The following is a 121896-nucleotide window of genomic DNA, read 5'->3' as shown; positions in this document are numbered from 1 at the left end:
ATGATATTCCCATATCAGTCTAACCTACGTACCATGGAGTTTCTACAACGGAACGAACAAACGAAGCTACCCTACGCCGCCCGATTTGCACGCTTTTCATTGGCTCGGTTAAGTTTGATTAATCTAATCGGTCGCACCATTGTTCGAAACGTACCGCCGTGTCCCATTGGCTGCTTGGTATAAGACCTTCTCATATATGTGTACACGTACATCTGTATGGGGGGTCCACGGTGTTTGCCATTAAGGCTGGGAGAAGACGTGCAAGCAGCCATTACTAGCCACGACCGAACTGGTTTTGTGTGTTTTTCGCTCTGCCCATTTCATTTCTTCTCCCTGTTTTGCACCCCTCTTCTCTTCCTTTTCGAGTTAAGTCGACGATGATTTGTGCCCCGTTTGCTCGGCGTCCCATGTCCTATAGGGAAAATGGCGGTTGATTTGCGAAAAAAAGGATCTCGTATTTTTTCTCGATTTTTATTTCTTTATCTTCTTTTTTTTTATCTTTTTCTTTTTCCTTTTCTCTCTTTTTTTAATATTATTCGTCATATTTTATCGTGACACTCGATAAATTTACGAACTTGATATACTTTCCTACACCGTTCGTGTATATGTATATATATATATATTTTTTATATATATTTTAAGTTCGACTCGAACAGGATGCTAAATTTGTGATATATTCTCATGGTATATACCTACTCCCCTTCCTATCCACGGGGTGCAAACTCAAAGTTTCGTAGGTCGTTACGCCCGTTAAAATTATTCGTAGGCGATACATCTGTCGGGAATGTTCATATTGTACGAACGGTCCATGTATTTTCTTCAAAAAAATAATACTAATTACAACATTTTCTTTCGATATCGACAAAGAAATGATAATTCTTATATATACATTCGATCGTTATAAATACGATTTAAGATGAAAATTATGGGCTAAAATATCATTTAGTTAAACTTGACATTCTTTCAATCTTTAAGATGATTATCAAGGATGGAATTAACAAAACTTTCATTAGTTTTACCAGGAAGGACTAGATCTGATAAATTGAAGACAATCAGCGAATACGAATACCAGTAGAACTTCTATATCCCACGGTATTGTGAATTTTTTGGACCCCACATATAGTTTCCAGCCAACTCAAGGATTCCCCGCCCATTTCCTATCTCCCATAGCTTACAGTTTAGGGTTGCCATTCGAAGCGGCTTCTTTGAGTCCAGTCCCTTTCTTTCAGCCCCTATCGCCAATCCTATGCGACGGACTATCCTCCAATCTGTTGCTCTAGAATTTTCTTACCCTCCTGTTTCATGCGGTAGGTCAGGGGGCCGTACGACAAAACATTGTTACATCAAAGCCAATTGGAATTGATCGTGACGATAATATTTTCTTCCTGAACAATTTTCTTTTTTTTTCTTTATATATATATATATATATATATATATATATATATATATATCACGTGATCACATTTTCATATATTTTACTTATAATATATTATTATGTTATTTGATATTGTTAAAATGATATTAGTACGAGAACAAGATCGGGAAAAAATCGGTAAGATCGGGCCGAAAAACGCAACTGTATCTTTCCTACGCGACGATATATTTATGTCACGATAGAGAAAAGCGAAGAGGTCCGACCACCTACTTGGCGAACACAATGGGCCACAAATGCGTGGCGACAGGACTCGTAGATATACGGCAGGCTGATTGCTCGTTGTCACTGTACACCCGATTGTCGGCTCTCCTTCTGATTTTTCACTTTTTGCGTTTCATTTTCTTTTCTTTTCTTTTCTTTTTGCGACCGAGTCGATTTTTAAGAACGGTAAGCACGATTTTGATCCTTAATATAATAATCAATATTTATTTTATAACGTTTTAAAAAATTTTTAATCGACGAATTTAAGTACTTACTTACCGTACAAAATGTTATACCAATCATAAAATTTTTGCATAAATGTGAATAAAAGTTAGGATTTATTCGATTATATCATCGATTGCAGACTGTAAGCTTTGTTTATTCCATAACGTCGCTTTTTACAGCATAGCTATAGCTACCGATTGAAAATATTCTTATGCGAATTGTGTAAAATCTCCTTTATGTACAATAATTGTGTGTGTGCGTGTGCATGTATATATATATACATATATATATATAACATTCAATTAAATAAATCATTTAGAATAATCATCAAGTAAATAATAACGATAGCGATCTCTTTAGTATCAAGTTTAATATTATTGCCGTATTTAATCTCGTTCATTAAATAACGCCTATGATATTAATCTCTTAACGCTTTATAAATAGATTAGCGATATTAATAAAAAATTACTTACGATATTAATTTAAGGCGATCATTAAGGCAAGAAGTTAACAAGGCACATCTCCTCGTCGTTCACGAAAAATAATCAAACATTTAAGCGATAAATCGAATTTGTTTGTCTACTTAAAATGTATCGACGAATTCGTTAATCATTTGCACTGGCAACACGTTATACACAGATACACGTAGGTATTTATAAAGTACGAATCTTTTACGTTTACGTATAGTTACACATTTATACAGCGATTTCGAAGATTTCTCATTATTATTATGTCCATTCGATTTTATCGAAGATCGTTTTATTTAAAGCACAGGATGGACACACTTATTTAAAAAAAAAAAAATATTTTATCGCTTTTCAACATTGCTTCCAATTCGGCTGAGAAAAGCAAGCTGGCTTTGATCAAGTGGCTCATTCGTGTAACCGTTTAAGCTACTTCGAGCCTGGGAGACTGGGACATTGAAGTCGTTCGACCTGCCAGTCGACAAAACGAAATCTGGGCCGTGTACTCTTCCGCAAACTTGGGAGTCGATTCCACCCAAATATGGATAACCGCTTTTGGCTTCGCCAGGACTGTGAGGTGCAACATGATGATGAGCAACACCAGTGCTTGCTGGCACCGCAGAACTCGCACTCTGTACCATGCAAGCACTCATATTCGAGGCCGTTGGACTGACGCTACCACCAAGACTACTCAAATTCAGATTGCTGCTACCATAGTGAGAGGCGTTGAATATTCTGCAACAAAATACGTCAACAATTTCTAAAGGAGATCGAGAGGGTATCGATTGCTCCGTTGAATATTAATTCAAGTTGAATACGCTTACTAATTATTCGTTATGTAAATAAACAAATATCTTCTTTTCTTGCGACAATAATAATAATAATAATGATTATTTTCTTGATTTATATGAAAAGAAATAACCATTTTTTTGTTGTCAAAAACAATCGTGCGTGTCGATCTTATGAAATTGAGTATTTTTGTGCAAATCAAAATTATACCGTAATTATATTAATTTTCTGCAAGAATCATCAATTCTTTAACATTACAAATTTCTACTGTCACAGATTGATTAAAAAGGGAAAAAAAGAAAAAGAAAAATTAATAAAATACAAGAGTTTCAAGTATATATGAGAAACAATATCATACGAAATATATTTGATTTTATATTTCTACTCTTAATGCAATTCGTATTCTAAATAATATAAATATTCATCTTCTTTTCTATTCTCGTTACTGCAAAATTTCCATAAAATTGAGAAAAACATCGACGATTAGACAACTAATCTTGGAGATTATCTTAAAGTCAAGCACAATCTGGCATCTCGTTAACAAAGCGTCGTTCGTTTGGTGTTTACAAAAGCAATAAAAGACGCGCGTGGGCGCACGAGTTCTGTGTGTTTCTTCGGGGCGTGCCGAACGTTTTGACTCCCGCGCTTTTGAGCGCGGTACCTTTTGAACCGTTAAGGACTCTAAATCGTGCCGATGCACGACCCTGCTTTTTTTCTTCTCTCTCTCTCTCTGTCTCTTTCTTTCACACTCCTTGGGATACGGTTTGAAAAGAAACGCGAAGATCGTGGCGGAAGCCTCGACCGATTTATCGACTGTGTCTCCTTTCCTCTCTACCCTTAGCTGAGCCTATTCTAAATATCGAGAGTAGATCTCTCTAACGACTACAAATCATCCCTTTCTCTATGCCGCGTTAATGACTTGGCAGTAAAATTAAAAAGAAAAGCGAGAAAGGTCGATCTGGAAATGAGTCGGATCATAATTATATTCTTATTTGGGACACGTTGAGTTATTAATGACGGCGATATATGCACGTGGTTGAATTCGAGGGAGAGAGAGAGAGAGAGAGAGAGAGAGAGAGAGAGAGAGAGAGAGAGAGAGAACGAGAGACGTGACAGATCCGTTCGTAGCAACGGTTAGAGAGAGATCGATCGCGAAAGAATATGCGTCCCGCGTTGAGGGGGCTGAGGATCGACCGCGGCCGGAGGATTATTAGCCGGTAGCGTTTCATTACGGAGGCCGAAGCAACATAATTGAGGACCACACAGAAAACGGTGTCGGTAGACGGTAGAGAGGGAAGAAAAGGGAAGAAGAGGGAAGGAGAGGAAAGAAGAGTCAGGAACATGGACGAGTAGAAAAGACGAGTCCGCGAGGATGTAGGTTCGAACGTGTGCGAGGACAACACAAGGTTACATGGCACACTGTAGCAACGCGATCACCCCAGCAACCTGTTATTACGGCACAATGGCTGAATTAATTGTTGAAGAGTACGCGGCTCGAACCTTTGCTCAGCTTTCTCTCGACGGCATCACCTGGTTCAAACCGTTTTAAACGTTAGCGGTGTTCGGATATTACACGGAACTCTCTTTTTCTATCTCACACGAAGTTTCGTGGGAGGTCTTCCTCCATCGAAAGCCCTCCCAACATGGAATTTACTTTCTCTTACTTGAACGGAAAGGAACATCGATGTTTTTCAAGATCGACTTACCCGTAGTTCTCGGCCGTCGCTCTGGACCATTGCTGCTGAGCGTAATAGTTTTCTCCGTAGTTGTAGTGCTGAGGATAAGCAGCCGTTGTCGCTGCCGCCGCAGCAACGCTTGCTTGCCCGTAACTCTGATAACTCTCCGCCGCGCTACCATAGTGTTGACTCTGAAACGATTGTAAACTCATCGTGTTGAACGCGTTCGCTTGCTGACTGTTCATCTGTTTCCTTAGTCTCGCTCGTCTGTTACTAAACCACACCTGAACGCGAGCCTCCGTTAGCTTCGTTCTGAAACAATGGCGGATAGTTCGAATTGTTGAAAGATCTCTTTTTTTTTTTTCTTTTTCTTCCCCTTTAATTCTGTTTCTAGAGCTTCACTTACTTCTGAGCCAACTCCTCTCTTGTATAAACGTCTGGATATTGAGTTCGAATGAATACTGCTTCCAATTGTTCCAATTGTTCTCCCGTGAAGGTAGTCCTACTACGACGTTGCTTTCTCTTTAGAGCTATGCCAGGCTCGCTTTCCGTCTCGGAATCGTCCCCACCATCGCTTCCACCTGAAGTAACGACAAAAATAACGTCCATACTGATTAAAATCCTTTACATGTCTTTGACTTGGTTCTGTCTAGATTGTGTGGCAAACTTTTAGTTCGAACATCGTTGGTATGTGTCACGAACGGCATAACAATGAGACAGAGAGATAGAGATAGATAGATAGAGAGAGAAAGAGAGAGGGAAGAAGATAGAAAGAAAGAAAGAAAGGAAAAAAGAAAGAGAAAAAGAAAGAAAGAGAGAGAGAGAAAGCTTTCAGTCCAGCACGTGCTGCACGTCAGATACCGAAGATAGGAAGCGAGTCGTACCCGCCCACAGTTCACACGCCGGACTGAGCAACCCACTATTAAGACCCGCCTGATTACAGCCGTGGCAGCCAAACCTATACTAAACTAAAACACCGAAGAAATTAGGGTCCGCCGTGAAGAAATTAAGTTCTTTGACATGTCCCGTCCCACCCGAGCTAAATGAAAGAGACTCGTAGTACGTCCCGATTTTATTTCACCAATCAATGAGAAAACTCTCTTCGTTTTTCTAAATATTCTCAATTACGAACGAAAGCAGATATACATGGACTTTCTTGTCAAATGATTTCTCAAATACGAGTTATCAAATTCGAGCTAAAGCAAGAAAAATTAAAGATCGCCAACTTTGCTATAAATCTTTGTGTGGATCGTCACGATTTTTTGAGATCTATCAGCGATGAGTTCGTCGATGAAGATTCTTGAAAATCATTTTGGGAATTGCACCGCTGTTGTAGAAGAAGATAGTCCTTCCAATTAAAGCGAACGAGTAAAAGAGAAATCAAAAACAGGAGAGAGAGATAGAGAGAGACGGAGAAAGAGAGAAAGAGAGAAAGAGAGATAACGCAAAGATATATAGAGAAGAAAGTTTAAACGGACGGCATCATCGCTCGAGCCGCAAGAGAGTAGTACGTCTCAATCATGGGAAGACCGCAAGTTTGCCCCGCAGTAAGAACATCTAAATCAATAGAGGGCGCTGCTATTCCTCGAACAAACTGGCAGGCCGAGCTGTTGTTGGCGGTTTGTAAGATTAGAGGCAGGCTACGAGCCGAAGACCACACGCCGTGTGCCGCGAGAGTATACCGCGTTTCTTCTCTCTCTTTCTCTCCCGTTCTCTTTCTCTCTTTCTCTTTTCTTCCTCTTATTTCGCGCGAGGAACACCATCCAATCTTCTTTTATCATCTCATCCTTCTGCCGTCGATCTCTTTTATCGTTCTTCCCATTCCGCTAGGTTTCGCAATGAACGTTTGTGTTTTACTTCGAAGTTTTTATCACCAATGAAAAATACTTCGAAGATCTTTTTCTCTCATTTATTTTTCTTAGAGAAGATGACAGGAGATATTAATTCGAGGGGTACTTAAAATATATTCTTTTCTTCGGTCCACGTTCGTTAGGACGAAAAACCTCGCCTTTAAACATCGCTCGTTGTTAACAAATAAAGGACTCCCTTGGAGAACCTTCGGAATAAGTATAAAAAAAGAAAAAAGAAACACAGAGAGAGAAAGAGAGAGAAGATGGATCTCATTGTTCCTTTTCGGACAGGGTAGACTCGTGCTTCGCCATTCTTCGCTTTAGCTCTTCGCTTTCTTAGCTCGGAAGACGGCGACGGTCTCTTCTTCGTTGACTTCGAATTTCAAGAGGTACATTGGTACAGGCATGCTTGACTTCGTCATCGTCTACAGGCATGCATATATACGTGCAACATGCATATGTACGAATTTTGAAGGAGGGAAGAAGCGACGAGGCGAGACGCCGTAAAAATGATAAAACGGAGTTTACGAAGATGGTGGTGTTAATCGAAGCTGAAAATTAAGAGTGCTGGAAGTCTCTCTTTCTCTCTGTTGCAATCTTGTAGTATATGTCTAATCAAAACTAAATCTCTCCGACAAGGTAATAAACTCGACACATCTACGCGCCACGGGACGCCTAATATTTCTTCGCGAGCTCTACCGTCGGTGATAAATAAAGAAACGAAAAAAAGAAAGAATCTCCTTTTTGTATTCTCTACCGACCAAACCTATATTTCTGCTAATCCTCTCTTTCTTCTTGTGTTCTCTGAATACTTTTAAAGGATCGCCATGAAATCACTTCTTTTCTTATCCTCTATTTCTTCTGTGATAATCGTATCTCCTAATCGAACTAAGTACTTAGTTACGTTTTCGAATAAATATATTAATTGTCATTTTATATGTTATCTATATTGAAATATAATAACCGAATAATAGCGAATAATAGTTTTCAGTCGACCGTTAATGTTACACCGAAAGAAATATTTACGCAAGAGTCGAAACTCTTGCTAGCGAGAGTCCAACGACGGGTTATTGTCGGCGTCGCCTTAACTCAATTAACTTAACGCGAAGGCTTCACCGTAATTATGGCTTATCGCTCGATTAACCCAGAGTATTTCATTTATGGCCAGTACCTGCATGATTTCAACGCGATATTAAAATGGTCTTTGACAATATTTAATTCAATCAACGATTAACGATTTCAATTGCAATGTTTTATTTTAAGCCGCATTATACGATTAAATGTTTATTTGCGACTATGATAATCATACGATACGATTAAATTAATTTTTTAATAGTTATTTGAATTATTTATTAATAATTTTAGTTTTCATCGTCGTGAAATTAAAGTTTGTTCTTATATATATCTTTTATTAGCATTTAAAAACGACAACTGAGACGAAAATAAATCTATGAAGTAACTCGTCAATGATTTTGCTATATATTAAAACGATTCGATAATATTTAAGACGTTTAAAAAATAATTCTTTCGTGATTTACAGTATATTTACGTATAAAATGATTCAATCTTTTAAAGCATGTCTGCAAATTAAACGTTTCAATACCTTATGATATACTTATATTGAATTGAAAGTTTCATATTTTGACGAACCTACTTTATTAATAAATCATTGAATCGTTTTATTTGTAGAAACATTGTAGAATCATCGAGTAACTTATTCCATATTAGAAGCATATATTTTTTATATTTAGAAGAGAGAATTATATTTTATTATAGTATATTTTATTACAGTATATTTTATAATATTTCAATTATCGTTTTGATTAATTTCTAAACATTAATTTAAAACCGATAAAAACTTAATTTCTTGATCAAATCAATAATGAAATAACTAATTCAAATCTATTTTATAATTAATGTCAATCTAAATAAAGATTAATTCGTTAATTGAATTAGATATTACTCAACATTGCATCAACACAACTAAGAGATTTCGTGGAATTCACGACCGACAGCAGCTCGGGCCTCTCTTTTTCTCTCCTTGAAAGAGAGAATGTTACTCGGGCGTAGTATTTTACGACGTCGTATGATATGTTTCGAAAGACTGCAGGTAAAGTATGTACATACATACATACATACGGTCGTTGAATAATTCTGACAATGAGATGGATGTATCATCGGTTGGGTTGCGTCCCATCGAAATGATTTGTTATATACTTAATACTCAATGTAACAGTTACACGGATAATCAACTGGACGTTTCAACGAGCTTCGCTAATTGACGTAAATAAATTTCCATTTATTAATCGGTAATCGAATTCGTATGGTTTTTATGCATCTAGTTAATTATATGTATCACACATTTATCAAATAGAAATCAAATAGAAACTTACCGAGAATCCCGTTGATCGAATGGTTCGTTCCGAGATCGTCAACGCGACGAATTTTATTTGGTGGACCACGGAGTAACCTGGTGATACTGGAAACTGATGGCGCTGATGCCTTATCGCAAACGCCATCCTGCTGGCAGAACCACGTTGGACCAGTTAATATACCAGCTGATAATAATTAATAATAATCAAAGAGATAGGTATCAAAGAAAAATATTATAAAGACAATGTCAACGGACCTTTATTAGTCTCTCCTTGATTTCCCAACTGAGGAGATTTGGATTTTGTCTTTTAAGATCTTCGATCCTGCTCTCGACTTCCGGAGTGGCAACTCGTGGCTTGCTTCCACCGATCACACCTGGTCTGATCGATCCGGTTTCCTGATATCGATTAAGAATCTTCGACACGCAACCATGAGAGACTCTTAGCTGTCTCGATATCACACACGGTCTTACACCGGACGCCGCCATCTCGACAATTTTTAATCTGATATGATTTGGTAGTGGACGGCCATTTATAAAGACCCCGCCTAACTGATTAACGCGACCTTGTCCTGAAACGTCGAGCAAAGTATTTGTAGTTAATATATTATTATTCATATTTGATATACATATATGTTACATTTTATTTCGATATCATTATCTCAACGTGAAAGTTATTGCTCCTTTAAATATAGTTATCCTGTATATAAATATTCTGTCCGAACTAGAATTTGCTTGTTAGGCAGTTTGAAGTTGTTCAAGATAAGAGGCGTATAGTAAGCAAAAGGAAAAGAATAGGAAGATGAAATTTCGAGAGTAAAGTTGAAGCAAGTATAATTTCCAAAAGATTAAGACAAGGGCGTGGAAGAATTGCAAGAACAACGAAACTCGCCTTACGTTTTGAACGTACGAACGGAGAGAGAGAGAGAGAGAGAGAGAGAGAGACGGATAGAAAGAAAAAGGTGGTGGACCTGCAACGTGCAGCAAACTCGTCGTTTGGAAGAACTCAGTGACACGCAAGGTGCCGCTCAAACGTTCCTAATTACCGGTAATTAGGGTCCCTCTTAATTAACTTAATTATAATCACGAAGTCAAACAAACCGCGTGTTACGCGTCCTTTGCGGCAACCGAGCAAAGAAGCGAATGAGATGCGCGATTTCTTCGTGTCGAGTCGAGTCGAGTCGAGTTAAGTCGAGTCGAGTAGAGTCGAGTCGAGTCGAGTCGAGTCGAGTCGAGTCAAAAAGTGAGATAAAGAGAGAAACAGAAAGAGAGAGAGAGAGAGAGAGAGAAAGTTTCGACCGGGACCAGAAAGCCGGAGCGTTAAAAGAACGAGCTCGCGTGCCTTTTGCGAAACGGGCGCGAGATGAGGAAGGCGTTCGAACGCAAGGCTGACGCGCCTTACGGTTATCCTCGGTTTTGCTCGAAGCAGTAAAACCGACGAAGAAGACGGAGTTATGTCCTAGCACGTGTAAATATAAAAAAGTAGGAGGAGAAGGAAGAGGACAACGAAGAAGTAAGAATAAGGAACGTAAAGAGGAAGGTACATCTATCCAACCTCTCTGTAACTAAAATTCGCTTGGAGAAGAACCTTGATAAATCATTATCGCATAGAGAATATAATCAAAACGATTCCGCGTATTTCATTCATCCCGAGTAGTTCATTTAATCGGATTCCATGAGAAATTCAGAGGGTCTGCTCCGCTAATTATTACGAGGACGAGATTCAGAAAGGAGATCCCATCTATCCTCCTATCAAAAGGGAGAGAGAGAGAGAGAGAGAGAGAGAGAGAGAGAGAGAGAGGGCGATGTAGTCCCGTTTCGTCGTTCATCGAACGCCTCGAGATTTACATCCTTCTCCCCACTCCTCTCTTCTCTCTCTCTCTGTCTCTCTTTCTCTCTTTTTCTCAACGGGTAAAGCCAGCTCTCTACAAGACTACCCTGTCTCACTTCGTCTCTCTCTCTCTCTCTCTCTCTCTCTCTCTCTTTCTCTCTCTTTCTTACGTTTGGGATCCTAAGGACACACATCCGTGAGGGAGCCAGGCCCCGTACGGTCCCGGCGTGTGTGTGACGTCAGTCGGGCCGCGGGGCCCGACGGGATTACAGGCGAGATCAAAAGACGCCGACCGCCACCGCCGTCGCCGCCGACACCGCCGCCGATGACGAGGACTTGCCTTTGAATGCGCGCCCTACACTCGCGCGAATTACGGAATAGAAGAAGGTGTACGATTGCTTATTTTTTCTTCCTTGATTTTCTTTTATTTACTTGCGTGTATTGTTTTCTTTTTCTTTTCCTTTTTTCTTTTCTTTTTTTCTTTTCTTTTCTTTTCTTTTCTTTTCTCTTTCGGTTTTTATTTTATTTTAGTTGGAAGATAGATCAGCGCTGTGCGAATAATTTAATTCAATTAATCATTTACGATTAGATTTTTATTTAAACTTCGTTACTTCATCACTTTTAACTGCATTAATGATTAATCGATTGATTTGTTTTCTCTTTTTGTTTTCATTTTCGTGATATTAATGCTCGTTCCTATAAATTTATTTTGTTTTCTTATAACAATTGAAAAATTGAGTCAAACGATAAATGTAGTTCTGTGGAATAGTTAGTTAATGATTCATGATGTCTCTACGAATTAAATGATTTGATAATCGATGACGTATCAACAAATAAAACGATTCAATGATTTACAGTGTCTCAACAGATTAGTTGGTCAATGATTCATGGCATGTGTACAAATAAAACGATTCGACAATGCATCGTGCGTCTATGGAGTAATTCGTCAATGATTCACGATGTGTCTATGAATAAAACGGTTCAATGATCGACGACGTTTATACAAATAAAATGATTCAATAATTTAACAATATAAGAGTTTAAAAAATCGGGTGAAATACTTGGTAGACGTGTCAAGAATCATTGAAACGTTTTATTCTTATACACGTCATTGACGAATTACCCCGTAGAAACACTTTAAATTTGACAAACACGTAAATCATTGATCAACTATTCTGTAAAATTACTTCCATCACATTTATCATTTTGATTCATTTTGAAATATTAACGGAAGAAAAAAACAACGATGCACAAAAATATATGTTAATTTCACAACGATGAAAACATAAATTATTAATAATTAATCCAATTAATGTAATCAAAAGTTAATAATTCTAATTTGATAATATGGATACGTATCGTAGAAATAACTATATAATTTCTGTGAGTAGAAAATATTCGATCATTATACAATAATAATTCTTAATCATTGAATAATATATCGTCGAGTATTTTTTTACAAGTTGAAAAGACCTTTCGATTTGTTCGTATTCGGTTTACATGTGTTCCGTAAATGCATATGTCATTCATTACTCAAATGCGAACGACTAGTTTAGAGTTATGGACTTCGTCGGTCGTAACTTTGGTCGTAGAACTGATAACTCGAAATATTATGCGAGTCAACCTTCATAACTTTTCTTGTTTTTAACGATCTCAGGGAACAAAGCTTTTTTTATTTATATACGCTTCTGTACGGACTTATAAAAATCGTTGGGTATTGTAAATCACATACATAACGATGAATAAAATAAAAATTGTTTAAATTGCATTTTTAAGGACGACATCGAAGAAAATCTTCATCTTTCAGAATTAAGAAAAGAAAAGGGAAAAGAAGAAGACCACCCTGGAAGCGAGCGAAATGATGAAACGACGAGGAAATAATTTAACGCATGAATTATTGATAAGCGGCAATTGATTGTGAGCGATCCACGCTAATAACCATGATCGGTGGCAGCGATGTGACGCGATAGAGAGGGGAGATCGAACCGATTTGAATACGCTCGACGCATCGCTCGTCATTAAGCTTCCCTTCGAGGCCCAAGTCTGCCGTCTCTCTCTCTTTCTTTCTCTATCTATCCGTCTTTATCTTTTTTTCCGAATATTCAATGTTATCTCAAAGAAGGCCAGATGATCCCTTAGATCCTACTATAATTACTCTCCGATTTCATCGATTAAATGAATTGTTACAAGGTCTCAAAAAGATTTGGTCAGCTTTCACGAGTTACTCGATACGTTTTAAGAGAAAGTTTGTGTTGTTATAGCTACTAGTAATTCGAAATAATAAATCTTTATTTAGATCCAGGACGTTATTATAATCTATTCAATATGTGTGTGTATTTATATATATATATATATATATATATATGAATGTGTGTGTGCGTGTTTGTGTAGGTAAATATTTTATTTTCTTTTATTTTTGGTGATAGTACAAAACTATAGAAGCAAGATCGTCAAGAAGGATCGATAACATCTTCGGGATCGATAAGGATCGAACCCGTCAAGATCTCTTTGTCCAGGAAGATTGAATATTCTTCGCGTCGTCCGTCGTCCAGGAAGGGTTCTAAAGAAATTACAAGAGGAAGAGGTGTACACGACTATGTGCGATTATCTACGTGCAACCAAGGGATGCATGTACTTAGCGTTCGGTGTGAGTTCCGAGTTGCAAGGCCTCAATCATCGCGCCGTCGCCTGCGGCCTATTCGATATCGGACATTAGGTACCCACGAGTTCTCTCTCTCTCTCTCTCTATCTCTCTCTCTATCTCTTTCTTTCTCTCTTTTTCTTTCTTTTTCTTTCGATGCATCAAACTTGTCTTCCTTTCAACGCCCACAACACAATAATTTTTATTTGAAATCATATCTTCTATCGTTTTTCTGATGACACCGTGATACAGACAAGTTTTATAATTAAATTATATAATCGTCTTTGTAAAGCAAGCGTATCAAAAAATTCTAATGTCAATTATTTGTTTTCTATATTACTTCTTACGAAACTAATACTGCCTGATATTATACCGTCGGTTGTAAAACTTCTTGTTCGTTATATGTAGTTGTTAAGAGTTTCGAATCAATGAGAATTGCAAAGCCAGACATTCGATTATCTCCTTTCGTCCTTGGACGTTTTTCTAAGCAAAATATTCAAAGTATTCCAAAGTAAGCTTTTTCAATCGAATGATCTTGAGATCGCTGAATGTTAAGGACGGAAAACAAAAACAATTTTGATCGTAGGACGACTCATGAATTTTTTCTTTTTTTCAAAACATCGAATTTCTTAGAAAATGTATAACAATTGATATAAACTCACCTTGAAACGCGTATCCAGTAAAATACGGCGGCATTCGATGTTGACTGAGCGTTCTGACCGCCATCTGGGCCGTATCTTTGGACCCGGAATAATTTTCCCACGTTCACCGTGCACTTCTTCCTTGCTAGGATTACTGTTCGGAGAATAAAAGTAATAACAAAGAAAAACAACAAAGGTAATATATTTCCACCCTTTCGAATTGTTCTTAAAGAAATAACGTTGAACGATCACTTATCGATGACGGAAAACGATTTGGATCGAAGAATAAAAGAAGAAAGACAACTACTCGATCTCTTTTTGCTCGATTTACGTTTCCTCCTCCTCCTCTTCTTCTTCTTCTTCTTCTTCTTCTTTTATTTTGTTATTATTACGTTTTTTTTAATTCTTTTCTTCTCCTCCAAAGATCCGAAACGCGACGAAGACACATTCGTTCTTCGCGTAGACGAACGAATTTTTAACTAGAACCGAAAATGACCGATAATGACCGAAGAGGACAACGAGGAGGACCTGTTTGCTTCGGACTCTCGACTCGGACTGGCCAAAAGGCTGAACGAAGTCTCGAGGAGTCTAGCAAGCGAGAACCTGAAGGAAAAGGCAAGAAAGAGAAAGAGAAAGACAAGGATGGATAGATGTGGGTCTTGAAAGGAGAAAAGGAAAGACGATGGCTCCGCCTTTCTTCGTGAGGCCCCTCGATAAGAAACCAGCACTGGTCCCAGACCATCTCGACTCGAAGGCAAACCAAACGGGAGCATGGTCGTGAACGTTGTATTGGCATTGGTCACCATGTAGCTGATTCCAACCACATGGAGGTGGTCTCAACCTCGACTCCGCCCGAGTCTTCTCTTCCTCTTCTCTTTCTCGTCTTTTACGTTCCTTCTCCTTCCTTGTTTTCATTCTTGGAACAACACGCAAGTAAGTACATATGTATTAGTATACTTAAATACGTATTCGCAAATTTCGATCGTTTCTTTCATTATTTTTTATTTTTTTCTCCTGATTCTTAAGATATTCTTTTTAAAGAATGTGTATTGAATGTTTTTGAAAAACAAAAAAAAGAAAAAATACTTAGTTACTTCGAACGCGTGTGAGATATCCGATGAAAAATTGTTTGATTTTTATTTCGTAAATTATTTTTTTTCTCATCGATTCTATGAGTTTTATATATTCGTCAGGCTTAACTCGAGTAATACGATTTTAGTATTATAATTAAATATGAATAAGAAAGACATAGGAGTTAATTGAAATCTTTTTTCAATCATTCCTTACGTTCTTCGTTTGATTTTTCTTCGGATTCTTTTTGATACAGGCGTGATGTTTTTCGGAAAAAAAAATATTTAAGTACTTACGAACTAAAGCATGAGATCGATGATCGAATTTGAAGTCGTACCTGTTTTTACTTCGTAAATTACTTTTATTTTGCCTCATTGATTCTTCGATTTATATTTTTGTCAGTTCTATTTCGAGTAATACAATTTTAATATTAATTAAATACCGTACCGATAAAAAGGATACAAGAGTTAATTAAAATATTTTCGATTCCGATGTTGCAACGATTACGATACGATACGCATGTAAACACTGACATAATTCAATAATTTCCATTCCGAGGATCTCTGAAAAACCCGTTAAAGTAATTTTCGAATTTTTTTTCTTTTTTTCGAACTAAGAGTCGCCTTCTCGTTTCGCATGATTCAACGACGGGAAGCATCGCTTGTAATTCGGTTTGCATCGTTAATTATAATTAATCGAGTTGCCCATGTAATCATATGTTTAATTGAATTGGAGAATTATGTGAACAGAATACGAATGGTCAATTTTCGACCGGTGCGACGAATTTTCGTCATGTTTTAAAGAAACGATCAAAATGGTTATTATTTAGAAATTCTTGGTATTATTAAAAATTTACATAGCACATTATAACAACGAGGATGCCTTATCATCAAATATTTCCTATTTATACGTTTCTACCTTAAAATTGTGCATTAGTCAAATAACATATTGAATAAATATTTTCTTTTTTTTTATCTTATTTTTTTAATCTTTGAGAAAAATTTGTGACGTCTCTTAAAAATGTTTACACGTACCTATGTATATGCTTATTTTAAAGGAACAATCATGGATCTCGTAAAAAATTTTATAATACGTGTGTATATGATCAGTTTGATTTTTTTCTTTAAAGATTGTATCATTACAAATTGTTCGTATTATTAACTGCATTGATATCAATGATGTTGCTATTTCTTTAAATATATATCTTACATCAGTGTTGGCTGTTATCCGAATTACAATTTGATGGATAGATATTCTATATGTTATTTTTTAATTGTGTTATGACAGCAAACAGATTATTATTTTGTTAATTTTTTTAATAAATATTCATTTATATAGGTATGTATATAAATAGAATCTTTAGAATTTTAAAGCAAAGATTAAAGGAATCAATTAAATACGGAAATACATTTTTCACGATCTGCCGTAATCTCTATACTAATATTATACTGTTATAAATTAATCTATATTTTTATATATTATATTTGTATATTATAAATTCAATATAATTACCGAATATTATATAATATATTATACCTATATATATTATATATAATATCATTATTATACTATTATATTATACTCATATACTATAAATATAAAATATTTAAAAATAATATTTTATATACCAATTTGTACTCCAATACTATAAATATTTTTATATCACACTATTATATTATATTTAATTATTTACACACACACACACACACATTTAATATACACATTAGTAACATACCGACGTTACTTATAAACCCATCTTAATATAAAGTATTTAAAGCAAACATCAAAATAATTTTATAAAATGTTACAATAAAATGGTATCTGTATGAGTAGGTATGAACGCATACGTTCGTTAGAAAATAAATCGTATAAAACAATGGGTTAAAATGATAATAATTTTCCGTAGATCGTCTTAGTACGGGTGCAATCGTCAAATAGCAGGAGGACGATTCATAGAGGGTGGAGGATGCGCTGAGTTCGGTACGATAGCACGTGTCGTGATTGTAGTTTATGGGGAGCTGATTGCAGTCGAGAGCGTGGGTCGGTTGCAGTAGTGTGGACGCCACGAAACATGCTGGAGAGTTCCGACTCCATTCATTCCACCTTTTACATATCCATTCCAGTGTCAGTGTTTCGTTTCGTAATCATTAAGATATGCATTATACTCCTAATGACGAGCAGCCGTGGTCGCGAGAGCGTATCCGATTCGCGAGCAGAAATCGTTTGCCCTGCGTCACTTTCGAACATAAATTTTCTATAAAACGACTTTGACTCTCGCATCCTTTTCAATGATTTTCATATCAACTTACTTAAGAATTTATCACGATCGATCGAAGATTTATCGAAACGCTAATTTTTTTATTATTATTATTTTTCTTTCACATTATAGAAAAGTTGTTAGAATCGATAACGCATTTTTTCACTTGATCAAGTGTTTTAAATAAATTAATAATAATAATAATAATAATAATAATAACATTAACAGATAATTTAAAATCTCTCTAACTTGTTAATAGATCATTTTTACGTTAATTTATCCCTCCTTCTTAGTCATAACTTTTAACACAGAGAAACATTCAATGACGATTAAAAAATGTAAGACAAAAATGATTACCATTTGACCATTTATTATTATAATTATTTCTCGTATGAAATATATAATACTAAGTATTACGCATACGAAATAAAGAAAATGAAATCATCAAGACATTCGTCAATAATATTTAACAAAAGCGTGATCGTAATGAAGACATAACGACGTCGGAGTCGAGCAATCTCGTAGGTCGAACGACAGATTCGTTATCTTCTCTCGAAGGTGTCCGGTCTCTCTTAGGGGCGACCTTGAGATTTGAAACGTTGGCGAATAATCGTGAAACACCCGCTGTTCGGATGATCAATCGGTCTGTCGGGAAGGCCGTATTCTAAAATTGTTATAATGGACGAGAGGAGTAGTAGGATGCTGAAGAACATCGAAAGTTTTCGTCGAGAGAGTTCGAAAAAATTCGAAACTGTTCCGTATAAAAGACATTTCTTTAACCATATATCTGCTATATAATGTAGGACAATTGGTCGTTGTCATTGTCGAGAAGAAAAGTACCCATGGGATCAGAATCGAGTCCGTGATGTAAAAGATTGTATCCTACCATCCTGATCGTCTTTCTTATTCGAAAAATGTTCCCTGAGGAATTAGCATCCACCTAATTGTTCCCCATTCAGTCCTTTTTTCTCGTAGGACATCACCATCGCGCGGTGTCATCCTCTTACCTTATACGAAACCCTTTTCCATTGGCTCGAACAAGTCGAGTTAGCTGTACGTCTATTACTCATGACGACGCATTGACATATTTTGACGGGTTTGTTGGTGCCAAACAGTGGCGAAAAGTATATCCTGTGGCAACAATTTTTTCGAACAATTTGCTCGAGTCAAACTCGGTAGGCGTGATCCATTGTAACGATCGATGATTTTGCGAAAAAAGAAAAAAAAAGAAAAAAGAAAGAAAAAAAAGCGAAATAATTTTTCCAATTTTCTCGAAACTCCGGCCGTTCCTTTCTTTCTTCTTTTTTTCTTTCGTTCTTCTTTCATCTTTGACGTGGACGATCGAAGGAATAATATTGATCTATCATATAACTATATCCCGGTTATATGTAGAATTAAATATAACGAGTTTTGCACACATAAACGATAGATGGCATGCATGCCAATCGTTCTTGTTGGTGAGAGCCATTAAAAGCGCGTGGGCTCTCGACTTTCGCGGGCGCTTATAGCTTCGTGCTCGTGTTGTTCGACCGAGAAACGGAGAAAGACGTCTAGAAACGAGCGAGAAAGAGAAAAAGAGGGGGAGAGAGAGAGAGAGAGAGAGAGAAAGAGAGAGAAACAGAGTGAGAAAGAGAAAGAAAGAGAGAGACAGGATGAGAAAGAGAAAGAGAGAGAGAGAGATGGAACGGAACGAAACGAAGAGAAAGAGAAAAGATAGGTAGAAAACGCATACGAAACTCTCTCTCTCTTTCTCTTATACGATTCGTGCATGAAGAGAGGAAAAGGGAAGCCTCGGCCTACGGACTTGGCCCGCAGTTAATTGCCAGCATTTAATGAGCGCTCTTTGACGCGCCGCGCGAACCGCCACAACACGGCCAGTCGTAATGGCCGATGCTTTTCTGACGACTGCGCGTACCAACCTTACACACCGGGCCCAATACCTATGTACAAACCTGCGTACATGTACATAACTACGTACAAATGTATAAGTACTTTTATATGTACACACAAACACAAACACGTAAACACACGTATACGTGTGCACCGATGTACATACGTAAAGCGAGAAGTAAAAATGGCTTCTCGCGCGTATTTATCGAACGACCCTTCCATATTCCACTCGCACACCAACGAAAAGCACTTTACGATTGAGATATTAGTTTGACTGCGTCGAGAAGTCAGCGAGAAGTACTCGTTTCGACGATCGGACGGGTGAAATGGGGTGGGGTAGGGTGGAGAGGGGGAGGAAGAGGGTAGGGATGGCAGAAGGAGTTAGTGACCTTTCCTGCGTGTCCATAGTGAAATTAGATTTCAAAGGGCCCGAACACATTTCCTCTCTCGCTTTTACAATGCCTCGCACCTTGCCGCCATTTTACGATTTCGTCGCGTGACAAATTCGCAAGTAGTATCGTTTTCTTATAAATATCTTCGAATCGAGTAAGATAATAATAAGAGGCGTGCGTGTTGTGTTTATTTATATGAACGTCGTATCTCGTATATACGTTTTTATTTATAAACTTACCGATAATGACGATAATTTTGGATGATGATATTTTTGAAAGTAACTTTTAAGTACTTTGATATTTTACTGATATTCATAAGGGATATTTTTAACAATTTGTTACGAAATTTTGTCTAAACTTCTTAGTTCAATACAAGTGCCATCTTGGAAATGTTCCATCGATATATTATCGGTGTAGTATTTCTTTTATTTATAGAACTTTAATTCGGATCTGTCGTCGATAATTTGCGACAGTCGGTATGGTAGGATAACAGTTGATATAATAGAAAGTAAAGAGAAATGACTCGTGACGATACTTTATAATATTTTTACGTTGATTTAAAAAAAATAATGTGTAATATTCGTAAAATATTTCTTTTTTTAATTATGAAATATCTTGAGTCTATTTAAAGGTCTCCATAGATGATACATTTATTCCGATATAATATTTACAAAATAAGAATTATAAAACATATTATATAATAATACATTGATTTTACCGACCGTTGTTAAGATCATTCTCGTTGTACCATTATCAATCTTCCTATCTCCGAAAGGCGCCGTTTTATCGATTTTTCCTAAAATAGAATAAGTTCTCCTTCCATCACGGATAAAAACAATTAACCGGATTAACATCCAGATTTAAACGGATGAGTATCGGATTCACGCTTTGAAGAAAAAATAGCTGCAGAAAAAGTTACATGGCTGACGTATAAGCATATCGAATTGCACATTGAAGAGAGAAGAGAGATACATGGTATAATGTCAAGGTCGATTAAAAACGAACGAGAGGTTATATAACAAAAGCACATTTATTTTACTTCGACAGAGTTTTCGTCCCAGTACGATGCTCGCGTGGAATGCTTTTTTAAGATTCTCGATAAAAAAAAGAAAGAAATGTTCATTCATATATTTCATTTGATGCGACAGATCGTTTGTAAATAATCAATTAATCAATCAATTGTTATTTGATACAACGTTTTCTTCCGTTTTCGTCGCGACACTTACTTTCACGCTTATTAATAAGACGATTATGAACTGACTGGAGGATAATTAATGAAACATAAAAAAAATAAATACGGAGAGGTATTACTCGATTTTCTTTTTTTCTTCTTTCTTTTTTTGAACTTGAAGAGACACGAAACAACGATGATACCACGTTTTTCGACAGGCACAGCACCAAGATCTTCCGTACTCTGTTCCAAGCGGTCGCTTTTTTTAACGGTCGGTGGTGGAGCCACTTAACAAAGGCTCTTACCTTATTAGTTAGCGTACGTGCTTAACCCAGATAGGACATACTCTCCCGTGAAGGCCTGTTATTAATCAGCTGCGAGGACGAATTAAATGAAATGTTAGTGACGTTTTAAAATGGGGTCAAAGGTCCCTGTACGAGCGAGTACAAAAATGACATCGGCGCGACTCTTTCTGTTTTCTTTTTCTTTTTCCAATAGATACAATAAATACATCGGTGTGGAACTGTATGTATGTGTGTGTATGTATGTATGTGTGTATGTATATATGGATGTATATATATATATATGTATGTGTATGTTATATGAGTAAAACGAACAGCAGAGACAATGCAACATTCGTGTGACTGCGAGGTAATCAAGCAGTCGATATATATATATATATGTATACTTTTACAATATATATATATTTATATATATATATTTCTTTATTTATCTTTCTTCTTTTCTTTGTAATCCTTGTATATACGTCTCTTGCGCTTTAATGAAGACATTCGGTTACATAGGTCTCCCACGTAGGAGGGAAAAAAGGAAGGTACGGCTTTTGTGCATTTGTTCCTTTTCCATTCGTTCGTTCGTTCTTTCGTTCTTTCGTTCTTTCGTTCTTTCGTTCTTTCTTTCTTTCTTTCTTTCTTTCTTTCTCTCTCTCTTTCTTTCTTTCTTTCTTTTCTTCTTTCACACTACAAAACTATACTTATTCCTTTACGTCACTGTCTCGCAGTTTCTCGACTCCTTTGATCCTCTCGCCATTTTTTAACGTCGTTCGATTGAAACGTTCATTTTCGATAAGAATAATCGATCGATCGACGTTCGAAGAAAGAAAAAAACAAATTGTATTGTACGATACGAGTCGGTGGAGGAAAAAATAAAACGGCGTGTCTAAAGATCAAATTTTCGTAAACACTTGCATTCTAACCAAACCTAACCTCCCACGATCGACGAGATGCGAGTAAACGTAACCTAGGCACACACTTTAACGCCCGTTACACATAAAGAAATTGTTTCTCTCTCTCTCTCTCTCTCTCTCTCTCTCTCTCTCTCTCTCTCTTCTCCTTTCTCTTTCTCTTTTTCTTTCTCCTTCTCTTTCCTTTTTAACATTTCTCTTTCTCTCGTAAATACGTGCTTTATCTTTCGCGCACGTATGCCGTAAAGTCGTGGATAATGGAACACGTACGAATATATCTTTTCTTAACACTCCTCTTCATATTAACACGCATTCTCAGGTAAAATATATGTATATGTATGTGGTAAGAGCGTGTGGTACTCCTGATGTTTTCCGATGCCGATCATCGCCCTAATCGAAAACGAACAACGACGACGGAACACACGAAATTCGAACATTTATTATTATTATTATTATTATTATTATTATTATTATTATTATTATTATTATTATTATTATTATTATTATTATTATTACTATTATTTTATTATTACTATTATTTTATTATTATTATTACTATATTATTATTATTATTATTATTATTATTATTAGTATTATTATTATTATTATTATATTATTTTTTTTTCTTTTTTTTGCATTATATTTTTTTTTATAAAAAAGATGTTACCGTGATCGTTTTCATTGAAAACGACGATCGATAACATTGTCGTTCTTGTTTCATCCGTAGTAGGGCGCTGCGATCGGTACGGACGAAAATATCGACAGAGATAAATAAAGTGAAAAGAGAATATATATATACACACTATATATATATAATCTATATATATATATATACAGTGCAGTAGATTATATATACTATATATATAATATAAATATTATATATACTATATATAATATAAATTATATATATATTATATATAATCTATATATATATAATAATATATATATATATCGAGAGAGAGAAAGTAAGGTCCTATTCAAGGACCTATCAGGGAATTGACATTACGAGAAAGAGCGTAACCTAAATTATCCACCCTTTCTTTATTTTTCTTCTTTATCTTTATCTTTATCTTCTCCTTCTTCTTCTTCTTCTTGAGTCACTTTTGACTTATTTAATACGTGTAAAAACGTACGTGTCGTACGTATATACATACTTGGATGCGATATTTGTCGTCGGTCAATGACGTTGCGTCGTATTTAAATATATGTATATGTTTATCATAATACATAGTAAAATCGTTCAGCCTCGGTTGCGTCGATAAGGTTTAGGTACTCATGAAGTATTCGGAACGTCCTCTCGCGCTCTTTTCTTGCCTTTTTACTTCTGTTAATTTTTTTTAATTTTCTTTTCCTTTTTTTCCTTTCCTTTTCTTTTATTTTCTCGGAGAGAGCACGGACGACGAATCTTCTCGAGACGAACGGTGTATAAAAGTGAATAGCGTGTACGTATTACACGTATATTCACATATACGAGGTACATCATATTTCATATAACCATACATTACACACATACGTATATCATACACACATCATACATCACACGTACATGCATACATCATACGTAGATCATACATCTAAAAGCATGCGTAGTACATACATCCATCCATCCATCCATACACACACACACACACACACACACATCATACATAATACATACATACATCATACATACATCATACATACATCATACATACATACATACATACATACATACATACATACATACATACATACATCATACATACATACATCATACATACATACATACATACATCATACATACATACATACATACATCATACATACATACATACATACATGCATGCATGCACTCATTCGTGCATGCATCACGAGCGAGCGTAATTAAAAAAGGACAGACGCTCCTGCAAATCCTCTTTATCGACCGACGACGCGACCTTTGCCGATATTATTTCTCGTCTACGTCGAAGTGTCGGTCATCATTTTCTTTCCTCTTCTTTTTTTTCTCTTTGTCTTTTTATTTTTCATTTTTTCTTTTTGCAATATTTTCTTTGTTTTTAATCTCTAAACGATCTCTTTCGTCGTTTATCCAGAATTTCTACGAAAAAGGAAAAAAAAAAAGAAAGTCGACAGAGGTCGACGATACGAGCTCCGACCGATGACGTTGTGTCGTTTGTCATGGAAAGAAAGCAAGATGGCCGCGAAAGTCGCAGGCACGTTGTCGATTCTCCCGTTTTTCTTCTTTGTCGTCCCGTTTTGTTCCAATCTTTTTCTCTTCTTTTGAAAATAATAAGAACGAAAAAAGAAGAAAGAATATACAACACAACAATACAGATGGTATATTCGGGACTTCGTCGTAATTCGACGATCGATCGCGAAATACGTAATACGAGTAACTCCTGTTCCGCGAACCTTTTCTCGATGTGTTTGTATACATATGTAGTGTACGTGTGTAATGCTTTGTGTGATCTCTCTCTCTCTCTCTCTCTCTCTATCTATCTCTCTTTCTTTCTTTCTTTCCCCCTCTCTGTATGTGTTTGTTTGTGTCTATTTGAAACGTATGTAGTACGTCATATGCGCGAGAGAAAAAGAGAGGGCGCGTTAAGGGTGTTGATTCTCATCAGACGAGTACGACTAGGACTTGGCCTTCTCGCTTTGTGCTTTGTCAAAGCCATCGATAAGTGTCTCGATGATGAACTTGATCGTCAGCTTGTAGATGCTCTCAACGTTTTCCGAATAACGATCTTCCAACGTTCGCTCCACTGCGTCTAGGAAAGGCTTCTCGATTTTCTGAAAGCAGATCTTTCGTTTTCTTTTTTTCCCTTATATCTCTTAAGATCTCGGAAAGGAATAATAAAGAAATAGAAAGAAAGATAGTAAGTAAAATTAATTTATAACATGGAAAAGAATGTATCTGTGATATAATATGATATAATGTAATATAAAAATATAAGTATAATAATGTAAAAAATTATTGTGGAGAGATAATTTATCATGAGAGGTTATATAGATTAATTTACTATTAACGATTGTAGGTAAAGTAGATTACTGTAAGTTAAGAAATAATATTGATGCATATATAAAAACTATTTTGGAACGTATCGTAAGATTCTTTCTTTTTATACAAAAGATATGATGAGTGTGAGATAAGTACGAGATTAAATAAACAAAAAAAAATAAAAAAATAAGAAACCATCACGTACGAACATATTTGAGGCATACCCAAAAATACTGTCGATCGAAGCCCGGTATTTTAGTGTGCGATGCACCAGCCTGATGCAAGTACGCCAGGAAGGTATCCATGTCGTCTAAACTCTTAATTCCTTCGTCGAGAGTCATCATGACCGTTCTAGCATGTTCGGCCAATTCCATGCTCGACGACTGTTGTTCCTTCGTTTTCAAATCCCGAAACTTGGTGAAAAGATTCAAGAGTTCTGCGTTCTCTTCGAATAACCTAAAAGTACAAATAAACAATGTGGTACGTATATAAATATATACATGCATATATTTTTGTCGAATAATTCCTTCGTTTTGACAATTTATTATTTTATTATTAAATTTTTCCTTTATGTGTGTGTGCGCGTGTGTGTATATTGTAGGTTATCTATACATATATGTACGTGTGTGTGGTACGTGTATTATATGCTCGTTTAAATGAAAATACAGGCTACCCTTGTATAACACGGGTATTTCATTCCATTGAAATACCGCGTTACATAAATCGTTTTATGAGAGACTCAAATTTAATAGAAAAAACAATATTTAATAGAAAATTTAATAGAAAGGGGCTTAGTTCCATATTCTTCTTAAAAATTATTTTAGGTTTTCTTTTTAAATTATATAAACTGACGTGACAAACAGGAATATATTTTTATCTAATTCAAGTAATTTATATAAGTTAATATATAAAACACACATATATATACATATAAAATTATAAATATAAGAAACATATTGCACATATAAAAGAAAAATAGAATTTCACTGAATGGAGTATGGTGATTTTAGCGATGTTGGCATTTTAAAAAATATAATATTTTATTGAAACCGCGTTGTTTAAGTACCGTTTTATACGACGGTTGCTTGTAATTTATTTTGAATATTAAAATATTTGGGTATACCAGAATGGATACATAGAATTTCACTTAATCGAAGATAAGAAGGAAATTAATTCTGTATTATCGACAGATTCGATCGCCGTCCAAGCTAACCTCAAGGAATGTGATTGATTGATTAGGTCGATTAGATACATGTCCTTCTCTCCTACTCACGTAAGTACTTTCCTCTTTCCCCGATGTAACGAGACATGTACAAATTAACAATCAATAGGTGACGATTTGTAGTGCTACAACGTAAAATCTCAACAAAACGACGATAGAAACGATTAACGATTAATATTATTTGTTATATAATACATCGTTTTTTTTTATTAGACTCGATGTAGCGAAATATTGAAAAGACGATTATTTCTGAAATTAATTATTTCTGAAATAGAATTTACTTAGTGAAAATAATTTAATCGAGAATTTATATATTGTATTTGAAGATAATAGCAATTTGTATTTGGTCGATAATTACAGTTTCGATTGTTACCTACGAAGTAAAAAATTTTTCAAGCAACCCGTTAATAGGTAATATATTCATGTAGTCTACGTACAGGGGCTGGTCAATTGTTCTTATTAACGAATTATTATAATCGCGATATTTAGTAATCTTAACGAAAAGAAAGGAAAGAAAAATTGGAAAATATTCTTCTTTTTATACTTTCTTTTATTAACACAAAAAGGTAAGAAAAAACGAACAGAAAAGAAACCACCATAGTTATTAACGATAACGTCGATGCATCGCACATATCTGCATACATCGTTTATTGATTTCCGAAGCTGTTGCTGGAGCAAATGCATATACACTCACAAGCTTGTCGCTTATGCGACATACCTATAGGTATGTAGCTCGATCGAATTTAATTAAGTTACATTAAAGCTACCTATCAAATTGCCATGTCTATGCACGTATGACATTTGACAATGGGACTAGATATTTTTGAAATTTTTAGAATTACAAATTCGTATCAATTTTTCTATAACGTTTAGAAATAATATGAATATTAGAGAAAAAAAATTTCGTTCTAAGAGAAAATTTTAAAGATTTATAATAAGTCGAAAAAATATCGATACGAACTTGACATATTAGCCTGCAGTCTGCAATTTATTCCATAATGGTCTGCATTAATTATATCAACGTGTACCATGAAAGCAATGACGATACGATCGGTGAGTGCTACGGCTTGAAGAACTTCTTCCGATTGGAATCTAGCTAATAAACGTGTTATTTCTGTTTCTGAATGAATTATCTCAAAATATGCAAAATAATATAAAGAAGAGAATTCATTTCGTTGTATGACAAATATGAAGATAAAATAATTCAACGTAGCATATGTTTAATAATATTTATGTGTCTTACGATGATTAACACCGTGGAATTTGTGACCACGAAAAGCAGTAAGTTTTCATTTATGACGCTTTCAGAAAGTAGCATGTTTTCATTTATGGCGACGAAGAATAGAATGTTGTGCTTTTTGGGTACGATAATTAGCACGTTTCAGTAATACGTCAGGAAAAGAAGCACGTTTTGATTTTATTCGAGAATAGTAGCACGTCTCACTTTTGAATTTGTTTTAACCTTCATAACTGAACATAATGAAAACCGAACGTAATAATATAGACAAATGAAACGTGCTACTTACTTATCGCAATAATTTTCAAAATATACTATTATTGTTCCTAAGAGAAAATTATGAATCGTACTTGTTATCATCGTGATTTAATGTCGAACACGTTACTTCTCGATAACAATATTGAAATATCGTGCTTCTTTCCGTGATAAATTGAATTGCGACTGGACAAATATTTCGTAAGAGAAACGAAACGTGCCACTTTTCGTAACGCACGTCGCCGTCGAATTACAATCTACGAGGATATTTTTAAATGTCCCGTTAATATTACACGTCTATATTATGCGATCGCGTTAAAAATAAAAGGAAAGTAAAAAAAAAAAAAAGAAGAAAAGAATAAAAAAAGAAAAGAGAGAGGAGAGAGAAAAACAGAATAAAGAGAACAAAATAAAAAAATAAAAAAATAAAAAAAAAAGAATGGAACAGAAAAACTTGGCGATGACCCTAAAGTCTAATATATTCAGTGACTTGCGACGGCTAAAGGGACCGGTAGCCGTCGATTTAATATCAAGAGAAGGAGAACGACGAGTCAGTGGAAATATACGAAATTATGGTACTAATTGCTCGTAAGCTTCAATGTTACTACGGAGTTTGCGGAAACGAGAGCTTCCCAGTTTCAATTATCTTTTGCTAGTAGAGAAACTGGAAATGTCAGGACTCGTGTTCGAGTTTCATCTATCTATCTTTCTCTCTCTCTCTCCCTCTCTATATATATATTTCTCTCTAATTCCATTCAAACTTTCCAAGCCCTTTTCTAACGCGCAGCCTCCGCAAATCCCAAGATCAATGTATAGATCTTGTAAAACTGGAACGATCTAAACGAGCCCGGCAAGATCTTCCTGCGATTAGCGTAATTTCAGTCTGAGCTTGGACCGAACTCGTTGTCCTTATCACCGTAGTTTTACTAGTAAACGACCGAAAGGTGAAAGAAAGAGAGAGAGAGAGAGAGAGAGAGAGGGAGAGAAAGAGAAAAAAAGGGAGAAGGAGAGTGAGGGAGATGGAAAGAAGAAAATTACATTTTACGAGATGAGAGAAAAATTAAGGCAGTCTAATGATATCTCGATTTAATTTCAAATTTAACCTTTTATAATCCAATTTTCAAATTCATTCGCGTTTAAATAAAAATTATATAATACGAAATTTGTATAGGAAATTTGTATATATGTATGTATGTATTAGTACATTAAAACATATGCATACTTATTCAACTTACTACTTATCCGTATATAAACCAACAAAATTAGATCTGTTGTTAAAGAACCTTTTTAGTTAACTTTAATTTAGTAAGGAATTAAAACATGAAAAGTAAATACTAACGCATACACACTGTACGTGAGCTTGTGACTTTAAAGCGTTACATGGTATTGTACAGGATTAACTTTCAAAAAATGGAATGAAACGTGTTCGTCAGGAATGCTCGAGTTGGTTAATTGTCTTCGTTAAAAAAAAAAAAGAAAAAAAGGAAAAGGGAATAGGAAAAGTAAAAAGGAAAAAAAAAAAAAAGAAAATCAAACCGTCATCAATAGAATTTCCCAGTGGAATGGAGACGCCTCGATTTCAAGTATATCAGTTATCAGTTAGAACTTTTTTGAAGCGAAAACTATCATCCCTATTTCTTCCCTTCCTCGCGCGCTCTCTCTGTCTCTCTCTTTTCCATCTACTACTTGGTCGAAACGTCCGTCGAAACGGACGTTTTTCTTTTTATTTTTTTCTATGAAAACGTGAAAAAGCAGAGAATCGTTCGGAGTACGCTCTTGTGAAGTCATTCGTAGCTCGGTGCTCCGGTTACGCGGATATCCAAAGTGCGCCAATACCAGAAAATCTATTGTTCGTCCAGTGCGAACGAGCGAGGGAGCAAGCGCGCGTGAGAGAGAAAAAGAGAGAAAAAGAGAGAAAGAGAGAAAGAGAGAGACACAAAAAAGAAGTGCACGTGACAGAAAAAGAGAGAGAGAGAGAGAGAGAGAGAGAGAGAGAAGGAAGAGAGAAAACGAGAAAACACAAACGAGTTTGAATGTCTGTCTTGTGCAATGATAAAAATAGAATAAAAGAAAAAAATAAAATAAAAGGAAGAAAAAGAAAAAGGAAGTAGTAAAGGAAAGAAGAACGTAAAGTTAGGGGATGGTTTTTTATTTTATCATACTCGTCAATCTTCCTTCGTCGATAAAAAAAAGAAATATATATATATATAAAAGTAGACAAATGATATTGAGAGATTAGAAAAGGCAACTAGAAATCCTTGACTCTTGCCGTTTTATCGGTTTATCGTGTTACCGTTTATAGACGTTGCTATATCTTTCCTTTGGACGTTGGCCATTCGACTGGGATAGATGAAGGAAAGAGAGAAATAGAGAAAGATAGATAGAGATAGAGATAGAGATAGAGATAGAGATAGAGGAAGAGAAAGAGCGAGAGAAAGAGAGGGAGAGAAAGAGAGAAAGAGGGAGGAAATGTTTGCGAATCAAAACATAGTTCCTTGATGAAACGATTCGATCTTTATTTGCGACAAACGTCAACTTCGCTCGTGAAGTACCGACGACGTTTGTGCAGTGAACCCGGCCTCATTCCTACCTCGCTATTACTCCTGCGCTATCGAAAATCGTTACGCACTTTCGAGGGAGAGAGAGAGAGAGAGAGAGAGTGAGAGAGGAGAGGGAAAGTGAGAGAGAGAGGGACAGAGAGAGAGAGAGAGAGAGAGAGACAGAGATAAAGACACGCTCGGAAAAATTTATTTTATTCTTAGTAACTATTTTAACAAAGAGACGTCGATATTTTCTCTTCTTTCCTTTTTTATTTTGTTAATTATTCTTGAAATAAAAAGAAAGAATGAGATATCTATTTATCTATCATCATCATTATTATCATCGTTTGGTATAATCTAAAAAAAGGAAAACGAAAAGTAAAAAAGAATACACACACACACACACACATACACACACATGTAGAGAGAGAAAGAGAGAAAGAGAAAGAGAGAGAGAGAATATGCGTTTAAGAAGTATATATTCTTGAAAATTTTTTGTTTGAAGTTGAACATAAATGTGCTCCTTTTTTTTTAATCGATCGCGATAATACATACGTACTACATACGTAGGTACATCTTTTATGCATGAAGTATTTAAAGTGCAGTGCGAAAGAAAAAACAAAAGGAAAAGAAAAAAATGTAGGAGAATAAGTAACGTTAAATATGATGAAAGTATTGAAAATTGTTCAAACTTTCCTACAAATTTTTAATCACTCGCAAGAGATTAATTCCCTATACGAACGTTATATCTGTTCTCATATTTACAGGGTAGAAATGAGGAGGGATAAGAGTGAGAAAGAAAGAAAGAAAGAGAGAGAGAGATAGAGAGAGAGAGAGAGAGAGAGAGAGAGAGAGAGAGAGAGAGAGAGAGATACAATATGGCGGGAAATTTGAATCACAAAATACATCGGCACGTTTTGTTTAATTTTGTGGAACGATATCAGACGTTTATATGTACCTATATACTCGAACATATATTCGTGTTTGTAGATATGCATGTAGATACACATATACAAATACGAACGGACGTATTACTTACACACATAAAGCTTTATTCGACTTTGCACGAATAACCAATTCAATTATGAATGTGAAACGAGCACGCGAACTGACACAGACACGTTGGATTAAGTCGAAAGGATATATTGCGATTGGGAAAAGCATGTTTTAAGAAGACGACGAGGTTCATTTTCGGTAAGTAATTTTCATGGTTTCGTTTGTTCTACATACATGCATATACATATGCGCGCGTATTATTTCATACACGCATCCACAAGAGGAAAAATTTGTTAACATTAATAAGAATGAAATTCAAACAAGTCTGTGTCTATCATCGGACGTATCACTTATCGATGATAGAATGAGTTAGTTTTCTTCTTGTTTTTTTCTTTTTCATTTATACATTATACTTTCTTTTATCTTCATTTTCGGTTTTTAATATTTCTACGTTAAATATGAATAACACTTTTCACATGCAACCGATATTATGTTTGGTCATTAAATTTATCAATGACGTTAGCTTGAATAATTTCATTCATGGACGAACGAATAAATTTTCGACGTATGACTTGCGTTACGTTCGATGCTTTTTTTTTGCCGACAGACGATAAAACATCTTTTGGTCTTTTCTTCTTTTTTATTGTCTTTTTTTTTTTTTTTAAGAAAAAAGGAGGAGAACGAGGGAGAGAAAGAGAGAGAGAGAGAGAGAGGCAGAAAAAGACAGAGAGAGAAAGAGAGAAAGACAGAGATAAAGCACATCATCGGCGTCGTTCGAAAGCAGAGGAACAGGGTGGTTCGGTGAATAATCCACCCTACTTTCAGGGTTGTGTTTGACGTTGATGGCGGCCTTGAAGAGCCTAAACGCTCAGCTAATCACGTAATGGCGCGTGACGCGAAGAAACACGGCTTGTTCTACCGTGGAAAATGTATGTGCTCTCGAAGGAAAGAGAAAGAAAGATAGACGGATAGACAGATAGATAGGTGGTGAGATAGATAGATAGCCACAGAGAGAGGGAGAGAGAGAGAGAGAGAGAGAGAAAGAAATAGAGAAAATTGCTAACGTCACTAAGAATCGCTAACTCGATACTAGAAATTGATGTTGGAGATTTTTTCGAACGTCATCGATAATGAATTCGGTAAACGAAAAGCGTAATAAAATCTTTCGAATTCTTTATCTCTTATCAGAAATATGTGTACCAAACTAATATTTGTTTATCTCAATTCGTTTTTACCTTTATTTATTTTGTTTAATTTATCTCTCGAAGTGCTGAATTATTATGGTTTTCCATTTTATGATATGAAATTTAATAATCGCTAAACGTTGATGAATGATTGTTAAATCATATAAATTAATATAACGAATAATAAATAATAATTTATAAAAACGGGACAAGTTGTTTGTTAATTGAACTATCAAATTCTAACTTGAAGTAAATTATTTAAAAATATTTTAAATAATACGTTGTGATTATTTTGTGTGCTATTTCAATGTTATTCGTGAAAATATCTCGAGTTTGATCCAACAAACTTGTCCATTTTATTTGGTACTACCAACGATATCACATAGATCGATCGACGTGTATCTATTATAGTTCATGTAACTATAGATCCTTTCTATTTTTAAGTTGAAACGTGCGCTCTTGAAGAGACACGAAAGCGTTCGATCGTTCCTCGGTATTCTCGTTAAAAGAGGAAAAGAGATAGATAAATAGATATATAGATAGAGGTAGAGAGAGAAAGAGAGAGAGAGAGAGAGAAAGAGAGAGAAAGGGAGAGAAAGGGAGAGAGAGAGAAAGAAAAAGAGAGAGAAAGAAAACAAACCTTATGAACATGTAGACACCAGTAGGTTCCAGAGCTCTTCCGACGGCTCTCCAACTAGCCATAACCGTAAATTTTTGCCTAGCTGTCAGAGGAAGTCTTGGATCCGTCGTAGTTTGAGGAGGTGGCGGTGAGCCTTCGCGAGCATTTTGATTTCGCGATTTCGCGGCTGTCAACTTGCTAAGTTCGCAACCCATCTTGATTGATCGATTATCTACGACGTCCTTACGACGTCCTTTACTTTTTATTTTACTTGAACTTTAATTTCACCTTGCTCGAAAAAACGCGATGAGATATTTCTCGTATATGAAATCACGAATAGATTCAAAATGGCGATCGAGAGAATCCTCGAGCGGTGATCATCGATCGAGAACGCTCGTCTCTCTCGTCTCGTTTATTGATCGAAAGCATTCCGGAACATTAAACGTTTATCCTTCATAAATGTTCTTTCCCCCCCCCCCAAAAAAAAAAATGAGAGAACGTTTCTTTTTTTCTTTCTCTTTCCTTTTTCAATGGTTCACGGTAACAAATACGCAAAACTGTCCGACTCGAACTCTCCTCCAATAAGATATCGAGAAACTTGAAATTTTCTAATTTTCTTCGATTCGTCATCGACGACAAATCGATCGTTCGTTAACAGTCACGATCGTCATTTTATCGAAACATTTTCATCATCGTCACGCACGCGCGATCAAGATCTACTTTTGCCCCTCTTTAACACGCAAACACGTGCTTGAAATAGTGACACCGGTCGAAGCACTGGCTGGTCGCTAAAGTTTCTCCTGCTTCCATCGCGAAGCTTCAAGCGGAGGGAAAAACAAGGAAACAAGAGATGGAACAAGGTTCTCACTGATCTCGTTGGTTATTTCAGGAATCAATTCGATCTTCTCTGGTATGGATCGAAACTAAGTCGGCGGAAGCCAATTGAGAAAGAAGCACGTCATTTAGAGTACATCACATCGACAATGTTCATTTCGAGTCGGAGGAACGCGGGGTTGGAGGGTGAAGGAAATACAAGTGGTAGTTGCTCTCGAGTATCAGAGGGATGATGATATTGACAGGAGGTCGAGTGTCGGCGGGAGAAAGCTCTCTCTTTCTCTCTCTTTCTCGTTCTCTCGCGTGTTCCTCGAGATACCGAGTGTCCTCATCGAATGATCATTTCTTTCAATACGATTGCTTCTCTTTTCTTTTCCCTTTTCTTACTGACACGTTGTGTATGTATATATATGTATGTATGTATGTATGTATTTATATCTATATATTACTCTCTCTCTCTCTCTTTCTCTCTCTCTCTCTCTCTCTCTCTCTCTCTCTCTCTCTCTCTCCCTCAAATCGATTCCTGTCCTCTCTTCCTATCTTCGTTGATATCGGGCCAATCGAGAGCACCTGACGCTCTCCGTTATAACTGATATCTTTTCCTTCTACTCCTCATAACACCGAGACAGAAATGAATGAGAATGAGAGATCAACCAAGAAGGAACTATCGTATCTATCTATTTAATCCTGACCATCCTCTTCAAGGAAGCATCCGGTCCAGTTTCATCTCGTCGTCCATTGACACTCAATATTTTTACTTTCCTTCACAGCTTATCGTCCATATTCACGAAATCCTTTCGAGGTTATATCAGTCATCACTCGTTTATCGTTTCACTATTCACTTACAACAAACTTTAGATTTGTAAATTGAACCAGTTTCTATTATCGTTCTCCCGCGTTTCCCGTTTTCTATCTTTAGACCGTTTCCCGGGGCTCCCTGGCAAAGAGCTTACCGTGATTCTTCCACGTCGGCGATATTGCCTAGAGCCCAGGCGAGCCAAGACTGAGGCGCCCATAACAAGTGCTCCGCGACGCATGCGTCCCGACGCCGGCGGACCCTTTCCATCCTTTAGTCCCCCTTCTCTTTATATCCCTCCTCATCCTCATCCTCATCCTCATCCTCATCCTCTTTTCCACAAGCTACGAGACCAATTAATCGGCCACTTTCCATTTTTCCTTGTCATCCATTTTCTTTTCTCTCTTCCTTCATATTCTATGTATATTAGTCCAGTCGATTGCTATTACGAGTATCAATGATCGATCGATACGATTTTACGATATTTTTATTGATACAATATCTATCAGGAAATTTTATCTTTCAATGAAATACATATATCATCGAGAGATGAAAATTATTATTCGTATATATTATTCCAATGGAAGTCAACGATATGTATATGTATCTATCTAATTATGTAAAATCGCGAGTATCGGAAACGTTCACTTTTAAAGTGTGATAGCTTTATCTCGATGGTAAAAGAAAAGGAAAAAGAAAGTAGAGGAATAAAGAGCGAACGTTGGTTAGTATCGATGTTCAAAGTCACGAAAGATTTCACGCCAATACGAAAGATATTTTTTTTTATCTCGATATATACAATACTGTGTCCTTCCCTTATCGTAGATCAAATTTTATATTCTCCATAGTTGGTAGGCAGAATGCCTCGGGGATTCTTCCAAGAACTCTCGTTCCATACCGAAATTATGATTCTAGGCACAGACGCGGCCTCGAGAGGTCGAAACTCGATGGGCGTTTACTTCGACGCCTTCGCCGTTAACGAAAACGAAAATACAGTACTCTTCTTCCGTTCTACTTTCGCGTCGAATAGACAAATTCTGAGTTTGATGAAATTCAGATAACATTTTATTTATCATCGAAACAAGGAGCACTCTTTTTCTTCTCGAAACGATTGAAAGAGAGAGAAAAAGAGAGAGAGAGAGAGAGAAAGAGAGAAACTCATACGTTCAACAATTTGTTTTTATAATTCAACAAAATACTCTGTTTACATAATTTGTAAATATATTCATGTAGTAAACTTTATACATATACGTTATTATAAACTCAAATATTTAATGTAGTTATTGACATGATTATAAGCTCGAGATAAAAAACTAAATTTGTTCAATTAAACGTATTTAACGCGATAAATTGTACAACGATAAAATATCTGATAATTCTAATATACATACATATACATATATGAAGTCTTTAAATAAAAACACTTGAATTTCTTAATATGATAATAAGTATAGCATAACATTTCTTAGTATCATAAAATCCATTGATAGAAAAAAATGTTTTCTTAATTCATTGATTACTAGGAACAGAAATCCTGTTTGTTGATAAACAAAACATGTAAAAGTATTTCTATTGATATGTTCCATTCTATATGCATATATATATATAAATATATATTTCTCTATTGTTGATTTAATCGAAAATCCCAATTGACGTCGACGAGGAACGAACAATTTGATTATTGTAAAATATATACGCGCAATCTGCATAATCATACTCCGTTCGTATAAATTATAAGCAGTTAAAGCTTTCGCGTTCGAAGCAGAGCAAGCGTACACACTCGTATCGTTGTGCGAGCATGAATACATCGTTCCGATTACTGAGTTAACTAATTCTACGTGCTCAACAATGGACAGAGCAGCATAATGTTACTGAATAAGATTTACATAGGTAAAATTTTTCCTTTAATGATGGCCTTGAAGTTAGTTTAGGAAATAGAAATTATATGTATATATTCCTTATTTTTTCCCACTCATTTATTTCATATATATGAACGCACATACATACATATACACACAGACGTATATACGTGTGAATATTTACTATATATAAACGAGAAGTTAAATAGATCGTTACCATCCAATTACGTTAGTTCGTTCTATTATAAGAAATAAAATTTCTTTCTTGGCGAAGACTTGTAAAAGAGCCGATCGATGTGGAAATTATCGGGAACGAACGAAACGTTCGAGACGGGAGCGGATGCCAGCACCGCCAATTTTTCGGCACGTAACAAAAAAGAAAGAGAGAGAGAGAGAGAGAGAGAGAGAAAGTGAGTAAGTGAGAGGAAGTAAAAGATAGAAAGAAAAGAGATTAGGATCGATCTTCGGCAAAATTGACGCCAAGATATCCTGCCCGGTAAGTAACACGAATTCGTTCGAAGAGTTTACTTTTTACAAGCCACAATGTTACAAGGAATTCTTCTTTTCCATGGGCTTTCGAAAACGTATTTCTTAAGAGATCCACATATAAGAAACGATTAGATTTTGAAAAAAACTCTTGATCTTCTTCGTCTTGCGATCTATCGCATGAATTGGATTCGAAACGATTCTTTCAGGAGCAAAGTACAGAAGCCAAAGTAGAAATTAGATATTTCTTTTATTTTTTCTTTTCTTTACTTTTTTCCTTCTTCTACTCTCTCTCTCTCTCTCTCTCTCTCTTTCTCTTTCGTCTTATTTTTCTTCCGAATACATTGAAGCCAGCACATTTAACAATAAACCTGTAGGTTTCAGGAGCAAGCTAGACATATAATTAGAGCGAGGTATCTCGTGAGAAAATGCTCCGCCATATAATGACTTCGGGTCACGAAACCGAAGGAAGTTCTTCACTTCGGACTCCGGCAGTCTTGTTTATACGTAAGACTGTCAGTTGATTTCTTTCTGCCAGCCACCAATCTCAATTGGAGCTATCAAATGAACGAAGAGAGTATGTATTCGAATAAGGTGTCAAGTTCGCGGTATAAGAATGATTAGGGTTGATCGTAATGCGAATAAGTAACGATTTAAAAACGTGAATCATTGCTTCATAGAATCAACTTTGTACGTTCAAATACACGGATTGGATGGTTCTTTGTATTGAATGTATCGAGTAAATGTATCGATCGATATTGTAGGAATCTGTGCATAATGAACGATTCAATCATTCTGAAACAAGTCCGACAACGAAGACAACGATTTCGAGATCGTGAAACGTACGAAAGAGAACAATCATGAAAGTCGTAATAGTGTATCGCGTAGAGTATAACGTAGAGTAGTAGATGCGACATTATGAAAGTTTCATGAACTCGATGAAATCTAGACTCTATACCTATTCATAAAACCATTAGTACGATAACTACGATGTCCATATCTTTTGTTTGTCTTAAATGGATCGTACTCGTGCCAATCTATTCTAGTTCTAATCGTTCAAAAAACGAATTAACGTGAAAGAACGTGCCGATAGGAAGGATAAGAAAATTCGAAGTGGAGATAAATGGCGGGCCCATTTTCTTAGAACGCGGTCGGTAAGTTAGAGATCTGCGAACTGGGGCCCGAGGATCTTCGAAGGATGGTGTGTTAGTATGAAAGAAAGGAGGCGCCATGGCAGTCTTAGCTCGGACAAAAGCTAGTACATGGGATTCCGTTCATTCTCCCATAAACCTTGCTCGTGCTGGTCAGGTGGGGCAGGAAAAGGAGAGGAGGCCGGCTGCCTTCCATCGTGCGACACCCACCTGGCGTCTCACCTGAAGCACCTTCGCCGCTGAGTGCTGCGTCGGTCCCCGCGAGTGCGGTGCGCGTCCTCTTCTCTTCCTCTCTCTCTCTGTACCTCCTCAACGTTCATTCATTCTCTTTTACCTCATCTCTTTCTCTTTCACTGTTTCGTTTTTTTTTCTTTTTAACTTGTCCTTCTCTCTCTCTCTCTCTCTCTCTCTCTCTTTCTTTCTATTTTTCTCGTTCTCTCTCTCTCTCTCTCTCTCTCTCTCTCTCTCGTTCTCTCTTTCTCTCTCTCTTTTCTCTGTCTGTCTACGTTGTTCTCTGTTATCACGTCTGGAGAAAACAAAAATTTTCGATCGGACGAAGATATTTTTTTACTGATCGACAAAGTCAAAATAACGAGGAAGGATTTCACGCAAAATAAATCCAAGTGAGAGGAAAAAGAGGAAGAGGAAGAAGAGGTAACGACCACGATTATTGGTGTTGAAGGAAAATTTTGCGAGGATTGAATATGAGCGCAACTCGATTTCGCTGGATCGTGCGGTGTCTCGTGTGAAGGAAAGAGAAAGAGATTCTCGTGTCAGTGTTTCGACGAAACTTTATCGGGAATTTCGATATTTCTGTGTGAAACTCTGAAGTGTTCCCATTTTCATTTTCTCTTCCTCTTTCTATCTCTTTCTCTTTCTCTCTCTCTCTTTCTCTCTCGATCTATTTATTTATCAATCTATCTTTTCCTCTGTGAAACGGATCGACTTGAATCATCGACAACGTCCAAACATGTCAATCCCTACGTGCTCGTCGTAGGATAGCCGAGAGGTAAGTTAAAAAAATCACTTTCTATTATTTCTTTTATTTTTTCCTTCTATTTTTCGTCGAATTTCTTTCCTCAGATGTAATGCAAACATTCTGTCTAAATAATTGATACAAAATAAAACAAATGATACTATTAGAAAACGATTATCTAGATCGTATCTTATCTTATGTCATGCCTCGCAATCATCGTCGCAGATTTGTCGAGACTTCTCTACTTCACCCTCTCTATCCATTTCCCTCCTTTTTTACCTACCCCACCCACTACCCTCCTTCGCTCGTGTGAAATTCAGCAAGGATTCGAGGCGAAATCACATCGCATTAGAGCCGAGGAGAATTCTAAGAGCAGGTGAATCAGCGTAAGAGAATGAACTCTGGCGCGCGGCAACGGCTACGAACGAACATGTGCGCAACATACCTTCGTATAACGTGCTGCTTCGTCCTAGGTGTATATGTATACGTGCATTTATATATATATATATATATATATATATATATATATATATATAAGGACAACGTTCTCGAGGGTAATATTGTCTCCCTCTCGAGATGACCGAGCGTGTTCCGATAGAACCATGCGAAATGGTAAATGCTCGACTGTTCCCTCGTCTCTTTCATTCTTTATACATACATACATATATATATATATATATTTATATATATATATATATGTTTGTATGGTTGATGTATATACGTATGTACGTATATTCTTTTTTCTTATTTTTTGTTTATCATCACAGAAAAAAGGAAAGAAAGAAAGAAAGTAGAAAGTCTATTTGAAAACGGGTTACTCTATAAAACTTGAGAAAGTATACGTATTTCCTAAAACAAGTCAACGGAAGCAAGAAAGTTTAAAGAAGGAAAAGAAGAAAAAGAAAACGAGGAAGAAAAAGAAGGAGGAGAAGAAGAAGAAGAGGGAAAAGAAGATAAAGAAAAGGAATAAGAAAAGAAAGAGAAGAAGAAGAAACATGTTGGATATTTCCCTTGCACGACTTCGCATATAAAAGGAAGGCACAGCTAAGAGATGAAACCGGTCTCGTTAATTTACATTACATCGGTACCTAAGTATTCTCGAAATGAAGAAAATCTATTTTCTTCTATTTTCTCATGGCATAGAAAATTCAAGAAGATGGGGTGGGGGAGGGAAGGAGAGGAGACCGTAACAGACTTTTCATGAGCGCGTAAGAATGATAATCTACGTTCTCGTTAAGCGAACTCCTAGTTGTCGGAAAACTCCTTTCAATGTTAATAAAAGTACCTCGTAAGAGTTTAAAGTTGTAAAGGTCGTGCAAAGCACATGGATCGTAACCCAATTAAATGTGCAACAATTTACCTCGTTTTTTCGCTCGAATCGTTCTCAAGTGCAATAACCTGTCTACCATTTCTTCACCATCATCATCATCATCATCATCATCATCATCATCTTCTTCTTCTTCTTCTTCTTCTTCTTCTTCTTCTTCTTCTTCTTCTTCTTACTGCGAATTCAAAGTTTCAGATCCATAGAGAAAGAGAGAGATAGAAAGAGGTAGAGAGAGAAAGAGAGAGAGAGAGAGAGAGAGAGAGAGAGAGAGAGAAAGAGAGAGAGAGATAGATGGCATCGTTCGTTCTCGATTATCCCACCGACTCGAGTTAGTTAATTGAGCCACGCGCCGAGAACGAGGCGATTCTCGTTAAAAAGAATTATAACGGTTAAGAGCGTTATCGTCGACGCGTAGCTAGATGAGAGAGTAAGATGATTGCGTAAAAATCAGTAGGATGAATCAATGTTGGATTTATTTATTGTGCAACCCTTCGAATCGATGCTCGTTGCATAACACGTCGATGTTTTGCCAATTGAATGTCTTTTTAATTAGACAAACCTAATCGAAATAATTCATCGTACGGTAATATAGATATATATTATAAAAATGACAACAAAACGAAGAGACAAGACGGACAGAACAGGAAGTTCGAACATAATCATTTTTATAATGTTTATAATGTTTAATTCTATTTAACGATCACAGTCATTTCTATAATCATTTGTAATGTTTACGTTTATCAAATATTACATATATTTTTTATCACGAATAAATTTGTATAGATTCGATTTAAATCTCGATACGATTAATTTATCGGGTTATATCTCGATACGATTAATTTAATTTATATTAATCAAATATTATAAACATATTTCATCACGAGTAAATTTTAATAAATTCAACTTAAAATATTTCGGGTTATATCTCGATACGATTAATTTAAGAGAGAGAGGGGGAGAGAGAGAGAGAGAAAGAGAAAGACTGTATATCACTCTAGGCATCGATTTAGTTATTTTCAAACAATCGCGATTTTATTCGGCGTACCGGAACGCAAGGGAATTGAGTCATGTCGAGAAATAAAGTAACTATACAGTTATATCTTAGGGGCCGTGGAGATGCGACCGTGTTAGATCGTAGATAACCCACTTTTCGAATCGATCTACTCGAGTTATATCGAATTCTGTATAGCGAGAGGCACTCGGCCAAGTTTTTCGCATCGAAAAATCGGAAGCCTGGAGGATACTTTTGTAAGAAACGACGACGACGACGATGACGACGACGACGACGACGACGACGACGACGACGACGACGACGACGATGACGACGATTGGATGCTGCTTAAAATTTTCGACGAAAGGGGATGATAAAAATGTCTTCGAACGTTGCATCGTCCAATGCTCGATGATTCGAATTGCTTAGAAACAGGAAATGAGAGGAAGATTTTATACCGAGTACTCAGTATAATTTTCTTCTACTCTTTTATATTCTTCCTCTTTCCACGTCGTCGAATTCTCTAGCAGCCCTTAGGCAACTTCTTCTCCAAGTAAAAATGTTCATTATCTTTGAATCTCTGCTGTAGAAGAGAAGAAAAAACAGTTAGGAAGATTACGAACTCCTGGTGGACTTCCTATGAGAAAAGAGTTGCATACGTGATGATGGATTTTAAAGTAAGATGATTGAAGGTGCACAAAATATACATATATGTATATACATATGTATGTACATAAGTATACACACGCGTACGCAAGATTATAAGTATATGTACGTCCGCTTGTTATTACTGTCACGCTCGAAGATCATCAATGCTAATTAAACTGAATGAAATCTAAACGAAGAGTTAAAACAAAGAAAGAAAAATGGAAATATTTCGAGCGGCAATAAGATCGCGTATGGATTGTCTAGCAACGTTTAGAAATCCTATCTGCCCTTTGTTATTAAGGGAACGCAGAAACTCCTCGATTTCCTGTCGAGGGAAACCGTCCACAGATGAGAAATAGCGCAGTGCGGGATGGGGAAGCTGGGATAAATGGGGAAACCAGTTTTACAGAGCGGAATAGACGCATTTCTATGTCCATCATCAGACTACTATTGTATTTAACCCGTATATACATGTACGCATACATGCATGCATAAATACATATATCTATAAGTAAGTATATTTGCTTGACGGATTTCTTTAGCGTGAAATTATGACGATCTCCTTAGAAATGAGAATATCGATCGTACGACATAGGATTTAGTCATTTCCTTCGTTTGTTCTACCTACCTAAATGTTTGCTCCGTCAATTCATTCGAGTTTCTAGCTTCGATTCGTTGCTGGTTAATTAGATTCGTCGACGCGAGTTTCAACGGTGGCTAATTGCCGGAGAGTTAATTGTTTTGCGAAACTTCGATAAAACTGAACATATATCCGGACGAACGAACGTGTACGCGTGTGCGTGTGTGTTTACATTTGTGTGTGCGTGCGTGCGTGTAAGAGAGAAAGAAAGAGAAAGAGAAAGATAGAGAGAGAAAGAGGAAGGACTCGTCCTGTTACAACTTCATTTTATTACGCGTAGCGACGACGTTAGAACGATACTTAAACGAGTTGCTAAACGAGCTTCGACGACATCTTCGAAAGCAAAGTGAGAAATTCACTTTACACTTCTCGTTACCGTATTCCTTACTTTCTTCCTTCTATATATTTTCTCTCTTCGTTCTTGAATTCTCAACGACTATTAAATTCGAACGAATGTTTACGCGAAGCTTCTTTTAATATCTTCATCTCTGTTTCTATCTATCTATCTCTCTCTCTCTGTCTCTGTTTTTATCTCCTTCGTCTTTTCTCTCTCTCTTTCTCTCTCTGTTTTTATTTCTCTAGAGTCTTCTCTTTCTCTGTTTTTATCTCTTTCGAATCTTCTTTCTCTCTCTCTCTCTCTCTCTCCGTTTTTATCTCTCTTGAATCTTCTCTTTTCCTCTCTCCCTCTCCCTCTCTCTCTCTCTCTCTCTCTTTCTCACTCTTCTCTTTTTTCATCGGAATGAGCAATAGGAGAGTCCGACCTTGTAATGAAAAACATTTTCACGAAGGTGATTTAAACGTTACTTTGTTCTAAGAAGTTATAAATGTACAACGGAGAACGAACGAATAACATTCGATTCGAAGCTCTCACAATACATAGAACGTCTCGAAATAATTTCTCTCCAAGGACCAGACCAGCGAACGTTTCGTTTTATCCTGAATTTCAACTTAGATAAGTATCATTCTTTTTATCGGAGATTTATCTACGATATTGATAAATCGTATTCTACGTTCTTTTCTTTTTTCTTTTTTTTTCAGATTTTAAACTCGTTTAATAACTTGAACGCCAAGATTAATCGAACGTTCGGCGATATTAATTAATATTGTAATTATCGAATAGATTAATATTATCGTTATTACGAGAAAGATTTTTATGGCGACAATCATCTTCGTCATCAAAGAAAAGTGATCTATAATAATATAAGAAAGAAAGATTTAATACGAATATAATATATAATACTCGTTTAAAATATACTAGTTTGTTGTTTACAGAGATTCGTATAAACATTATCTATTATACATTAATACATCGCAGTGTTGTTTATTTAATAACGTTCTCAATTTCTAAGTGCGTCTCAATACTATTGCGTATTTGTATTACGCTATTATATTATTTACTAAAATATACGTAAAAATAAATTATTATATTATATTATGTTCATGTAGATATATCAAATAGTGAAAAAAATTCGATCATTAAACAAAAATTTAATTTAAAGGAAAACAGCGAATACATTTTAATTAATATTAAATTCTATATGAAATTATATTTATATCTCTCTATTTCTTCTTTTTTTTTTTTTTATAAAATTTTCGAAGATCGTTGGGTCACGCGAATAAATCTTAAAAATGGACTTAGCGAGAACAGATCAAAGTCTTGGCGTAAACCTGTACAGTTAGATTCTAAGCTACGATATACGAAGAAACGCGAGACAAACGCAAGCAGCAGATGTTCGTACCGTTGAAGACGCGTGTCATCGTGCGAGATAGTCTTCTCTCTCTTTCTCTCTCTCTTTTTTCTCTTTCTAACTCAAGAAATCGTTTCACGGTGTCGTGCTCGAAGAACTCTGCTGCAACCTTCGTGAAGAAGCATTCGAGTAAACACGGTCGAGTGGAGTGACGAGAGAATGCGAGCATTACGAAGAAACGAATGGGATTATTGCACACGTTGATCGTTAATCTTACTATCAATCTTGAAATGAATATCATTTGATCATTGACAAAGAATAGATACAATCTGTTGACAAACGTTTATTCTCATATTCAATGATTCATTAAACTCCATTAATGTTAAAATGTATTCATTCATTTTACGAATATAAATTGAATATGTAGGTACGGCAGAAATTTTCTCTTCTTCTTTTTCTTCATCTTTTAAATTTATAAATTATATGAAATAATTTAATATACACGCGTATTTTCTACTTACAAATATATCATCGAGTGTATACAAGCTCTATTTTACAGATTACAAATCGATAAACGAATGAAAGAACGAAATAGAGCCTAAAGGATTAATGCAGAGAAGAGTACTTGTTAGATCTACTGTGTATATGTATCAGGGCAGTTATGATCGGAAAAGTGGATCGAGCTCGTTTAGATTTTTCTGTCATAGAGATAGGACGAGAATGAAAACCTGTTTTCAAGGAAGGAAAAGATAGGAAGAGAAAAGAGAGAAAGAGAGAGAAAGAGAAAGGGAGAGATAATAAAAAAAAATAAAAAAAAGAAGAGAAAAAATATTTAATCGTTAGACAGGTTTAGTGAAAAAATTTCGCATACATCGAAGAACTTCTTTATCTTTTATATAGAGGGTATTTTGATTTAAATAAAAAACAAGTAAACAACAAAGAGAAAAAGAAAACAAAAAAATATAAAAGAAATCCATTTCAATCGTCTTCTCTGATAAAATCTTTTGATACTCGGAAACGTTGTTACAACTTCGTGGTTTTATTTCGACTAAACGTGTACTAGTCATTCTAACGTTTCTATCGTTATTTCCATAGAACATATCGAACGCTTTGAATTCATATTCCATCTGTTACGTTCTCGTAAACTCGGTCATGGATGAACGCGGAACGACGATAAGACTTATGGAGTTATTTTGCAAAAAAAGAAAAAAGAAACGAATTGAAAGAATCATCGTACGTTACTATATCGAGAAAGATAGAACAAAATTTATCTTTTGATTCGTTAGATTCCGAATTTGGCGAATTTAAGGAACTTAAATTGAATGTCGATATGAGAATAACTTATTATGAAAACGGTCCAAGTCAGATGCATTATAGTATAATATAGTAAACTTATATATATTTTATATACTTTAACTACACATATATGCATATATTTCTTTTGTAAGAGTTTCTTGGTTAATAGTAAAAATATACTAAACATTAAAACTAACGTTATAACAAATCTATATCAAAATATTCATTAATTAATATTAAAATATATATAGATATACATATTGAATTCTTATATTATTATGAAAATGTTATATATATATATATATATCTTAATGTTCAACAATATAGAATTATTATCGAAAATTGTATTATGAAAATAATATTTTAATAATATGGAAATATTCAAGGATACGTGTATATCTATTTACATATATAAAAATATATTTACAGATATTTCACTTGAGTCATTTTTTAAATTAGAATATTAGCACTTACCTATATGTGTACATAAGCACTTATATTAACGTAGTACGAAATTTCTCGGCAAGCAATTCGTATTTTTAGCATATAAATGGCAGCCATTTGTAAACGCATCAACGATTTTAGATTCTTCTCTCTCTCTTTCTCTCTCCCTCTTGGAGTGTGCGCAAAGCAGATTAATGAGTATGAAAATATCATAGTCGAGCTCGAAAATTCCATATCGACTTAAAAGAGGTTTATTTACGTGACGGCTTTTAACGGTGCATTTCATTCGATTTCCGTGTCACGCTTCGCTCCGCGTCCTCCTCCTACGCGTTGGATCGTAGCGTGGCTGTAATTTCGATCGGATCTAGGCAGGCATTAGATATACGTTCATATTTCAAAACAATATGTCGAAATATTACGAGAAAATTTCCAATAGTCATATAAATGATTCTTTATCTTCGAAAAATAATTTCTTTCTTTCTTCAATTATCAAAATTTCAATTTTTTTTTAGATATTATCTATCGAAATTCGACGAAGATCTTTTCGTATATTTTTTTAAATGAATAATTAACGAAATAACGAATCAAAGGAGATAAAAAAAAGGAAGTAGAAAAAGAAGAAGAAGAAGGAAATTAAATCTAAAAATCGTTCGTGCTGAAAGTAGCTTTTTTCAAAGAAATCGTGTAATGGCTTATAGTATATTCATTTTAAAAGAAAGGATTCATTCTCACGGCGCGTCTCGATGCGAGAAAGAGACGAAGGACGCTCGGGTACGTCGATAGCGTAGAATGAAAACCCTCGGTGAAACTAGTTGTTCGGCAAAAACTAGACGCTATTCAAAGGCCGTTTGTAGCGCACGGAGAAAAAGAAAAACGAGATGAGAGGAGAGAAAGACGACGAGTTGAGAGGAGAGACCCTGCAGGATAAAACGAGAGGGAAAGAAAGACAGAGGGAGAGAGAGAGAGAGAGAGAAGGAAGGAGAAGGAGCATACGTCGTACGAAATAGGAGCAAAATAAAAACGGAAGTGAGACGACGAAGAGATGAGCCGGCAATGAGCTACTAGAAGTGCGTTAAACTGATCGAGAAAATCTTTGATTTTGATGTAGTCGCCTGTCTCTTTTTCCTTCTTTATATCTTTCGTTTTTTTCTATTTAATATTCATTGTTTATCCGATCTGATATTTAATCAAGCTCGATGAGAATTTTTATCGATTGTTTAGAAAAATATATACGGATTTTATTGTTTATTTTAATATATAATTTTATTGTTTAATATATTAATTGTTAATTGAATATTGTTTAATATATAATTATAGTTTAATATATAAATATTAATTTTATTATAAGATTTTAATATATAATTTTATTGTTTAGAAAAATATATACATTTGACGTATGCATGTACATATGTACGTATGAAATGATTCATAGGGGAAAAACAAATTCATAGGAAATTTATAGGAAAGTAACGAGAGAATATTTTTTGTAATATAATATAAATGAAAAAAAAAAAAAAAAAAATAGATATTACATTCATTTGAACATTTCAGACACTTTTTTGAATCGTATTCCTCTCTATAATAGAATTTAAAATCATTGATGCGTTTACAAATGGCTGCCATGTGACGCGATAATATTTTTTCAATTTTCTTTTTTCTTTTTCTTCCACTTTACTCTCGTCCTTTTTTCTTTCTTAATACTCGTTATCATTTCAATAATAGTATTCGCCGAAAGTCGATGAGAGATATTAAAAAGCCGTCAACAAACCTTGGACTCCCCGTTGTTAAACTTATCTCAAGATCAAGATCCAGCGATCGTTGTCGTGATACTCTCGTCGAAGAATCGCGCGAAAGTGTTTTCCTTCTGACCACAGAACAGTGTTACACGGGCATTACTTACCGCAAAGAAACGTAACAACATACCTGTCTAATGTACATCTCGTTCTTGAGAATCAATATATATATATATAAATATATATATATATATATATATATATATAGTTATATTGAAATATCGTGAGAATTCAATTTTTTTCTTTTTTTCTTGTTTCTCTTCTTTTTTGTTTTTCTTTCTTTTTGTCTTCCTTCTTTTTTTTTCTTTTTATTCAAATTACGTTACGAAAAATCGAAAAATCGTCGTCGGTGTTAAGAAGAGACGAGTGAACGCGATGAATTTACCATGATCACGAGAAAAAAATTGGCTATTCAGGTGTTGCCCAGAGGCGAACAACGTCACGCGTTGGATTCGAAGGAGAAAGCTCGGTTCACACCGAACTCTCACGTTCTTTCTGTCTCTCTCCCACTCTCTCTCTCTCTCTCTCTCTCTCTCTTTCTCTCTTTCTCTCTCTCTCTCTCTTTTTCTTTTAACTGATATTGGTGAACACCACACTGATCGTTCGTGAATACGCACACGCGTTTAGTATGTCAGGTTACATACACGGTATGTAGTAATATAATCGTGTCTGCAGAAGCGTCAATCGCGAGAGAGTAACAACGTAGCGATTCAGTGTTACGATTCTATACCACGTGATTATTTAATGGCGAGTACCTACGAAATACGACTTTTTACGAATACTTTATTACATCTTATCTCTTCGTTCATTTCTTCTTTTCTCTTTCTTTCTCTTTCTCTTTATATCCCGTTCGATGCGATGGTAAAGTAAAAACATAATGAAAAAAAGAGAAAGAAAGAAAAAAATAAAAAAAAAGATAAAAAAGTATAGAGAAGATAAAAAAAGAAGGTAGAATAGAAATTGCTGACAGGTTTCTCGAGTCTAAGGATTCAAGAGAAAGAGAAAAAGAAAGAGAAAGAAAGAGGAAGAGAGAAAAAGAGAGAGAAATAGAAATAAACAATAATTTCTTCGATCGATCGGTAAAATTTAGCCGAGATCGCGAATCGAATATACGACACTAGGAAAGAAATAACGAATCGCCGAAAGACGAGCGATTGCGATTGCGATTGCGATTGCTATTGCTATTGCGCTTGCTTACGGCTTGAATGTACGATCGATATCGTCACGCCGGCTTGTTATCTCGTGGTACGGAAAAGGCTGTTATCCGAACGAGTCGTATCTAAAAAGCGAAGGTAAAAGTTAAGGGAGAAAGGAACGATGAGAAAAATTTCTCATTTCTTCTCTTTCTTGGGGGAGTCACTACGGAATATGATTTTCTTTTTATATTTCTTTTATTTTTTTTTTTTCGTTTTTATATGAAAAAAATGAGAAAGGGAAAAGAAACGAGTGACCCATAACTCTGATATCTTCTACGGAAAAAGGAAGAAGAAGAAGAAGAATAATATTTGCCGGCAAAGAATACTGGAATAGAAGGTATACGTGTTACATAGATAGACGGAAATAGAAATATCTTTCGAAATATATACTTTCGGATATACCGAGTGAAATTTATTCAAGGTCAAGGAGGAAACAGGAAGGCCAAGATTTAGGACGTTTCCACATCCTGTGACAAGGTCCTTAGTTCGAGGTATACCGACAAATGGGGAGAAAGAAAGAGAAGGAAAGAGAGCGAGAACAAGAAAAAAAAAGAGAGAGAGAAAAGGAGGGAGAGAAACGGAAGACACAAGTGTCGTCCACTCTTTCGGAGGGTTCCTTCGAATACGAAGCAATGGGGAAAGAAAGAGAGAAAGAGAGGAAGATGACGCATACGAGACGTGTGTCGTGAGAAAATACGTTGGAGTAAGCTTGATCGATAAAGAAAGAAAGAAAGAAAGAAAGAAAGAAAGAAAGAAAGAAAGAGAAAGACTTCTACAGTGATCCACATATCCAGCCCTATTGGTAGAGAACGTAGTAAACTCTAACATAAGAGCTAGAACGACTCGGAAGGTAGGAGCCGTTTAAACGATTCAACCATGCGTGATTCCCCTCTCCTTGGCGCGTGTACTCGTGCTTGAGCGTGTTATACAGGTGAACACGAGAGAGGAAAAGAGAGAAATGGAGACGGAGAGAAGAGCGAAACGAGTCTCGTGGAAAAGAGGTAAGAGAGCGGGAGAAAATAGGAAAAGAGCGAAGGATTTCTTCGTTGCAGGCCGATGCCTTCCTATTTTCTTCTCTCTCTCTCTCTCTCCTTCTCTCTCTTTCGTTCTCTTTCTTTCTCTCTCTTTCTCGTTCTCTTTCTTTCTCTCTCTTTCTCGTTCTCTTTCTTTCTCTCTCATTTTCTTGAAGAACGTTGGCCTTCGTTAACGGCCATTCTGCGTTTTATGTACCATTGTTCATTGATATCTTATCGGACAGCATCGTTATCGTGTTTCGTGTTCCTTCTCGCGATCGAGTTTGTGTGGAAAAGAAAAAGAATAATTTGTACCCCACCCCCTCCTCCATTCTACCCCTTCTTCATCTTCTTAAGATTTTATAATAATCCATTAGTAATCTAATTTGAATTTATATTCTATTAGAATTCATTATTCGTTGAATATATCGTTGTTTGAATTCTTCTTTTTATTCCCGATTGAATATCTCCTACGTTTTCAAATCTAATACAAGATTGTTGTATTTATTTAATTTTTCTTTTTCATTTCTTTCTTTTTTTTTTTTTTTTACCTTTGACATTCAAATGAAATATTATGTTTTCTTCCCCGCATCCCCCCACCACTTCCTCCGCGCTGTCCCCTTTATATCCACCATCCAGATAATTTCATTTCCATTTTATTCTATTTAAATGAGACACTTGTAAATAAAACTAATTAAAACCCAATTAGAAACTTCGATAAAAGATGTTTAACTTGAACGAGTTATCCTTATCGTGTTCGTTAAATTAATTCTAAACATATTCAAATTCCTTCTAACATGATCCTCTCGCTTCTCTCTTCCTTTCTTCTGAGAAAGAAAGAAAGAAAGAAAGAAAGAAAGAAAGAAGAAAAAAACAAGGAGGAAAAAAAAAGAGAGAGAGAGAGAGAGAAAAGAAAAAGCCAGAAGAAAGAAAAAGATATTCAATATTACGGCGTCGAGAGAGACGCGTCAAGGATAAAATTTCGTAAGTTTCTATTCAAAGCGATAAATTTTCGAAATAAAGACTCTTCGAATATCAAGAAGACTCATGGAGAAAAGTAGAAGCTTCGATCGGTCCTCTTCTTCTTGGAAAGAGATCAAGAAAGTGGAGTACGCGAGATGGCACACGTTCTTTCTCTCTCTTTCTCTCTCTCTCTTTCTCTTGCGAGTATATACATTATATGTGTATGTGTGCGTGCGTGTGTGTATATATGTAAGTACCTTCTTCTTGCTGTACCAGAAGATCTATCGAGGATCGAGAGATCGTCTGACCGGTGACAGTAGCGGCAGCTTGATATTCGTCCGACGCGCGCCACGGAGTCCGGCTGAGTATGGACTTGGAATAAATTATCTCGGCGTCTGTGTCTCTTCTCTTTCATTCTCTCTCTCTTTTTCTCTCTCTGTCTCTCTTTTTCTTTCTTTTTTTCTCTCTCTTACTCACTCACTCACTCACTCACTCCCACCATGTCTCCTTCCTCTTTTCATCCTCGACGAGTCTCCTTTCTTTCTCCGCTACGTCCATCTTCCTCCCACCCTCTCTTTCCCTCTTTCTCCTTCTTTCTCTTACTCTTTCTCTTACTCTTTCTCTTATTCTTACTCTTTCTCTTTCCTCAGCTCGATCGTTCTCCCTCCGTAGTTCGTAATGATTTCTCGTGGCGTGGTGGGACGATACCGGAAGTGAAGTCAGAATGGCGGAACCAGACGTTCACTCAATGGAAAGTTAGACTTCTTTCAGTACGCTCGAGAAGTGGTCACATTGTTCTTCGATCTTGAGGGATCTTTTGGGGTTTTAAGGGAAAAAAACGAAATAAAAAAGAAAAAAGAAAAGAGAAAAAGAAAAGAGAAAAAAAAAGAAAGAAAGAAATCGAAATTATATCCTCGAAATCTTGTCGGATTGGAGAAAAATTGTGTTGGGATATACGTTTTAACGCATCGTTTCGTTCTCTCTTTCACGAGGCGCGAAAAGTGATAAGGAGAAGCTCGCGTGCTCTCGAGCGAGTGCGAAGGATCCGTTTGTAAGGAGGGTGAGAGTGGGGGGAGGAAGAGGAGATCCATACGTGGTTCATGAAACCACCCTTCAGAGATGGTCAGCCAACACGCGATGGCCACTACCGTTCGCAAAGTAAAGCAGGAGAATCGTCTTAGGCGACAGAATCAGAATCAAGGTACATGTGTTTTGCGTGTACGCGCATGACATTTGTGTCTATCTGTGTGTCTCTCTGTGTATGTTTCTGTGTATTGTATATATTGTGTATTCCGTTGATATTCTCTTTGCATGCGACAGTGAATAATAAAGTTTTATAACGCTAAAAAATAACGCTAAACAATATATATATATATATATATGCATATGTATAAAACTATATATATGTATATATATATATATATATGTATGTATGTATATACACACACAAACGGATGTTACGCAATAAAATGTAAAAACAAAAAAAATTATGGAATGGATTGACGGTGTATAAATATTTCTTGATAAATATACGCAAATTTATTACGACAAAAAAGAAAAAAGAAAAGAGAAAGAAAAAAAGCGTGAATACGTTAATTTAATGGCGATAAAATAAAGCGAGTTCTTGTTTGTCGTCGTTGCAGATGAGGAGGGACCTTACAAGGCAATACCACCACCGAAACCGGTGCCGAACAATCAGAAGAAACAGAACGGGCAGCAGTGGGACGATCGGCGAGCGGTAGCCTTAGCACATCCGCAAGTACCAACTTCCGGTACAGAAAGAAGAGACGCGAATCACGTTGGAACAGAGATCCGAAATTCCGGGCAAATTCCTTTTGCACCGGAATACAGGATGCCACCGCTCTACGGAGAGGAACAGAGTTCGAGTCAGGCTCAACAGGCGGCCAGTCTGCAGACTCACAGTAGCAAGTTTCCGGTAAGTGTATGCTCCTTGTAACGAATGTATCGATTGAAATCTTCGTTCGCAAGAACTCATTAGAAACATTTTATCGGGGAATCTCGATAAACGAGGACGATTTTAAAACGAGACAGAAATGTGGAATGAAAAAAAAAAAAGATCTTGTCTTGACGAAGAAAAATTTCAACGAGAAATTGTTACGATCTTTGGACTCTTTTACTTCGATGGAAAAGAGAAAAGGAAAGGTTAAAAGAAGAAAAAGAAAAGAAATAAAAAATGAGGAATAAAAAAGAAAATTAAAAAGGAAGGAGAGATAGTACGTAAAGAATAACATAGGTGGTAGTACGCGTCATGGATGGTGCGGTAAGTTAATTAACGAGGGACCGACTGCATTTATTCCACATGCTTACGAACGGAGACGAGCATGTGTACGTGTTATGTGTGTGTCTCTACTTGTATATATGAGGAGGAGCACCTACGACACGATATACCCTACGACGTCAACCGTATTCGTATCTCTCTACGATCCTTTCTTCTCTTTTCTTCTATTTTTTTTTTTCATATATATATATATATATATATATATATATATATATATATCCAAACGAGCAAACTCGACCGCGTGTCGCTAAATTTTACTGCCAGCCTCGATAACCGCAAGTGAAATTATTATCAAGACGATATGATAATTTCATTTTCTTTATTTCAAGAGCTCCCGTAAAGCCACCGTAAGATCACGACTATATTATACCATACGTAGGTTGGCAAGTAGGTAGATAGATATAACGTTTCCGAACAACTCCAGATTTTTCTTTACTCAAGAAATTATAATTTTTTTTTTCTTCTCGTATGTTCCTCCTTCATACTTATTTGCACGTGCAAAATTAAAATAAATCGAGAAATCTCACGTGTTCCTATACATACATACATACATACAAATATATATATATATATATATATATATATATATATATATATATATGTGTGTGTACACACGTGTACACATACTTACATATATTACTTTTTTCTTTATCACATCGTCATGAATTCGCTCGTATATGTATTTACATATATATTACGGAGGCACGAATGATCGAATTAAATGCGGACACTGGACTCCAAGTGAAATCTTCAAATAGCAGTTCATTGTATGTTGGTACGTAGACTCTTGGGAAGATTCTCAGAGAGGACTACATTGGTACAAAGTGGTGAAGGGAAAGGGGGAAGGGGGAGGGGCATCATACGGTCGTTATTACCGTTTACCGGAAGCCAGAAGTGTTGCGATAGCCGTTCAGATAGACCACTTTTCTATACGAGTCCCCGAAGGCGAGAAGAAATCGAGTAGAAGATCGCGATCGATGAATAGTCTGACGCATCATCGACTTGCCTATGTTTTTGATCGTCTCTTGTAAACTCTCCTTGAATTCTTCTTTGTCATCGTGTATCGATTGATATAATTATCAACGTTGTTTTATCAGCCTTAATCTTCTAGTTCGTCAGATAATTTGATATCTAATTAACATACCTATTAAGTTTAGATAAAATAAATAAAAAATATTACAGAATTCATTATTACATTTTTTAAGTATTATTAGAACGTATACTTTGAATCTTTCAGAAGAAATTTCAAAAAAAAAAAAAAAAAAAAATGTTTAATGAAATTCATAAAATTCCGCGTCTAAATTTTCTGATCTTTAAGATATCCGACGTATTAACGATATCTTTCATAACATTTTGTAGATAAAAAATATAGCATTCCTTGTTATCATTTTTACTATTATTAAAAAAGTATACTCTTGATCGTTTAAATGCGATCTATGAAAAAATTTTAATCTATAAAAAAATCTATTAAATAAAATCTACAAAATTACTCGACATATTAACGAAAACAAAAGAAAGAAAGAAAGACAAATAAAAAGAAATATTATGATTTCTTCAGAATGATATCTTCAATTACTTTACGCTGTATAAATATTTGATCAGAATGAAAAAAAAGTTGGACTTTTCAAAACGATTATGAAGATCCGAGCATTAACAAACGAATTTCCCGGATTTCTTGATCTTTTTCATATCCCGGAAATGGAACTCGCGCGAAACGAATATGTAACTTCCCCTCCTCCGTATTTGTCGAAATTATTGTGGTGTAAGATAGCACGTTATTCCGCACCAACCGCAAAGAAGATCTTTATCCGTCCATGGAAGTAATCGTGTTACGATGGAAATTACGTCCGACAACGGTAAAGCTTTCCTGGATTATTCTAGCATCGAAGAGAGATCGCAACCTGGAAGGACTTTAACACACTTCTCATAGTAAGAATGTAGAAGTGAACGAGTTAAACTATTCGAACTAGTTATTCGCGGACATGTAAGATCCTACACTAATTCGCATCCTAATTATCCATAAACGTCGTATTTCCGACTTGATTTTCCATTATGCGATAATCTTAGAACAGAAGTGCTCGCACTTTTTTTTTCGATCGCGTACGGCTAAGTGCTTTTAAACCGAAGTAGTATATCTCGGTTCGGTGACACCTACGCGCAAGATATATCTTTCTATGGGGTGTACCTTCGTTTAAAATCAACTTAAAAAAGAACGTGTTCCAAATAAAAGTAATGATAGTTGAAGGAAAAAGGGGAAAAGAAAAAAGAAAAAGAAAAAGAAAAAAGAAAAGAAAAGAAAAGGAAATATAAAATCAATCGTCCGAACTAACGTCATTACTTCGAATTGGAAATCTCTTACGAGTAAGATCTAAAGCGTAAACAATTTTTCGAAATCTCTATCTCCGAATAGAATGTATAATATTTCAAATTGTTTGTTTCTATTAACGCAGACGATCTTTTTTACGATTATCGAATAATATTTATGAACATTTTAAGAACGTTCGACGTTCAGTAAGTTGGGAAAGATCGATTGACCTACATTCTGTAAGACTCTTGTTTAATCCTTAAGAACGGTTAATGGAACACCCTGTATATGGAACACACGTCGAGGTTAGTCTCGATGTATCTCGGAGGGACTCCTCGTGTATCATGGGAATGGAAACAAGAAGTACCTTCCGATCGAATCGTTCGGTAAAGAGCGCATGTGCATCCTCGTCTTTTCTCGTATTAACATTGTCAAGAGAGATCTCGAATGCCAATGAGAAAAGAAAAATATGTACGCGTCGCGACGATCTTGTTCCTTCCGTTTTCATGTTCCTAGAGCGAAGAATCTTTCTCTCTCTCTCTCTTTTTCTCTCTTTCTCTCATTCTCTCTGTATCTTTTTCATTTTCTCTTTTTCTCTCTCTCTCTCTCTCTCTCTTTCTCTTTCTGTTTCTCTCTTTCTCACTCTCTCTCTCTTTATTGGAATTCACTGCCTTTCACCATCCAACAACACACGTACGCTAGGCGTCTCCTCAAAATTTACTTTGTAACTCTTCGTTGCACGCACGTTTCTTCCTCTCGTCATTTAATTAGAATAAACTCGGTGTTAAGCTTATTTATCCTTTTACTTTTTCCTCTTCTTCTTCTTCTTCTTCTTCTTCTTTTCTCTTTTTCTTGTTTGTGTCTTTTCTTTTCTTTTTGTCTTTTTTCCTTTAACATTAGATTCTTTTACGGAACTCATCGATTTATAACGGATCTCAGATTTCTTCTTTAATTGAAGTTATTGAAATTATGGATATTTGTTTTTCTTTATTTCTTTATTTTTTTAATCAATTTATATGCTGACTTTAATTGGTCCAATAATATAAACTATGTTTTGTGTATATATATATATATGTATATGTATATATATTGGCGAATTTAACTTTCAAGTTGCCTAAGGCGTTTGACAAATTTTGGGGGCCCCATTAAAGTAAATTAATTATGCATAATATATATTTTCTCGCTTGGACTGTTTATGCAAATGGCCAAGTGAGAAATAAATCGTCCAAATACGATTATAGTCAGAAATATTGAAATAAATGTTATATATCGGCCAATAGATTATTCAATGATATATATTACATAATATAAATTTATATTATCTTATTGGAAAGTCTCTGTCTTATGAAGTTCGAAACGAACGCTTCTACCGTTTGTACGTAAATCCGTTATTGTGTATATCATGTTAATAATATTTTTTATTATGTATATAGCACAAGGAGATATTGTAAGGAAAAAAAATTGCATTTATTAATAAGTTGAATTCAATTAAATTGAATAGATTAAATACAATAAAAAATAAGTATACAACGTCCATTAATTTTAATATTAAATTAATATTTTTTATTTTACATTTAGAAGAATATTAGAAATAGGATAAGTAAGAGGAATTTCGACATTTTCGATTGCAGATAGAAAGAGAGGTGGTCCTGTCATCAGGGGATAAGAATTCAAAGATTCCCATTCTTCACGAGTACAAACAGAGGACTGCCGGAAGAGTAGCGATCGCACCGGATGCTCCTATCAAGCAGCAGGCTTGGGTACAAGAGGTAAGAAAAGATATTAACGATAATCATCTTTTCTTCGTTCTAATCAACACCTTCGTATGTCGTTAGAACGAATAAATCGTCAATTTCGAGACAATTAATTGTTTACTATAGAAAAGCGCAGTTTTAATTAATGAATCATCCGTGAATCGTTAACGTACGAAAATCCATTTCTAAAAGTCATGATCGATCGTTACACCCACGTCAAACTAATTGTTTGAGTATGGTTTTATTTGTAGGCGGACAAGAAAGAAATAGACAGAGAGACAGATAGAGAGAGAGACAGAGAGAGAGAGAGAGAGAGAGAGAGAGAGAGAGAGAGAGAGAGATAGAGAGAAAGAGAAAGATATGTAGGCTTTCTTTCAGATTTTTATCACTAACTCGCTGAGAACATGTTACAATATCCTTTCATTAACGCAATCCTTTCTACCTCTCTGGTATATTAAATTTCTCCAGTTGCGTTATAATATAGTACTACACTGTGTATTATTAACATGCTCTTACGAAAGATAATAATGGTAATAATAATAAGAAAAAGTGAATACCCATTGTAACATAGAATCTAGTTTACTTGGTTAGTACTTTGGAAAACAAAAATAAAAAGAAAATAAAAAAAAGAAGAGAAAAAGAACTAAAGTATCTGCATATCTCTTTGAGGACATAATTATACACGCACGTCTACGTATATATGTACTTACATTTACATAACTATAAAAATAAAAACGAAAAGGTGGATTATTCAGTTGAGAAAGTTGAGAAATAAAAAAAGAACGATAGGCTATTCGCTTCGGAACTTCGGAAGTATGGATCACATCAGAAATGATGAGAAGTATGAACTTACGTTGTTAAGATCGTGAATTTCGTGAAGGATGGTCGTTGGGATGACGTTTTTCGGCCTCTTCTCTGGGGGCAAAAATAATCATTTTTTATCTTTGAAATGCGCGTAATCCTGACGGTGGGTATCCGTAGAGAGTCATAAGTCAGAAAAGCTTTTTCCGTATGCACGATACGTTGCTTTAGGGCCCTATGCTTGAGAGAGCCACGCTAGGTTCTCTCTCTCTCTCTCTCTCTCTCTCTCTCTCTTTCTTTCTTTCTTTCTTTCTTTCTTTCTTTTTCTCTCGCTTTGCACCAGGCAAAGCGTTGTTATTCCAAGCGCATCCCTTCCTAAGAACCGGAGAATTCAGTCCGACAACTTTGAAATTCCATGTGTGGCTTAAGCGCACACGCGCTTCGCTCTTACAGCCGCCTCGAGCCATTAGCCGTCCACTGCCCTCTTCGAAAGAGAATCATTTTCTGGGATTCCGAGGAATCACTTTTGTAGGAAAAATTTCAAACTTGAAATGACATTGCTTTTGGTAGGAAGAAATAATGGTAGTGGGGGAGAAAAAGAAATCTCACGTATTAGAACCGTGAGACGAGGCGCGTTCGATCAGCGCATTCGAATTTATATCTTTTTTATTCGTTTTTTTTTCTTCTTTCCCCTTCCAGGCGAATCAAATGCACGAGGTGAGGCAAGAAGCTCAAGCGAGGAACTATCAATCGCAAGAATCGTCATTGTAAATATTCCATTTGTTTTAATAATAATCGGTCAATGATATTTTTTTAAGTCCCTAGGATAACTTTTATTGCGTTCGATTTATAAACCTTCCAATTGGATTTACATATGCGACTGCAATAATTTACAAAGAAAATTATGCATATTTTCGACGAATGATAATAAAAGTTATCCTACGATTAAAAATTTTCAATCGAATTTTTAATAACTGTAATAAATCTTCGTTATAATTTTATTTCTTATTAGATCGACCACGAGTGGAACGGTCGTAAGATCGACAAAGATAGACGAAGAGAAGTCCAAGTCCTTGTCAAGGACCTATCATACCATCAAGGACATGATATCCAGTCGATTTGGTCAGAATCGCAAGGACGTCGAACCAGAACCGGAAGCGAGTTTGAACAACGCCGCTGACGAGCTAAGGAAACCTAGTAAGAGTATCGAGGAGGAAGAAGCGAAAAAGAAGGAAGCCATTTACGGGAAACCTCGTGCTCAAGAACCTCCTGTCAACATGCAGCAGTATCCTAAAAACGCTTACGGTAAAACGAACTCGATCGTGATTTTTATCGAACCATCGATAAAACAACAATCGATCTTCGATCGGGGAAGGAAAAGGAATATAATTTTTAAAGTAAAGAAAAAGAAATGAAATGATTAATCGAGTAGAGACAAACAAAATAATAAGATAAAATAAAAAATAAAAAAAAAAATAATAATAATAATAATAATAGTATTAAAACTAAGCCACGGTGGATGACCGAGTGGAATTATAAATAATAATAATAAGCATGCACAGCGAGCGTATCGCGAAGCTCGATGTTCTCGCTATAATTAGCGACGCCATCTTTATTAATGAGAAACGCGCGTTACGTACTTTTCTTCGGTCAATGCGCAGAGCAACGAACTCCCGCGATAAATAACAGAACTCTCGCGTGAGTGATTCGATTGGATTGGATTTTATCGTGGTATAACTTCGTTACACAATTGTAATTTCAGCATGAGAATTGGACCGATTGTCTGTTACTTCCTCGATCTTCGATCGTGTTCTGTACTCGGAGAGTAGTTACATCGGAGACGTTCTATCTGCGATGATATCGATGATTTAGGTCAATACGGGCATTCGTACAGTTACCAGAGCAATCAACAAAACGTACCACTACCTGGTCAACTTCAGCCGAACTTACCTGGCCAGAGCGCACAGCTTCACGTAACCCATCATGCTCCGGTTAGTGGAGTACAGACGGTTCATCAAACTCAACTACCTTCTTTCGGTCAATCAACGCCAGGTGGTCAACAGGTGCAAAATGTCGCCAGAGATTACGTCGTTCAAGGGACAGTCGAATTGACGAATCAACAATCACATCAAGGACTTCATTCGAATCCTTCTCAGGGACAGGTATAATGGTCGAAGTTTCTTTTATATCACGAGATACAAGTAATCTAACTAGATTCTTTTGAAAAATATAAAACAGGGCCAGAGTAGCACGGTGCAGAAACAGCAGCAGCAACAGCACGGACTACCGATGCAACAACAACAGCAACAACAGCAACAGCAGCAACAACAACAGCAACAACAGCCACAACAACAACAACAACAACAACAACAACAAGTAGGAAACAGCATGCAGCACATGAGTCAACCGTACCAAAGCACCCAACAATTAATGCATCAGAACCAAAATCATCACCAAAGTCCACGATTCGCGCAACAGCACGCTCAGAACATGCACCAACGTCAGTTGATTCAGCAGATGCATCAGCAACAAATGGCGGGGCAACAGCAAGGCGGTGCGAGAAGTGCTCAACCACAACCACAACCACAACAACAACAACAACAACAGGCATATTTCTCAAACAGTGTATCGTACCAACAATATCAACAAGCTAGACAGGCTATGTCCAGGTCGCAAATCGATCTACCGAGTACCTCTAGACAAACTCAAGAGTTAAGGATATCCAGTCAAGAGGTATATTATCATTATGCTCAAGGGAGGCCAAGGTACGGTGTACCACAAGTCTACATGAAGTCGGAAACCAATCAAGAGGTCGAATTTCAAAGGCGAAATTCAGCGAAGGGAATAGAGAAGGCAGCCTCTCAACCTCAGCTCTCTTACGAAGAGGAACGAGCTATTAACGAAGCATCGAGAAATCCGGTGGTCGATGGGTTGAAGAATCACACGATTGATCCATTGGACAAGGAGAAGTACGAGATAACCGTTGAAGATCGAGGACAGAACGAGTTTGGTAGGAATGGTTCCCAAAGAAAAGAGGATTATAGGCCGGAAACTAGCTTTGGTATACATAGGGACGAAATGATAAGATCCTCGACGAGAGATCACGAACATTCTGGGGTTAATATTATTCAACAGGAGACTCAAGATTCGCCGGAGAATATATCAGTTCAAAAGAGGATCGAGGAATTGCAAAGGAGAACCGAACACGATAATAACCATTCGATTGTTGGTAAAATATCGAAAGAATCCGATATGGAAGCAACGAGGATCGGAGCCAGTTCCAAAACTTTAGGGTTGGACGTTTCGAAGAGACTAGAAGCTGGTTCCTCCTATTCGGGAAAAGATTCTGCCACGAAATCTGACAGTCGAAAGGATGAACTGGAACAGGGTATCGCTCGACTTAAGATTCAAAATCAAGGATCTGGTTCGGATTACGATAAAGCCGGTCAGAGTTCTTCGAACGTCGATTCTGGAAGAGGTTCTGCGGTTTATTCCAGTGGAAGGCGACCACCTCCTGAGGATCGAAATTTGACGCAAGGTTCGTACTCTGTATTTCATTCTCGTACCACTTTTCTCTTGGATGATATTAAAAGAAAAAGAAAGATATATAATTATAGGATACATTTATCGATCGATACTTTATTATGATCCTTTTTTCTCTCTTTTTTCTTTCTTCTAACGATTGCTTTCCTCGGTAAAACGTTATTAATTTTTTGATTATTTAATAAGCCGAAAAGAACTTTGATTAATAAATCTATTATTTCGTTTGACTCATAAATGAAGAAGAAGGAGATAATCTTCATTGAAACGAAAGTAGATTATAGAGAAGCTATATTTTCTGTCCTACTTAATAACAGCGCAAGACTCCGAATGGGTCGATATAGTGGAATCCGAATTGAGGAGCATTTTAGAACCAAGAGACGTTCCAGCGATGGCACACTCGACTCTATCCGAAAGTGTATCGTCCGTGACACCGCCTTTACCGCCTCTGTCACCCCATGAAAGCCCACGGACGCCAAGAAATCGATACTCGGCGAGGTAACATGACTTCAAACGGATCCCTTCTTCCTATAAACGATGATGCTACTTCCGGTCATTGCGTCGGCTCACCTTCGAATTTTTTTTTTTTAACCGTAGAGTTCAGATCGAATCGGGCGCTTTACTTCGCGGTGAGCGTTAAAAGGATATAATCGATCGAGTATTAATATCTTTTTCAGCTTGCCTTACGGTTCCAAGCCGAGTTACGGTGATTATGGCAAAGCAATGGAAAAGAGAGGGTTCCTAAGCAGTTCGAAACATCGCGGTGCTTCTACATCGAAGAAGGATTCGAATAAAAAGTTCTCTCATCGTAAGTTTACGGATTATTATGATTTGTTTCCAATAAAACAGAAAAGAAAACAAAAATAAAAAGAAATAAAAAAGACAAGCAAAAAAACAAAAGGAAACTTTGTATGATTTATACAAAAAACATATCGGCATGTAACTTACGTTAGTTTTTGACTGGGAAGTTGCTGATCTGACGTCTACGACGACCGGACTTGATTTGGATTCGATGCTGGACCGCAGTGATTCCGATCTTAGTACCAACGACGCTAGAACGATCAGGAAGCAATTGGAGGGCTTGGAAAATATGTATAGCGAGGTAACTGTCCAGTTACGGTATACGAATCACTAATGAAACAAATTTCTTATCGAATTTTTATGCTTCGTTCTTTATAGGTATTGAAACTGTTGGGTGGTAGTGTTAAGAAGAGACGAAAGACGAGAGGTTTGACCAGTTACGGTTCCGTTTCTTCGTTACCAACGTCATCGGTATCCTCTAGACCAGTTACGAGACATCACGATAAACGCAGATCGCATATGATCGATGATCGTATGAAAAAAGCCAAAGACATCAAGGTTAGCAAGGGATCAATTAGACACAATAATAATAATAACGATGATGATGATGATGATGATGATGATGATGATAATGATAATAATAATATACGAGGAATGGATCAACTATAGTATTCATTCCATTTTATTTCAGAGTATCAACAAAAGATTTCAACTGTTGGAGTCTCACGTGGTGACGTTGGCACGTTCGGTGGCACATCTCAGCTCGGAGATGAGAACACAGCACATGATGATGCAGGTGAGCGAGAACGCGAAAATTGTAACGGGAATCGAAGCGACTGTCGCAAGACTCCACTACTACCAGGTTTTCGCAGGAAATGGAGAACATAAGGGGGGAAATCGCGGCACTTCGAACCCAAACGAGCATGGCGATGGTGAGATCGCAGTCGCAGCCGTTGATAAAGGACTCCGAATTACCGGCTCTGTCCAATCCGTCGAGGGTGAAAAAACTGACCAAGTTTTTCGGAACGGAACCACCCCTTATCAGACTCTTCCTCAGGGAACTTGGGTATGAGGTTGGTAAATGATGATTAAAAAGAAAAAAGCAAACAAAAGAAAGAAAAGAAGAAGAAGAAGCAACTTGGAGAAATTCCAATGAACTCATTGAATTCGATACGAACTGGTTTTCCTGCTTCACAGAAATACGCGAGTGCCTTCGAGAAGGAGAAGGTCGGTATGGTGGAGTTGCCCTACTTGAGCGAGGAGAGATTACAAAAAATGGGAATACCCTTGGGACCAAGGCTGAGAATCCTACAGGAGGCAAGGATATCCGTGTGCAAGGACGCTGTTTACGTCGTATGAAACGATACGCCCTCTTTTATCGCTTCGTCGATAACGAGACCACTTTCATTATATGATGTTATATTTTTTTTTCTTCTCTCTTTCTCTTTCCTCTTTTTTATTTTTTTATTTTCTCTCGTTTATTCAATCCGACAGGTTTTAAAGCGTACCAAAATGTACATAGGATCAAACGCACGTTTGTGCGTGCCTCCGACTGAAAGGATTAGCATATAGACTTTAAATCGTACAGACCATTTTTATATAATATTATTCATTTTGACGATGGTAATAATAATGATTATAATAATTATTATTATATTTATTATAATTATTTTATTATTATTATTATTATTATTATTATTATTATTATTATTATTATTATTATTATTATTATTTGCGTATATCACGTGTATAGTACTTAATAAGAATAACAGCTGGTAATGTTAGTAAATGGTAATAATATCTATTAATTTAAGCTATTATTATAAAGTAACGATAGTATCGATTATTTTAAAAACATAAGGAACAAGACCAGACCTGCCGCGTTATTTTTATAATATATTATAGTTAAAGTTTTCCAAACGCACAGCACGTAAGTAATCTTGCGAGCTCATCTTATAAATGAAGATCCGCAAATGTATGTTTGCCAAAGAGAGACGTATGACATATACGACATATAGCTAACGAATATTTGTATTTTATAATTATTATTATTATTATTATTATTATTATTATTATTATTATTATTATTATTATTATTATTATTATTATTGTGTTGTTAAATCTTGTATTTAATAAACGATTCGATATAAGCTTTCTCAAGCAAAAGATATAGTCTCGTTCCTCGTTACATCGAGTATATCTATAGATATTTATAGATCGAACGAAACTCGAACCGAGTATAGAAATTCAAAGTTTGGCGGGAAAAGGTGGCTTTGACGGACCGACGAAGTTTCTACGTGACCAGGAATCTTCTTCAATTGAATAATCACGCGTTAACTGTGTTCCCTCAACGTGAACACCGCCGTTCCGTAAGTCGAGCAAAGTGATCTGTTATTATGGCCCCTGACCTCGGGCAGAGAACGTAATTGACGCCTCGACGATCGTAATTATTTCGCTTATGATCATCGACGGATCGATTTTAATGACGTTGAGAAAACTACGTCGATAAGTAACAATTGCAGTCTCGAAAACCAGACTCATTTTTTCTCTTCTTCTTTTTTCCCTTTTTATTTTCTCTCTCTCTCTCTCTCTCTCTCTCTCTTTCTTTCAAGTGTCACTACAAATTCCGATTCGAATTCAACAAAAAAAAAAGAAAAGAGAGAGAGAGAGAGAAAGAAAAAAGAAAAAAAGAAAGAAAAACTATTCTCGCGAATTTCGGTATGGATATTACAAATTTTGTTCTTTTGACTTAGGAAAAATTCTTTTGACTTTTGTAAATAATTGCGAACGATCGGTAACGTTTAGAAGTGAGAAGTAAGTTTTATCAGGAAATGCACACTTTAACAATTGTGGCCATTTATTTTTTCTAGCGGACTCGTCTTTGATTGGCCACCCGAGGCCACGCCACCGTTCGAGCCAAGTTCTCTCCCCGCGTTCTCCGAGTCTACGCGATGAGATCGTTTCCTTGCGAGAGAGGACAAAAGAGCGATCGTCGAACTCTCGCTGCTACTTTTTTCTTTTTCATTCAGTCTCTCTCTTTCACTCTTTGTTTGTCAGTTTGTATCGTCTACGAACGAACTCCCGGAATTATTTACGAGTTTAAACTCTGATAAAATTCGGATTCTGTTATTGGTTACTAAAGGAAGCGAGTAACTGAGTTTGTTTGTATGTGTGGTTATGCGAGTGAGAGAGAGAGAGAGAAAGAGAGAGAGAGAGAGAGAGAGAGAGAGGCAGCATTTATTGCATCAAAATGATTAAAATCTGTATATATGAAAATAAAAGTGTTGTATTAAATCATAGTTGTAATACGATTAAATAATTGGGATAAGTATAATAAATAAGCATAATTATCTAAGAGAAAATGAAATAAATAAGTTAATGCGGATATTGCTTTAGAAAGATAGAATGGTGCAATAGTGAATATATAAATAGATATAGATATAATTATATATAAAGTCATATATAAACATAAAAAAGTATATATATATATTAATAGATGTAAGATATAAATGTCAATCAGAAATCTCAATAAAAAAAATGGTAAAATAAAAAAGTGCAAGGAAACAGAAATAGAAATAAAAAGAGAAAGAGAGAGAGAGAGAGAGAGAGAGAGAGAGAGAGAGAGAGAGAGAGAGAGAGAGAGAGAGAAATAAAGAGAGAAACAATCAAGAGAAATATAATTATTGTAACAGAAACTGTAATTATTGAGAAATATAATTACTGTAACAGAAATATAATTAAGTAACAGAGACAAATGCTTAATCGACTCAATTAAACAGATCGATATAATTATTCTCTTGATAGATATAAATTATAAACGTCGATGAAAAATATCAATCAAAAAAGAAAAAAGATATAAGAAAAAAAAAAAGAAAAAGCAATAAATGCAAAGAAAGACAGAAAGAGAGATAGAAAGAGAAATATGGACAATCAAGAGGAATATTTTATTATAACAGAAACTGAGACAAATGCTTAATCGGCTCAATTAAACAAACCGGTATAATTATTTCCCATCCAAATCAACGAATAAGAACTGCTGAGACAATTAGAAGATTAGAGTGCCGAGTACAATTGCTAAACATTCTTGTTAGCGTACCTCCGTTATTGTTTCGAAGGTTTCGATGCAGAAATACCTAAATGTTATTTCGGTAGATTAGACGGTATTTAGGTATAGTCGGTGATCCTTTGAACGAATCTGGACGGTGATAAATCAGTTCGGTATAGTAATGCGTGACAAATCCCTTTGATCCAATGCTTCGAATTGTAGGGACAAGTAGACGAATAAGAAGAGACGATGTCAAGGGGTGGAACGGAGAGGGTTGGAGAGCTCCTTATTTAACGATCATCGTCAACTGCGACAGGTTCGTTATGTCCGCGACGAATCAAAGCGGACCGATCTCATGCCGCGAAGGAAATAGGGTGAACTGCCTTCGGGTCAACGTGCCAAACGTCTGACGATATACTTGAAGTATATGTATATCATATAAAGACATATATATATGTATATGTATATATAGATATATCTATGTATGTAAATAAGTCAAAGGAAACGTTTATAAATTGAGATGTGTCGTTAAAATAAAAGAAAGAAATAAATACATTAATAATAATAATAATAATAATAATAATAATAACGACGACGACGACGATGATGATAGTAAAATAAATAAAAAATGTACAAAAATAAAAAATAAGAAGATTTTTATCGATAACATTTTCGAGTATATAACAAAAAATTAAAAATCAAAAAATGGATCATATCGATCAATGACAAAAGAGAAACAAAAAGAGAAAGAGAGAAATTGTTTCCATGTATTCTGTTCTCGTATTCACGAGAAAAAGAGAGAAAGATGATTTAATAGAGTGAGGTCGAGTAAATGACATCGTCATTTCTGGGTCACGCGTTGTCCGTTGATTCGCGTGAGAATAAATATCTATCTACCAGCGTATTTCGAGGAGTATCCTCGGCAATCGAATATCCTACATATTCAAAATCAACGTTGATAAAGTTTGACGTTAAGAGGAAACGTAAAACGGATTGGTAACTATCTATACGAGTTCTACTTTTGGCTTTGTCATAAAGATGAGGACGAAGAAGCGAATAGTAAGTCCGATATAGCTTCCTTACGAGCTAAGATACTATCTCAATTGACCTATGGCCTCGTCTCCCTTCTCTCTCTCTCTCTCACTCTCTCACTCTCTCACTCTCTTCTCTCTCTTTCTATCTCGATCGTTATCCGCCTTCTCTAGCGACCCTCGACGATGCTTTTCTTTCACTCGTCTCTGTACCGTAGACCGAGAATGAACGGAAACAGTGAATTCGTCTTTGTTGCTCTGCTCCTGGCTTTGTCATCGTTCAAGAGCTACGCGGAAGTCGTACATTTTCGCGAGTGTCCCAAACCAACCCGTGAGTGTGTTTCATCAAGTACTATTCGATTTAATTTGATAAAGGGGAAAAAGAAAAATAAAGAAAAAGAAATGGAAAGAGAAAAAGAAAATAATAATCGAAGGTTTATGTATCCCGATCGATTCGTTTTATCGTTCTGTTTTTTCTTTCTTTTTTTCTAATACTTTTTATAAGCCATAGGTTTACTCCATCTGTGGAGTTTATTATCTGAGAAGTAACGTTAGACGATATTTTATTGAATTCACGATTAACGATTTAATTTTTACGATTAATGTTTTTTCCTTCTTGTACATGTAATACAATTGATGAGCTTGTTTTATGTATTCTAATTTGTTAGCATACATATATATTATATATATATATTAATTAGTTAATTGTCCCTTTAGTACTATTTAAAGATTAATAAAAAAACGATAAGTGTGAGAAATAATTTGACTACACGATATTGTTCATCAATGTACGAAGTTCGATCATTAACGAGTTTTACTCCATAGACACGATATGAATCATACGATCAAGTGACTTCGTAGACACGTTAATTATTTCAAACAGAATTATCGATTAATTATTTCGAAGAAATCTTTTCTTTTCTTTTCTTTTTTTCTTTTTTTTTTTTTTTAATGAATATACATACAGAAGGGAATATTAATTTTAACTTAATATATAATTTCGTCGCGTTGTATCGTTGAAATATTTGTACAAATAGAAAATTGAATCGTTAATTGCTAAATGGTAAAGAAATATTTAATTGTCGATAACAGTTAACTGAATAAAATATAAGACCGACGTCATTCGGAACAATCGAAAAATCAACAAATCGATCGACCTTCGGCAGTACATTTGATAATATTCGGAATGCACTGGACTATCATTCTTATTTTTAACAGTTTATTTTGATTAGAAATTATTTACTTATAAGGAAAAATAATGCTTATCTATATATTGTAAGTACATTTGTACTGGACGGCATTGATGTTGGAAAACGTGAGATCTATTAAAAATATTTGTTTTTTGATTTCTTCTTATTTTCACTTATCAAATGTCGTAAAGGTCAGCGTACGCTGACTGATAGATTGGTTTCGTCTAATTTAATTTAGTTCTTTGACGAAATTACGTCACACTGAGATAACCGTTTGGTAATTCTGTAAAACGGAGTTGATAGCACGAATTTTTTTCTTATACTATTATAACTTCCTATTGCAAAAAAGTTACTTGAAAATTACAGGCGTAATTGTAATAAAATCGAACGTTTAGTTTTATTTACAAATTATTAATTTATTTAACAAATTCATCTCAACGATTTATAAATCTATCATCGAATTTTATAAAAATTTATTATAGAAACAAATTAGAATTTATACAATAAGATCTAGAATCTAATATCATAAACATATCATTAATCATATTTGTCAATTAATTTCTACGAACATAATGGATAAGAAATAGATCTTACGTGGAAGTTTATAAATTCATTATCAATTTATTTTCAAGAATGAAATCGATTGATAATTTAAATATCGCTTATGTTAGTCAGAGTCAAAAAAAGAAATATAAAATAAAAAAAAAAAGAAATGAATTCATTCTATATCGTTTTCTTTCTTGAATTATGAAAATATTATACGTTTATCGAACTGAAGTAATTGGTACTCGTTGAAACTTTTTACAGGTTGTAACAATGTTATACTTTTTCAGCCGATGCAGTCTCCAACTGCACTATACACGAGGTACGCGTCGATCCTTGCAGAGAAGCTGCTGAAGATAAACCGTGCCGACTTAGAAGGGGATACAATTCGAGCATAAGTTTTGATTATACGCCTAGTAGGTTGTTTAAATTAATAGAAAAAGACAGCTTTTCAGTCCGATTCAAACCATCTTTTCAATGAAATTAAATTCTGTCGTTTAAATCAAACTTAAATATTTCTCCATTAATAAATATGAAAAGATCGATTATAAAGTTATCCTCGTTATGATTTTTTGAACGAAATAAAAATTAATGATAAACAAATTTTCTTACAGACTTCAGTGGAGATACATTAGAAACTCGGGCGTATTGGGCTAGTGCTCTTACTGATCTTCCGTTTCTAGGAATGAGTAGTGATGCTTGTACAATGACTTCGTGCCCGGCCGTGCCGGGTCAAAAGCAAACTTATAACGTGCAATTATTTATCTCGAAAAAATTCCCAATCGTGAGTACCAATTATTACATTTTTTTCACTTTCATGGTTTATATATCGATTTACATTCGATCATAATAATTCATGAATATCTTTAAGTTTAATTATGCATATATATATATATATATATATGTATGTATGTATGTAAATATATATACATATACATATATATATATATATGTATATACTTATGTACTTACACATAAACGTATGCAATGCATGCATCCATGCATTTAATTTTGTTAAAGCGCCATTGTCTTTTTACGGGACGCATCTCCATGACCTTTTGCCTCTTCAATATATGAAAAACAAAAAAAAAGAAAAAAGAAGGAAAGATAAAAGAGACATCGTTTTATCTTCCTAAAAGCATATTACGCATGTGGCGCCATTTTCTCTCTTGTTATCATCGTATACGATAACAGACACACACACACATGTATATGTATATATGTATATCTAGAGATATATATCTATATATACATATCTGTAGACATATATATATATATATATATATATATATATATATATATATATATATAATAAGACCTCGTGCGACAAGAGAATCGTGCCAGGAAATGCTTCTCGACTCGTGTGTCGAATTATTTTAACGATTCCATCAATTCAATTTCCAGAGAACATACGACCTCAAGTGGAAGATATGGAATCAGCAAGAGCAAGAATGTTGTTTCATGTTCCAAATTAAGTTACACAAATGACGACGGTAGGCAATTTCGGCTTTAATACTAATTGTCTCGACCGTCAATTGTAATGTACAATTGTCATTTCTGTTTTGGTAATTAAAATAAAATTCAACTCTACGACTACGTTCTCGTCTCTCGTCCAATTTTTCCTAAAAAATTCGTTTATCGTTTATTTTAACATGGATGACGTTTATCGAACGCAATGATATATTATTTTAATGAATAATTAAAAGAAAACTTAACAAATAAATTATTTTAATATTCACGATAAAAGAGAAAAACAAAAAAGAAAAAGAAAAAAAGGGAAAGAAAAGAAAAAAAAAATAACAAAATACGAATTTTCTTTGAAATATGAAATAAAATTCTCTTCTATTCGAAAGTTCGTTGATACGTGAATTATAAAAATTATGTAACAATTGTAATAACATTCAGTCATGTTAAACAGAAAGAATATTTTTTCCTTTCGTTTTACTTTTCTTTTTCTCTTGGTAAAATAAATGACGATTCGTATAAAATAAATATTCAATGTCCTTCTAAACGGCGAGGTCATGGAAAAGAGACGAGTAATTAATATTGCTTTTAACGACTCTTCGTCTCTACAAATCCATCAACATATTCCAACGCAAGTACATATATGTGTGTACATATATATATATATATATATATATATATATATGTATCTACGTAAATATATATACTGAAAAGCAATATATAACGTTTCACGTACTCTTAGCACTTAGCTAATTCATTTAATATCAGCTTTAGCTACTGCATCGAATTTCTCGTAGTCTTCTCAAACAAAACTAAATGCTCGTATAGTGTTCTTTAGTCAACTCCAGTAGCCGTCATAACAAATAATATTTTCAGGTATTATTGCTCTTATGCAAATTTAACACGTTTAATGTCACGTTGATATTCGTTTTCACGTGACTTATGCAACTTTAGACCGCATGGGTCATCCTTATGACTCACGTTATATGCTTGTTATAAACATTATTGTACACTTGTAAAATATGAGTTATGATATTTATAAAACTAAAGAAAAAAAAAATAATTAGTAAACAGGATTAATACGTAATATATTCCATAAACACGAAACATATAATTTTTTTAATTAATACGGTCATATAGTGTGTATATGTATAAGGTAACATATTAAATTTTTTAATATTCAGTTTTAAGTATTTTCATACTTTGTTCTAATAATATTTAATTAAATTATATTTATATACAATAGTTTTCTTATTTTTCTTTCTTCTTTTTCTTATATATTATATAAAATATACGTCCATAGATATCCGTGCGAATATCTCGCAACTGGTTGGTTCAGGTTGCAAGAAAGTTTATTAAGAAAAATTTGCGAGTCAGGAACAAAGTTTGTGTAAACATTTTTCTTTTATTTTTTTCTTTTCTCTTTTACTCGTGACCTTTTCGAGACATGAAAATTAATATATAGTTTTCTCGAAAACATACATATAATTTTTTTTCTTTTCTTTTTATATAATATATTTCATTTTAAAAAAATACACTATTTGTATTTTACGAATCAAGTAATCGTGTATTTTGACGATTAAAAGTTTGATTGATTATTTTTAAAATTGTAATATAAATACATAAGATTACGATTGCAAATGTCTATTACCATAAAGATATGCAAAAAGAATTTATTAATATTTACTTAAAAAAAAAAACTATATTGACTTTCATAACTGGAAAAGGTCACAAGTAAAAAGAAAAAAAAAGAAAAAAATTTGTACATGCACTTTATAACTGACTCAAAGCTCAATGGAAATATCTCTTAATAAACCTTCTTGTAAACTTTTAATAAGTTGTAAGATATTCGTTGATACCTCTAAAAAAGGATGTTCTGTATATATAACAGTTTTATTATATTAAATCAATTTATTTTTGTAAAATTGCAATACCCAATATACGAATATATAATTAAAGTGACATAATAAAACGGCGTTTCGTATTAAAACCAGATAAACAAGAATGATATTTCGCATCTGAAGAATCATCATTAAACATTAGTAGCTTTATAGTACGATTTCTTGCTCTTTGGCTACGTAAACCAATTACTAATATTAGAATTAATCGCTTGAAATTAGTTGTTCTTCAAAGGAAACGTTTTATTGTCAATATTAAAATTAATATAAATCGCTTGAAAGTATCCTTCATCTTGTAATATCATAGTAGCTATTGAAATAAGAATGTATATAAATATTTATTTTATATTTTGAAATTAAATGTTTTATCGATATAATTTTTTTATTCGTTTTATTTGTTATTAATATGAGAAAGGGGCTGTATGATTGTAGACTTATATAACAATAAAAAACAACAAGTGGAATTAAATACACACAATTGATAACTCGATGATAATGAAAATATGTTCTCTTGTAATTCGAAACGTATCACCACGCTACATTACCCGATATCGATATCCTTACTGGTATAACAGTAGTGTTGTACATGGAGGAGTCAATTATGTATCATCTGATGATATTATAAAAAGATTTCATGATAATATTGTCCTGAATAGAAAGTCCAATGTGGGCCATGCGGTATCGCCCACGCGGCATTCAACGTGTTAAAAGAAATATTTTAACCTTCGAAAGCACTGACGTAATCCGTGTAGAAATTTTTCTAACTTTATACGAATATTACAAAAGATGTGATTTTCAAAAATATCAAATATATATTTCAATAATCCATAATCGATTTACGATTTAATTCTATGTTTCATCATTTATTAATGTTATATAAATACGTTACTTATCTTTAACAGTATTTCATTTTAAGTTTTACATTCGTTATATAGAAGCCGAGAGATTATTTAAAAAAAAAAGAAAGTTAAAAAGAAATAATGTCCGTCTTGTAACACAATTAATTTTACAATTATGTATGTCGATAAAGTAATTTATTTCTTGCAAGACATGTTTGTCGAAAATACAACGTTGAGCCATCTGTAAACTTTAACGAGTAATTCGTAACGCGACATCACACTGCAATACCGACGGTATTTTCCAAAAAAGGTTTTGTATTGATTAAAAAAAAATAATAATAATAATTACACATTTTTTACAGCGTTTCTTTATCAGTAATGAAAAAGAAATTTCTTTAAATGCAATCATATAAGAAAGATTGATTATTATATAATAAATTGGGCTATACCTTCAAATTATATAATTTTATCATACTCTCAAGCATGTACAAGTAAAACAATGCATTTGATGAAGTAATTTTAACCATTAATATTTTATTTAAACGAGAAAAAGAAAAAAGAAAATTCGTTAAATTTGTAAGAAAAATTATGCAGAATTATCTAAGGAGAACTTAATGTTTCTTAGTAACTCTATCAGAGTACCAATATAAATTAGGTTAATTTGTTGGATTACTTCGATTGGCGTGCAAACTATTTGTAATAAATTTAATAAATATTCATTTATTAATATATATTATTCCAATTTAATAAATTATTATTTATTAAATAATTATACTTATCTCTACAATCAACAAACGCGCTCGTGTACGCGTCTGCCATATCAGTAAAATAAGATTTCGACCAATCACGTTGCTCGATTCGATCGCTGTAACAGTAGCCATAACAATAACGCTTAAAAAATTGAACTCTATATTAAAATTCAACTGCTATGATTCTTACAAATAGTCAACAAGATTACGAGGTTAACGCAGGTCATAGTTCGATGCGATAAACGTCATCCATAAAATATTAAATGCATAAAATTTTTACTCATTCAAAAATAATATATCGTAAAATTTAATTAATTCATTACTGTAAAATTTAGAAAATATTTCTCAAATATTTCGAGTTAGATTTTTGTCTAAACACTCGTCAATTTAAACAGCTTCTTCGATTTCATAAATTGTAATCGAAACGATATCTAATTATTATATTTTATTTCTAATTTCCGGCATTCAACTACACGCGTTCTTTCAGCGCACGTGTATAACACTGCATCGGAAAAAATTTCTGGTCTGAACATCCTCTGACGTATATATTATAAAAAAAACTGATCTTTGGATAGTGTGTTGAGTAAACATTGAGCTATAAGAAGAAAAAAAAATCATTACCATTTCTCCTATTGCATATTTTCTCTATTTCTTTTTCATACAATGTTATTGAAAGATTAATGTATCTATAAAAATGTGTCTTATTATAATATAATCAAAGCTTATATCGATAAACAATATAATAATAAAAAGAAAATTGCGTATAAAGCAATATGGAAATTTTTATGTTTAATATGTATCATAATAACTTTTGAGATTATATATTGATGATTAATTCAAGATTGTTACACACACTTCGAGTGCTATATATAAAGTCAATATTTCTTTAAATATCTTTTATTCCTCGAGTATTATTCAAACTAGTTCCAATAACAATCCAGTCTTTCTAAAGAAATCTGTTTAACTAGTGCGTTACCGAAAAATCGCAATAGAAGCGAATAATGTAAGTACCGTACAATTATTTTTATTTTTATTTTTTTAATATATAATGTTATCAATAATATTTAATATCGTTTTAGTTGCTAGTGTTTTCCAGTTGTTCATAATATTTAAAAGAAAGATTTAATTAATGCATATTAAAACTTATCATTCATTTTAATGCACATATATATTATCCATTGATAAAGACGTATTAAATAAATTAATTGATTCATAAGTCTCTTTTCTGAATGCTTATACTAAAGTTCTAACGACATAAGTATATTTATTTTATATTTATTACGATTTTTAACATATTTTTCATTTTCGTTATACGATGATTTTATTTGAATGTGTTCTTTTTAATTTTGTTTATCTTTTACCTAACTTTCTTGCACACATTTCATTATTAAAATCGTGAAATGTTGATTACAATTTGTTAATTTATATTTATTCGTATAAAATTGCATATAATATGCACACATATAATGGATACTTCTTTTTTTCTTTTTTATCATTGCATACGATTGTATATATATATAGAGAGAGAGAGAGATGTTTATTAAAATAACTTTGTATTTTTTTCAGAGATAATAATGTTTCACACCATGGACCGATTAAATGTTATTGCATTTTTATTTGTGTCGTACTACTTCCAAGAAGATATGGAGAAAGTGTAGAATATCTTCAATTGAATTCGAAGATCAAAACCATGTCCAATAAAAAGAAATACGCTTCATCTTCTAATTGACAATTGTAAGTAAAATTTATATCAATACTTTCAATTTGTAATTTTCCCTATACGATGGAATTCTTATTTAACAAACAATATTTTCTTTTTATTTTAGAACATCTACTTGAAGAACGTTGGAAAAGGAATGAAAAGCAATCCGTAATATATAGACTATCTTTTATCCATTATTAATTCTATTTCATCCGGTAAATGAAAAAAGAAGTGATGATAAGACAAGAACAAAGTAAATTTTTTTCTTTACTCTAAATATGAACTACTATAGATATAAACTTATCGTGAAACGGTTTAAAATAAAATTCGAGAAAAATATATATGTGAAAACCTAATGTTAAAGATTAAGGCTGTTCATCGTCCGTGATTTTATAATGGTTTACGGTAAACAATTAGAACAGGTGTAATTTTTAACCAACTTTAATGAACAAGATCTCATTTTAAAGACAAAGGTTTAATTTAGGATCCCACTTTCTCGAGTTTTAAAAAAGCTTTATATTTATGCATAAATTATTCTCGAAAGAATATCATGTTTTAACACAATTTTCTTCAAAGATATATGTATGTTGATGTTCTTCACTTCCACGTGGTGAGATTTGCATAACTATAACTTACGATTAATTACATTAAAAATATCAATAAAAATATGAATTGTATATAATATATCGCGGATTATTTTATTTGTTAATTAATCGTAGATTATTCGCAATCGTAAATAATTTACAATAAGTTACATTACAAATATTAATATTATATGTTTTATATAACATATCCCATGTTACCTTGTTTGTTAATTAATCATAAATTATTTGAGATATATAATATAAATAATAACGTTTAAATTTGTCGTCTAAGAAGCTATTAAAAATTTACAAAGAAATTCAAAATATATAGAAGGCTATTGCGTTATCGCGCGACTTGAATGTTCTAAAATGTTTTCGAGTTAACAGAAGAATCGTTTACAAAGCAAAATTGGAATTATCATATTTAAAATGTACCACTTACATATGTAACTTGTATTTTTATTAATAAAACGCATTATTTATCTATAGAAATGTTTCAATTGCAGCTAGTAATTTTCTTGATTTATTTGTAAATGATTTCCAGAAAGTTTTAGTAAAAATAAAACAGTATAGAATAATCGTTTCTTTAAAATGATATATAATTTTTTTCGGAGAACTTCAGATTCTTTTTTCTTTTTTTTTTTTTTTGAAATAAAAAATTTCATGTTATAAAGTACGTAACAGTTAACATTACAGATAAAAATATATTTCGATCATTCGATCGGAAACATTGATTCACGACACTATCCAATTTATTACATATATATATATATACACAGACACACACGTAAGATGAATGTAGACATCATCATAAAAAATCAAAAAAGAAGAGAGACAGAGCGTTCCAGCAATAAAAATTAATCTCCAAATATTAAAAACCGACAGTACAGAACGTACTCTTCTTGTATTTATCAAAGTTATAAATTTCGTTTGTTATTCTTTGAATTATGTTATATAATAAAAATTTATCTACATAATAAAAAATAGTCTTTAATATTACTTTTAATATGTATATGTATTTTCTCAATCATTCATAATGGTAGAGCAAATAAGAAGACAATTTAAATCATGCATTTTAAAATGTTTCGTATAACAATCAAGACAGACATCAATCAAGATACAATCATAAACAATCAAATGAAATAAAATGATATTCTCAGATTAAATAAATTAATTAGTTTCTTTAAAATTTCTTTCATAATATTATACGATCGGTTTAAACTTCCAGATACATAGATTTATTCTACATTTATCACGATAAGATATTTTTCGTTTCCATCATGCGATAATATATTTAATTATTTCATTTCATTTCATTTTTATACTCGTCTAAATCTAATAACAATAGTTATGAAAATTATTTTCATGCTTATAATCTTCATCGGGAAATAAAATGACGATTTCTATATGTTCGCGCGAAGCGTATATTAAAAATATATGCATATTGCAAAAATAATTTTGAAAAGAAAAACAGAAAGAAAAAAATTATACGCTGCGGACAGGATTCGAACCTGTGCGGGCAAAGCCCATTGGATTTCGAGTCCAACTCCTTAACCACTCGGACACCGCAGCTCGTGTTAAGATAGTACAATAATAATATAGATAAACTATTATAAATTTGCGAAAATCATTATACTAACGAATATATTAAACGATATAAGTGTTGCTATATAAACATTCAACTCATATATGCTTCAAGATTGAACGAAAGCCTTTATAAACGCGAAACTTTTGTAAATATTGTTAATTATCCATTAAAATTGTATATTTATTTATCGTCGAATTCTTCACACGTTGAACACATTTCTTCGTTCTCATATAAAATTAAATTATTGATATACGCGTGTTATCAAAATTATTCAAAAAAAAAAAGGATAATCGGTGAATAGTATAGACAGCGCCATCTGAAGACTACGTAAGTTATTTTTAATAAATAACACATTGTTCTCTACCGATAAAGAAGACGACGAGATCGAAAGTGGCAAGATTATATAATTTTTTAAATATTTTGCAGTAAATACGTGATCGTACCTTCGGACTTTACTCTTGTATAACATAATTCAAATTTTTGTAATATTATGAAATTATTTATAATTAATAAAAATTATTTATTAGTGCCGCGTGATTATCTATTTATATAGAAAATTTGGCATTGAAATAAATAGTGTATTATATATATATATATATATATATATATATATATATATATATATATATATATATATAGAATGATATTCATAAACGATCCTAAGATAATAGATGCCAAGAGTGATCTCATCATGAGATCAACGACACGTGTCGTATGTATTTATTACCACAGAAAAAATAGGACATATTGTAATAACGAGAACTACCTTTCGAGTAGGTTTATACCTTTTCCAATTGTTCTTTTTTATTTTTTTAAAAAAAAGACAAAAAGAAAGAGACGATTTCGAAACAGCAAAATGTCGGTTTACCATCGCATATACGAGAAAGTATTACAAAACTGTCGAAAAATCGATTGCAAGCGAACACAAAGATCCTCGAGAAAGGCAACGTTCGAATTTCTTTCAATGATTCGTTCGTTTTCAAAGACGAAAGTCGCTCTTATAAAACCACACACGGATCTTCGATATTAATCAACGGCGTCATGCATTTCTCATCAGACTGATGACTCAAACCACGAGTAAATTTCATAACAGCTTGCAGAAATTTAACAACTGTCGTGGCTTCTCCATTACCGTAGTATTATTATACGAAAAGAAGTAAAGAGACAGAAAGAAAGAAAGAAAGAAAGAAAGAAAGGAAGGAAGGAAGGAAAGAAACAGACAAACAATTATTGCATCCAATTATAAACGAAGAATAATTACGATGAAAAAGGAGATAGTACTAAACTAAAATTAAAACAACAGACAAAGAAAGGAGAGAAAATTTTTGTTCCTTCTTTTTTATTGCAATCAGAATAACAGGAGAGAAAAAAGAATAAAGAGGAAACAATATAAGTCTAACATACAGAAAATAATTCCAAGCTATTAGTTAACTCGCGACGAATTAATTAATTAAATAATTAAGAAACTAACACAAGTAAAGATCGTTAAATAACGAAGAAAACTCAACTTATTACAACGAAAGAAACTAGAGAGAGAGAAAGTGACAAAGAAAGAGTGAGAAAGAGTAAGAGAGAGAGAGAGAGAAAGAGAGAGAGAGAGAAAGAAAGAGAAAGAAAGAAACAAAGAGAGTAGTAGGGATGCTTTGTATAAACACCTGTTGCCCTTGTTAAGGACGCCACACCGGTTGATACGTCACTGGGACTAAATCGTCGGCGGTGGCTGAGGCCGAGGCTCACCTGTTGGCGCGAGCAGTGCTCGCTTGGGTTCTCGAGCGTGCGGTGGTGGTTCTTTGTACGGTGCTGCTCAATAGATAGATAGATAGATAGATAGATAGATAGATAGATAGATAGATAGATAGATAGGAAGAAAGAAAAACAAAAAGAAAGAGAGAGAAAACATAAAATAAGAAGTATCATCGATTCTATACCACCATCATCGTCCTCGTCGTTGTCGTCGATTTTTACAAAGTCTTTCGTTACTCTTTCTCTTTCTCTTTCTCTTTATCTTTCTCTTTCTCTTCTCTTTCTCTCTCTCTCTCTCTCTCTCTCTCTCTCTCTCTCTCTCTTCAAGAACCATCGAATCCTTTTTGACCTTTTTTCTTTCTCTCTCTTTCTCTATTTTTCTATCTCTCTATCTACTCTCTCAGGCTCTCATTCGTTATATTTTTCTACGCACCTTCTACGGAAAGGAGGAACAACGTATAGACATACAAGAACAGTAAATAATATTTTAGGTGTAAGTGAATAAACGGGAGACGCGAAGTTGTGTGTATCAAACAAAGGACGTTTCAAGGAGGAAAGATAGAAAGAGATAGGGAGCGTTAGAAGGGAAAATAAAGAAAGGAAGTAAAGCGGACTTTCCACAAAGTTGGGGAGCAGTCGTCGAGAGTGTATCGCTATCGCACCAAAAGGATTGTATGCAAATTCCTGGGGAAATATCCTCGGGAGGCTGCACCGGCTCCGCCCATACGATCGTTTCGCTCGCGCTCCCGCAACCCAGACGCAATCCAGAAGTTTACTCTCTTTCTACACTCGCGTGTGTCTCCACACACACACACACACACACACATATATATATATATATATATATACACACCCTTCTTTCTCTCTCTTTCTTTTTTTACCGTGTATGTGTGTATTCGTGCTGCTGTGACCACCGTTCAAGAGGAGATTCGCTCGACGTGTTCTTCCTTCCTCGCCAGGTACGTACAAAAAGCATGATTATTATTATTATTATTATTATTATTATTATTATTATTATTATTATTATTATTATTATTATTAATATTATTATTATTGTCATTGTTATTTCTTTCTACCTTTTTTTATCTGGTCATACGTTTTTTATCTGGTTTTACATTTGTTGATAAGAAATAACAAATTTTTAAAACGATCGATGAAGTAACGATTTTGTTTACTCGTTAAAGTATAAATAGAAAATCACTTTTATTCGTGGATTATGAGTAACGATACAATGATTCTTGAGCTTATTATTATCTTAACTCATACACATATAGTTTTATTGTATCATCGTCTATGCGTTACCGTTCGCTCGATAAAAATTTCGAAGCTATGCGATTGGAATGGCCGAATACCTTCGCAGGAGGAAAAAGAAGAAAAAGAAGAGGTGAGTTAGTGACGTCAACGTACGATGTACATACATGCGCAAGGATAACGTGATCAGAGTACTCGAACGATCAAAGAGATAAATCCGATGATGATGGTGTGACGATGATCGAAGTGTTTTATTGAAGTAGAGTTTTTATTTTTCTTACTCTCGAGAGATACAAATACATACGTACTTAAATATGTACGTTATATATATATATATATATATATATATATATATATATGTACGTACGACCATTATTTATCGACATAAATATTTTCAAACGTTTAATCAATATTTTAAAGAAATGTTGAATATTTATAATAAAATATCGATAAGTGAAGCAAACGTGACGATTCATTATTTATACTGATATAGAATATTCATATATGACGATCGTTTATTTTACAATACACTTATCATCGATTGATTAAAAAAAAAGTAATATTGTTCGAATAAATAAAAGTCTATATCGATATCGGATATACTTTCGAACGTTTTAGTTTTTCCTTAGCTGATTCGAAAAGCGTGTCTGAAAGTGAAAATATCTTATTTATCGTAAAAATAAAAAAAAAAATAAAAATTATAACGATAATAAGGAATGTATAAATAGAAAGTATCTTTTTATCTTCTTAAAAGAATAAAGATTAAAGAGCGTTTCAAATAAACCGATCAATTATTCATATAAATATATACATAGCTGCTTACGTATCGGCACGTAATGGACGTTCACGTATCTACTTACTTGCATCGATTACTTTTTTATCGCAAATAATGATTTCTTCGATTCGCTCAGATAATCAACATAAACTTATTTATTAACATTCGCTGTAATACAAATCACGAATCACGATTCGTTTTCTATTTTGAGAAGTCATTGTTGTTTCGCAAAATCATTCGCATAGAATTGGCACGACGTTGTTGTTACCAGTTTCAATCTCTGTACAACATCTGCCAAGGTCGAGATGATTTTTCATTCCAACCGCAACAATGGCGGATCCGATCACTCTCGATCGCGTTCGTGCATAACGCAAATTATTTGAAAATTGTTATACTATAGTATAATATTAATATACTATAAATTTTACATATATACATGTGTATGTAATATATTGTGTGTCAATAAAAGATGTTATTATATTTGTGTGTAGATAATACACAACGTGTACACAAGTTAATTATATATATATGTGTGTATGTGTGTATGTATGTATTTACGTATATTCACTTATATATTTATATTGTCTGTCGCGTATTACGAGTGTACACGAATGTCTTTACGTGCTTCGACACGGAGAAAGTCGTTTTCGTCAGGGAAAAGTCATCCCGTTCTGGCAGATGAATACCAGACGTGGAGAGGAAGTGGTCGATCGTGGTGTTCCCTTTGAAGAAAATCGATCTTCTTGACTCGTTTATTTTTCGAAAGTATCGAACGAAAACTTAAACTTTCTTATACGCTGGATTAAAGAAATATTCGGGTTTTTTTTTTTTTATATATACGTATATTGAATAATATATTGTTTTCTTTTTTACTTAAAAGAAAAGATACTTTCAAACTTTTCAATAACAAATATAAAGAAATCAGTGTGTTATATAAAGTTAAATATTCGAAGGATTAAGAAATAGATTGATTTTTTTGTTATAGCAGTGATAAAAAGTATAACGATGAATGAAATTGTTTGTTTTTTTTTTTTTTTTTAATTATATCACAACGTATATATTTTATGAATTTGTGCTTGTGTGTCATGTGCATTTGTGAAATTTTGTGAAACGAATTACATTTATTCTGTAAAGATCTATAAAGTCGTATAATTGGCATTATATCGCAAAACATTTCATTACGATCTTAAAAGATCTTAAGATGAACATAACTTCAAGATTGATCAATTTTATATGATATTTCATAAAAAGTCGTTTGAAAAAAGTTTACTTTCTCTTTTACATGCTAGACACATTTTATATATAGCTATAAAATTAATTTCTATCAAATTACTGCTATTAAGAAATTTTCGAGTATTTTATTAAATTTACAAAAAGAAAATTACTGAATTTAGAAAAATTCAAAATTTACATTCTCGAATCGTGGAATTTTTTTTATATTACGAAAATATCCGAACACTTCTTTGAGACTTGTACTTTATTTAATTTCACCGAACAAAACGTTACGAGTATATATCGTTTTTCCTTTTATTTTTTCTTTTTGTTTTTTTTTTTTCAACGGAATTTGCTGACTTGAAAGTAACAATAGAGCGAAAGAGAGAGAAAGAGAGAGAGAGATTACGATGCTGAATGTCGTGAGAAATTCTCGCGGTACGTACTTAAATAGATAGCAACGTTTCATCGTTCGTGACGGCTCGATTCTCAACTAAAAAACGAACACTCGAAATCTTCGGATGTTTCTACGTTGTCCTAGAAATATTCTTTTTAATCTATTCGCATTATAGTAAGGTATTTGCCAAACGTTTGAATTTTCAGTTTCAAATTAGAAGTATCACGTAATCGTAAAGAGAAATATGCTAAGATGTTGTTTACGTCCATGAAGTGAACGTCGTCCAAATAACTGGCCGTGACCTAATTGTTGATCACATTTACTATGTTTCTCGCGATAATAAGAAACGCCTCTCTCAATGAGTATCTCTATCGAATGACAATATTATTAAAACACGCATAATTTATTTATATATATATATATTTTTTTATTATATATTAAATATTTATAAATGAAATATTTATATTAAACATGTATAACTTGAAAATTAAACAATCGCCCATGATGATCGATAATAATTTTTTGCAAGAAATGTATAAACATCTTTGTAGACGTTAATATTCAAGAGAATACTTTGAGAATAATATAAGTAAACACACATTACATTTTCTCTTTTTCAAAAAATATTGTACGATTTTCTAAAAAAAAGAAAAAGAAAAAGAAAGAAAAATAGAAGAATAAAATAAGATAAATGTTCATACAACGCGTTATCTCACATATTGCGATACGTATTACAAGTACATACGTACACACACATGCACTCACATATATCGTAATGAAAAAGACTGACAACATTTCTTATCTGTTTGCGATAAGTGTCAAGGTTAACAACGACTGGTATTTGTTCTCCATGCGAAACGAACAAGAAAGGCCATACCTATCCTAATTTATTATTTGCAAACGATACGATACGAAATACTATGTTTGAAAATATTTCAGTAACTTCCTTGACCTTCCAAGGCAGCGAACGAAGATCGTAATAAACACGAAACGGTGAGAGTCACGGATGCAATCGCGTATATATAAGAGGCTTACGTGTTAATTCCACTATGTGCACGCAAACGCATAGCTTGCATCGCGTTGCAGTTGACTGACCTCGATGTCCACTATCCACGTTAGGAATAGCGAGTGTAAGTGGGTGTCCACGAGTGGGCATCAATGCTTTGAATCCATTGGAATTCTAAGTGACTTAGAAAGAAAATTTATCGAATTTATTTATTTCTACTGTATAATTTTAATCATATTTATATATATATATATATATATTTCTTTTTATTCGATTCGTAAAACTAAGTTAAGTATTAATATTTCATCCTTAACAGTTATCATATTAGAAAAATCAGATCAATTTTATCATATAAGAAATATCTGCTTTTATTTTATATATTAATAAGAAAAAGGAATTCGATAAAAAATTTTCGTCCTAGTTCAATAATAGATATGAAAAATTATAAAAACAAATTTTTATAATAATTGCAAATGAGATTATGTCATTGATTAAGAAAAACAATTTAGTACAGTGCATTCGATTCATTCCGTACTTTTTCTTTTTTTATCTTCTTGCAATGAAATTTCACCTTTGAGTATTGAATCGATTAAACATTGATTTATATATCAGGATACATTTAAATATTAGATATCAGATATAATTATACATTGAAATATTAAACATACTTAGATATTAATGTCCAAAGATATTTTTAAATAATAATGTCTAATATTTAATCTCCAATTAGATACGTTTAATGTTTAATGTTACACATCTTTTTAATATTTAATCTTACTCTGACAAGTAATTCCAAACGAAATAATTTAATAATCGTATGTTATTAAATTCAAATTATTACTAACAAGATGAATAATTTCTATGAAAGCTATTATCCCGAATTTTTTCTTTTCTCTCCTTTTTATTTTTATCATTATTTTATCATTATCAATTACACACATTATGTCGTTAAATTAATGTACGTTGTAATACTATACCATATGATATGTCAGAAGATTATAGATCAATTATAATCCAGAGTAATGACGAAGAATCTTATGGCGGCTCTTTCTTTCAAGAAACGATACTCGTAACGTTTAGAAACGATTGTTGAAAGGACCGTTGAGAGCTGTGTTTAACTCTTGTCTCTTCTTTTAGTCCGACGGAAGATACAGACAGTTATTTGCCGCTTTTCGCACGTTATATCGTTCACGTTATTAACATGCTCGTGGAAGCATAGACAGTGACGTTAAATAAAATCACTGTACTTAGCGGTCATCGTTTCTAGTTTCTAATCACGCATTTCCCTTCCTATCTACCGAAGCTATGTCGAACGTATTAATAACATTCCTAACGGTTTCAATTCTTTCAATTTTATATTGTACATATGTACTATATATATATCTTTTTTTATGTTCTAAATAATTTTTATTATTTCTTATTTTATTTTGATTTTATCAATAACATATAAATTATTGTATTATAAGATTTCATTCAATTATTATTCTATATAATTAATAAAAAAAACAAAGATATAGAATTTATATAATCATAATATTAGATGAGGTATATAATAATAATGTAATATTTGCATAAAAAAATATTGATGTTACTTCTCGAGATCAAATAAAATTAATTAATTACATCTTATATCTCGAAAAATAAAAGGAAAAATATAATAAACAAAGATTAAATATATTATGCTACGTAAAATAATTACGGTGTGATAAAACGAATCTTTCTAATAATGAATGATTAGAATTTGTAAAAAAAGATATAGTAATCCTAATACAATGATATAAATAATTTACGTACCATTAAACATATATAATAATATTAATTTTTATTTCGTTGATTATTTTCTTTGATAAATATCTATTATTTGAAAATAATTTTACTAATTTAAATAATATTATTATATGTACACATACACATATATAATATTATTTTCTTATATATATATATATAAAAACCATAAAAATTAAAAAGATCATCGAATAAAATGTTAATGTTCGTAATTTGATGCAGATGTTAGACATTGTACGATTGGCTCGTAACGTGAAATTAATAAAAAAAAAAAAAAAGAAATAAGTATGCTTCGTAGAATCTGCATAATAAAAACGAACGGAAGTTTAGACGTCGCGTTTAGGTGTATTTAACGGTATTACGAACGAAGAAACGACGGCATGTGCTTTCCCACTGTTACAAATGAAAGCATCATGCTCTACTTTCAGTTATGGGATCGTTCATTAATATACCGTGGAGTCTCTCCTTCGAAATTAACCGAGTGTTCTATTAAAAAGGTTCGAACGTGCAGAAGTCGAGAGTCACGACGAATGTCGTGACACGGTTTTGCGTACACATAAGTATAATGTAACTATCTATATGTAGATATACATGACGTATACACGCCAAGTTATTTTTCACTGCTTTACTTATACATACATACATATATATGTATGTATATGTATGTGTATATATGTATGTCCCTCAACTAGGAGGTTAAATCGTTCGTTTTATATTAACCCTAGTTTCGTTCACATTCCTCGAATCAATTTTTAGCTAAATGTACGAAGATAAGATAAGATATTTTTTTTTCCTTTTTTTTTTGTTCCATTACATCAGAATTATTAATGATTAATACGTGCAAATAAATTTTTCTAATCTTTTTCCTTTATCTATATCCCGATGATCGATAAGAAAGATCTTTCGTTTTACACATTTTATATATCAAGCGATTAATTGTATGTTCGAAGACTCGTATTCGTCTATCTCTAATAATAATAAAGAAAATAATGGTCACAATTTTGGATTATTTTTTTTTCTAATATTCGAGCTTTTTATTTCCTAATTTATATATTAATTGTGTAAATGTGATTAAAAAAAAAATTTGTCAAAGTTGTCGAACGACTTAACGCCAATTTTAATACGTCAGTTTTGAACATATTGAAAAGAGAGAGAGAGAGAGAGACTGCTTATGGATCGGAGAACGGTGAACCAATTTTCCATCGTCGTCTCAAGTACATATAAGGATCGTGCGTGTAGTTAAAACGGAGAGTGCAATACACACACATACACACATACAAATACACACACATATTTACAAGTATAGGCAGAAAAGTACGCACACGATATCTTGTAAAATAAGCTCCGTGGAGTCTGGTCATATGCACCAATAAGGCAGCATTCTGGACGGGTCAATGCTTACTGGTTTTGTGTTTCGCGTCTCCTCGGACTTTCAACGATCTCTCAGCTTCGTAAGAAATAGCCGAACCCGACACTTCTTTTACAATCATTTTCTTCAAGGGTTGCCTTACCAGATCACTGATCAAATTTCGATTAACTTATGCACCTTACCAGCTGTTTTTCATCGAGAAAAAAAGATAAACGTGTGTGTACCTATTTATCTTTTTTTTTTTTTTCTTCATACGAGCAATCAAACGTTAACAGCTGATCGTAATCTTGAACCTGTTGATTTACAATTCTAATCTACGTGAGATGATTCCCCGTATTATTCTTTTATACAATTGTTTTACGAATTTTATATGTATGTATAAGTAAAATTTATCCAAACTATGTATATATGTATATAGAGTTTAAAGTATAAACAATGTATACATATATACATTTTTATAAAAGGTATATAGTATTTTATATATATTTATTTATTTATTTATTTATTTATTTATTTATAGACTCTATACATATGTATATATGTATGTATATATTTTTTTTATATAATTCAGTATTACAATTTAGATAAATTTCAAATATAATATAATAAATAAATTATACAATAAAATTATATAATACATAGGTTTATAGTTTTATTAAAGAGAGAAAAGAGAGAGAAAGAAAGAGAGAGAAATTTTAATTATAATGATACCTAATGTATAATATTAACTTTATTACAATAGAAACTTATTAATATACACACATGCACGCGTACAGTTTAGATAAACTTCAAGTATAACATAGAAAGTAATGTGCCACTTTTCCTCTGAACTAACAATAATCTTATAATTATAAATTCACATGAATGAATTACATTAAATTTACTTAATTACTCAATTTCATGCTACAATAAAAATGCTCTTATTAGTTTTTTTATGTATGAGAATCACTATGGATACTTGAAAAATCTCTTTGCTTTTACACGAGATATTTAAAAAGAAAAGAAAAAAAAAATGAAACCTAGCTTTCAATTATTTTATCGAACAAAATAATCCAAAACTAATTATCGCTCGTATATCGTAGATGCATGCAGATGGAAACGTGCGCGCGCGTGCGTGAGTGCGTTTTTGTATGTGTATTTGTGTGTGTGTAAGTACATGCTGTACACTTTGCGTAGGTCGAGAACGAATTTCCAAGCGAATGAACGGCTACGAAGAGGAAGGTAGAAAAAAGGGTCGAAAGCGTAAATGCCTTCGAAGCATGAAAAGGGTCGAAGGCTCGAAGCTCACGACGCAAAATTCGAAACGCTCAAAGGGTTGCTAGCTTTGACGCTATACTTTCGTTCCACCCTTCTGCCAAATCCATTATACCCTTTAGCTCCACGAAATTCAATCGCTTTTATTTCGTTTCTCATTCATGAAAGAACTCTCTCGTCGTTTGCATAGTATAATATAACAAAAAAAAAAGAAACATAAAAGCTTTAAAAAATGTTATTTAACGACAGGTACAAGCAAAGTTTTATAATATAATGTGAAAAAATGGTATATCGTGATTTGTCAATTCCTTTTGTTTCCGTATACATAATTCATAATAAATATAATTTTATTATGAAATATTTAATATGAAGGAAATATTATAAACAATGGATTAAGATCAAGTAAACAAAGGATTAATATTAATTTCGTATAATAATACTTTTTCGATTAGTATAAAATTATCGATAGTATAAATTTTTGTAAAAATTTTTCCTAATATAAAATATTTATTATTATTTATGTAATATTATTATGAGTATAAATGTGGAATTAATTAAATATAACGATTACTATGGAACGTAGTAAAGAGAGAGAAAGAGAGAAAGACTAATTGCTTTTCTAAATGCTTAAAGCAGAAATTTATACGTAGTACAAAAAAAAAAAAGAAAAAAGAAAGAAGGAAAGAATAATATTTATATTATAACTTGACTCAAATTACGTCTCGTCAACTGTTAGACTGACCTTCCAAAAACATAAATAGTCTTGACATTATGTTGCTCTATATGTTTATCGCCACGTGTCTGAACATCTCTCTTTCTATTTTACGCGTAACAGAACAAAGAACTAATAATCTAACAGAATATTCGTATTTATTTACACGATCCTATCGTTCTAACTATAGCCACAGCTGAAATTCCAAGTAACCAAACTCGTTGCGTAGTTTTCTAAATCCCATATATAAATTTATTACTTTACAAAATACTATTCTTTATTATATTTTATTTCATATAATTTTATTTTATATATAAAAAGTAAACATATATATTATATGTTATCAGTGAAATTTGTTGACCTTGTTTCATTGAAATATAAAATAATTCTATTGTAAATACCTTTATTCAATAATAAATATTAAAATTAAATTATTAAATTAAATTAGATTGTAAGATAACAAAAAAAAAAAAGAAAGATCGATGTACCCTTTATTGGAAAATAAAATACAAATGTTGATAATCCGGCGATAAACGTGTAATAAAAATTGTCTTCAACTATCTCTAGAAATACACGTGCGAATGGCCGTACATGTGCACCTTTCTAAATCGCGAGATATGCGGGTCCGTGTATCGGTCGAAGCGCAAGTTTGCTGCACTCTCCGCAACCCGTTTTCCACATTCCATGTATTTTTGCATTATACACGGTCCGTTGACAAACGGTACTGTCGTCGATAGGCTCGATTTCTCTCTCTCTCTCTCTCTCTCTCTCTCTCTCTCTCTGTCTGTCTCTCCCTCTGTTTTTCTCCATGATCATTGTATCTCGTGATATTACTAAGACGAAAATATCAAAGATCTGCAAACTCTAAAGTTGCAAATCTAAACAAAAATTAGTCGGTTCTATTCGATTTCATTCTCTCGACTTTATCGTATCTTTTGTTATTCGAGAATATTGCCACGTATTATTCTAATTGATAACAAATATTCTCTTCTATTTAATTCTCTACGAACTTATTTTTCTTTGGATTTATAAAAAAAAAAAAAAGAATGATATAAAACGTGAAAGTTAGGATATATTTACTTGTAGAAATATAATTACATTTCATTACAGTATAACTAATAATTAAAAAATATGAAAATGTTACTTCTTATATGAAGTAACAATTAATCTTCTCTCAATATAATGAAATAAAATAAAATTGATATAAAATAAAAACAAAATTAATGAAATGAAATAAAGATATAGATATATATGTATTATAGAAATATGAGTAACCTTAAAGTTACATAAAGTTATAGAAAATTAAAGAATTAAATATAGCGGAGATTATTATTTACAATAATACTCGTATATAATATTAACTTAATAATCTTGCTAACTCTGTTTAAAATGTTTTTTAATGTATCTTTTGTGACATTTTTATATAATAAAAGTACAGTTTAAAAAAAATAAGAGCAATGTCTAATGTGCAAAGTATGACTATGTGCATCTATTCTCTTATATTTTTTATATAAAAAATTTATGAAAGTTGTTAAATGATTATATCGATTTGAACAAAATTGATTAACGTATTAATAATGTTCATTCTAACATTAAACGTATATTAAACATTAAATATATGTTATAGATACGATCTTGCTTTTCGCATTATTATTATTTCTTTCATTTATTTTATAGGAACGTGGGTGATTATCCAACAAAGTTTTGCAGAAGTATGAAGAGAAAACTTCGAAGTCAACGATGCGCGTAAACGGGCATCAGACACACGGAGTGAAGCAAGAAATGGGTAAAGTTTTCCTTTTTATTTCTTTGAATTTTATTTTATATTAAAAACTAGAATTACCAATTTACTTTTATCGCATTTATTCAACCGGTATTCCTAAAAAAAAAAAAGAAAAGAAAAGAAAAAGAAACACTTCGTTCGTTATAACTTTTATTATTTATTTAATTTTAAAATATTAAATAAACAAAAACAATATACTATTAACCTTATACCAATAATTATGATTTCGATATTAATATTAAAAGTAGTTTGGTAGTTCTAATTTTTTAAATGTTTCAAGGTGAATATATTTTGATCTTCATCTTCATTATTTCCTTTCTTCTTGTTGTTTTTTTTTTTTTATTTTCTTTTTTCTTATTCCATTTGATTTTATTTTACTTCGAATTGGATTATTTCAAAATCAACGATAGGACCATAGTTCGTGACTCGAAGTCGTTGAAAACGAAATTAGCGTTCAAGGCTATCGAGCTCTTTGAAAAATTCCAATGGACGAGACGAAGGTGCTCGCACAAAAATATCCACTCTCGTACGCTACATACATTACATACATACAGACATATATATATATATATATATATATATATATATATATATATAGGCACACACACACACCTACACACGATGGACACTCTGGTGTAACACATTGTGGCATTCGTTATATAAGTCATTCAAGGTGCCACGATGACGTTACACGAAGGTGTGCCCAACTCATCCTGTTCTTTCATTAATTTTCTGTTCATTCAATCGATCGAATTTTACTTAACTATAATAACATTTGAAATTGTATTGATTAGAATTTTTGTTCTCTTAATAGTAATATACGAGACTTGATAAATTTCTTTAAATGGAAAAACTAATCGACAAGATAACGTTTGATGTCATCTTTCCTCTTGATGTCGAAGTTCACCGAATTTAGGTCGATCGAAGAATACTTAAAAAGAATCCGGAAAAAGGCCAAGTACTTTTTACGATACTTCCTTCGATCGTATCCAACGCTATTATTAACGTTACGTATCTAATTATGCGCCACCTACGCAGAACGAGTAACGCCTACGTTGAGGCTACATACGTGCGAATTTTCAGCCTATAAATATCTTCACGTCCCCGTCATCTTCGTCCTCATCGGACTAATTCTTCTTCTTCTTCTTCTTCTTTCTTTTTCTTTTTCAATAGCTATCCACTAGAAAAAGAGAAAAAGAGAGAAAGAGAGAGAGGATAATAATGATCGTATGTATAATTAAATGAAAAATATTAACACGTTTTGAATGCCAAAGCGATCTTACAACGTTTAATGGAATTTCTCATAAATTTTCATTCCAAGTTACGTAAAAATTCATATTTTTATCATTGAACTTTGCTCTTATTAAAAAGTATATTTTATATTATTTTCCAAATGTCATAAAAGAGATAATGAAGTATTTTTAAAAATAAGATTTACATAATTTAATTCGATCGGTACGCTATTTAACATGTTAAATAATAATGGTATATTAAATTTTTCGAATTCAGAAATTATAATACATATGCTTATATAATGTGCATATAACGTGATACGCGTTCTATGGCAGCTCATAGATAACCATGGTGACCGACGAAGAATCGTGGCGTCGCGAATATTATTCTTCCGTCCATTCGACCCCTATAAATTTCTTGATATACGTGACCACCCAGCGAGATAATAAAATGCGCTCGAAATGATGAATTAAAGTTATACGGAAAAAGAAAAAAAGAAACGATCTCGATGGTAATACAAAAAAAAAAAAATAAAAGAAAATAATAAATGTTTGACGAAATAAAACAGTTAACAATAAAACGAAATTAAAGAGATTTAGAGTAATAACATAAATTATAAAGTAACGTAATAGAAATTATTATACTTAAATTTACGTATAAGAATAAAACAATAATAACGACGTAAAACAATTACTATGAATTACTACGAATAATATAATATATAATAATATTATATATAGATATATATGTATATGTATCTAACTTAGAAACGTGATAAAAAAAAAGAGAAAAAAGAAGAAAAAAATAAATGAAAGAAAAAAAAAGGAAAACGATAAAAAGCGATAAAAAAAAACGATAAGTAACGATACGATAGAAGAATAAAAATACAAAAAATGTAGGTAATAGAAACAATGATAAGGTAATAAAAACAATTATCTATATATACATACATATATATGTTATATTGTAAGACGAATTGAAACGACATCCGCATCTTACGCATTATGATTGGTAATATCGAAAGAGGGTGCGCCATTATAAGACAGGATACGACCTATCCTTTATTCAGGACGATCGTCGAAGGGAGAAGATCGAAGTTGAAACGTCGAAGATGGAAGAAAAGAGTGGCGGTGGTTGTTGTGATGGTAGTGGTGTGGTGGTGGTGGTGGTAATGGTAATGGTAGTGGTGGTGGGGGTGGGGGTGGTAGCCTGCGTGGGGGCAGATAGAGGAAAACAGGAAGGGGGGGAGGGATAAACGCGATGACGATCTAATCCAGAAAGTTATCTAAAGTATCGTTCGATTAGGTTGTGAGTGCGTACGTGTATATGTGTGTGTGTGTGTGTGTGTAAGTATCTATAATATATATATATATATATATATATATATATATATATATATATATATATATCTACATATACGATATCTCGGTACCCTAGAGTTAACGCGCTTCGTATTTATCTGGTTCATCTCGACTATCTAGAACGTATTGATCGCGTCTAAAGCAGCTGGACTCCGTTTCAGACAGTAACGTCGGGGCGACCGCAGGGAAAACACACGTGTCGCGTGAGCGGAATTATCGCTACGTTTTCGAGTTGTGTTATCACGTTCGTGAAAACAAAGAAAAACTATATGAACTTTAATAACAAAACGGGAAGATAGGAACGGTTTGGGAACGTTAGTGGAGAAGATCGATTAATTGATTGATTGAAAATTATATTAATTTACGCTATATAAAATAGTTCGAAGTCGTAACGAAAAGAAAATATATATATATATATATATATATATATATATATGTATGTATGTAGTATGTATGTATGTATATACACTCGTGCCGTGTGAAATTTATTTTTATTTATTTATTTATTTATAATGTTAATTAATTCATCAATTTATTAATTTATTCAAGTTTTCCTTTACCATTATTATGTATTTTCGTTATATAATAACAGTCGAAGGTCTCTCGCGTTCAAAGAACTTTCGATCGATCTCTTAAAGAAAGATAAACAGAGTTGTACGTATGTTCGAAACGTTAAGACGAGTAAGATCGCTGTTTACACGTACCAAGCCGCGTGACAAATATTGTCTTTCCACGTTTGACATGTCAAAGCGTTTCGAGCGTTAAATTTGATTCTACCGTATCTCAAAGTTCGTATAAAATCCAAACGATTTCTATCGCAAACGTAGGTAATTTATCTCTCGTTCAAATAAATATTTCGTTAATGTTTCTCGGTGGACAGTGAACAATGAGTTCGATATGAGCTCATAATATTATAATTGGAAACGTACATGTGTGTATGTCCTTGGAATACAATAGAATTTGTTTTCGTTACGTCTCGATCATTGACAAAGAAATTTAACGAAAACATATTGACGACAAGGAGAACGATTTTAAATTAGACGAAAGGACGATTCAGTCGTAAGTCTTCCATTAAACTGGAATCACCCTTAAAGTCCACCCTCGTAAGTTACGCTCGATCGAGCCATTCTCTCTCTCTCTCTCTCTCTCTCTCTCTCTCTCTCTCTCTCTCTCTCTCTCACACACACTCTTTCACTCTCACTCTCACTCACTCACTCACTCTTTCTCTCTACATTTTTTCCGAAAAATCATGTTACGTCGGGATGAAAGACAAAGAACGAAAGCTATAAGGGATAGAGAAACAGGAGAGAGAGAGGGGGGGGGGTGAGAGAAAGAAGGAAAGAGAAGAAGGGAGAGAGAGAGAGAGAGAAAGGAAAATAGAAGAGAGTGAACGAACGTCGGTCGATCATCCGTCCGTTCGTCTCGTCGGTTATCGTCGCTTCCACGCGGTGAGGGAAAGCACCGGCGCGTAAAAACGGGAAGGGGAAGCTCCATATGCTTTTCCGTAACATCAAAAGAGAAACAGTGAACGAGTGGATGAGAACGAGAGAGAGAGAGAGAGAGATAAAGAGAGGAGTAGTAATCGTAGTAGTAGTAGTAGTAGTAATAGTACTAGTAATAGTAGTAGTAATAGTAGTAGAGTTGAAGAGAAAGAACGAACGAACGAGTGAGTGAGTGAGTTGAATTCGAATACAGTGAGTGAGTGAAAGACATAGATACGTTATCTTACATAACGCAATTCGTCTAACTACGCCTCTCGAAGAGGTACGGATACGCGGAAATATGAGTAGAACGTTCGTACACGCTCGAGTCGGACGTTTTACACGCTGATTTTTGAATATTCCATCATTTTGCTTTCCTACTTGTTAAATAATATTTTTTATTACCTGTCGGACGAACTCTCCAGTGTTCTTAAGAGAGAGAAAGAGAGAGTGAGTGTAGTGAGTGAGAGAGATTGACAGAAACAGACAGACAGAGATAGATAAAGAGAAGAAAAAAAATAAAAAGAAACGCAGATTCTTATCTCTTACCTCGTGCTACCTCGAGAAGAGAATCGAAAATATAGCGTGTGTGTGTGTGTGTCTGTATGTGTGTGCGTATATGTGTGCGTGTACATAACTTGCAACGACGAGAAGCTTTCTAGCGCTAATTGCACGAAGCTAATTGGCTCGTATTTATCGGCGACGACACCGACGAGTCACGACTCTACTCGACCGATACAATGTTTTTTATCCTACCACCGACTCCCTCCTTCTATTACTTCTTCTTCTTCTTCTTCTTCTTCTTCTTCTTCTTCTTCTTCTTCTTCTTCTTCTTCTTCTTCTTCTTCTCCACATTGATAGTCAGAAAAAGTGATTTAACAATATCCATCTCTTCGCGATTTGGATTCCATCTCTAAGTCCGATATATTTAATTCGTTAGATTTCAAATACGATGCTAGTTAAGGAAAGTTTCGTTATGAGAAGGACAAAAATAGTAACAATAACAACGACCACGACGATTACCAATACGTCGAAAGTGTACGAGAAACGAAAACGATGAAAATCTTGTTGGAAAATTGTTACAATCGCTAAAAGAAAAAAGCAAGGAAAAGTAAAATAAATTTCATATATTTTATTCGATATTAAAAAAAGAAGAAGAGTTATAGTCGTATCTATCTAAATAATATTTGAATGTTTGAAATAATCTGAGTATGGCGCCGGAGAGTACATTGGCTCTGTTTGCGTTCGTTAATCTATTCAATTGAATAACGTATTAATACGCCGGGGTCATCGCGAAGGGTTAATCGCAATGTCCACGCCGGACACGATGGATACCATCGACGAGGCGGAGCAAGCTTGGCGTGAGTACCGAGAATACGTGCATAGTATTGAAATATTTTCTTCGATATACGACATTGAGATATCTTTTAAAGGTGAAATTCGATATCACCGATTTTACGTATTACTGATATTATTATTATTATTATTATCATTATCATCATCATCATCATCATCATCATCATCGTCGCTATCATCGTTATTCTTCTGCACCACGTATCGTTTTATCGTTTCTAATGTGACTGATCTCCGTCTTTTCTCTCTCTTTTTTTTTTTTTCTTTTTTTATTTCCATTTTTAATTTTTATTTTTTCTTCTTTGTTTTTCTTTTTCTCTTTCACAGACGAGATGTTAGAATGCGAGACTGGATCCTTGTTGGGTCGAGTCGCAGACCTCGAAAGGCAATCCTTGGCGCAAAGAGACGAGATAGTTTGTCTTCGTGCTACTTTGGCGGACGCGTTAAGGCGAATCTCTCAGCTCGAAGGACGAGAGAAGAGAGAGGAGGAAAGAAATGAGAGGAGAAACGAAAGGATGGTATCATCGCCATTAAGGAACGGCCATGTTTCTCTTAGAAGTAAGAAGATAAATTGTTTTTATCATCTCGTTATTTCACGAAACTCAATGTTTTGTATATGTGTGTATTTGTATATATATATATATCACGAAATTCTCATTTGAAATGTAGCTATTATCAGTTTCCCAAATTTCAACGTACGCGCATGGGCACACATTCATTTCAGATAATCAAAACTCGGTGCCTCAAAAAGATTTGCGTTTACGTCAAAGCGGTGGTACCAACGTTAGAAATTCGTCATGCTCGTCGTCTCAGGATATTCAGGATGCGAACTCGAGTCCTAGACGACCGGTTAGTTATTCGCATTCTTCGCAACTGCCACAAAGGTAAGAATAAATTACTTATTAACTTTTATTACGAGATAAGTATCTTGTAATTACTTATGTCTTTCTACGATTAATAAATGCTTTTAATAATATCCATGAAATGAACTATGTTGCAAAACTCATTCTCATTACTGATATCCGAATTACAAACAAATATGTTAAATCGTAGAAATTGGAAAGAAAAAAAAAAGAAAGAATGATCACTTGTTATTTCTCGATTAATATTAATCTCGAATTGATGATTTAAAAATCATCGAAGGATTTAATTTATACGAAATGAATTTTCAGAAGATCGGTTCATTATCAGTCAACGGGATCGTTACATTCGGATAGTCCTAGCAGTAGTAGCGTTTCACCGGTGCCATCGCCAAGTCCACGAGCCACACCATTACCAATAGCCAGGTAAGTCGTTACCCCATAAATTAGCAAGAGCCTTTCACGTTTATCCGCTTCCATCTTTGAAACTTCGCTTGGAATGCTAATGGAGTATATGTATGTATCTATGTACTATGTTTTGTGCTCGGCCGTAACGAAAGTATCCTGAAAACTGGCTTATAAAACTATACGAGAGTGTGAAGGATTCGAAACGATTTAAACGTTATAAAGAAAAAGGAAAACATTACGAAGACGATGCCCGATGTCAATGATCAGATATTATTATTTCATTAACTACGAATTCGCCATCTCGATCGCCAGGTCACCCACAACAAGGTCAAATGGTCCACCACAGAGTAGCTTGCGAAGAGCAAAAAGGTGGTCCTCAACTGGCGACTTTACGCATTCTCCGCAAAATCAAGGAAGCAACTCTCAACTAGTTGGTGCTAGGTAGGTCGACGACTTTCGTTATGCAGATAATACGTAACACGTGTAATTTTCGCACTGTTTTTCTTTCTTTTTTTTTTTTGTTCTTTTTTTTTCTTCTTCTTTCCTTTCTTCTTTTTTGTCTTTTATTTATCTCTTTTTTTTCTGTTTGGTATTCTATCGATAACGTATATATCTAACTCACGTTTTACAACACACTGCCAGAAACTCATTGCTATTTTTACATTATTATTTTAATATCACGATGCTCAAAGCTCGTCGATCCGTTCTACATTGATCTCCATTGTTTATTTTTTCTAATAATTTACAATATTTAAAAGACGTCGAGGACTGAGTAATAAAATACGACATGCTTTGAGGATACGTTGATCTTTTCTCTATCTGTTTCTTTCTTCTTGTACACTATCTTTTTTTTTTGTTTTTTAACTTTTCTACTTTGTTTTGCACGGCATGGTTTTCGTTTTGCATTTTCGTTCATTATAGATTGTCGGCATCCACCAAGTCCCTGTTCAACCTCTTCAAGCCCGCGGTGCTGAACAACGTCAAACACGGGTAAATAGAAAAGTTTCTTTGTCGTTTCGTTAACGTCACGCTATTATTCCCACCACCCACATCAACCCACCATCTTTGTCGTATCATTATTATCTCGTTATTGCAACTACAAAGACGCACGTGCAATCGATCAATCGGAAATCTGTACGTACGTGTGTACATGCATGCGTACGTACGTATGCACGATGTGAATGCGTGAAGACAGACAACAGACAACTATTTAGAAGAGAATCCAAGGTATTCCAGCTATCTCTCGTGAGTATCCCAAACGAGAAGCTCAAAGTTTTTGAGGTCAAAAAGGCAGGCACGATAAACGTTAATTATCCAACCATCCCCCACAAAATTCCACGTGCACGTGAAGTAACTTTAGGTTAGGTTGACCTTCGACCTCGCATGCAAAGAAATTGTTCAACCACGAAAACGCGGATAGATATTCTTCAGGAAGATGAGGAAATGCTTGTTCGCGCCTTTGTAAAGAGAAACGAAAGTTGGAAGGCGTGCATGCATAATTTATAACGAAAGAGAGGAGAGGGGTAGGAAAGGCTAGGGGTGGAGATGAAGGGGGTAAGAGCTTCGTGTTCGTTCGTTCGTTCGTTGGTCCGCTGGTTGGTTGATTGGTTGGTTGGTTGGTTGGTTCGTTGGTTGGTTGAAACGTTTTAAAATTTAAATGCCAGCACGCTCAAGGATTGTTCTCTTCCAACCGAAACGAAAAAAGAAATATCGTTCGCAGATATTTTCTGCTTTCTTTTTGTTCTCTTTCTTTTTCCATTTGTTTTTTCTTTTTTTACATTTTTCTTTTTCTCTTTCTTTCTCTGTTTTTTACTCTCTCTCTCTCTCCCTCTCTCTTTTTGTTTTAGATTCATGTAAAAAACGAAGTAATTAATGTGAAAAAAAAAGAAGGAAAAAAAGAGAAATGAGAGAAATTGTCATTTTTTTATTTTTTGAAGATTTAGAAGCATCGTTTTACAGTGGCGAACATGACGAAGCCTTACCACGTGACAGCCAGTCTCATTTAACACGGCGGTGCGAAGTGCGCTATTGCGTTACCGAAGAAAGTGAGTAGAACGATTCCTGCTCTTACACAACGACGTTTTCGTTGTGTCTACGAGTGCGATCGTTGATAGCCTTCACGGGAAGCAACTGAGAGAGAAAGAAAGAGAAAGAGAGAGAGAGAGAGAGAGAGAGAGAGAGAGAGAGAGAGAGAGAGGAAGAGAGAGAGAGAGGCTCGCGATTTTACAATCTTATATAGCCAATCCTTTTATTATAAAGTTTTCTATTCTAAAAAAAAAGAAAAAATATGAGAAAACTATTGTATTTGTTTTCTCGTTGATTAAACACCGGTGACACGGATATACGAAATGAAAGGCCACGTTGATCAGGAAACCTTCGGTCTAACATGATTATCAACGCTAACATAATCAACTGAAAAACACGGATATTATACTCGCTCGACGTTACGATCGTCGATAAAGAGCGTCGAGTAAAATAGAAAAGAAAAAAAAAAAAGGAAAACAAAAAATAACAGGAAAAATAACACGAGGGAGAAAAAGGAAAAAAGGTGAGAAAAATTTAGAATGAAATCGTAGTAAAGACTCGTGACTGCCTTTTTACCTGAACGAATACGTAAGTATTTACTTAGTTACATACTATAATTACATCGAGACGTTTCTACGTTTATTAACTTATTTGCACAAATTTATTTACGTCTACGAATTTTTAACCACAATCAGCATGAAATTATTGATTGTAATTAACTTAAGATCTAACGATCCGATCTCTAACAATTCGCGCTTGTTGTTTTTCTCTTTTCTTCCTTTCTTTTTTTTAACAGGATCAATAAAATGCGAATTGTTTGAAAATTTTCTGAATAGGCCATTGGTCGATACGATCGTTATGAAAGATAGAGAGAGGGAGGGGGGAAAGAGCAGAGGAGGAAGAGGAAGAGAGAGACAGAGAGACGCCTCTCAAAACAACCTAAGGGAGGGGAGAAGCTGCGCCATTAAGAAAAATCAGGAGTGTTTCTCGGTCGCAGTAACGCGCGAGCCGCACGGTCGATCGTTACTTTACGAGTTACCTTTTTGTTTCTTCGTACATACATATTGACAATAATAATAAGAAGAAGAACAACAACAACAAGAATAATAATAATAATAGAAAGAAGGTGTCTCGTGGATTTACGAAATCGAAAAGAAAGGTTGGAAGGACACGTTTGAGAAAAAACACAGTATATCCTTGGGATCTCTCTCTCTCTTTCTTTTTCTCTATCTCTATCTTTATCTCTATATCTATCTCTATCTCTATCTCTATCTCTTTTTCTTTTTCTTTCTTTTTTCCTTTATTTCTCTCTCGCATTCTGTTTTATCGACCGAGGCCTACATCGTCGATCATCCGATTCCAGGTAATAATCATCGTGAACTCTCATTGTGCCAATCACGAGAAATAGAATTCAATGATTCGATGATTCAATTCAACTCGTTCTTCGAGTTTCTATTTTATGAGATTAGAACCGATCGATATTACGAAATATAACTTTAGCCTCGTTATATCTGCCTCGTGAGAATCGTATTCGAACGTATTCAATCTGATAATTATGATAAGTACATAACTGTATAAAAAGTAAAATCGTCGAAGAAATTCGTCATCGAATCGAAAAATGTTTTTTGTATTCTGGTATGAACCGGTCAGGGTGACGTAAGTCACACGATGTAATTACGAGCTGATACCTTTTATACATGTTGAGAGATAACACGTGTGTCGAGCACACCTACGCGAATCAAGCCCCAACTAGGAAAACGTTCGTGCGGTTCGCTGGCTCTCTTGGAAATGCAATTTACGATCCCTTGAAATTCTATTAACACGCGAGAACCATTTGGAAAGTGATCGAATTTAATAGTCTTTAATTATTGCTATTATACGAATCGAACGAACAATATTTATCTATGCTTAATAAAAAATAAAAAGAGAGAGAGAGAGAGAGAGAGAGAGAGAGAAATCAAAATGAAAATTTCGTGAAAAGTGAAAGTTAACGTTAACGATGACGATTGGACATTAATCGATTAAAAATTATTTTCCATTTTGATCGATTAATTATAAATTGTATAACATCGATGATATCGCTTATTCTCTTTATTTTCTTTCCCTTTTCTTTTCTTTCGTTTTGTTTTGCTGTTTCTTTTTTTTTTAACGTCGATAATAAAATAGAAATGTTTGATTTGATCAGTACCAGAGACATGCAGTACAATGAGGAGGAAGGTACCGTCCGTATGTACCTGCGAGGACGACCAGTCGTCCTTTACGTTCCAACACCTATGATCGATCATTACGATCTTCATAAAGTAACAACACCACCCCAAAGTAAACTCAAATTGGATTGGGTCTATGGATATCGAGGGAGAGATTGTCGTAGCAATTTACATCTATTGCCAACTGGCGAGATCGTTTACTTCGTTGCTGCGGTGGTTGTACTTTATAATATGGAAGAACATAGTCAGAGACATTATTTGGGTCACACGGACGATGTCAAATGGTGAGTTGTAATTCATTTGCATTTGTTATAATATGACCTGAGTTGTCAACGGTCTTGACAAATTGAATTTATCGCTTATTTTGTATTATATCGATCTACATTATATATAATATAGGTATAAAAGCCTTACAAAATATGTATATATATACATGTATATATATATATATATATATATACACACACATATCTGTATATCACAATCTGAAGATAGTGTTGGTGCCTAAATTACAAAAAAAAAGAAAAAAAAAGTAAAAATAGAAAAAAAGAAAAGAAAAAATAAATAAAAAGAATTTAATCAATCATACATTTATATGGATTTTATATACATATATATATATATATATATATATATATATATGTACATATGTATGTATATCACTATATATATATGTAATGTACATATATATTATATATACATTTATATATAATATATACAATATATATATAGGTATATTATTTATATATACATTTATATATATATATATATATATATATATATATATATCGTGATGATTTAGAATTCATTTGCGTCGGTATAATATGGTCAGAGTTGTCAAAAATAAAATTGACAAATTAAATTTATAATTTGTATATATATATATATATATATATATATATATATATATGTATGTATGTATGTATATATGTATGTACATATGCATGTATTTAGGCCACTTTCATAATTAAACATTTTTTTAAAATTTCTTTATCGAATTCCAGCATCGCGATACACCCAAATAAACTGGTAGTTGCAACTGGACAAACATGTGGCCTGGATCGACGTGACGCGTTGGTAAGATATATAGGGTGTCCCATAACTTCGGGGAATCGCTTTGACATTGAATTCTACAGATGAAACCAATTGAAAAAAAAAAGAAAAAGAGAGAGAGAAATTCATATAAACATACTGCCCTACTTAATACGTTTTTATTTGAAGATAATAATGTTTCTTTAACACACATAATATACCCGTTTACTCTCATAAGAGAGATGTATCAAAATGATCTTTTTCTATCTGAAAAAAAGTCTAAAACGTTTTACGATTTAATTCAACTAATTTAATCTTTCGAAAGATTTATTCCAATATAAAAATTGCTACGTTATAACTCGAAAAAAAAGTCGTACAGGATACATATATTTATATAAATTTTCTTTATAATTTTCATTTGCAAAATTCGATGTTGAAACTTCGAACCACGAGGCTACGATGTTTATATATAGAGAATTTTATTAATATTTAAGATAATGTCATATTAATAAATAATTATTCATTCATACAGCCACACATCAGAATATGGAACTCAGTAAGCTTGGCTACATTGAGCGTAATTGGTAATGGAGAGTTTGACGGATCGATTTGTTGTTTGTCATTCTCGAAAGCTGACGGTGGTAATTATTTATGTGCCATCGACGAAACGTCCGATCATAATATATCGATTTGGGATTGGCAAAAAAGCGATAAAGGAACTAAATTAACCGAGACGAAGGTACGATATTTTATATTTCTTACGATATCTCACTATCTATGTTTTATATCTATTAAAAGATAAAACTTCATCGTTTTACGATTAATTTTTACGTTCGTATTCGAAAACATATCGAAGCTATTTAAAAATTTAATTTGAATTTGGCGCCATGCCATGAGGGAAAAAAGATCGTAAACTATTGAATTCCCGCGCTCTTTAACTAACCTTAATTACGTGACGATATTTAATCGATAAATTTATTGAATAAAATTATATTGAAATTATTGTCTCAATAATATTATTTATAACGAATAAATACTTAAATTTAATAATCATCCGAATTATTAGAACGTTCGAAATACATTTTTAATTTTTCTTTACTGTTCCTATCTTGTCGAGAGCATTTGATGAAACATACATATATCTTTATAGAATAAAAAAGAAATATTACGAAATACCTGTGTATATATATAAAATATATATAAATAATAATGGATTGTAGTGCTCCGTCGACACGGTTGTTTGCGCTGAATGGCATCCTCTCGAACGAAATCAAATCGTCTCCTGTGGTAAAGGTCACGTATCTTTCTGGTCCTTGGACAATGGTGGTATGCTGTATAAAAGAATGGGTATATTCGAAAGTAGAGAGAAACCCAGATACGTCACGTGTGTCGCTTTCAATCAAAATGGAGATGTACTTACCGGTGACAGTAATGGCAATATCATTGTTTGGGCAAGAGGTATTACTTTTTTATTTTTATTTTACTTTATATATATATATATAATGTATATATATATATATATATGTATGTATATATACATATGTATATACATATGTATATATATATGTATATATGTATGTATAATCCATATAAATATATGATTGATTAAATTCTTTTTATTTATTTTTTTTTCTTTTCTTCTATTTTTACTTTTTCTTTTTTTTTCTTTTTTTTTTTTTGTAATTTAGGCACCAACACTATCTTCAGATTGGTTAGAAATCTTCATGAAGGATCGATATTTTCTATATGTGTTCTGAAGAATGGAAATGTTATTACCGGAGGAGGAAAAGATGGCAGAATATTGCTTTTTGATGGATCTTTAAATCCGACAGGAGAAGCAGCACAAGTAAATGAAGATAAATATTCTTATTTTTTTTTCTTTCTTTCTTTTCTTTTTTTTTTGCAAAGCGTATAATATTTAAATGTTAATGTATAGATCGAGGATCATTTTGGTGGAATTCGTACTTTATCAGAAGGCAGAGGATCACAATTATTGGTTGGCACGACAAAAAATTGTATTCTTATTGGAGACATAGAAATGGGATTCAATCCAACGATGTTAGGACATACTGAAGAAGTTTGGGGATTGGCAGCTCATCCTACATTGCCTCAATTCGCAACCGCAGGTCATGATAGATTGTTACAAATGTGGGATAGTCTCAGTCATACAGTGGTATGGAGTAAAGATATAGGGGTATGTTTGTAATTCTTTAATATTATATTATGTCTTTACTGGACAGTTTGTTTATTTTTAGACTTTGCAGTAATGCTTTCAGAATAGTGATTTTGAAATTTCTATTCAGGAACAAGCACAAAGCATTGGTTTCTCTCCTGATGGTACCGTTATGGTGGTTGGCTGTGTATCTGGAAAATGGTTGGCCATTGATAGCGAGACCCGTGAATTATATACTCACCATACGGATGGATCAGAGCCGATTCAAGTTAGTTTTTTTGGTAAACTAAGAAATACTTTCATGAAAGAATTCATTGATAAACATATTCCTCTGTTCTTAAAAAGGTGGTCACATTCTCCCCAAGTGGAAATCTTCTTGCGCTTGGTTCACGAGATAATTATATTTATGTTTATCAAGTAAATGAGGATGCTACTAAATATAGTAGAGTGGGCAGATGTATGGTACGTTTATTTAAATCTTTATGCTTATTATCATCGTTAATTACATATCATTGTATATTGACCATTCAAAATCATGTAATAACTATATTTTTATATAGCTTGTAAACTTAGTTGTATTACACATGATATATTTGTTCATATCACCATTTTAAAAATACTTTATTTAATAGTCGTGTTATAAGCGCTAAACTAGGCAATTTTGTAAATATATATTAAACTGAACTTAGCTACTTAACATATTTCTTTTCTTCCTGTCTAGCCTAAGCGGATACGAAGGCACGGAGTAAGATTTATATTTGGGTTGCTTCAAAATGAAAAAGATATATCATATCTTTAAATTATCTAAGAGAAACACGACTCACATTTAGAATAAATATTATTTGCAAATTTGTAGATAAAACCGCTTCACATGAGCACGCACAGTAGTTTCCGCTTTCACAATACATTTCAGTTAAAAATATCAAAAGACGTAATAATATAAATAAGGCCAGTTCATTTAGCCTTGAAAATATATACCAGTTGATTATTCATAACGAATGAACAAAATTATAATTCCAGAATTCTTTGTGTCTTTTAAAAATTATTATAATTTATTTATAAATGCATATGTATCATTGTTTATTTCAGGGACATTCAAGTTTTATAACTCATTTGGATTGGTCAGTGGATGGACAATACTTGCGTAGCAACAGTGGAGATTATGAACTTTTATTTTGTTAGTATATAATCTCCATTAATAACGTTCTATACAACTCTAAAAAATGATGCATATCTTATATTTATGAATTATATCGTAGGGAATCCTGGTATTTGTCGTCAAATATCTCAGTCCTCCATTTTTAGAGATGTCGATTGGGCAACTCATACCTGCATAATATCTTTCGAGACTATTGGTATTTGGCCAGAAGGTGCAGATGGTACGGATATAAATAATTGCAGCCGCAGTGGAGATGGAAAACTTCTTGCTACAGGAGATGACTTTGGAAAAGTCAAATTATTTTCGCATCCTGCGTGTCAACCAAAGGTAATTTCTAAAATAATAATTACTATAAAATTCTTATATATATATTATATACATACATATATGAAGCTTTTTAAAATTCTTTAAATACGTTTGTTTTTAGTCATTATATCATAGCTATGGTGGTCACTCCAGTCATGTGACAAATGTATCGTTCCTTCAAGATGATACTAGACTGGTGTCAACGGGCGGAAATGACACTAGTGTTCTTCAATGGGTAGTAAATTAACTTATGATTTAGAACAAACAAAAGATAACGTCTGTTCTAATGAATAGGACATATTATTTTTACATATATTTTCAAAGTGCACTTTGTCAACACGTAGCGAGCTTATTTGTAAAATAACATGAACGAGAGAGTAATGAAAATGTTATTATTATTGCAAAAGCGATTTGTGATTAACGAAATGGTACGATAAATGGCACGTACACTTAACATGGAAAGAGATACATATATTATTAATGAATTAAGGAGTGTGGCAATTTTATGATTACTCTCTTTTCTGTAGCACATTAAATATATTAATGTTTCAATGTTTGTCAAAAATCCAAAATTTAACTCGTGGACATTCCTTGTATGGTTGAATATTATGTAATTGTCGTTTGACGAATGTTAACCGATCTGTATATGTACTTTATATTTCTATGCATTATAATATACGTCAAGTTGCATTGTTCCTAATGATGTAGGAGACGATTGATAATCCAAAGAGAAAAAGGAAAAGATATGGAATGTCCTTATTAAAAGGAAAGAATAAGTTCAAACTCGTAGAAGCTCGTAACGTAAAATATACCGCGCATACTATATTACGCCGTCCATTAGAAAGTATATTGTACAATTTGCGATTTGAATTCGTATTTGTACTTTCAAGCGCAGGGTTTTTGGATCTAATCTGTGCAAGTCAAATTCATTGATTGATTATTTTTATTACTATTCTTATTATTAATATTATTATTATTATTATTATTATTATTATTATTATTACTATTATTATTATTATTATTATTATTATTATTATTTTATATTGATCAATTATTTCATCACAATTGGAATAAGACATGACTTGCACTGTATTTGTTCAACTCAGAATGTTTACGTAAGAATTTAGTTGCAAGTATCTGCCATTGATATACTTTTTGACGATAATATCATGTGCAAGTAAAATGCAAAAAAAAAAGAGAAACAAGAATATCTTTCTATCTGTATATTCTTATAACAAAGTGTACATACAGTAAGACCTTCTAAAGAAGTCTACGCTTTTTGACCTTCTTTTGGCATTTTGTATAATTTTTTGGACCGAACTCTTTTACCAAAGTCTAAGAATGAAAGATACAAAATCTAAGAAAGCATGGAGAATCAATCTATTTTCACTCATTGTCACCTTGTAAGATATATCTCTATTTTATTTATATTACACCACAAATGCATACACATATATGTAACATTTAACGTATAATAAATGCTCCCTAAGGCAATATTTTCTTTACAGGATTGTTACCGCAAGATATATTCCAATAACACAATATATTTTTATTAAATTTACAGATAAACGAAAAGGCAATATTATTACAAAAGTATGACAAAAGAAATGGTCAAGGTCTTGTAGGAATTAAAGCATAGCCTATCTGACGTAACAGTTTTTCCTGTTCGATGAATTCCTTCTGAAACAGTTGTCTTAAATACAATCTTTTTCTAGCCATCATCTCACGTCGAGTTTCCTTCTGTTCATACTTCTTTTTATTCTCTATTTGTCGATTATCCATCTCGTATTTCTGCGTTAATCTAAAAAGAAAAAGACATATTAATACAATAAATAATTACATATCTTAATAATTATTACAAAGAAAATAGAAATAACTTCAATACTTTTTCTCTTGGATGGATAATCTAGTAAAACGATATTTAAAGACACGTATCAACGAGCAATTGTTTCCAAATCTTCAAATATCCTGAATACATTAGTTTATTAATGCAACGTTAATTTAACATTAACAATATAAAGAAACGCAAATAAATTGTATTATTCATAAGCAAATTTCAAAACGTTTAAACTGTTATACATTAAAAATTTTTTGAGAGATTCTTTATTAATGAAAGAGAGTTATGACAGAGAGTCGAAGCGATTGAAACAAAAAAGAAAAAGAAAAATATGTAAATAAAATATGAACTCGTGTGTATCACCGTCTCGACAAGCGGTTAACGTTCTGTTACCACTTGACCGTTCGATTGGCTGAGTCATTCATTATAGTTAATTGTCCCTATCGTCTACATTACCAATATAATTCTGTCACGCGCGATTTTATTAGACGAATCTTTTATACCGTACAACTATTGTTTTGCATTTCGCGGAATACGTAATCTAATCGTTGAAGTTGTTGCAAATGACTCTTTCTGACAAACAAGTCGTTCGACCATTGATAACGAAGTTTATATATATATATATAATTAGAGATAATAATTAATCAAGTGATTATTTTTATTGAGAACGCTCTCTCTCTCTCTCTCTCTCTCTCTCTCTCTCTCTCTCTCTCTCTCTCTCTCGTATTAAAACGAGTACAACTCGACAGATGAAAAATGATTTCTTTCGAAGAAGAAAATTTAAAAAGTGCGCCGAAACGTCGTTAGTCAAAATCAAGTTTATAAACATAACGGTGAAAGAGAGAAAAAAAAGTAACGTATTCGATTCAGTTATAATTCGAACAAAAAAGATTAACGTTCGTTCGTCGAAGTGTTAAAATCGATAAGTAGTACGTATTTATATCTCTCGTGTAAGATCTATAATAGAATATACGATAAGTGTATTATATTATTCCACAAGAACAATAAGATAAGATTATTCGTTTTATTTTCGATTGATCCGTGAAAGACGAGCAAATATATAACCAAACAATATTTCGATTTGACGTCATACCTCAACACTACCAAGGGCGAACGTATAAGAAAATACGCGATGATAACGAGAAACTGAGAAACGCATTACGTTCTCGCGTTCGAGATAACCGGGAAGTTCGATTTAACGTTCGAGTTTCTACGAGGACGATAAGAAAAGCTCTTCGCGAGAGAATAAACCGGTCGGTCCAGAGAGCTCGTTGAAAGGAAAAGTCGTCTTTTTTTCCTCGTTTTTTTTTTTACAAAAGGGAGATTCTCTATCTCTCTCATACAAACACATACATAAATACACACGTTCGTAAATAAATCAACACTGTGTATATATGTAATATGTATACGTACACGTCGAAAGTCATTCGAACTTTGTGAAAACTCTCATTTTCGTTACGTTCCAAGATTAATCGTAAAAACAAAGAAAGAGAAGAGAGAAAGAGAGAAATATATAATGAACATGAAAGTGAGAAAGAAAGAGAGAAGGTACGAAGTAACGAGCAATCCAGGGAAAGTGCTGTCCTACTTGCACACGGTTCACTGTTACCATCGTTCCTCTACCAGCTACGACGACTATCATCGATATTATTATACTTAACGACAAAAAAGAACGTCGATAGGGTGTCTTTGTATTATTGGTCAACCTACATGAAGACTAAAAGACTTCGAGGAAAAACCATCTAAGATTCCTGAATTCAATTTTTCTTATCGATAAACGTAAGTGTGCATGTGTTTATATATATGTGTATGTATGTGTATGTGTATGTGTATGATATATATACAGTGAGTACTTAATATTCGTACAGGAATATGGAAATTCTGTATTGAATGCTATACGAATTTGAAGTCCACTGTGTGTGTGTGTGTGTGTGTGTGTTTGTAATAATGATAATAATACACGATGCATGAATTTCACAAATATTTTTTTTTGTATCATTCTTGTATTATCTTAATATTGATATTAACGATATTTGCGTCTGTATAATATCAATTAGTGTAGTAATAAATGTATATGTGTATATATGTATGTGTGGGCTAATCGTGGTAATTGAATGAGGTTAGGAAATATTTTTATCTTTTTTTTTTTTTTTTAAAGAGATAACGACGGAAAGATCTTTCGAGTCGTAAATTTAGCATGGATTAAGTGCATACGAATAGATGATTATGAAAGGCTTAAGTCTTATAACTCGTAAATAAAGTCTCATAGGACATATACACGTTTATATAAATTTCTTTTTAATTTCTTTTTCTTTCTTTTTCTTTTTTTTTTTTTTTATTTATTATTTAGCTTAAATAACGTATAAAATATCTACCACTTGTCTTGAGACCATGTATTAAAACTATAAATATATAAATACTATAATAAATATTTATACTATGTATAAAAATAATATTACATCATAATATACATACATATATATATATATTTATATTTATATTGGATATAAATATATTATAAGTATATTATATCGTATAAAATATATTATAATATATAATAGTATTATAATACTCTATAATACTATAATATCCATACATATATACACATACTAATATATAGATTATAGTATTGAATATATATATATACTAAATATGAACTATATATATATATATATATATATATATATATATATATATACATACCGTAATACTGAATATACATACTAAATATAAATATTATCATATACAAACAGAAAAAGATATATACTGTACTATGTTCGATAAGATTCGAGTTATTTCCGGGATACAACATTAGATACCACGAAAGATTCAGAAGCTTAAGTACGGCTTTATGTAATCAAGCGTATAACATTCGTGTCGCAAGGTTTCATGAATGAAACTAGCTTCTGCAACGTGGAAACGCGTCCTCGAAAATGTCGTCGTCGTTGTCTTTGTCTTTCATAGTCTCTCATAAACTCTCTACCGAGTTCTAACCTATTCTTTCTAACGAGCACATTTCGTAAAAACAAATTCATATAATGGAAGATCGTAAAATATTAACAAAAGAATCCTATAGAAAATCTCACAGAATAATTATCTCCGATCGTTCTATACAAATACATTATTATTAATTATGATCGATAACATTCGTTTCTTTATCATTTTTATAACAACATCGTCGTATCGATATATCTTTATCAAGTAATTATTCTTTATTTATTCTTTATTTATTAACATAACTTTTGAAACATCTTCAAGTATATTTTTTTAAATTGTCGATATATATAAATTTATATGTATAAATTATATATATATATATACATAGATAAACTTATATATGTATAAATCATATATGTGTGTGTGTGTGTGTGTGTGTGTGTGTGTGTGTGTGTGTGTGTGTGTGTGTGTGTGTGTGTGTGTGTGTGTGTGTGTGTGTGTGTGTGTGTGTGTGTGTGTAAAGAAAAACAAGGATCTCGTCGAAAAAGTCGTCACTAATAAAGAGAAAGAGAATGCTTTAACGAAAGGAACAGCGCAATGGGTCGTTACATTAAAGAGAGTTGGGAGGGGTTAGATGGTGGGGAGGTGCCGAGGAGAAAGGGGAAGAGATCCAATTAGAGGAAATCTTCGATAGAGTATGGGGAGAAATATAAATTGTATGTGGTCTACCAACCACTGTGACGTGATACCAGGCGACGCCCTTAAAACTGGGTTGGGGAGAGACACGAGAAAGAAAGAAAGAAAGAAAGAAAGAAATAGAGAAAGGAAAAGAGAGAGAGAGAGAGGAAGAAAGAGAAAGAAAGAAAGAGAGAAAGAAAACGAGATAGAAAGAGATAGAAAAAGAAAGAGAGAAAGAGAAAGAGAGATAGAAAGAAAATGAGAGAGAAAGAAAGAAAGAGAGAATACATGGAATAAAAATGGAGGAGAGAGAAGGATCGAGATCGAAGGGAGAAAACGAGAAAGAGGAGGTGAAAGAGAGAGAGAGAGAGAGAGAGGAGAGGGGAGAGGTAAGAGGACGAAGATGGAGCAGGGTGGGATGGGGTGGGGTAAGGGGAAATATAAAAATGGAGGAAAAAGAAAAAGGACACTCTTGGCTTCAAATCAAGGACCAGACGAACCGGTCTACCCCTCTGCGAGATGCGTCTAATTTTTTTTATCTTGTTTTTTACCACGGTCACCGCCTTTCTTTTTCCTCGAGCCAGTGGTGCGCCCTCCCTCGCTCCCCACGTTCTTCCCTCCCCTGTCCCTTCTTCTCCCTTCTTTCCCTTCTTTCCTTTCCCTCCTCTCGTTCTTCTCTCAAGACTCAACGTTTATACACGGCGTGATCCTCGCAGGTGTCCAACGAGGGCTGCCCAAAAATGTCCTGAGGAGAGTTTAAATCTCGCGACCCCCGCAAGTCCTTCGTTTCTATTATATATAGCTCTATATATGTAGGTATATATTATATAGATTATTGTTATATAAGTATAGGTGTATGTATATATATATATTATATGAAGTGTTATTATGTATAGATACGTATATTGTGTACGGTATAGCTATATGTGATATAATACGTATGTAGATGTTTAAAATTTATATGGTATAGATATGTTAATTTATACATTACGTGCTATATGTAAGCTAGCTATATACACGGGTATGTATTTATTGATGTATATATAATATATATAAAGATATATGTATATACTTTTATATATATATGTATGTATGTATTTAACTATACGATATATAAAATATATTATATATAGTCATATAAATATATTAGACCATATTTGCATATATAATACTTTATAATTAAGTTTGTATATATATATATATATATATATATACGTAATTACTTATATCCGTGAAATCCTATACTTCCTTTGGTATATATGTATATTCACATATATATATCTGAATCAACTTTTGACAGAAATATCTATATTGCCTATACTACACGTATTAAGATCTTTTCAATCTAATTTTTTTTTCTTTTGTTATAAACATCAATACTATCAAACTATATCCGATAACTTCCCTTATATCTCACAAATATATTATCTTCAATCCTTTTTTGTATGGACCCGATTGTCCAAGGTGTCCGAGGTGAGAAAGTTCAAGGTGACTCGACATTTATTCAAGATCACCGACCCTTTCTTCTCGTTCATCGGCCACGATACATTTTGTAAATATCTTTCCTAAGCCAAACAGAATGAAAAACAGAGATAGAAAATAACAAAGAGAAAAAGAGACGGAGAAAGAGAGAGAAAGAGAGAAACACAGAAAGAGAAAGAGAGAGAAGGAAATCACACGGCAATACGGACATTACGAGAAGAATACTTAAGGAGGTGCATTGCTGCACGGCTTCCCGATTCGAATGCAAAGACAGAAAGGTGCGTCGTGGTTGGACTGAAAGACCTTCTCCTTTTTCTTATACTTCTTATCTTTTTCCTTCCCTCTTACCTTCTACTCTTCTCTCTCTCTCTCTCTCTCTCTCTTTCTCTCTTTTTCTCTATCTCTCACTCCTTTTTCTTTCTCTCTCTTTTTCTCTCTTTCTTTCTCTCTGTCTTTCTAAGCAAGCTTTTCCTTCTTCTCGTCTCTCGCCTAGGAGCATAAAAAAAGTTTTATTCGATTATTCGAACGGCAAAGACGCTTCTCAGCGTTCGAATGCGTTCACATCAGCCGGGAATAGCATTCACCGAACTCCCTTGAATTCCGATTCTAGGAAAGGATCTCGCTTACGAATTCGCGAGCACCGCTTAAGGGGACGTTACAAAAATCTTAGATACCATGTAAGTAGGTATATATACTTAGTTTAGATTAATCCAACGAGATATACATTTTTATATAGAATTTTATATGTTTTCGTCGCCCTTTCGTTTTCTCCTTTTTCTTTTCTTCTTTTTTTTATCTTGCGATCGAAAAAAGTTCGTGAAAGGTTTAACACGGTGTAATATTTTCTATCATGGCATATAATTATTAATAATGTTAATCCGTCGATACAATGAATCGATAAGTGTGAAATAATTGCAAAATACACATATTCAATGATTTTTATATTACGAAATTAAGAGGGTCAAGGTCGTTGAACTTTCTCTTTCCTTTTTCTATTTTGATCGATTCCTTTGTTATTTCTCTCTCTCTCTCTCTCTCTCTCTCTCTCTCTCTCTCTCTCTCTCTCTCTCTCTCTCTCTTTCTCTCTCTCTCTCTCTCTCTCTCTGTCTCTCTTTTTTTTCTCTTCTTTTTTTTTCTCGATGAATCGAGTTTGCACCAATGATCATAAACCGTTCCTTCAACAGTTCTACGTGTTGTCATACGTTCGCGCTTATTATCAAACAACACGGAAGTTACTTCCTGTCCCTCCTTTGCAACGCTTCCTTCCGTTCCGGGATTATTATTCGAAGAGTCGTGAGTACGGCGAAATCGTACGCGGAAAATATTCTCCTCTCTCGCTTCGTGTGTCGTGTCTCTTGCTTGCCGATATTTATCCGGCTTATTATAATAACGCGACACGAGCATACGACACACGATCGTGATTCACGATCGACCGTACTCTCAACGTCGTCGTAGTCGTAGTCGTCGTAGTTGTCCTCGTCGTAGTCGTCCTCGTCGTAGTTGTTGTCGTCGTCCTCGTCCTCGTCGTTTTCGTCATCGTTTCAAATTACCGATCGCAATGGCGTAATTGTGTAACTTTGAAAAAGATGGGATATTTATTTTAATTTTTCATTATTAAGTCTAACGCAAAGTTCAGTCAGTTTTCGACGTAAAAGTAAATTTAACTTTCTATTAATAATGTAATTTCTATTAATATTTACAATTTATTTTCACGTTAATAGAAATTTTACGATAAAATAATTTGTCGTCCTTTGAAATTGCCGATCTTAATGACGTAATTGCGTAACTCTGAAAACGACGGGATATTTATTTTAATTTTTCATTATTAAATCTAACGAAAAGTTCGGCTCGTTGTTGGTAAAAATAAATTTAACTTGTTATTAATATTTAATTAATAATATAATTTCCATTAACATTAACAATTTATTCTCACATTAATAAATGCTTGAAATTGATTTTACGATAAAATAATTTGTCGTCCTTTGAGATTGCCGATCTCAATGACGTAATTGCGTAACTTTGAGAGAGACGAGATATTTACTTTAATGTTTCATTGTTAAGTCTAACAAAAAGTTCAGCCCCTTTTAACGTATAAATAAATTTAATATTTCAATTAATATCTAATTATTAATTTCCATCGATATCTATTAATTATTTCATCTGATCTGATATCGATAGAAAATTTTCTTTGCAATTCCTTTACGATAAAATAACTCGTCGTTTTAAAGTACTATACGACAGAATCAATAATTATAATAATGAAAGTTTTCGATCTGTGCAATGTCCAAAAAGAAAAAAGAAAAAAGAAAAAAAGAAAAAACAGAAAAAACAAAAAAGAAAAAATTCGTGCTCGTAAAAAAAAGTGTATTTACTAATCTCATTTGTTTTATTGCAGAAAGGGAAAGAAAAAGTTGTTCCTTCATTTTTTTTTTTTTTTTTTTTATTTATCTTCGTCTCTTTTTCTAACGCACGCATAAAATTCTCCGAAAGTCTCGTAACGATTACGTAAACTTCGATCGATTCAACTTTGCTAAACGATTTCCTCGCTTTTATGGAAAGTCGCATTGATGTCTCTCCTTCTCTCTCTCGCTCTCTCTTTTTTTCTCTGTTTTTCTCTCTTTCTTGATCGGAAAGATCGACGATCTCTGTTATTCGACAAAAGTGGTATGCACGTCGTCTCGAGAAAGAACGAATCCTTCGAACCTGTCGCACCTGTTATCGCCACTTAATGGACTTTCACTTTGACTCTTGGTGAGCTTCACTTCGCGGAATTTAGCAATCGAAATGAGAAACGCGAATCTCGATGCTCACGTAAATACTTTTTCGTTGCAAAAATAATCGAACGATTAATTTCTTCGATCATACGATAGATAAATACGCAAACGCACGGAGGAAAGAGAAAATTTTTATTTCTTTCCCTCTCTCTCGTAATTAATCGATACGAATTAGAATCGAAAAAGGATCTTTTCTTTTCTTTTTCCCTATTTTTTTGTGCGTGTATTTTTCTCTTCTGTATTTTTTGTTTTTCAATCATCTTCTAAAGATCCCTCGTACGAAATCCTTTCGAGTTTTAGAACGATGAACGTCTAGCGAATTCGTCGAAGGAAATTCGAGCTTGAAACCACGCAACCCCTGAACAACGAGAAAGAAAGAACGATATGAAAGGAGAGAAACAGAAAGAAAGAGAGAAAGAGAAAGAAAGAAAGAAAGAAAGAAAGAAGGAAAGAGAGAGAGAGAGAGAGAGAAAGGGAAGAAGAAAGGAAGAAAAAAAAGAAACGAATGACGGAGTTCGTGCACTCTTAAGAGAGGGTCGTGCGATCGAATATACTCTTATCGTTCACGGTAGAAACGCCGTAGCAATTTATTCCAATTTAAGAGCCCGTATTTTAGCAACACGCGACCGAGCTCGTCCGGTAATAATAATAAAAGAACGAGAGAAGCCATCGTGGATGGATAAACTCGTGGAAGGGTTAGGGCCCGAGAAGGAGGAAATTTCTAAATCGTATTGACCACAGTAGTCGTGTGCTTGTTACTTTTCGATTATGTATGTATGCATGTATGTATTTATAGATATGTTCATCGATAAACATACGGGCAATAATGATATAATAATGCAAATAGGATTTTACACTTCTATCAAACTTCTTCTCGTCTAAAAATTAATCTTACTATCTAGCTACGTATATCTTTTGATTGCCATGTTATTAACATTGAAATATTAATCAAAATGATAAGTTAAATGAATAAGCGATCTTATCTACGAATAGACGGTAACATTAATGATTCTGTATTTTTTTTCTCTCTCTCTCTCTCTTTTTTTTTTTTCTTTCTTTCTTGAACACAACGTTTCGATGATTTATCCAACTGTGAGAAATAACCAATTCGATGATTTATAAATAACCATTCGATGATTCATAACGAATGCTAAGGAATAAAATAATTTAATGATTTTGCAACTTCAGTTAACGTAGTCCGTTACAGGACCAAATAAATATAGTTCTCCGATGATTCATAAGGTGTCGAAAAATCAAACGATTCGATGAAATATCATACTGCGATTAAATGTAACATTATTTATTATATTTATAGAAATAAGTCGTAAATAATTTCTATGGCGCTTAGAAAGAGAATAATTCGCGTTAATGATTCGTTAATGAGTCCTCTATCGAGTAATTCGAATTAATGACATACTTTTATAACACAAATCGCTTCTTAAATATATTTTCTCTTCTTCTTTTTCCTTCTCCTCCTCCTCCTCCTCCTTCTTCTTCTTCTTCTTCTTCCTGTTATAAAACGATCTTGGATATTACACGGATCGATGAAAATCGACTTTCAAGGACTTTTAAATACCGGATCGAATAAACGAAAGAGGTGGAAGACAAGCCTGGGTAAAGCGAAACTGTGGTAGCGAACTCGTTCGCGGTTCCCCGCTCGAAAATGTCCGCGATGTAACGAAAGCGAAATAAAGGAGCACGAGAAAAGAAAAGAAATGAAGAAAAAAGGGAGAAAGAAAAAAGAAAAAAGAACAAAAAGGGGGAAAAAAGAAAGAAAGGAAAAAAAACGCACGGAACGTGGCGTTGCGGAGAGTTGCGAGGAAAGAAGGAGGAGGAGAAGGAAGAAGAGAAGAAGAAGAAGAAGAAGAAGAAGAAGAAGAAGAAGAAGAAGAAGTAAGAGTCGTAAAACGGGTTCTCTTCTGGCCCTCGGGGGTCGTCCCTCCCTCTGTTTCGCCTTTTTCGTTGGGTCCTTCTTCTTTTTATTTTATTTCTTCTTCTTCTTCTTCTTCCTCCTCCTCCTTCTTTTTCTTCTTTGTTTTTCATTTTTTCTTTTTCTTTTTGTTTTTCCTTTTTTTTTTCTTCGATCATGTTAAAAGCCGAAAAGAAAATTGGAAATCTCGTAATTTTTACTCGAGTCTCTAGTTCGCTTAATATTTATATCATTCATTTTTACATTTTATACAGTCGTATAAGCGTGTAACATGATTTATCTCTTTGTGACATTTACTACGAATAAAATGGATTCATTGATTTCACGAACGTAGTAACGTCAATGATTTATGTACTAACTATATAACGATATTTTGTCTAAGTATATGACGATTCAAATTCGTACGTACGATATGCATCTGTTGTAAGAAGTTTGTCGATTATTTCATCTCGTATATCGATCAATTTTTTTGAAATTGTTCAAAAACTTCGATCGATGAAATTCAATTCGTTCACAGAATTTTATCCATCGTAGATATGTATTTCGATAATTGAAGCTTTTTTGAGTTTTCGATCTTTTTTTCTTTTTTTATAAGATTGTTTCATTCTTAAAAAAAAAAAAAAAACTTAAGTTCCTGAGCTATTGACGAATACTACTTCATACATTTTGTATTATTCAAGGGTTTTGTTATAGAACAATAATCATTGATCACGAATTATTTCGTAGACTCATAAATCATTGAATCTCTTCATTAGAAAACAAAATCTAATTGCTAAGTAGTTAACTTTTAAAATCACTGAAACGTTTTATTCGTTCACATGCTGTGTCTTATTGACGAGCTACAGGGTGGACCAAAAGTTTTTACGTGACGTAAAAAATCGATCACTCCTTCACAAAACTCTTTTTTTTGTTTGTATCCATTTTAACAACGAACAACGTAATAGTTCAGACTTTTGCACTTTTATAATCCGAAGAAAGAAAGAAAAAAAGAAAATTAGCTTTTGATATCGAGAAAGAGTAAAATTTTGATTTCTTTTCTTTTCTTCTTTTTTTTTTATTATATCACTGAAATACTTTTGTCTCATCCTGTACTTCATAGATACATTTTATATCATTGAATCGTTTTATTATAGAACGAAATCCGTAAACACATAAATCATTCAATCGTTTTATTAAAGAACAAAATCATTGACTAACTATTCCACAGAAAATCGTTTATTCATCTTACTTATCCTTTCGGTTAATTTTTATATTAATAATAAAAAAAAACAACTATTAAAATTAACAGAAACAAACGTTAATTTCAAACCATATAACGTAACAATAAAAACTTAATCGTATTAATTACGACTACTAATGAAATACTTAAATTATGATCGTTGACCATTAATTAAATGAAATATAGTCTAATACTGATATTTTTTAAGATAATTTGAAAAATTATTCACGGCTTTTCTTTCTCGCTTAACTATGTGTTTCCAATGAGATTTATATGTTTAAAAAAAAAAAAAGAAGAAGAAGAAGAAAGAGCCATGAATGTTTTAAATTGCCCTCGTATTATATCGCGTGTTCCCTGTTAAATTCGTTCGTTCCTTCTCGAATTATTTTTATATTTTATTTTATTTTATTTTATTTTATTCACTCTCTATTTCTTTCTCTTTCTCTCTCTCTCTCTCTCGTATGTATATATATATATATATATCTTTCTCTCTCCCCTTCGTTCTATGTTTATCGAATGAAAGAGAGTTCGTATTCGTTATAACGAAAGACGATCAGATAGAGCTGGTCGTAAGCGTATGTGGGATTAAACCCAACAACTTAGACATTTAATAGTATAGTTTCGAATCCTTCGACATTCCAGTTATCCTTGAGCGGTTGAACAATTTCTCGTCACCCCCTGCTGTGTTAAATACTTTGAACAAATTCGTTATCATACGAATTATACGAGGTGTTCGTTGAAAATTTCAACTAACTTATGTATTTCTTAGCACATTAGCCATTATAGTTTCATATATGAGTCTATATTTTTCATTCGATATAATTCAGATCCCAATTAGATCTTGATACTAGGAAGATTTAAGAAAATTTACGTTCGTAATGGTATTGTATCATAGAAAACACGATATATACATACGTATACTTTAAACTCGAGATGCTCGAGTCTTAAATCGAGGATGAAAAGTAACCCGTGTAACTGCTACCACACATAAATACATATCTATGTATGTATATATATAACTACATACCTATCTCTCTCTCTCTCTCTCTCTCTGTGTGTGTCTGTGTGTGTGTGTGTGTGTGTATACTATGTTGGATAAAACATGCTCGTGAGATATCACGCACGACCGGTCGTGCTTTTGCCTAGAATTCCGGTTTCCGGCACGTGGTGGTTTAAGGAAACGATGTATTTATATAGAACTCGCTCCTGCACACCGGTGTTGGTAATTGTTACGTGGTTTCACCTAGAGAGAGACCGTTCCTTTCTCGATGACTTACGAGATCGCAGGATGGACATTGCGTCGATAGTTTCTTTAAAAAATGAAAAATCGTCGAATCATTGGAATATAACTTCTTTCTAACAATAAAGTTTCTTAAATTCCTATTAAATTCCGATATGTGTGTATGTGTGTAGTTACAGAATACCAATAATAGTTACTTCTTTGATCAAACAATTTCATATTTTTATTAAAATGTCTATTCGCGTTTTCGTTAAAAATTTTAGATATTTTCGAAGAAACGTATGAAGCTTTTTTATAACGTACGTACTTTTTCTTCTTCTTCTTTTTTTTTTCTTTTTAAACAAATCAGACGTCGAATGTATCGATTAGTATTTTCGAATTTTGTTTTCGCGAGTATCGTTGTTCGGTCGAAGATGTAAAATGAAGAGGAAGAGGAGGAGGAGGAGGAAGAGAAAGAGAAAGAAGAAGAAAAAGAAGAAAAAGAAGAAGAAGAAGAATAAGAAGAAGAAGAGGAAAAAAAAGAAAAAGAGGAAAAAGAAGAAGA

The 121896-nt window shown here is 33.6% G+C and overlaps 5 protein-coding genes and 1 non-coding gene across 21 annotated transcripts; 3 read left to right on the top strand and 3 right to left on the bottom strand.

The window, feature by feature from the left end:
* Positions 1–2010: 2010 nt before the first annotated feature.
* Positions 2011–20602, bottom strand: LOC127067223 (protein gooseberry-like). 3 transcript variants are annotated; one of them, XM_051001917.1, is made up of 7 exons: positions 19974–20602; positions 14146–15040; positions 9270–9583; positions 9034–9163; positions 5197–5371; positions 4821–5102; positions 2011–3060 (listed from the first exon to the last, which is right to left on the bottom strand). In XM_051001917.1, the coding sequence occupies exons 2-7, from the start codon at positions 14207–14209 to the stop codon at positions 2670–2672; spliced, it is 1356 nt and encodes a 451-aa protein (XP_050857874.1). In that variant the 5' UTR covers positions 14210–15040; positions 19974–20602; the 3' UTR covers positions 2011–2669. The 3 variants fall into 3 exon arrangements, with proteins under 3 accessions (XP_050857874.1, XP_050857876.1, XP_050857875.1); XM_051001919.1 differs by having other exon boundaries at positions 9034–9160; XM_051001918.1 differs by lacking the exon at positions 19974–20602 and having other exon boundaries at positions 14146–15128.
* Positions 20603–20745: 143 nt separating this feature from the next.
* On the bottom strand, positions 20746–34996 carry LOC127067226 (neuroglobin-like). Its single transcript, XM_051001922.1, has 3 exons — positions 33158–34996; positions 25308–25539; positions 20746–24875 (listed from the first exon to the last, which is right to left on the bottom strand). Exons 1-3 carry the CDS (start codon positions 33349–33351, stop codon positions 24720–24722), a joined length of 582 nt encoding a protein of 193 aa, XP_050857879.1. The 5' UTR covers positions 33352–34996; the 3' UTR covers positions 20746–24719.
* Positions 34997–38431: 3435 nt separating this feature from the next.
* On the top strand, positions 38432–64903 carry LOC127067218 (putative mediator of RNA polymerase II transcription subunit 12). Of its 4 annotated transcripts, XM_051001907.1 has the most exons (15): positions 50833–51630; positions 51888–52438; positions 52881–53173; positions 57473–57610; positions 59096–59163; positions 59409–59701; positions 60269–60558; positions 60635–61934; positions 62254–62434; positions 62614–62744; positions 62890–63038; positions 63116–63295; positions 63429–63533; positions 63610–63810; positions 63935–64903. In XM_051001907.1, the coding sequence occupies exons 2-15, from the start codon at positions 52357–52359 to the stop codon at positions 64094–64096; spliced, it is 3573 nt and encodes a 1190-aa protein (XP_050857864.1). In that variant the 5' UTR covers positions 50833–51630; positions 51888–52356; the 3' UTR covers positions 64097–64903. The 4 variants fall into 4 exon arrangements, with proteins under 4 accessions (XP_050857867.1, XP_050857866.1, XP_050857864.1 ...); XM_051001910.1 differs by lacking the exons at positions 50833–51630; positions 51888–52438 and adding an exon at positions 38432–39271; XM_051001909.1 differs by having other exon boundaries at positions 48294–52438; positions 63600–63810; positions 63935–64081.
* A 2902-nt stretch (positions 64904–67805) lies between these two features.
* On the top strand, positions 67806–71142 carry LOC127066613 (MD-2-related lipid-recognition protein-like). The gene is made up of 5 exons (XM_051000493.1): positions 67806–67841; positions 67988–68144; positions 69837–69962; positions 70161–70330; positions 70951–71142. The coding sequence occupies exons 1-5, from the start codon at positions 67821–67823 to the stop codon at positions 71032–71034; spliced, it is 558 nt and encodes a 185-aa protein (XP_050856450.1). The 5' UTR covers positions 67806–67820; the 3' UTR covers positions 71035–71142.
* A 7130-nt stretch (positions 71143–78272) lies between these two features.
* Positions 78273–78354, bottom strand: Trnas-cga (transfer RNA serine (anticodon CGA)). The gene has a single exon. It is a non-coding gene; the product is annotated as a tRNA-Ser (tRNA).
* Positions 78355–80138: 1784 nt separating this feature from the next.
* On the top strand, positions 80139–108760 carry LOC127066734 (echinoderm microtubule-associated protein-like 2). Of its 11 annotated transcripts, none has more exons than XM_051000804.1 (20): positions 80139–80338; positions 80605–81072; positions 91552–91660; positions 97413–97643; positions 97810–97969; positions 98258–98371; positions 98666–98794; positions 99275–99343; positions 102564–102869; positions 103590–103662; positions 104150–104356; positions 104838–105075; positions 105306–105463; positions 105554–105811; positions 105921–106058; positions 106136–106252; positions 106512–106535; positions 106880–106967; positions 107050–107276; positions 107377–108760. In XM_051000804.1, exons 3-20 carry the CDS (start codon positions 91615–91617, stop codon positions 107500–107502), a joined length of 2709 nt encoding a protein of 902 aa, XP_050856761.1. In that variant the 5' UTR covers positions 80139–80338; positions 80605–81072; positions 91552–91614; the 3' UTR covers positions 107503–108760. The 11 variants fall into 11 exon arrangements, with proteins under 11 accessions (XP_050856761.1, XP_050856760.1, XP_050856759.1 ...); XM_051000803.1 differs by having other exon boundaries at positions 80560–81072; XM_051000802.1 differs by having other exon boundaries at positions 80518–81072.
* The last annotated feature ends 13136 nt before the right edge of the window (positions 108761–121896 follow it).

This window comes from Vespula vulgaris, chromosome 10, assembly GCF_905475345.1.
Source record: "Vespula vulgaris chromosome 10, iyVesVulg1.1, whole genome shotgun sequence".
Classification (NCBI taxonomy): domain Eukaryota; kingdom Metazoa; phylum Arthropoda; class Insecta; order Hymenoptera; family Vespidae; genus Vespula; species Vespula vulgaris.
This window is presented reverse-complemented; position numbering and strand designations above follow the sequence as displayed.

Coding starts and splice junctions, on each gene's coding strand:
- LOC127067223 (XM_051001917.1), bottom strand. CDS start 14,209: ATGGCGGTCAGAACGCTCAGTCAACATCGAATGCCGCCGTATTTTACT. Junction 9,584..14,145: donor TACTGGATACGCGTTTCAAG/GTGAGTTTATAT, acceptor TCGACGTTTCAG/GACAAGGTCGCGTTAATCAG. Junction 9,164..9,269: donor TCAAGGAGAGACTAATAAAG/GTCCGTTGACAT, acceptor TGGTTCTGCCAG/CAGGATGGCGTTTGCGATAA.
- LOC127066613 (XM_051000493.1), top strand. CDS start 67,821: ATGAGGACGAAGAAGCGAATA. Junction 68,145..69,836: donor CGAGTGTCCCAAACCAACCC/GTGAGTGTGTTT, acceptor ATACTTTTTCAG/CCGATGCAGTCTCCAACTGC. Junction 70,331..70,950: donor TCTCGAAAAAATTCCCAATC/GTGAGTACCAAT, acceptor TTCAATTTCCAG/AGAACATACGACCTCAAGTG.
- LOC127066734 (XM_051000797.1), top strand. CDS start 97,042: ATGTCCACGCCGGACACGATGGATACCATCGACGAGGCGGAGCAAGCT. Junction 105,464..105,553: donor CGACAGGAGAAGCAGCACAA/GTAAATGAAGAT, acceptor GTTAATGTATAG/ATCGAGGATCATTTTGGTGG. Junction 106,968..107,049: donor AGATTATGAACTTTTATTTT/GTTAGTATATAA, acceptor ATTATATCGTAG/GGAATCCTGGTATTTGTCGT.
- LOC127067218 (XM_051001907.1), top strand. CDS start 52,357: ATGGTCAGCCAACACGCGATGGCCACTACCGTTCGCAAAGTAAAGCAG. Junction 61,935..62,253: donor GGATCGAAATTTGACGCAAG/GTTCGTACTCTG, acceptor ACTTAATAACAG/CGCAAGACTCCGAATGGGTC. Junction 62,435..62,613: donor AGAAATCGATACTCGGCGAG/GTAACATGACTT, acceptor TATCTTTTTCAG/CTTGCCTTACGGTTCCAAGC.
- LOC127067226 (XM_051001922.1), bottom strand. CDS start 33,351: ATGGGTTGCGAACTTAGCAAGTTGACAGCCGCGAAATCGCGAAATCAA. Junction 25,540..33,157: donor GGTGTCTACATGTTCATAAG/GTTTGTTTTCTT, acceptor TTGTACTTTTAG/GTTATTCGAAGAGAACGCAG. Junction 24,876..25,307: donor TCGATCGACAGTATTTTTGG/GTATGCCTCAAA, acceptor ATCTGCTTTCAG/AAAATCGAGAAGCCTTTCCT.